The 144,179-nt window shown below is 36.9% G+C and overlaps 1 protein-coding gene, 6 long non-coding RNA genes and 1 other non-coding gene across 10 annotated transcripts in view; 5 read left to right on the top strand and 3 right to left on the bottom strand.

The window, feature by feature from the left end:
- The first annotated feature begins 21,128 nt into the window (after positions 1–21,128).
- On the top strand, positions 21,129–21,200 carry TRNAD-GUC (transfer RNA aspartic acid (anticodon GUC)). Its single transcript has one exon. It is a non-coding gene; the product is annotated as a tRNA-Asp (tRNA).
- Positions 21,201–29,488: 8,288 nt separating this feature from the next.
- LOC135407000 (uncharacterized) lies at positions 29,489–39,093 on the bottom strand. 2 transcript variants are annotated; one of them, XR_010426626.1, is made up of 3 exons: positions 38,722–39,093; positions 31,066–31,163; positions 29,489–30,225 (listed from the first exon to the last, which is right to left on the bottom strand). It is a non-coding gene; the product is annotated as an uncharacterized LOC135407000 (long non-coding RNA). The 2 variants fall into 2 exon arrangements; XR_010426625.1 differs by lacking the exon at positions 29,489–30,225 and adding an exon at positions 30,249–30,973.
- Positions 39,094–46,536: 7,443 nt separating this feature from the next.
- On the top strand, positions 46,537–49,944 carry LOC135406807 (uncharacterized). The gene is made up of 2 exons (XR_010426485.1): positions 46,537–48,556; positions 48,675–49,944. It is a non-coding gene; the product is annotated as an uncharacterized LOC135406807 (long non-coding RNA).
- Positions 49,945–53,661: 3,717 nt separating this feature from the next.
- Positions 53,662–55,277, bottom strand: LOC135406806 (uncharacterized). Its single transcript, XR_010426484.1, has 3 exons — positions 55,118–55,277; positions 54,807–54,889; positions 53,662–54,463 (listed from the first exon to the last, which is right to left on the bottom strand). It is a non-coding gene; the product is annotated as an uncharacterized LOC135406806 (long non-coding RNA).
- Positions 55,278–65,198: 9,921 nt separating this feature from the next.
- LOC135406673 (uncharacterized) lies at positions 65,199–72,379 on the top strand. Of its 2 annotated transcripts, XM_064641039.1 has the most exons (3): positions 65,199–65,713; positions 65,778–65,850; positions 66,652–72,379. In XM_064641039.1, the coding sequence occupies exon 3, from the start codon at positions 68,014–68,016 to the stop codon at positions 69,604–69,606; it is 1,593 nt and encodes a 530-aa protein (XP_064497109.1). In that variant the 5' UTR covers positions 65,199–65,713; positions 65,778–65,850; positions 66,652–68,013; the 3' UTR covers positions 69,607–72,379. The 2 variants fall into 2 exon arrangements, with proteins under 2 accessions (XP_064497109.1, XP_064497108.1); XM_064641038.1 differs by having other exon boundaries at positions 65,199–65,850.
- Positions 72,380–96,851: 24,472 nt separating this feature from the next.
- Positions 96,852–105,958, top strand: LOC135406925 (uncharacterized). The gene is made up of 2 exons (XR_010426582.1): positions 96,852–98,261; positions 105,406–105,958. It is a non-coding gene; the product is annotated as an uncharacterized LOC135406925 (long non-coding RNA).
- Positions 104,922–107,239, bottom strand: LOC135406924 (uncharacterized). The gene is made up of 2 exons (XR_010426581.1): positions 106,931–107,239; positions 104,922–105,308 (listed from the first exon to the last, which is right to left on the bottom strand). It is a non-coding gene; the product is annotated as an uncharacterized LOC135406924 (long non-coding RNA).
- A 24,683-nt stretch (positions 107,240–131,922) lies between these two features.
- Positions 131,923–144,179, top strand: part of LOC135407032 (uncharacterized) — a 13,322-nt gene continuing 1,065 nt past the window's right edge. The window contains exons 1-3 of the long non-coding RNA XR_010426650.1: positions 131,923–132,026; positions 132,130–132,285; positions 143,359–144,179. The exon at positions 143,359–144,179 is cut by the window's right edge and continues 1,065 nt beyond it. This is a non-coding gene — a long non-coding RNA (uncharacterized LOC135407032). The remainder of the gene's footprint in view (positions 132,027–132,129; positions 132,286–143,358) is intronic.

Here is a 144,179-nt window from a genome sequence, read left to right as displayed (position 1 = left end):
CATTATTATCCACCCTTAATATAAAATAAGGGAAGCACTACTGATATTTGAACAACATTTCAGGGAAATGAGATTTAAAAAATAAAAAAATTGTAATTTGGAACTTCTGATCTTTATAATTCTTTTCATATTTATGTGTAAAAGCAAATAATTTAATATAATAAGCCCTGATAGGAAAAGCTTATTTGTAATAACAGTGCTCCAAATCTTGATCTTTAAAAAATGAGGAGAATGAACATAAAAATTTGTCCCTGACAATACTTTTCTAAGTGTCCTTCTTTGATGTTCCAGGATCAACTCAATGTTGCTACAAGTACTTTAACAAAAACTTTTACTCTTAGAATTATATTTTTATTTCTTGACTTTTCAGTGTGGTTCAAAAAATAAGATCCTCATAAACTCTCCTTTAAGATTTGTTTGAAAGGAATTTAACAGCCTGTTCCCGGAAAAAAAATGTTTATGTCAAGGACACATAGAAATGAGAGACTTTTTACTCCATCATTGTAATTTTTATCCCTTCAGACTCAGTCCTTGATTCTTGTTTCTCCACAACCATGTAAGAATACAGGGGAAAGATTCAGTAAATCATGTTCAGATGATCATTTTGTGAATATCTGAACATGAGGCATTATAATTTATTCCATTGTGTTAGAACTAACTTAAAGCTCTGAAGTAGTTGCAGTAAATAATCTATTTTCCTTATATCTTTCAAGTACTGAAACTTTATTTGGAAATGTGATGTGCAAATCTATATAAACTTAATTTATAGCTGACATTATCTAGCACTCTAAAAATCATAAATATGTTTACTTCTAGTAAATGGATTGTCCAGTCTGAATTATTATTTACAAAGAAACTCCCGTAAGTGTGCAAACGTGTCCTAATTTAGACAGGGCTTTTTACAGACTATCTCCAAAAATAATGTCACTTGTTATATTGACTCTTAACAATGCTCATTCTCTAAAATCAAACTCTTCTAAAACCACATTGATGGTAAATAGAATGAAATTTGCTCAAATCCTCAAGTTTGGCTTCAGTAAGAAATAGATTAAGAGTAAATAACATGGGCTAATAGAACTAATAACAGAGAAATGACAGCACTCTGCCATTCCTTAAGAATTTAAATATCCTATGAAGTAGTATTTCCCAGAGGTAGCTGGAAAACTGCCATATTACGTGCTGTAATAAAATTTCAAATTATCTCTAGGGTTCAAATTTTCCATTAGAAAAGCTTAAATAATTTGTTTGAGGAGAATTGAACATATTTTTATCACTGTTGTATCCTTGTAGACCCCACGGAATTTAGTATGGATGCAGCTTAAAGATATATTTAAATTCACATGATTTCCAAGGATATTTCATTGGTCTTAAAAAGCACAGTTTAAACTCTTCAATTAACTGACACAAAGGATTTAAGAAAATTGAGTGGTTTTGTAAATTTGATACCTTAAAAGTAGCAAAGGTGAGATTTTCAAATTACAACTTCCATAGGGCTTGACATCCCTATAGAGAATGAAAACTGGTTTTAAGCAAAGCAGCAGCAAACCAGACTTAGTTCAGGAAGTCGCATTTCCAGAACATGAAAGTTTTGTGGCATTTCTGAACCTTTTCTGTCAACATTATAACATCAAAATGATGGCCAGGGAATTAGTGTCTTTCCTGGGAAGAGAATTCCTTTGTGTGAGCCCCCTTCTCTTTTTTCTTCTCCTTGCTCTACACCCCAGACTGGTTTATTTTTTTAATTTCTCCCTGTGGTTTGGGAACCTAATGCCTTAGATTGTCCAAAAGAATATGTTCCTTAGTAAGAAGAGCCTCTGCTAGCATCAGGGAGGTGAGTTTAAAGGAGATGCTACAAACTTGGTAGGACCGAAATAAAGGCAATATAAAAGAGAGAAATTGAACATCAGTTTTTATTTCCAGGTATGCCTCAAAATATCTAAATGCAATTCATGCAAGGAAACTTATTTCCAGTATCATAATTGTCTCCTCTTCCACCACTCTGTCTTTTTGGAAATTTTTCCCTTCATTAATATAAATGGGGAACAGCAATCTACTGTTGTGATAACAGCCACCAAAAAACCCCAGGAAAATCGGTTCCCTTAACTGTGCAACATAATCACCTGAAAAACCAGCTGAAGGAAGTTTTGTTGCTATCTATTCCCGTAGTTAAGCAATGTATTTCTTTCGGATAGCAGAGCCTCGCAAATGTTTGCTTTCTTAAGGTTTATTTTCCAGAATACTCTTTCCACCTTTCCTCCCACTGTCCTCCCATCATTCCCCACTGTCCTCCAGCTTTCTCGTAGGCTTGCGTGCACCTACATAAACCAGATTTTTTCCTCTCATGTTCTCAAAAACCGTAATTTCTAGAGTTAATTAAGCCCTCTGAGATCAGACTTCATTGTGGTTTTGCAAACAGGTTTCATGCTCACGTGCTATTTAGGGAAAACATGCATGAGGCAAGTACAAAGGGTTTTCAAATTCCTGTTATCCTGCCTATGGAATGCACTTGGAGTGATTCTGTATTTCTGGTGATATGGCTGTTTTTACTTTTTTTTTTCACAGTGCCCTGCAGTCACTGGACTGTTTGTGGCTGCTGACATAACAAAGATGGGAAAAGTTTGTGAGCTGGATACTTGTGATAAGTGGATGAAAGCGAAGAGAAAGGTGATCTGTATTTAGATTTGTTTTGCTGCTATTTAAGACACTTCCAATCCTTACCCATAGGAACACTGCAAGTAAAGGTATTGGAAATATTTGCTGCATGATATTTGCTGACTATAAAGAGTTTCTTAATGAAAATATTATCCACTAACAATATATCTCACTATATCATTCATTTTAGGTTGAAATATCCATTGATTTCAAAAGGGGTACAATTTCTTTTCAATCCATAAACATTTGGAGTAGTTATAAGTAATTATGATTTTTAAAATGGCATTCAAAACTACTTATTGCTGTGGTTAATAAATACCATTAAAAAAAGAATATTTGGTAGAGGAAAGCCCTTTCTTCTATCTGTTTTCTGCAACCAGCACAAAGAATATTCAGTGAAATTACAGGAATTAATTTACAGGCAATTCTTAGCTAACAACACATAATTAACTACGCCAGGGACTACTAAGATGTAAATAGGTCTCCTCTTCAGATCTGTGGTAGTGCTTTTACTTTTCAAGAACAAACTAAAATTCTTCTATCAGAATAATGGGCATTTGGTTGTCTTCAGCCAGAAAGATTTGCTCTTTCCCAGAAGCAAAGGAAAGAAAACCTCAAAAATTGTCATAAATTACATCAATGGATTTACGCCCTTGTAAGTAGAAATTAGTACATGAATATACAGAATCTCTAGCGTGAAATACAACACTGACATAAAAATACAAACATTTTACAATAGAACCTACAATATGAACAAGAGCCAGGAAATTTCACCTTTTTTTGTCAGTACTAAGAAAATAATGAGAAAATTTCACTTAAAGAAACAGGAAGACAATTATTTCTTCAGTTTTATTAGCATCAGAGTTATTTTGCCTCTTCAGTATTGGAGGATACTTAAAATTAATTAAACTCAATATAAAAAAGTTATTCAGTCATCCATTTTTTTTTCTGTATTTAATTCATAGTGTTATTCCAGCACTTTACTACTGCCAAGTGTAATTCTCACTGTGATCGATGAAACGAGGCTATAATTTGGGTTGCAAGGTAGAAAATATTTATTAATGCCAACAAGCAAAAACGGCCAGCCGGGCGACTGAAGGAAACCTCAGTTCCTGTCACAGTCCGCAAAAGGGGAACAGAAACAGTACTTGTTATACCCTCCGCTGTCACCTCCCCCCCAAGTCATGTCATTAGTCCATTGGCGGAGGCTTCGCGGGCTGCCTTCTGCTTGGTTCCCTCTTCGCGGGCTAACTTGTGGTTGGTTCTTCTTTTCGCGGGCAATCGCCTTTGCTGAGGGGTGTCCACCAATAGTTTTAGAGTCATTGTTTCCTATGAAGCCGTGGTCTTGGAAATTTCCATCGGGATGACAGTTGATCACCTGGGTTTCTCGTGGTCTGCTCCTCCATATTGGCTCCTATTAGTGTGCTTAGGACAAACATCTCTAAAAATACAACATGCTAAGTCATTGTTGCGTTGTGTCATTCCGCCATTTGCAGAACTTGTGGTTATATATTTCGCAACAGGTCAACTTACGATTCTAACAAGACAATTAACACAATATAGTAACTTTATCTTATTTTGAACAGCAAATTTCTTTTAGATTACTTATAACATCACCATGAGCAGGAATGATATTGGGCCTACCCACGTTCTCAGTCAGGCAAGAAAATAATTTGTTAATCAGTCCCTGAAAATTATGGGAGTGCAACCAACACAATCTTTGTTTAGGGGAAAGGTTCCACCATTAACTAAGCAAATAAATACAACATATGAGCTTGAATCAGTTAATACAAAAATTTGGGCCTGTTAATTTGTACTAAAAGCATGATACGGGTAAATGGGGAGAGATCAGGTGTTTTGGTTGCGAGCTGGTTTGGAGTTTTTTTGTGGAGAATAACTTCAGTGGCAGACGTAGGCTCATGAATGGAGGAGAAAGATTATGTTGAAAATAAAATTTTTGCAAAACTAATTAAAAAAAGATGTGGGGCTGGTGGCCTCAAAGATAGTTTTGTGTGCATAGGACAAGCAGAAGTTTTATATAGCAAAGTCTATTTTGCATTTTCCATCTTCTGCTGAAGTTGAACTACTAACTGCTGATTAAATATTGACAATACCTTTGCTGCATTCTTGCTTTGTTATATGTTATGTGGAAAAATCTGACTTTTTGTGTTGGAGATAGTCCTCATGTCAGAGGAAAAATTACTTACCATGATGTATGAATATTTTTACATCTTTTGAGCTCCTGTAAAAGAAAATTTCTGCTCAAATCTACTCTGATGGTGCTAAAACAGAGTTAAATAATTGAGAAAAAAACCCTTTTTTTATTCATAACATCCCTGGGATCTTACTGATGCTAAAATTCAAAGTAAATACTAGAATGGAAGCTTAAAGCTTTATGTTCATAAGTTTGCCTTTCTGAGGAAAAGGTCCAAGGTCCTTCATCATGCAGACATGAACATTAGTGGTGGTCCAAATGATACAGTTTTCTAATTCCCATCTGCTGCTTTTAATGTGGAGCTAAAAAAAATAAAGAATATAAGAATTAAAATTTGGTGTAAAATATTATTTTGGTATGTTAAAAAAATATTTCCAGTAAAAAAGACATAGTTGTTGTTGTTTCATATCCTCTTTTTTTTAAGAAGAAATGTTTCCTTAGACACGGAAGGATTTAACCTCAAAGTATATACTGACAAAAAAGGAAATGTATTTATTAGAAAATGTAATTTAGTTAATATAGAAATACCAGAAATAGTAGAAAAAAGAACAAAAAACAAAGAATCACAGAATGATTTGGATTGGAGGGGACATAAAGATCATGTAATTCCACTAAATCCTGAAATGAGCTGTTTTGCTCTTTAGATCTTCTCCTGTTGCAATGAATTATTTGTTAATTTAGATATAAATTGTATTTAGTCTAAAAGAGATGAGACTCAAGTTTTTTGAGCCCTTTCAATGAAGAAGATAGTGGAACAGAAAACAGAAAAGGTGATGTAGGGTTTCGTTCTTAGGAAGAGAAAGATACCTGAGCTACCTCAGCAACTACTGGAAATGTCCAGGAAAAAGATTAGTAATAGTGAATGTGTCCTGGGAATTATCAGATTATCAACAACTCACTGGAAAATAAAAAAACCCTCAGAAATCTTAGCCAGTACATCTAGAAGGAGACAATTACAATTGATTGAGAATGTGAAAGATTGAAGGTAATTTGTGCCAGAGTGATCGTGAAATGCAAGCATTCATTCATTTTCAAGGAAGGTGCTTGTGACTGCAGTAGAACACAGATTATAGGTTTTGCATAAACAGAATTCAACACAACCAAGAAATTAGTAGGAAAAATCTCACATGAAAATGGTGAAAATGTGCTATTTGTGATGAGATGAAAGTTATTGGGAATATGCACCACTGCAAAACAATACAATTGAAAATTAAGATGCATAGTGCATAGTCATCCTGCATCAAGATTACTTTAATGAAGACCAGGAAGAGATAATGCTGAAATGTAACACTTTTTCTGGGGCAAACAGTGAAAGGATTTTTATTTTCTCTTTACATACTCTAAGTACATATATATACATGCTATAAGTACGTAGAGATAAAGTAAAAAAACAGCTAAGACGGAAACCAAATTTTAAGTAATGAGGATATGAAGGAATAAAATAATATGTTCATAAATGTACTAACAGAAGAACTATATTGACATTTTTTTATAACCTCCTAAACACTTTGCATTTGCCTAAATTGTGAAGAATTCTCAAAAGTTTAACATTTACAAGAGGCTTTTTTTTTTGTAAGATTTTTCAACTACGTTAACTTTGCATTCAGTGTGGTTTTATTTGCAACATACTCTCTGTAAATCTCGTGGGGATTTCCAAAAAAGTTCAAATTACATTACAATTGTTGTGCTCCTTTTATGATAGATTAAATGACCTTTTCAAAGAAAGAGATGAAATTGGTTGGGTATCATATGCTAGATCCAGCTTCTAATCCCCAAATAATTTACATATCGATTTCTTAGTCATTTGTTCAGATATCTCCTTAGGTATTAAACTTAGAACAGTTTATCCTCTTTTTAACCACTTTTTGAAGACAAATAGTGTTTATGTCCTTTTTCAATCCTCCAGGCTCTCATTAATTTCCCATTACTTCTCATATAACCATAAATAATTCAGAAATTGTATCAAAATAAATACCACCAGATCCTCTGACTTGAATGCATTTTGTCTAACCACATATGCCTTGATTTTGTTTTCCTTATTCGGATTTTAAAAAACATAACCAAACAAAAAAAAAAATATTTTAACGATTACTCTTTATTGTAGTGACAGCAACTGAATAGACTTTGCTTTTTTCAGTGTCCTCAATTCTTTTTCTCCTTTCTCCAGGCAGTGCACCTGTGTTTTCCTTCTGCCTGTTGCACCATAGTCTTACTTATTAAACCTAATGTGACTGCACTGTAATCTTAGTTTTCTTTCTTCATATTTTTAAGTTGCCTGTTAGATTTTGTAGCTCTTACTGTGTTCATTGTGCAGCTCAATTTGTTCAGAAAGGTGTCAACAGTTAAACTGCTTAAACAAGAACAACATTTTAAGTTTATGCGTACAGCATATGATGATTTTTTTGCCTTATGTGTGCTCATGGCAGAATACAGGGAAGAAATACAACAGTGACACAGAGCAGTAGCAATGGCTGGGTTCAATTTCTGGTGGGTTTTTTCTCCAGGAAACTGAATGTGGCTTCTGATATAATGCATGCAAATTATACCCCCAAACCATATTGTCTGATTCCTCTGCTCCTGCAATAAAAATTTGCTAAAGAAAGGCTAACTTCCAATCTGGTTTGGTAAAACAGGCAATTACATTCAAGTTACACGAAGAATTGAATGTGTAGGAACATGATAAGAAGATTTAATGACATACAGCATATAATTAAAAGGAAAAAAATATAAAGGAACATCTCTACATGCTCTTAATTCTCAAAGGTAGTTATCCAACAGTGCTTAAGTCCATGCCATACCACTTACCAAGACAAATGTTTGTTATCTTTGCATTTAAATCAACCAGTTTTCTCAGGCATACAGAGAGCAGCTCTTTGCTTCTTATCACCAGTGTCTTTGCCTAAAAACTGCCTGTTCCAGAAAGGTTGCAGCTTCATTTGAGAGGAAAACCTTATTTGACTCTTCACCACTTGTAGAAGGGATTTTTAATTTTTTTCCCTGCAGCTGTGTGAACTATGATTTCTTTTTTTTTCCTTTTTTTTTTAAGAAAGAATTCAATGGAGAGACCCAAGTGCCTAAGCTTTTTAGTTGCTCTGGAATATCTAGGCACCTTGCAGAGGAAAGAACAGAGGGAAAGCCTCAGGCAAACCATGACACTGAGGAGCAGAAGGTGAAGATAATGCTACATAATCTAAAATAAAATCCCTATGACTAGACACCACTGTCTGCCCTGAAACATAGATTTTGGCAGATTTGCAGTGTGAACAGTAGCACCAACTCTATCTGCTGACAATTTTTACATTCATAAACAAGCAAACAAGCAAAAATGGGACAATGGTTTTCAAGTTCCTGTCCCATTTGCTGCATTTCTGTCTTTTACTTTTTACCTCGGTTAAAATGAAAAGGGTGGAAAAAGGTTTTTTTGTGTCTTTTTGGTTGTATCTGGTATATGCTTATATCTCCACTCCCTTTGGGGGAAAATAATGAGCACTGAAAGTGGGGGGAAGAGCAAGATCAGTCTTGGGAGAAAATGGAGGTAAATCTGAAAATTTCCTGAGTGTGTGTTAGTTTCCAGCCCCCTCAGTTAAACTGGCAGCCAAACTCTGAAATCTATCACCTACAAAGTGAGGTGACACCCAACGGCCTCTCAGCTTTTGTTGAGTAAAGCTCAGCTTTGCTGTTTTGGAAGGTGACCCCTTGGAGACACCCTGAACAGCAGTTTGGAAAAGAGATTATTTTATTGTGCATTTAAAATGCCCATTTGCTTATTTTAGACTTTTCCAGGTCTTTTTTTTTTTTTTTTTTTTTTTTTTTAAATAACTTTGTTTCCAATCTGTCATTGAGATCCTGGCTGTTTATTTAGTGAACTTGCTTTTCATTTTGATTCTATCTTTTTAAACTGCTGTGATTTTCCCACATGTAAGGTAATCACTTTCGTTAAAGAACACTGAAAAGCAAGGGAAAGCTCTTTGTGGTGTAATCCAAGATAAATTGGAAATGTTAAAGGTCAGCTATTACAATGTAGTAGGCAAAGCAGATTTTATTTCCTAGCCTTTACTGGAGAAATGAGTAGATTATTTTGATTAGTTTTCTAATAATCTTGAAATGTCAAGTTAAAGATCTTGATATAAACTGAAGAGAAAGAAAAAAGACCTAAATTTTGTAAGGTGAAGCTTGTATGTATGTAAGGAAACCCTTATTGTGAAACTGCTTACATTTTAATTTAAATAGGAATAAATCTTTGGACATAAGCCCTTTTCTGGTGTCAACTACTGCTTTTTTGTCCTTTTTTATTTGAATCAGTGGTATGTATGTGTTTTACTTCCTATGCCTAGGTAAATAAAAATCTTTTTCCTCTCTGTTTTTAAGAATCCCATAATATTCATGATAAGAGACTTTGAGAAGAAATTTTTTCAGAAAGAATGCTTTAGAATTTTGTAGTGTAGTTAGTAGACAATATTAATGTCCTTCAGATCTACCATACTATTAAGAAAATCATTACAAGAATCTGAAGAACTGGATGTTTTCCTGATTCTAATTGTGCCTGAGATTCTTGCCCTCCTTTGGTATCTGCTAATGGATGAAGTTGGTTGCCAAGTCAGAGCAATGACTACTTACAGCTCTCCAGTAGGAAAAGAGGAACCTCTTTACTCTGAATCATCCCTTTCTCAGTTTTCTAATAGAAAGAAAATGGAATAGCATCAATACATGAAACTGGACCTTTTTTTCCTTTGTAACCTATGTAACCAAAGGATAATTTGATTCTGAGTTTTGAGTTTATTTCCATTCTTGACCCTCCTGCCCCCCCAAAATTAAAATAATATCTTTGAAATCCTTAGATGAAATTACAAGTGTTAGAGAAGTGTCATCATGTACATGGGCACATACTTTTACAAGTACAGACTGTAAAATTAAATAACTGTACTAATTCAGAATGACTTAAAGAGATGCTACAGCAGCAGCTAATATCCTAGTTTTGAAGACTAGCATCTGTTTTAAACTCTTATCTCCCAAAAATATTGTTTTGTTGTGGTTTGTTTTCTGAATTCTTTCTTTTTGTTTTGATTATCTTTGTTCTCACTCCTTGCAGAAGGCAATATGTTCATGACTCTGTTGCTGGTTTTTGTGTAAATATTTCATGACCTACAAGCACAAGAACTTCTAAAGTATGTTGCATAATAAGGATCTGTTTTTTACAATAATTAATTGCAATCTTAGGCTGCTTATTTTTTTTTGATACTCTTTAGTTCAGCCTTTAATTTATTTGTCAGCTCTATTTCTTCTGTTCCCTTCCTTACATTTTTAGGTGGATAGTGCTCTACTGTTTGTCTCTTTTGTTTGTTTAATTTGCATCAGGCTCAGGTGATAAGTGACAATTTTTTTCTCTGAATTTTGGGCCTGGGCTCTGAGAGGTGCGTTGCCAACCTCTCTGTATTTGATGATTATCACCTGAGGTTTGTCCTCAGCTTCATAGCAGTTACTGTCCTGAATCCAGAAATACTGCCTGCTAATGATAAAATTTCAGCAAATCCAAAATTCCTAAAACTGCTCTGATCTAAAATGCTGTTGTCCTAATCTGTCATCTGTTTATTTATGTCATTCAATCACACAGGTACAATTTTCTCTCTCCCGTCCACTCATCCTGAAAATGCTTCTTGTAAATTTTCAGGTTTTGCCTCCTTTTTACACTTCTCACACATGTGAATTCACCAGATTTCTCACTTTCTGATTATAGTAAAGTTTCCCATGTGTAAATATTCCACTAGAGATCTTGTTTAAGATACTGAATATATTTTTGTAGTCTACAAATATGTATCTATTACTTCATGTCTTACCCCTTCACTGTCAGTTCTTGCCTATTTGAAAAGTGCCTGTTGTTATATTTGACGTGAACTATGAATACTTTGATCTATCACTATAAATTCCTGCTATAAGTCCTCTGCCAGGTTTTATATCTGCTGTGAATGTTAGCAAATATGTCAGATATTGGAACAAGACAGTGTCCATCTTCCATTCCATCAAGAAATTGAAAAATAAAATATAATTTAATTAAATAACTGATACTTAATTATATCTTTGATGTACAACTTCAAGAAGTTTAATGGGAGTATTTTTGTGATTCAAATTCAGTATTCTATTGTTATTTAAATTTGGTTTGATTTTTGAGAGAAGATAAACCAAAGTGTACTTAGGCAAAAATATGAAAAAAAAATCTGATTAAGATATGCTTTCTTTGCAGGATATTTTATTTTCTCTATTATTTCAAAAACTCTGCTCCATTATGTACTAAAGAGAACATGCCACAAACAGATAAATTACCTTGCATTAGATTTAATTTAATATTGTACAGAAATGGCTGTTTATCACACACACACTCAAAATTCTACCTTTACTGGCAGAATTTCACAGTGCTCTGAATTTGCTGGACAGACCACAAAAGTTCCTTTGAGGTTTCCATTTTATCTGTGACTGACAGCTTACATCAGGATGCTCTTTATAAGAACCTCTGTTAAACCACCGTCCAATTCACTCATCTATTTCCAAGCACAAAATTATCAGATACCATAACATATTCTGCATAAATGCTGAAGGACCAGGTTGCTGATCACTACCCAGTCTAATTTCCCCAAAATCCCCATGGAAATTCATGGGAACTACCCATGATAATTTTCCCCAGTTTCCCCTTGGAAATAAAGGAATATGGTATTGGAAATGGGGAATAGTTGGTAGTTTTTTAGAGCCTCAGCTTCTCTAATTGAGGACTCATCTTTTTTATGAATTCTTGTAGTAGGAGTTATAAAGGGGTGGAAGAAACCCAGAGACTCTGAGATAACTGGACTATCCATTTATTTAAGTACATGGATAATGCGAAGGCACAAACAGGCCAGTAAATATTAAACAAAAACTACCTAAACTAGTAGATGTGATTTAGAATAGTTATTAAGGATTACTATTCCTTGAACTGAAACAAGACTTTTGAAGAATCAGAGTCTTGAAGGTCTAATATATGTATATAAATATATTATTTTTTGTAGTGAAAAAGACAGTAGAGTGACTGAAATTACATTTCACAGTAACAGCTGGTCATGGTTTGCAATAACGCTGACATTATTGCAATAGACTTCACAGGAAGAATATTCCCATTTGATTTGCATCATGTACAGAATAAAATTGGGAAGGTAGGAAAGAGAGAAGCAATTGGGGTGTCTGTGAATGAAACTTCAATTAAATGTTTATTTTTCTCAAGATTAATATGGTTTTAGTTAGTTATTATAATAGTATGTTATTTTTCTAAAGTTGCATATCCCCTGGCAGCTTTATTGTGAAACATTGTTTCTTACCTCATGAACTCAATAGATATGGCTGCAATATAAAACTACATTTCTGACAAGATATCCTAGTTCATAGTGTTCATCTTGAGAGTAAATTAGAGTTCTTACTCACCTGGTATTACTAAATTTTATTCTCACCATAAGTAGATGATCATAGCTAGGCTTCGCGAACGAAGATTTGGGGAGGGCTCTACCCATGTTTGTCACAAGCACGCTGGTGGCTAAAAAGGCCAATTCGAGACAGGCACGTCCGGTTGCAAAAGGCACAGCAGAAAGACCCCTTAGGTGGAATATTCTGCAAGGCACAATTCTTTCTGTGTTGCCTTTTCTCCTCAAGGGTGATCCTGCGTGCTTTCTCAAAAGCGTCAGCAGCGTTATAGATAGTGTGTCTCCAGACCTTCTGATTGGAGGCCAGAGTAGACCAGTTATGTTGATCAATATGGCCAAGGCTGAGATGTTGTTTCAGGGAGTCCTTGTATCTTCTCTTTGGGGCTCCTCTCTTGTGGCAGCCGGTGGCAAGTTCACCATAAAGCAGGATCTTAGGGAGGCGGTGGTCCTTCATCCTGGAGTTGTGCCCTGCCCAATGCAGCTGTGTTCTCAGTAACATGGCCTCAATGCTTGTGACTGCTGCTTGTTCTAGAACAGATGTATTGGTCACATAATCTGACCAGTGGATGTTTAGGATTGTACGGAGGCAGCGTTGATGGAAGTGTTCTGGGAGTCACAGGTGGTGGCGGTAGATGACCCATGATTCAGATCCATATAAAAGAGTAGACAGTACAATGGGTCTGTAAACACTGATCTTTGTACTTTTCTTCAGGTGTTTGTTTCACCAAACTCTTTTATGAAGCTTTCTGAAAGCTCTCTATGCCTTTGCTAACCTGTTGTCTCTCTCTCCGTCAATCTTACCATCCGAGGAGATGAGGCTACCTAGGTAATTAAACTGCTGGACTGATTTGAGCTCTGATTCGTCAATGGTGATATGGGGATGATGGAAGACTTCCTGAGGTGCAGGTTGATAGAGAACTTCTGTCTTCTTTAAGCTTAAGTAGATGAATGGTTGAGGTTAATGGCACCATTGTTTTTCTAGACTACTGGATTTCCCTTAAAGCTACATAACTTTTGTGATAGTGTAAAAGTGGAGGAAAACAAGCACCTGAACTTCATAAAAATAAAAATTAAACAACATTGTGACAAAATACAGTAACGTTGCCCATTCTCATCCAACAAATTTTTTTTAAGAAATATGAGATAGTATACAGTTTCCAGCATCTGTGTTTTCTTTATTTATCAGATTTTTGCCTCCTATGCATTTTTGTGTTAAATCAGACTGTATTGTATCCCCAGGACTTACTGAAGTATTGTTTGAAAGGTATTTCTGTGTTTATACATTGAAAATATCGAATCATGAAGCTATTTTTGTGATTTTAATTGTTGTAGTAGAGTCAATTGTTTTTTATGGCTGAATACAATAAAATTACAGAGTTTTATGAAAGTTATGATAAATTCTGAGCACATTGTTTTTTTCCACTGGTAAAAATGACAATTAGTAGGCAGTGGTTTTGTTTGTTTTATTGTATACAATTGCTGGATAAAAGAATGAAAGCAAGAAATACTACTCACACCAAAATTTACAGGAAGGAAAGTAATTTAATGCCACTTGGAACTCCAAATTATGGTTTAAAGGGCACAAAAGTAAGGCATAGTCTTATGTCTAAACTAGGGATTTGAAGCTAATTCAACATTCAGAGACGTACTATTAAGGAGTAGAATCGTCTGAGCCACAGGCAGCACCAATACCCAGTGGTTCCTGAGGAGCTAGGGAATTTTGATGGGCAGTTTTTCCTGTTGAGGCTGTTGAAAACGAGATGCAGCTTAAAAGGACTGGTCAGGAGCTGAGACAGATGTAAGTACAGTGTTGACTGTAAATGCAAGATCTGAAATAAAGCTTTAGGTTCAGACTTTTATGGGGAGAGATCAAAGCTGAATCTGATTAATTGAATCCCACCTCTAATTTCCCCATCTAAATGGAACAGGGAAGAGTAAGACTTGGGGTTTGCCATGTTGAAAGTGTTTCTTTGTTTATGATATAAGTGCATATGAGTAGATAACTTCTTGATGTGTTGCTCCTTAATTTAGCAATTTATAAGAACAAAGCTGCTGATGACTTAATGACGAATAAAAAAAAAGACACAACCGAAAAAGAGCAAGCCCCCTGGAGTCAGTAGAAGTTAGTGAACTGGGATTAGTGAAGAGAAGTCTATGTTAAATGACAGTAAGAAGATATCTGAGATACTGGCTTTCTATATTTTCCTCTCTTTTACTTTTTTTTTCTCCTGTATCTTCCTTATGCTGCTCTGTCACCACCTTGCACTGGAGTGCTGGCAGTGTGGTGTCATTCTCCTTACTGTATCTTCTAGTTCCATTCTCAAGTCCTTTCTTTTATTAATGTTGTTCCAGGGAATTCCAAAATTCCAGCCTGCAAAAAAAAAAAAAAAAAAAAGAAAGAAAGAATCCAGCTGTTTGACTTGTGATGACATTAAAAACTGTTAATAAATGAAAAATGAAAAAAAAAAAAAAGACATATTTTACTCTTGTGCAGTGTTTGAAAATCCAATGTGAAATAATGATATTCTGGTTCTTCTGAAAGAACACATGCAAGAGTACTGGAACAAACATCTCTATTTCTCTCAAAAGCCATCAGAGAGAATTCCATAAAAGTGTGGGGATTTTAGATTTTTGTAAACTTTGGGTGAACTCTTAGAAACAGCAAACACCTTTGTGAGAAAAGAAGTTGCATATATAAAACAAAGTGTTTTGGGGTTCTGTGACCCTCTGGTTATATGATTCTGTGATTCTTTGATTTCTTGATTCTATGACTTCTTGATTCTTTGATTCCTTGATTCTATGAGTCCCTGAATCTGATTCATTTAATGGTTCAATAACTGTGCTTCTGGGATTCTATGATACCATGAGCCTGGGATGCAATGATTCCACGATTCTACACATCCATATCTACATGTTGTGATAAATCCATGATTCTATGACTCTGTGATTCCCTCATTCTATGATTCCATTTTTCTGTGATTCTATAACACTGTGATTCTACAATTCTATGATTCTATGACGCAATGATTCCAGAATTCCATATGTCTATAAGGCAATGACCCTATGTTTTTATGACTTTATGAGTCCCTGTTTCTGTGATTTGAATATTCAATGACTTTGTGGATATATGATTCTATGATTCTGTGCTGCAATTATTCTTTGATTCCATGATTCAATGACTCTGTGATTCCCTGATTCTATAATGCAAATGTTTCCATGATTCCATGATTCTCTATGTTTCCATGATTCTTTGATACCCTGTTTTGGTATTGTATTTGATTGCTTGTTTTTATGATTCCATGATTCTATGACTCTCTGATTCCTTGAGTCTATTATTCTATGATTGCAAGATTCTGTGATTCTATCATTCAATCATTCCATGATTCTGAGATCCACTGATTCCATATACTCTATGACTCTGTGATTCTCTGATTCTGTGATTCAACAGTTCCATGATCCTATGATTCTCTGTCTTGAGTTTCAGCACATTGTTTGGGTAACTCCTCATTCTTCTGTAACACAAAATTCCCAAAAAACAGTTCAGTGTCATACCTATTTTGTAAGTGTCTGCATTTCCTCAGATTGTGCAAATGTAAGATTTATTTTCTGGGTGGGTAATCTTGGCAACTGAAGCCCTGGGGAATATATTTTCAGGCATGTCGCATCCACATCTGTGCTGCACCTGCTCAATGGGACTCACCTGGCAGCTGGGCATCCAGGGCATTCCCTCAAAAGGAATAACAAAACATAATGATTGTTGTTATAATTATACTTTAGCACAACAAAGAAAACAAAAATCCATGACTAGTTGGTCAGCTGCTTGACTTGTTATAAAGCCTGCACTTTTATTTAATCAAAACCTATGTTTTTCACTAAGCTCTTAATTCACAACACTAAAAGGCTGTTCTCAAAAGAGAAATATCACTAGAGAGAATGTACCTCAATATTTTCAGGTGAAATCTGTTTCTGAGCTGCTGCTGACCCTGAGCAGCCCTTAAAAACGAACAAAGCTGATGTAACTCCCTGCAAAAAGCAGGAGAAATTAAAGTTCAAGTAAAGTTGAGAAATAGTGTTAGCTCACTTTGATGGCTATGTTCTGAAAGGTTTGAAAAATTAGTTTTGAAAAATTATTTGTCATTTTTATGTTGCATTACTGGAAAGATGAAAGTTACAGAGAAATAATGAAAACACATTTTCTTCAAAGTCTAGCAGTTCATTTCCAGGAGTTGGGAGTCAGGGTGTGAGCACAGTGAAGGTTTAACAGGAATATGAAGTATGGAGGGTCAGAGAAGAAAGACCAGAGTGTCTTATGAAAAGATTGCCACTCTATGGGGAGCTTAAAGGTAAAGGAGCTAAGGTGCATGTTAGCAGTGTCCTTGGAAAAGCTCAGTTCAGGAAGTGGAGAAAGAAGGAACTAGTAAGGCCAAGAAGTGAATAGAAGGATGATTTGTATCTTGCTCCCCTTCTTAACATATGAATAGTCTCATAAAACTCATGGTCCGCCTATGTGGGTGGGCGCAGACTTAAGGGGTTAGATGAGTCTTTGCAGGATGGCCTCCTCCGCATCAGAAAGGGACTTGAAAGTTCATTAAAAATACCACGTGTTGTGAACCAAGTGATGATAGATTTGCTTCTGGTGAAGTGTGTTCAATTAACTTAAAGGGTGTTAACCAAATGATATAGATACCAAAGTATTGCAAACCTTACCTTAAGGGCTTCTTCAAAAAAATTCTAAATAAATATCCACCTCATGGATGTAGATGACTTTTAAGATGTGTGCAAAACTTGATCCAAAGGTACTATGAATAATCACACTGGTCACAAAGACTTTATACACAGACACTCCAGAATGCTTTTGTGGCTTGTAGAAATCATATTATTGTGTGGAAATGTCTGATATCTAAGAAGTCTTTAGATATTTTTCATGTTATAATGAATTCTTGAATGTATTAATATTCTAAAGGTATTTAAGTTGTTTAAGGCTACAACATTTAACGCCATCTCATGCCACAATAAAACAGTGCTCCACTGTAAAGTCTTCAGTCTGTTACGTCCCCTGTCAGTTGTAAATGGTGATCAGAACCTGCCTTCAGACCTCAGTCCTTCTCTGCCAACTTCTCTCTTGAATGTTCCTCTGAAGTGCCAGCCATAGCTTTTCTTTCATAATTTTGTGCATTTCGTTGTATTGTCATTTTCAAGTATGTAATGTTTTTCTCCATTGTTTATCCATTACTCTCATGTACATTCAAATTCTGTTTGAAAACCTTCTTCGGACAAAAAAAAGAAATAAAATTAATTAAAAAAAATTGAAAACACAATTAGTTTGATCAATCTCTCCTTTACTGGCCAAAGAGCAAAAGAAAAATACTAAGTCCAACCATGCCATTATAAAACTGGTTTAAGAGCCAATTTCAGCTTCTGTTGACTTCAGTAGGAACGGAAGAGGAAAATCAGTCCCTGCTCACTGTTTCTTGTTGAGCTCCATCAGCCATTCAGGCACTAATACCTTTAGGTGAGGGACAGCATTTTTGTGACCTGTTCTTTGACACAAAGTGGAAAAAAACCCATCTTCATAGCATTAGAAATTCATAACTAGCAAAAGCCAGTTTTGGCCATTAAGAACAGTGAAGGAGTAGAGATAAATGAAGTGTAATGCATAGCTTTGAAGCATAAAAAAATTGTTGTAATGGTCACATTTAATTATAATTTATCTGCATTCATTTCTCTTTAGATACTTGACAAGACACCATTTCATTTTCCTAACATTTGGTACAATAGTTAGCTTTTTATTTCCAGCAATAATTTCATCACTTCACTTCAAAAGCATATCTATTCCTTTCGGACCTAAGACAAATGTGTTTGTTGACTTTCAAGCTGTTAAAATTAGCCATAGTAATGGATTAATATTCATTTGGAGTTGTGACTCCATTTCATCTATCTGCTTCTAAGCATGCACAGTGTAATGTATTGTCTGACTTTTATGTAAATAGATGTGCCTCCTGCCTGCAGAGTTTGATGGCAGCTCTAGACCTTTTTGAACTTTATGGAGTTTTCCTAGTGCAGCAGCATTCTTCCCCCCCTACTCTGGGATTACATAGATTGCCATTGTTATAATATTTGTCAGAATATTTTTTTATTTTTCTTCAGCACAGACTGGGTTAAGTTTACTCTCCAACACTTTCAAGCCACATTTTAGAGAGGCCCTAGGAATCCCAGTTTGCTAAAAGGTTATGGGTTTGTTTTTCCTCCTCATCATTTTCCTATCTCTGATGCTGGCACACCTGTCTTTCAAAAGGCCATTTTTTTTTGGCTGTTTTTCCTCTGTGTCTCTAATTCTGTATTTTTCTGCCATTTGCCTCTCCTTCATAGCCCTGCTACTTTCATCATTCATACATGAGAAGAAGGAATTGATTGGAAAGGACTATTATCCAGACTTTTCCCTGAATACATGGCAGTGGAGTTGCATATTTAAAGTAAAATTCATTTCAAGCTTTTGAGATCCACTGGGAATATGAATGTTTTGCCTGCAGAGTCAGAATTGCTGGAACAAGCAACTTCAAAAGGAATGTGAAATTGCATTGGATCCTACTTTTATTATTATTATTTTCTCAGGACCTAGTATTTTAATTTAAATGCTGATGTGGCTTTGTAGAGTAATGATGTTCCTTAGAATTCATTTATTCAAAATGTGTATTTTAAAGTGGCACCTTCTTGCCCTACTAATCTTTTAATTTGGAGATATTTCTACACAATGTTGATTTTTCTGCTTGTTTTCTTTCACTCTGAATCTGAAACTGATAATGCTTTGCTGATATTTTTTCAGAAATATCTAATCTTCCAGCCTGATGATGGTTTAAAGAGTGAAATAACTAGGAATGCTTTTGAACATTCTAGAGCTGGTTTAGGGAAGTGCTGATTTGTATCAGTTAATCTGACCTTTAAATATTTTTCCCCTGTACCTCTATGTTTGCTCCTGATTACCAAATGCATTTTTGCAAATCAAATCTGTTTATTCTAATATACTTAGGTTTCTGCTTTTATGGATTTGGTATGGCTAATCAGCAACACCTGACATTCCACACACTAAATTCAGTGATAAAATTCCTACTTTACTCCAGCCAAAACCAGCACAGTTCTTAATGTGTTTAATTTTGGTCAATTTATGAGGAACTTGGAGTTCTGTAGACTTAACTACCATAGAATCATAGAATCATAGAATCAGCTGGGCTGGAAGTGACCTCAGAGATCATCAAGTCCAACCTTTAATCCACTACCACTGTGGTTACTAGACCACGGCAGTAAGTGCCACATCCAGTCTCATCTTAAAAACCTCCAGGGATGGAGAATGCACCACTTCCCTGGGCAGCCCATTCCAATGCCTCATTACTCTTTCTGTAAAGAATTTCTTCCTAATATCTAACCTAAACCTCCCCTGGCAGAGCTTAAGACCATGCCCTCTTGTCTTACTGATAGCTGACTGGGAGAAGAGGGCATGGTTGCAACAACCTCCTTTCAGGGAGTTGTAGAGAGTGATGAGGTCTCTCCAGGAAGAATCACTTCCCTGGACCTGTTGGCCAACACTGTTCCTGATCCAGGCCAGGATGCCATTGGCCTTCTTGGCCACCTGGGCACACTGCTGGCTCATGTTCAGCTTCCTGTCAATCCAAACTCCCAGGTCCCTCTCTGCCTGGCTGCTCTCCAGCCACTCTGTCCCCAGCCTGTAGCACTGCAGGGGGTTGTTGTGGCCAAAGTGCAGGACCCAGCACTTGGCCTTGTTGAACCTCATCCTGGTGGAATCAGCCCAACTCTCCAGCCTGTCCAGGTCCCTCTGCAGAGCCCTCCTGCCTTCCAGCTGATCAACATTCCCCCCCATCTTGCTGATGGTGGACTCAATCTCGTCATCTAAATTATCGATAAAGATGTTGAACAGAACTGGGCCCAACACTGATCCCTAGGGGACACCACTAGTGACCGGTGGCCAACTGGATGCAGCACCGTTCCCCACCACTCTCTGGGCCCAGCCATCAGCCAGTTCCTAACCCAGCACAGGGTGCCCCTGTCCAAGCTGTGGGCCGCCAGCTTTTTCAGGAGTATGCTGTGGGAGATGGTGTCAAAGGCTTTGATTTGCTGTAGGCTACTGAAAGTAGATTTTTATATTAACCATCATGGAAATAACTGGCACAATTGAAAAGGAACAGTATGTAAACTAATTTGTGTTTCAAAGCAACCTGGTAACTGGAAAAATAAATCATACTGTAATAAAAAAAGGCTCATGATAGACCAATGGGTTGTTCACAAAAAGCTATATTTCTCAAACTTTCTGAAGCAAGAGTAGGACTTTGTAGTAGAAATATTAAGAAGTTTGTATCAGCAGTAATACTGATAATGCTGATAATAATAATAATGCTGATACACAAAAAAAAAAGATAAGTTTTTACATGAAAAAAACCCTGATAGCTCCTAGGCAATCTAATTTTTAAATGAGTCAAAATAATTGTTGGTCAGTGGTGGGACCAAAAAAAGAAAATACACACTTGTTAGGCTGTTGACTTGTCAATATATTTTCTTTATACAGGTTATTGTAGCAAGATCTGACTTTGGTGCATCAAGTTCTATGCTGATGAGTATTACTCTAATAGTAAAACACTCCTTATTTTGCAACTGACAACACAGCTGGGTTTTTATTTTTGACCAGAAGAAATGAAAGGTAAGGGATTAATAAGTGACAAATAAAACTGAACAGTAGTAAAGTTTGTTAGCAGGAAAAACGAGGAATAGAATAAGCTGTGGAAAAAGAGAGACAATGGATATAGAAGGGAGGCCCCCTGGTGGTCTAGTGGTTAGGATGTGGCGCTGTCACCGCCGTGGCCCGGGTTCAATTCCCGGTCAGGGAAACCCCTCCGGGCAGATGGAGCTCGTCAGCCCTGTAAGGCCATCCATCTAAGAGAAGGTCACTCTAAACAAACCTACGTCCTGAGGACCTCGCTGCCACTGTCCAAGTTTGCTTGGCCCCAGCAGATGAACCTCAGGATTAAAGGGTGGGCTCAGTTCAGCGCACACTGTGTCTCACCTAAAAAATCCACTGTGCAGGCTCGAAGGGTAAAGACCTTTCCCAAATCTTCGTTCGCGAAGACTGGCCATACTTGGATATAGAAGAGGCAATCTTGTCCCCCCTTCCCAAAATGCCTGTGCTTTTCAGTGTATTGGCATTTCAGTACTTGCCCAGACAGCCTTTTCAGTTTTGGTTAGCTTAGTACCTTCTGTATTTCTACTCACTATCAAAATCCACGATGTGGAGGCTCCTTTTTCTGTCTCACTTGAAAGGCCTCAATTGGATCTGTCTGCATTATTTATAGAGCAAATGGTGAACTGTGGGGAGGAAGAAGAATTTATTTCTTCCCCCTCCATCAGGTGGTATGTTCACTGCAAAGGGAGATAGCAGCTAACAATCTTTCAGTTTCCTTCCGAAGTGCAATAGGAAAATATTGCTGCCATCTTTGCAGAAGTTTCAGATCTTGACTTAGGAAACAGATGGATCAGGTACAATTATCTTCCTCTCATTAGGTTATTGAAACCATATCTCTTGCTCTCAGGATACTGCAAAGTACCAGGCTGTGAGTCTGTGCTATAACTGTCTGAGAGTGCGGATGGAATAATAAAAGAAAAACAAAGCCTGATAAAGTTTCTAATTTGATAGCAAAGGGCAAAGAGGGACCAGAGGGAGAAGGAGGAGCCTGTGAGACAGACTTAACACATTCCCCTGAGAAAGGACAGTTCAAATTTCAGTTTCAAGGAATGATTATATACCTGACTTACTCTTTAATGTCAGATATGAAATTCAAAGATAGCCCTTGAGAAGAGGAAATAAATGTGCTTGGTTCTTAAAGTATGCCACCATCCTACTCCTCCTCCTTAAAAAGAATTCTAGATGTAAACCTGAAAAGCGGGACAGGTTTCCTTGCAGACCTTGAAAAAAGTACCTAAAAATCCGTATGCAAAAAATAAAATCTGTTTCTGCACATGACTCAGGCAGCAGCCATATTAACATATTAACATGTTATCATCAGTACTACTACAAGAGATCCAGGTCTTGCACACTAACCTGACTAACCAGCTGAAGTCCATTTCAAACACTGACAGTCTGTATTTCTTCAAAGCAAAGTGTTCACTTGCTCACTGGTAGTTTCATCAGAAAAGTGAAAGTCAGTCAGTGCTCTCTACTTCACCACTTATTGCTGGTAAAATGTTTAGATGAAGGCTGAGACATACCAAACATGGTCTTCATTTATCCCCTCAACACACAGAGGCCTAGAACTAAATGGGTGTTACATGAGCATCTTTACTGACACAGCAGCAGAATCAGGTGAGTTGCCAGAAAAATAAATCTGTTCCTCTTATCTGTAGCACATTTGTTCATGAAATTGTCTTCCACAGTAAAGTCAAACCTAAAAATAAAAGTGAAAAATTGGGCACAAAAAGGTGTTTACTTTCTTTCCTGCAATTCATGCAGTACAAAGAAATTTAAAAAAGTTATATGTATGTCTATATATGCAGGTATTATTACTTTAAGAACAGAATCAGAAGTGAAATTAGCTTCCCAGTCTTCAAATAAGTCAGCACACAAAAGTATATAGAAAAAGAAAATAGAAAATACATTAAGATTACACAGAAGGAAAAAAAATAGTGCTAAGATTTGACAAGAAATAAATAAAACAGCATTGTGGTGGGTTGACCTTGGCTGGATGCCAGGTGCCCACTCAGCCCTCTATCACACCCCTTCCCAGCTGGACAGGGGAGAGAGTAAGGCAGAAAAACAACTCGTGGGTTGGGATAAGGCAGTTTATTTAAAGCAAAAAGCAAAGCGGAAGCTTGCACATACAGAAGTGAAGCGAAAGATAGCAGGGTTTATTCTCTACTTCCCATGAGCAGTGATGGTTGGCCACTCCCGAGAAGCAGGGCTTCAGCATGCAGCCTCAATTTGACCTAGACCGTGAGGGGAAAACCATACAGTATTCAGGAAGCAATGCTTAAAATGCAGTCTTGAACAAGTATTTGCTGTTATTGGCAAATATATTTTTTTGTAATTTTTGAATTATTTTCTGTTTACAGAAATGTATCATCTGGATTAGAGTTATTGACACTTTTCTAGCCTAAGTGATAAAAATTGACTTCAAATTTGTGTTGCAAGGCAGCAGATTAGAAACTTCTTATATCATAGCCAAGAAATAAAAATTCAGACCAGAATTATTAGAGCTGCAATAATTAGAGTACAGAAGGTACACAGGAGGAGACTGGCAGGACTTTTTTTTGCTCACTGAGGCAAAGCAAGTAGAAGAAGAATCGTTCTGTTTTCCTTAAATTTGACACAAAGAAAGAGCAGGTCTTTCTGTGCAAACCTTCCATTTCTTACTTGTGTATTTCAGAGCAATTTCTAGGCTGAAAGGCAAGATGGCAATGACACCTACATGTCACACAGGATGGTTGTGTGATAAAGTTTACTTGTCTGTAAGGCTGGAGCTCCCTACTCCTGGTCCAAGGGGCTTATAAAAATACAAAGCAGTATTCCTAAAAAGAGTTTGGTACCAGAAAATGTACTACATAGAATATAGAGACTTGATAAATTTTTAAATAAGTACAGACAGCTCAAATATTGCATATATTTGCACAGTGTCAGATTTAGTAATATTTTTTTCTTCCCTGTTTATTTTGCAAAAAACGATTCCTGGATTTTCAGGTATCTTCTGCCTGACATTCCCCAAAAGTGTATTAAAGCATTAGTAAATAATTTCTCACACCAGTTTTTTTGAAAATTTTTTGTTTTATTTTTTTTTAAAATCACACAGATTTTCAGATGTGCAAAACCCAGTCCCTGACAATGAAGCCATTTTAATGATGTAGAAATCTGTGTAACAACGTCAGTGAATGTCAGGTAGGATATTTAAATATGAATGTTTACTTTTAAAAAGAAATTGGATCAGAGGAAGTGGTTTTTGTGCTGTATGTAACAATTCAGTTCACTGTAAAAAGCAGTGTATGCAAACCAAATCATCTTTGTCCTAGTCAGACCTGGGGAGGATGCCCTCTGCTACTAAACTCATCAGTGCTCTTTGTATACAAATATGGTGTTTAGGATTGACTGAGAAGGAAGATGATTCTTTCTCTGCGCTTCATAAAGAGCTCCAAGGTCTTTATCAAAACATGACAGTAGTGGTTGATAAGTACAGTTATGTATCAGAATGGATGCAGATTTTGTGGAAGCTTAGAGGAAATCAAGGATGATCTGCATGACTGAAAATGGTTGCAAAGTGCAGGACTTTGCAGACAGTTTTCTTCAGGGACACACCAAAACCTGAAATCTGTCACCTGCAAGTGACAGATGGTGGAAAAGACTGTCTTCAGCAGCTACTTGGGTTATGCTGAAATCAGCAGAAATATTCTTGTTGGCAAAGGGCAAGGTAGCTCATGAGAATTTCATGAAATTCTCAGAAACAAACCAGCAAAAGTTCCAAGGAGACAGTCCAAGAGTAGGTGTTTGTTTAAAGAGCCTTTGAAAATACATATATTTTGAGCGCTGATGTCAGGCGTTGCAGAAAATTGCCAAGCCTTTCAAAATGGTGAACATCTAAGGAGACATTAAGTTTATAATAAAGACTTTTAGAAAAGTGATTATAGGAATCTATACATGGTACATTTACATAAAGTCCTATAACTCACTTATCATAGAATTATAGGATCACAGACTGATTTGGGTTAGAAGAGACCTTAAATATCATCCAGTTCCATGCCCTGCCATGGGCAGGGACAGCTTCCACTATCCCAGGTTGCTCTAAGACTCATCCTGGCCTTGGACACTTCCAGGGATGGGGCAGCCACAGCTTCCCTTGTCAACCTATGCCAGTGACTTATGAAAATATCTGGTTTGTAACATCATCACATTTTCATTATGCTGCTGTTGCAAAATCAAAATTTTCTCCCTAGTTATACCTTTTGTATTTATTTTTTCTCGTAGCACCACAGAAACTACAAACAAGACTCTTGTTCAACAAAAGTGGTTCAAGTATTCTTCAGATAAGACTACAGAGTAAAACGTGACATAACCGCTGAAAACAAATGTATTTACATACAGAAACACAAATATTCAGTAAACATTTAAATATAAATTATTTTAAAACCAGAATAGTTTGTGGGGGTCAATAGGCTATGGAAGGAGATGCTTACAGGAAGTAGATAAGGAAAGGCAGAAGGTAGATGATCATTTCTACCATGACAATGCCAGTGGGGGCCCTTTTGATATCAGAAGATAGCTGCATGTCTGCTAGAAACACCATTTCCTTCATTAAATATTTTCCAAATACATAGAAAATAAAATGGTATGAAAGAAAGGTTTGTACCTATGGTGCACAGGTGGGAAAATAAGGGTTTATGTGATTTGGTCAGGACCCCTCAAAAAGCTGTTGCCAGAAGTCTCTCCTTTTGTCTTCACCACTTGCCCATTGCTTCAGTTCCCTCTTTTTTTCCCACTTCCCACATAAAAATACCCAATAAATTCCTTTCTGCATGTTCATACACTAGTGATCAAACAACAGCTCAGCTGTTTTGGAATTGAGAGAGATTTAATATATACTAATTTGCTGGGATATAATCATATAAAATACAATTACCACTGAGAATGAGTTTTAAATTAGTTATAAAAAAATTAAAATAATTCAGAATCATTAAGAATAACTTCATCTGGCAAAGTTTTGCTGCAGTAGCTCATCACATGATTTGTGATTTAGGCTGCTCTTTCTGACTGACATATTCTATTTTCTTAGCACAAAGCCTCAGGTTTATGATTTTAATTGAGTACATAATTAAAATTAAAACATCACATGAGGTTGTTTAGAGCTGAGGAAAGCATGATGTGCATTATATCCAGTGTTGCAATCAAAGTCTATTGAGAAAAAGAATCAGATCATTATGTCACAATTGGTTAAGCGTTGGAAAACTTCATTTACAGTCTGACATAAGGCACCACACTGGGTTTTGGGGTTTTTCTTCCCTGTACTTAGGTCTGGTGACATGTCTGTGTCATCTCATCACTGATCCAGGACTTGGATCAGTGTCACTACTGTGAATACCTCTACAGTCAGTTCTACCCACAAGGGCAGAGGATAACTTCCTGTGTTTTAAGAGAAAGGAAAGTCAGTGAAACTTGTCATTAACTTGAAGCAGATTTTCCACTAGCATTTCTGCACTGTGATATATTGTCCTTTTGTCCAAGATCCTGTTGTTTCTATAGTCCTGGGTGTATCACTACAGAATGGTACTGTAACCCCTTTGAGATGTTTAGTCCTCAAAAGGTCTCCAACCTTCTACCTTTGTATTTAGAAACTGAAAATGGATATTTGAAATATTTGAAAGCTTTTTTTTGGTTTCGGTTGTATTTTTTAAAATTCAGTATGCATTCATTCTAATAAATAAATAGCTCTGATGCACCAGTGGCATTTTGCTTTACCTTCTGCCTCATTGTCTTCCTTAGGTATGTACAGATTTGCACTATGGCATGATTTGTCATGTCTTACTGCTTAATTAACCTTTCGTGTGGTGGCATTTCCCAGATTGCCTGCAGAGTTATTTCAGACAAATGTGTCTGTGTAGATAGGCAATGTCAAATATAGCAGCTTTCTAGTTAAAATATTGTTATTTGCTACCACTGGAGACATTATTCTTTTTAATAGAGGCTGTTGAGACTCTAAGATCCAAACTTTTCTGGTAGCTGACTTTAAACCCCAGCTCAGAGCATTCAAAATCAACGCAAGCCTTGTTTTGCTTTATGTGAAGAAATTTTGAAGCATTAAACCAGATATAGCCTGAGAAAAACTGCTTTCAGTGCATGCTTGTCTGTTTTGTACTTGCTAAGTGCTTCCTTTTTTATTTGAAGTAGCTACGGCTATTCTGCACCATGCAATTATGAAGCTGCTTTAATGAGAGAGAGTTTCCTTTCTTAGTCTTGAAGTGATGACTAGAAAAGATTTCTTAAAAAAAAAAATGCAAAAATTTCTTAGTTCTCCCTTGTGAGAAAAAGTTACTTATTAAAACAGAATTGATTGAAAGCCACATTAACTAGGATGTTATATTTGAATCCCAAACTTTCTTTAAGGACAAAAAAGCAAAAGTTACCAAGATTTTTAAAAGGGTTCCTTTTCTCTGTTTTTGTGAACTATGTTGGATGTGTTACTGTGTTCTTAATAACCTCCAAGTTCTTTTAGCCTTTGTCTGTATTTTTGATTGCTGCTATTATTCCTAAAATTTGCATTTATTACCTGGATTATAATCTTCGGTGAAAAGAAAATAAATTTTTATTTTTTTCTTCTGAACCCTAAATTTCTGGAAAAACAGAGTGCAAAAGTGTATGAGGATCAAAAAGAGGGACAATGGATAGATGTAAAGAAAAATTTAAAGCACTTTCCCATTTTGTAACCTTTGGCCCAGCAGATGATGGGAAATACAGATATTGAAAATATCCTGGAAATACATTCAAGCAATAATAAATTCATTTAGGTACTTCAGTGGACTGTTTAGATAGAACCAGCAACTGTTAAACACCCTTAAAATACAAGCTGGCAGATTTAAACAGTGAAAAACACAAATCAATGTTTCACAGCTTAAAACAGGTGAAGGCTGACATATTTCGAACACCTAATGCTTAGAATTAAAAAAGCTCAGAGACATTTTCAACAAAACATGAAATGATTATGAAATCACTACAAAAATTATGTTTACTAGAGATGAAGGAAAGAGTTAATGAGAGAGAAGTGGTACTGCTTAAAATAATGTGAGAATCATACAGTTAATAACTTCTAGTGGAAAGCAGTTCTGGGAAATAAAGTGATCATACGGGATGTAAGTAATAAGGATTTAGTAAAAGATAAACCATTAAATCTTCACACTGTGAAGATACTAAATACCAGATTAAAGATGGTTAGGATTATTTACTTCAGTAGATGTAAAACAAGGAGGGACATTCCTAAAATTGTAATGCTTGATCTACAAACTTGAAGGTTCCTTAAAGAGAATACTATCCTAATCAAAATTTCTATATTCTTATACATGTATTTGAAAATCTTTGTGAAGCTTCTATTTCAAATGGTTTTTTCACTTTTTTTTTTTTCTTTTCAAATGAATATGGTAACAATAAAAAATATATATGTTAATTTGTACTTGGATTTTATTTATAAATCTCTGTGGACACATGAGGCAAAGGCATATATTAATACAAATTAACATGTACTGTTATAGATTGCTTACTTAATTGCTTATTACTATATAATTGCTTACAATTATGACTGTAGAACACCCACTGAAGTAAAGGAACATATATTCTAATTAATGGAATCATCAATAATAGTGTGTTGGATTCATCCAGTGAATCTTCTCAGTTCTTAACAGTAAACAGTATGCAAGGATATAAAGTCACCCTGTATGACTAGAATTGGATCAAAACCAAGCTGTCCCAAGGTAAATCTGTACATTTTGCAGTTTGCCAGAACTTTCCATCCAAATTCTACAGCTGATGATGTGAAGCCCAAAAAGTGCACTCAGAGCCCATGAGGGGTCCAGGAGTCGGGGGAGGAGAGGCTGGACATGGCCCAGCACAGAAATCCCCTGTGCCCTGGGCTGATCCCACAGCGGGGGCAGCAGGGCAGTGGGGGATTCTGCCCCTCTGCCCCCTCAGGTGAGACCCCACCTGCAGAGCTGCCTCCAGCCCTGGGGGCCCAGCACAGCAAGGACATGGAGCTGCTGGAGTGAGTCCAGAGAAGGCACCAAGATGATGAGAGGAATAGAGCAGCTCTGCAGTGAGGAAAGGCTGGGAGAGTTGGGATTGTTCAGCCTGCAGAGCAGAAGGCTCTGGGGTGACCTAATTGTGGCCTTCCAGGACCTGAAGGGGCTGCAAGGAAGATGGATGGAGTCTATTTACAAAGACCTGGAGTGACAGAACAAGGGAGAATGGCTTCAAACTGACAGAGAGTAGGGTTAGATGGGATGTTAGAAAGAAGTTTTTCCCTGTGGGGCTGGTGAGGCCCTGGCACAGGTTGCCCAGAGAAGCTGTGGCTGTCCCATCCCTGGAAGTGTCCAAGGCCAGGTGGGATGGGGCTTGGAGCAACCTCGGCTAGTGGAAGGTGTCCCTGCCCATGGCTTTAAGATCCTTTCCAACACAAACCATTCTATGATCCTATGATTTTATAAGTAGTTTCTTCTGACTTTGTAGCAGCCCACCTCTAAAGTGCTTGTCATCTTTGACCCTTGCTAGTTACTCTTCAGTATATCTGGATCTCATTAAAAAACCTCTTCTAATACTTTGTGCACAAAAAATCTTTAAGTTTTGGCAGAAGTGGGAACACAGATGGAAGATGAAGGAATTTGTGATCTTTACTTAGTTTGCCCATTTTTGCTGTTTGAAAAACTAGGAAAGAGAAAGGCATAAGGATCTCTATGTATTTCTGAGATTTTTAGGTACAGTCTCCTGCTATGGAAAGGTCTCTTTTACCTCTTTTTTTTTAAGAGTAGTGCATACTAACATTGAAATTTCAACAATTCTTTTCATATAATGCAACTGTATTTTCAAAGCAGAGTTTTTTGAGAAACTCTTAAACTTTTTTCTCGTAATTTACTTTTCAGAAGATATAACATGGATGTCTTTTAATAGCAAATTGTTTTCGCTCTACAGTCATTAGAGATTTAAGTGGTGCAATTTATCATTTTTGTAACTCTCTTATTTTTTACTCTACCTTTATCTGTATAGTTAACTGTACATTTATCTTGATATCCTTTGTGACCAGGCAGTGCAGGTAAACATATACAGGTGAGTTGAGCTGTTGTTTTCTCCTGGCTACAGAGGAGCCTTCACTAGTATGTCTGGACTTTGATGAGAGGGATCTGTTGTTAAGTATATATGGAAAATTAAATATTATTAAAATGTATATTTAAAATATTTCCCTAAAAACACCATTTAAGATTTTTCAAAATGGACGTATTTGTTCTCTAAGACTGGATCTATGCACCTTGGCATGCAAGTGTGCATTAGAAGGCTGAGCTGTGTTGTGGTTTCTACTCTTTTGTGATGTATTTACTCAAGAAGGAGTACCATATTGGGAAAAAATCCTTAAAAAAATCAAAGGTAAATGTGCCAGTTTTGACTAACCTGTACTATAAAACGTTAGGTTTGTTTTCTTAAAACCTGCAGATACATTCCTCTCAATGGACATTTTGCTGAAAAATGAGTTTTTAAGAAACTGTGGCTATGCTTGCACTCATGGACACTTGCACAGAGAGTAAACTGCATTCTGCTAGTTTTTGCTCTATCAAGTCAGTAGGTTCTGTCACTCAAGATGCTTTAACGACTAAAAGGGCTTGGTGAAAACAGGCTGAAGCTAAGTCAAACTTCGGCTGTTGCACCAACGAAGACCCACAGCTTGTTCTTTTCCCCATGTTTATTTGCTGGTAGAATCAGTCATGTCAGTAACTTGACCCAAATGTGGAATTCCTGGTTCCTTTCTTGACTCTCTCCCTCTAAGCTGTTCTGTGATGGTCCATATATTCAATAGCACAGCTGTGTTGTCCCACGCACTGTACAACATGCAAGGGTATCTCTTTTGTTATGACTGTTGTGTGTGGTTTGAGGGACCTGTGTATGATAAAAGGGGGTTATGACTGGTGAACAAATGCCTGATTCAAAGAATTAACAATTCTTTTGCCAAACAAAGAAAAAATCCTTACATATTCTGTCAGTCATCCATCCCAGCTGAATCCATGAATGAACCAAGGAGCAAAAATAGCATTCTTAGAAGGCCCTGTGGCTTCTCTCTTCCCTTGTGCTTTGAGTGAAATAGAAAACAACATTGTCTAACAACCAAATTTAACCTTACTATTGTCTTTTGTTTTTAAACAAAAAAAAAACATAATGCACATGAATCTGTGAATTCACTGTTGTTCATTCATTATAATTTAAATTCATGACCTAAAGTGGAAGAATTTATCAGTGGAAGAATTAAAATGCAAAGAGATAAATATTATAAAAAATTGTTTTTAAGTAAAATGTTTCATGATAGTTGAGAAAAAGAATTTTTTTAAGCATTCCATAACTTAGCAGCAAGCTTTATTTTCAAATACTATATAATAAACAGAAGTATTTGGGGGGGGGGAGGGGGTTATGATACAAAAGAGTGTTTGCTATGAAAACATTTACTTGAAAATGCTGTAAGTGTACAAAAACTGATGGATAGGAATAATTTCAAACCATTCAGAAGTGACATTTAGATGGATATTTATCTTAATGTAGCAGAATTACAGTGGTCTGAGACTCACTAGAACAGTTTCCCTGTAAGATTTCTATAAGGTTTTATTACCAACAAAAATCTTAATATTTCAGATTGAATTCAAGTGAAAGCATAGCTTCATGCACATTTATTTAGGATTTGCGTAAGAAAATTATGTGTTCAATATAACTAGATAATACAGTACTGGCAAAAACAGATAGAAAAAGGAAAGTATGACGAAAAACAAGAAATTAATTCATAGCTTTGCATTTTTCCTGCTTGCCAGAAGGACTGGGCTTATGGGGATGCTCTCATCATTGGCATCAGCAGATGTCACTGGATGGAGGATCAGTGCATCCAAATTCTGTCTGCATCCTCTCACACACAATTTTTCTTTTACCTTTTCTCTGCTCTACAGCAAAATCTCTTGGAAAAACTTTCACTTAACAAAAGTCTTCATGCCCTCACCTCCCATCACAGGTCAGAAATTATGTAGGGCCATGTAAATCATCAAATACGTTTGAAAGCTGCAGTGGTTGAAGCAAATGCTTTTGAGACCATTTCAAAGGAAGGAAATAGGCTAAAATTTCAATGTGGGAAGATGAGGTACCTGAACTCTGAATATAAATGTGATCCCACATGTGAATTTCAGTCTATTCCCCAGCCCTTAAACCATTTCAGTGGCTTAACAGCATTTCTCTGCAATTTACCCAAGAAAGCCTGAAGACCTTTTTCATAAACTTTAACTATGAGTCAAAAATAAATTGGGATCTAAGACTCATTTTATTGTTGCTGTTCTTTTATTTATCTCTCATGATACATAGATTTGTGCTTACTGTGATTATGTTATAAATTACTTTTGCAAGGAAGCCATATCTCAGTTTTTATGTTCACTACCATATCTTATTTCACTATTTCACTTTCTCTACCATCTGTGGAGGGAAGGAAAGCACTATTTAGGCCATCCTTATGTTCAAGTTGATGCTTTATAATTTTAAACAGGCTCCCAAGTCTTGTTTACTCCCTTTTTACAAAAATATTGCTGTAATGTGGTGATGTGTGGAATATATGGATTTATATCTTGTTTCTTACAGCTGTTGACTCTCAAAATGCTTAGAGCATCTTGAAAGTTTGTAATAGGGTTCCATATCCTGACAGTTTGTTTTCCCTGGCATATACACATACTCCCCATCTCCCAATTAAACTGGCCTGTATCAGGAACAGCGTGGCCAACAGGTCCAGGGAAGCGATTCTTCCCCTGTACTCAGCACTGCTGAGGCCACACCTGGAGTGCTGTGTCCAGTTCTGGGCCCCTCAGTTCAGGAAGGACATTGAGGTGCTGGAGCAGGTCCAGAGAAGAGCAACAAGGCTGGTGAAGGGACTGGAGCACAAATCCTATGAGGAGAGGCTGAAGGAGCTGGGGTTGTTCAGCCTGGAGAAGAGAAGGCTCAGGGGAGACCTCATCACTCTCTACAACTCCCTGAAAGAAGGTTGTAGCCAGGTGGGGGTTGGTCTCTTCTCCCAGGCAGCTATCAGTAAGGCAAGAGGGCACGGTCTCAAGTTGTGGCAGGGGAGGTTTAGGTTGGATATTAGGAAGAAATTCTTTACAGAAAGGGTAATCAGGCATTGGAATGGGCTGCCCAGGGAAGTGGTGGATTCTTTCTCCCTGGAGGTTTTTAAGATGAGACTGGATGTGGCACTTACTGCCATGGTCTAGTAACCATGGTGGTAGTGGATTAAGGGTTGGACTTGATGATCTCAGAGGTCTTTTCCAACCTGGCTGATTCTATGATTCTATGTTATTTTTATAAGGATTTTTTTTAAAAATTCTATTTTATTTCATGTTTCTTCCTTGATTTCTCTGGATATTGAGATTTTTCTGCAGGCATTATATACAGAAGTATCATGTAATCAATATCAAACACAGGGCAGGTGTAAAATCTTCTGTTTCCAAAGCTATAGAAAAGAATGAGATTAAAAAACATATTTCTGTGCTTAGGTTTTTGCCAAATATGTTTGATGATTTATTAGCACAATGAATTTTTTCATAATGAATAAGTGCCTACTAATAGAATGCACTCAGGAAGTCTAGCGCTTTGTGCAAAGAGAATTTCTATAGCATATATAAAGCAAATATGAAATTATTCTTATTGAAAACAGGGTTGCAGTCGGTTATTTTTCAGAATAAATCTTTCTTTATGTATCCTGGCATCTTGCTGGGAAAACCCACTTTATGTTTTAGAGTTGAATCGTTATGTTTGCATTTAATTTCCATGAAAAAAGCATCTGATTCCAGCTGAGCTGAAGTTTTACAGCAAAGTCTTCATTAATTAGAACCATGTCTTAAAGAAATTCGCATACCAGTTATATTTTCTCAACAATTTCCTTCTGAAAAAAAAATTAGCCTTGAAGTCTAACAGAAATTGTTTTCTGACTTTCTAACTTCCACAAACCCTTTTTGTGTCTCTCAAGTGTGGTGGTTTCAGCCAGAATTTAGATGGGATGGAAGAACTATGGATGACAGTAGGTGGAGTTTCCATGCCCATGAAACTGGGAAACTCCATTCCTAGAGCCAAGCTGCAGCAAATTAAATCTTTCTCTAAGTTTTATCGGGTGATTGCAGTCATCAAAAGGGAAATAGTGAGGTCATTCTCCTCTCTGGCCATCAGTTGACTAATACATGAAACGAGACAATAAGAAAGTGCCTTAGTAATTTTTATAAAATACTAAAGAGCTTTGTGTTTGGGTAAAATACACTGAAATTACAAGACTGAACCTATTCTACGTATTTTGATTTACCAATTATTCCAGAATTTTTTATCTGACTGCTGTTTTCACAAAGGTTTAAAATTAAAGAGCCATATTTTCAAAATGTCCAGTTGAAAATTATTTTTTAACAGATTATGTGCTTCTAAAATCTCAGTTGTTTCTTTTTGATCCCACCTGTGCCATTATTCACTCTTTTGCATTTCTTTGAAATAAATCAGAACAGTGGAACAAGATTAATTCAAATGGTAAAAGTAGAACACATGGAATCCTCCATTATTAGATTAAGTGCTCCTATATATGGCCTATTCACCTAAGAAAGGTGATGTCCCTTCCCATGGGGAAGGTGATCTTTAAGTTTCCTTCCAGCCTACATCATTCAATGATTCTATTTTTGTAATGATCAGTAACTATGACTTTAACATAATCTCTGCAATGTAATGTAATCACAAGGACTGCACTTCAGAAATGGAATTTATGATTAACTGGATAAGAAATGTCAAAATGACCATACTCTGGAAATACCAAAAATCATCTTAATTTATGAGCTAGCTGAGATGGTGACAGACTTTTAAGTGTCTTGTGAAAACTTGCAGATATCTTCAATATTAATTTCACTGCTGCTTAGATGAATTGTGTAACATATTTAATAACATCAAAAATCAAATGAGCTTGGAAAGCATTTGTTTAGGACATGTACCACAAGGACTGCTGAAAGCATGAAAAACCCTAAGAAATAGGCAAACCTCTAGTTTATGCACAGTTCAGTGTTATCTAAACAGATCTGAAAGATTTATAAGTTTTACTTGCATATTTGCTTGAGAAATGACACAAGGACGTTCCTGATTTGCAAAAACTTCACTCCTGCTGGTTGCTAATTAGTTGTATAGCACCAAAGATGATTCATTAGTTCACAACTGCCTAGCATATTGGAAAATACTATATACAAAACCTGGTTTTACTCTCATAATATGGCTGACCATGGCTTCTTTTCAAGTTTGAAGCTTCTGACAAATCAGCATATTTAAACCATTTAGCCTGAGCAAGTGTACTAGTTTATCAAGTGAAGAAGATATATTAAACTTATTTTTCTTTTGAACTTGCCCATCAAAGAGGCTTGCACACCCTTTAATCCGTATTGAGGGAATGTATAGTGTTTGTCTATATAAATCAGCAGCAGGGTATAGAGCTGTCTCATTTTCACTGTGCCAAAAGCTGAAAATTACCAAGCTGTGTGCGTGAAATCTCTGTGGTTGATATTAGAGAAGCATTGAAAAGAGAGGGAGGGAAATTCTGAATTAATTTTCTCTACCGTAAAGAGAAGAGAAAAGGGAAAACAAAAGACACCTACACAGTTGTTTCTCCTATGGCAGAAGAAAGGTCAGATGATCTTTGAGGAAATTTGCATGCACACATTAGTAAACAATTTTTTCACTCATTAAAAAAAGTCACTATTGCAGCTGTTGATACATGAAAGAAGAAATTTTTTGTTAATTCTTGCACTAGATAATAAAGTTATTCCCCGCCTCAAGCTGAGAAGTTTGTTGCATACTGTTGCATACTGCACTGATAGTGTCAGTTCTCTTGGACTTCCTCACCGAAAGTCCAAGTCTCATCTGAGGTACCCAAGTAGATTTTATTAACATCTAATGTAACTTATTTCCATGATATAACTGCCAGAGAAGAGTTCTAAGATAATTTGATTATTGAAATTCTAGTTCTGTTTTGTTGGAAAAATGATTTGGCTGGTGTGAGTTTTGTTTTTTACATGTTAAAGATGGATTTGTTCCATGTTCCAAGAAAATATCTCTTCATTAGCCATCCTGTTTTCCTCTATTTTAATGGCATAATAGTTAGGACAGCCATATTCCCATTATGTCTTCTGTTGGCTCTTGTGATGAGATTTATACGACTGCAGAGTCCATCACTGATAACATCATTATGCAGTCTTCATTCCTAAATCACACTTGCTATTTGCGACATAAATCATACTCTGGCTGTATTCCAGTCACATATACCTGGCAGAAAACTGAGAGTAGAGGAAAGCTAAAAATAACCCTTGGCAAAGCCTGAACAGATTTGTGTCTTACTATCCAAATCATGGCTAGGTAAAGTATTCACAGATGGGAGAGAGCACTAATACGCAGCAAGGAATGTTTGTCCTCTGTTACAGGACAGCACTTGTAAGTAATCAAATGAACATCACAGATGTAGGAATTGTCAGGGCAGAGTAAGAAGAATCAGAAACAAATCTTGAAGAGTAACGCTGAGTCCACTGGCCCAGAACTCAAGCAAACAGAATAATAAGTCCAGCTTTCATGTTTGCTGATTTAGACATGAATCTGGACAAGGGTGCCATAGAGGAGAAGCTTGGGCATTCAATTTTATTCTTTTCAACAAATATATTCCAAAACAAATAACTGAAATAAGTAAATGAAACCATCCAGCCTGGCTGAAGGTTAATAAAAAATTCAGCACCTTAACCTTGACTATATCCAGGTAGGTTTAAACCACATAGTCTCTTACTCATGAGGAAAGGTAAAACATAAAACGCTAATTTTCTAATTAAAACATACTAGAAGCAGAGCCAAATGGTACTTGTATTCAAGTGGCTGAGGCTTTGATCATATGAGTTTGTGAGCAGGACCAGATTTGAGATGAAATACTGCTGTTGTGAGAAGCACTGGCCTGTTCAACGTTGGCTTTGCACTCGCCGTGTCTAATATTCCCTTCATTTGGGAGAATAACGACAGCAACCACAGAAAAGAAGTCCCTAAGGCTTCTTAGAACTCTAAGAAATAAAAATAGAATAACACATAACATCACTCGGCACACCAAGAACTGTGAAGCTTTTAATTTATGACATGACATTTCTTTGTTGTTCTTAGGACTATATTTATTGTCACTGTATTAGCAATTAAAGAAATAAATTGACAGACAGATCCGCTAAAATGTTTCATGAAATTCTCATGTGAATTTGAGGCATTACTTGAGCATTTTTTTCACTGCCTAATTTTTATGCTTATACTTCAATTAACAGGTAATAAAAAGAAATTTGCAGTTATAGTTAAAAATCTGTATTTCCATCCACTTATAGTTAAACATCTATATTTCCAGTCCACAAAATTTGAAAGTATTTGCATGAAGGTTTGCACACAACTCCTTTTGGTATATACTGGAAAGTCTAAAAATATCCTTCTTAAATTTTTGACGGATTGCAAGTCTAAAAGATTTACTGAGGTCTAGTCCTTGTCTCCTGAAAGGACATCTCATTTTCTGTTGTGAGAGATGAATGTTTTCATTTGTAAAATAACTTTCTAAGATTTATACAGCTACACTAGCAATTTAATCTTCTTCTAGTATATGAATCTGTCATTACTGTCTTCTATAAACAGACCTTAACTTGGTTAGAATAAATCTGGACATCAGTTTTGACATTTTATCTTTTTTCAGCACACTATTGTATTTTTCTCAGAGAAGAGAAATTAAATTGGCATATGTTTTTGACATTATACATGACAGAACAAATATATAAAAATACAGTAATTTTGTATGAAGATATGTTGCATCATATGTCGTCACCAGTGTCTTTCAAAGGATAGAATCATCCTACGACATGTACAAGTCCTAGTAATGAGAAGTCTTGAAATATTTTCCAAATTTTTTCTAAAAGACAAATGAAGAAAAGGAAATTGTTCAAAATACATAGTTAAGTGAAAGAAAAACTAAAACCCCAAAAAAGTTTTAAAATGTACGTAACTCCACCCCAACGTAAGGACAGCAATCAAACCCAGATGCACTTGTCAAAATATGCCTGTGAAATGATCCTAAATATTAGCATTTATGTGGCTTATAAATTATAATTGTCAATAAAACAGGCAAGCCACTCATGTTTCAGGATTCTAAATCCATTACCAAAAAAATACAATATAACTGCAAACTGACCTGCTGTTACACTCCAGATTAAGCTGTAAACTACCCACAGCGGTTACATTTTTATTTAAGACTTTTTAAAAGCCTTTTAGTCCGTTACAACATGTAATTAGTGTCCAAAAAGTCACACACTCTTCGTTAAGAGAAACCCTTTTTAATTTAGTGAGAAAAATAAGATATTTTGACAAAAAGTTTTTACAGGAGTAAAATAAAACCAAGAAAAAAGCATTTCACTAAAACATTCAGCACAAAGACCCATTCCACAGGAAACACCCACTAAAAACAATCAATATATTAGCTTTAGTAAAACCCAGTTGATTGGTTTTAAGTTACTCACAAGAGAAGGAAAAGAGTAAAAGACAACAGATTAAAAGGAATAAAGAAAGAGAGAAGAGAGAAAGGAGAGGAGAATAGTTACCGACAAGATTCGGCAATTCACATGGTGCCAGCTAGAGAGGGAGAAGAGAGAGACCACATGGAGTGTCATGTATTTATAGAGTTCAGTTTTCCCTCCCAGGCAGGATATCTGGTCAGGGCCTTCCAGCCCCAGCTGAGTTGTGCTGTAGCCAGTCACAGGCTGCAGGGGTGTGGTGTGGGCGAGCTGCCAGGCAGCTCTGCCTTGACTGACCGCCCGACTGACAAGGCTGCCGGGCCTTCAGCTCTGCCACGTGCTCTGCGTGGGCTGCAGGCCTTGCCTTCAGCTCTGCCCTGTGCCCTCAGCACAGGCCTGATGTGCAGGCCTCACCATGGACCTGCAGGGCCAGGGCCAGCCCCTCCCCACATGCACACACACAGTGAGTTAGTTCTGACCCATATCAATAATTCAGTGAGATTTGAATCCAGGATCTCACACCCGTGGAAAACATTCAGTTATTACAAAGTGGTTTAAACAGTTATACAGCCTGTATCAGGTGAAAGTCTGTAAGAATGTTTTGTTACAGCTTTCTCTTGAAAGCGAGGCACAAATCTGTAATTAACTGAATGGAAAACAGAAAATCAGATAAAGCAATAACTATAACTTGTATGTGAAATAATAAATACTGACACGTTTAGTCAAGTGAAATAATATAAATATTCAACCTCTATAAATATGTATTGTTTGTTTTGAAGAATATAAGAAAAACACAGTAAAAATACTCTCTGAGTGAGAATGGATTTTCCTTTCCAAAATGAAGCACTTAATTAATCTATCAAGGAATGACTTATATGTTGTAGAACATATTAAAAGTCATAGAATGCCCTCTGATACTCTAAATGTTATCTTTTCTAAACAAGCAAAACTTTGAAATCTTCCATACTGATGGATGTCAAAAGGAATAACTGTGGAAGTTAAAAATGAGAAAGTTATGCAATGTGTGCTAATATTTTGTTTGACACAGACCAGTTTGAATTTGAGAAAACCAGAGCAAGAAGTGAAAACTCTACCAATTGGCTTGGAAATCAATATTCAGATTTTGGAAGCAATTTTAAGACTAGTAGGTTGTAATGGTATGGAACAACAAGAAATAACAAGATTAGAATCATTAAGTCTTAGAGTTGCAATTAGTGTTCCACTTCACCCTGTACTGGAAAAATTCTACCCATAAAGCCAAAGTCAAGCAATGCAAAGCTATTTTAATTTGTAGAATAATTTCTTATAAGACTTGGGCAAATTTAATTGTTACTTTTTCATGTATTTTGGATAATGAGATTCCTCCAAGACAGTTAAAGTAAAATGAATAAATCTGAAAGAACAATGATTGGTATGTTATTTCAAGTAGTGTTAATTTCTTTTGTTTTAATACTTCGATATTTTCCATATGAAGTAACGGAGTTTACATTTTCTTTTGGCAATGTCTGTGATTTGCATTTATTGTCTTTAATGTAACACTAAACATTCCAGATGTACTCATTTGGCAGAAATAAAGACGCTGTGGAGATAATACAGAAAATAGTTATACTGAAGAGTATAACTTCCTTATGCTAAGTGGCTTCTTAATACTACTGACAAGGCTTCCTGAAAATATGGCTGGTGTTCCTCCTTTAAGGGGGCAGTTAGGAGGGGGGACATAAGACATAGCAATCCACTGAAATGACATTTTAAATAAACAAACAAAAGCCTCAATCTAGAGGAGCTTTTCTTAAACACCCCCCCTCCAAAACAGGAAAACAGACAAAAATATTTACTGAGAGGAGTGAGGTAGCCTTTTTTTACCCTTATAGTTCTCTGTATAATTATATATATAGACAGTTTTTAGCAAATGTGTAAGCAAACGACACTCATAAGAAGCAATTTACTCCAAGTACATGTTTTTACTGAAGTTAGATAAGTGAACTGTAGTGCTCAAACTTTATTTCCCCTCTTAACTCCCCTTCCCACCTTGTGGATAAAATTTAAGAAAAAAAAATCTTAAGAATATGAGGAAATGTCTGGTGGATGAAATGAAAGATTCACTTTCAGGACATAGTTCCAGCTGGGCCCATTCCTATTTCAGAGAAAGGAGAGAATCAAATGGGAGAAAAAAGTCTGATCTTACTCCATCCTAGGTAGTTAAAGGACTTCCTGAGAAGAATATTGGATCATTTAAAAAACCTACTGATGAACGTGCCTTCCATGAATATGCCTATTCTTGTCTTAAGAATATTTATCTCATTCACTTCTAATTATAATTAGAATAACAGCTGGATACATGAGGAAGATTACTAAAGGACACATGGTAGTATTTCATGTTTTGCTCTGAAAGCATTGCTGTGTTGTCAGCTGAATTCTTGCAATCTCAGATGATTCAAGAGATCACTTGTGACCTGATATGAAAAGCATTTTTATAGCTGAAGATAAAAATAGTAAAAATCCAAGATGTGATAACAAAAAATAAATCTGAGATGTGATAAAGAATATCACAGCCCCCTTTCCAAAGAAATGAAGTGGGCACTTTCCCCCCAAACACCATTGTTATTCATAAATGCTGATTTAAATATCCCAATTCTCTTCCAAATTTTTGGAGAAGTGAGAGATTCTTTTTGAGTAAATCAGATATCGCTCAAAATTTAATTACTTTTTTTAATTGCTTTGATTTGTTGGTTTGGTTTGTTTGGTTTGTTGGTTTGTGTTTGTTTGTTTTGATTTGATTTTTTTGTTTTAGTTGGTTGGTTGATTTTTTCATAGTTTTTTTAGAGATGTCAGGAAAGACATTTAGAAGTAAGTGAATAAAATATTTGATGATACTGCAGCTCAAATAAATCAGAAGTAGAAAGATTCCACTTAATGAATCCAAATGAAATTCTGTGTCTTTTCTGGTATTGTTTGGGAATTTGAGCTTCTGATTTTGCCTACTCCACACCTGAGGTAGTTTGAAAAAAAAAAAAGAAATATCAAAGAATAAATCAGAGGTATTTGATCTCCTCCTTTGATCCATCCATCCCGCTCCTTTTGTTTTTAACAGTGATCTCGTGAAGTGGAATTGTTATTACGATTTTTGAGCATAAACCACTCAAAGATTCCAACCATTGAAAACTTTCCGTGGAAACCCTCCTTTTTTTTTTTTTTTATGGCTGCATGCTAGCTACGGTGTGTGGACTATTATTGTAGAGGATGACAAAACAGAATAATCACAGTTAATAGTTTCTCTTGCTGAATAGCTGATATACACAGTGGATACTTAAAGCAGAATTAAGAAGACCTCTGCACTAAAGGTCTGGTTGCAGATAAGCAGGTATTGAAAGACAGTGTGAAAATAGCAATAGACAATATAAATAGACAATATAAATAGACAATATATTTGTGCTGTTCAGTTCTGTTGCTTCCCAAGCATTTTAGAAATTCTAGTGTGAAGAATTCTCCATCTCTGTCCTGAAGAAAGAGTGGCAAATATGTACCACTGGTTGATTAAAGCATGTTAATTTTTACATTGAGAAACCAGTGAGTGTAATATTTAAAACTAGAGGCTAAGCAAAAACCATAAAGAACACTTAAGGGAACATTTACAAAAGTATAAGTTTTCACTGACACTACTCCTCACTAAAAAGAAGGAAATCACTTATCTCATTTTCTTACTATCCCATCCACTCATAAAATAAAGAAAAAAATCACATTTTCAAGCTGTATCCCGAAATGTAATGGGCTGTGCTACACTGAGCCAAGGAAACAGGTTTATAACAGACCCAAATACCCAAGCCTTTCTTACCTGAGGAAGACAACAAAAATATCAAAAGTATTTGTTAAAATTTATTTATTTTTTTTAGTCTTGCAAAGTCCTTTCTAGTTACAGTTCATTTAACTGAATACTCTCATTTCTCTTTGAAGCCAATGTTTAATCTCTTCACCATAGAGGGTACAGGTTAGAGTTTTAGAATAAGTCTTTGAAAGTAAATATATGTTGTGAGACATTCAACACCTTTCAAGTCCAGACTCTTAGAAGTGGAACTGTCTGCAGTGCTTTTCTTCACTATTAGCATTATATTATGACTGGCCAGCGGGAAACTTCTCAACTCTATGCATCAGTTGTACTGCCTGGAAAACCTAATGTTTTTCTCCATCCATGAAAAATAAACAACATATTATGATTGGCTTTTAGGACTGGGAATATGGCCACATAGGGAGATAAAAAGCCTGTATGAGTCTAGAATCAAGAAACCCTTCAAAATGTAGCTCCAAAATAATTAAGTTATCTTTAAATGAAGGCACATATTGGCATAGTGGAACTAAAAAAATAAGGCAAGATTTCTTAAAATTTTCTTTACTGAATAGCAAATTATTGCAAGATGGAACAGGGTTACTATTTTGGCTGGGAGGTATTGCTCATTTTTATTTTCTGATGCTTATGGCCCAATTAATTATAAATCTGTAAAAGAAACAGGTTGGAATATTGAGAATTATACTGTTTGTTGAGGAATTCATGAAGCAGCAGTTTAGCACAAATATGTTTACAAATTTATTTTAAAAGGTGTCAAAGAATAAATGACAAGAAAATGGGGAAAAATCACTGGACCTGCTGCTACATTATTTAGTGAAATCTTGAAATGAAGAGTCTACTTCTTATTAGCTATAATTAAAATGATTTCCTCTGTTTTCTGTTCTGAGGCATCAATTGACCAGCCTGGCAATTACACCTGGATGAAAACACAGGTAGGAGCAAAACAGCTTGGATAAATTACCACAAATCAGACTTTTGAATCACAGCCAGTGTAGCATTCAGAATAGCCAGCTCCTTGGAAGGGCTGTTTCTAGAAACTGAGATGAAAATCTAATTATTCTCTTTATCTCTGTGGTTTATGAAGCCCTCTATAGAGTTAATTTAAATATGACAGTATTTGAATATATGGTTTATTTTTACAAGTTTCTAGCAAAAGTTTTTCACTTTGAATTTTAACTAAACTAAGAGACATTCACAAAGAAGGGTAAGTTTTGAATAGTTTACTATTTAAAAATTGAAGACATTTCAGTGTCATTAAAACAATCGATTTCAAATTTGAAAACCAAAAGTTTACTCTTTTTTGCATGTAGTCATTTAAAAAGCAAGGTTATTTACTCTATACATTTACACCAACATAATTTAACAGATGAAAACTACTTTCTTCGAGTTCTTACACTATAACACTTATCATGCTCTGAATTGCCAGGATTGAAGAAACTTAGAGCACAGAGTTGAAAGACATATATTTTGAAAGATATATATTTTTTGTTAGTTTGGCCTTTGAAGGATACCCAGAAAAGGAAAAAAACAGTGTCATTGTATTAGATCATTATCATCTGAACAACAGAGGTATAACTCTGAATTATGAGTGCAGTAAAGCTATACCTGGGAAAGAACAGTAACAATTTTACACACATGGCACAGCTTTCTCATTTAAAGTGAGCACCAGTTCTCCCAGGGAAACTCTAGACAATCCCTACAGTGTTTTCATGATGCAGACAGAGAACTGCATTGACATAGCAAAGGAGAAGTTTTCAGATGACTCAGAGAGATTCTGTACTTACATGTATGAACCTCTACCTCTTAAGGACATCCCAACTTTGATATAAAATTTAGGATAAATATGCACTGAGGAGGAAAAAGAAAAATAATTGCATTTGTCATTCACCTCTGAAATACAGCTTTTAAGAAATTACACACAGCAGAGGTAATATAACTCTTCCAAAATCCTTATCCTAATCCTAGAGTGGCATCTTAGTGTGGCAGTGTTTGCCTGGCTGACATATCGGAAAAAACGGATTTTGTTGTCCAAGGTGGATACTTGCACTTTATAAATTTAAACAGGACAGCTGTTGTAGAAGGAGGCCCACAAAAACATGAAAAGATAATTTAAAATAGCTCTTGGAAGACAAAAAAGGAAGGAAAAAAAAAGGCGTGTCAAACCATTATTAAGGATTTGTGGATGGTAAGGCTGTTGTTCTGCTTCAAATATTCATGTACCTTAGTGATGTGGATTTGCAAAAATCTACAGATATGGAAAAATAGCTTTAAAGCACCATGCACTAACTGTGCTTAAGTTTTAATGGACATTATTTATTTTTTTTGAGTGTCATGTCTATCTCTACTACTTGTTATGCAATGTGATTGCACTAAGAACAATGAATCCAGTTAAAATTAACTTAGGTGTTATAAAGTCAAACATAAGAGTCCTATTGCAATGCAGAGCTAATTTAATGTACCACTAAAAGAGCTTTAGTCACTTAATACAGAAGGTCTCCAGAGAAGCCCAATGATCTTGGCAGTGACAGGAGGTCTTTTACTGCAAAGTTGTTTCCTCAATGCTCTAAACTTTCCCTCAGGATGGGAAATCTTCCCTTCATAGATGGGGAGGGAAGGATCTGTTAGGCAGGGCTGGTGGTTGTGTTTGTCCCAGAGTTTTTAGAGTGAAGGTTATAACCAAGAATAAGCGACCTTGTTTGGCAGTTTTCTCTCTTCTCAAGAGATGAGCAAGATAATAAGGTCATGGGGACAGGCTTTGAAAGTCTCAGGCAGAGAAATAAGTGAAAAGTTGTTCACATAATGAAAGAAAGAAAACCCTTTTAAAAAGAATGGTTCTGTTCAGAAGGGGATGTCTGTGGGAGGTAGAAATTAAATTAATGAAAGAAATTTGTGCATACCAAATGCTTTCTTCTAGTTTAAAGACATTTGTACTATAACATCTTTCTTAATTTTCCCAAAGAAAGTATTTCTTTTTCTTCAAAAGTGTTCAGTTGAAACCATTTTATCTCTAGTTTAAGTTTCCTTTTTGATCTATATGCCATTAAAAAAATATCTAAGTGAAAACTCATTTCAAAAGAGAAGTCTCAGAAAGACAGGCACTATTAAAATGTTTCTGTAGAAAAGGTTTCATATTGCCTCCATTTCATTTCCTAAATGTCCTAGACTTAAATTCTTCTAAAATCACCTAAGATCACAAAGTACTCTTCAAGTTCGTAGAACAGTGTGTTCTGATGGGACAAAATTCTCCTGCAATTTCTTTGACCAGTTCCAGCTGTTGCAAGTTTGTGTAGGTGAATTTCTGGAAGACATGACTTATAATTCATCTTAACTGTTAGAATTCTGTTAATTACTAATGAGCAATAGTGGTATTGTCATTACAGGACCCCAAAAATGTTTTCTTATATGGTCATATTATGATAAAAAAAATTGAACAAGCAAAAAATTTTAAGAAACAGTGTGGGCAGTTCAGCAATTCTTTTCTGCAGTTAAGATAATAATTTTTTCTCCCAGCAGAGGAGTTACTGGCATTTGATAATATTTGTTATTTGTAGTAGATGGCATGTCAATGTAAATGGTGTTATTTTAATTTACATAGTTACTGCTAGATTGCTAATTTAATAGCAATAAACCACTTAAATATGAAACTGTTATTAATTTTGCCCACTAATGGACCATTAATGGAATTTGTTTACATCCTCAGTATTGACCTATTGACCTATTATTATCAAGAGTTCACTCAAATTCTTTACTTTTTTACTTTTAAGCTCTGATCATTCCAAATTCTAGTATGCACTGCTAATGCTTTCTGTATGGCTCTGAGCATTCTAATGGAGTAGCAAATTTCCAGAAACCTTAACTGAGTTGGCTACTTAAATTTTTTACATCTGTGTCATGGGTTAAGATTGGCCCCCCCTGAGAGTCAGGGGCTCAGAGGTGATTGGGTGCCAGGGCAGTGTTCCCTGGAGAGCCAGTCACCATGTCTTGTTTGCTTCTGCTAAAAGTCATATATACGCAGCACTGGAAGCTGCTGGCAGTTTCTGTTGGTGTCTGCTGTTGTAGGTGTAGAAGGCCAGGGGGTGGCTGGGTTCCTTCTTTCCCCCCTCCGGGGAGGGGAGGGGAGCCCTGCAGCCCCCCAGCTCTGCCTAGGCCAGAGTTAGAGACAGCATTGGAGTGAGTGTTTGTGAGGGATGCGACTCACAAACAACTGGTAAGCGAGAGAGAGAGAGGCAGGCCTTGCGGCCAGGTCCTCTTCTTCTTTCCCCCCCTTTGCAGCCAGACTGCAGAAGGGGCTGTTTTTCCCTCTCACTGTTTAGTGGGAGTGGTGCAAGGCTCAGCATTTGAAGCAGAGCCAAGTGGACGGGCTGATAACGAAGCAGCTCGTCACTAGGGAAAAGAATCTCAGGTGAAACTGGAGATGGGCCAAAGGGCTCGGGAGTTGCCCTGCCGAGATTTGACTGGGAGCAACCAAAAACTGACTTGGAGGAATGAAGATTCCAAATGCCTACTGTGATAAGCTACACTACAGCAGCAGTGAACCGAGGTATGAGAGAGAGATCACACAGCAGAAATGACACAGGACCAAGGAGAAAGGACTCGGAGCTACCTTCTTGGACTTCAGGAGGAAGGAAGGACTTCCACAAACAGCTGGAGCTTGGTGAGGGGGAAGGGTTTGGGTCCCCGAACACTCCCACGAGAGAGAGACTGGTTACCTATCAGCCTCGAAAGGCTTTTCCTGGACTAAAATTAAAAGGAGAAGCTTTGAAGAGACTGACAGAAGTGTAATATATGTATATATGTATATGTGTATATATATATATATAGTTGTTTTTAGTTTATACAGTATATTTATTTATGTAAATAAATGTATATATGCTTCCCTCTTCCCCTATAGAAGCCTCTAGCCTGAAAGTTTTCTCTTCAATGTTAGGAGAAATTGTGGGAAGGGGTGGGAAAGCCTGGAAATTGGATTTTGGATTTCTAATGTGGCTCAAACTGCCACAATCTGTATTTCATCTTCTCTTCTTTTTATCTTGGCTCATAAGTGCTAACTAAAAACTTATAATTTCTAAACTTCAGAAATGTCAGCTTATTACAAAGTTAACCCAGAAATAGCAGTTATCTTCCTGGTCTGCACATGATCCTTGAAAACTATGCATGTCTCATTTCCCTTAAAAAAAACTTTTCCTTTTTGCTTAACATAATTTTAGCACGTTTGACACTTCCATTCCCTTTACAGTACATTCAATTCTGAAGTCAGCAGGTGCCAACAGCTACAAGGGAAACAATCAGAGCTCATAGCAGTGAGACTTCAAATATTGAAATTGGCCTGTTTAAAAATAAATGCTTAAATAAAAGTGAGACATTCAGTTATATAGGTAGTTGCCAAATATGCACATATTAAAAACTCACTGCTTATAGCATGGCCATCTTCAGACAGATATTTGTACCTGCACCAACTCTGAAGTTAATCCACTTTTTTGAATTTTCTATTTTTTCTCTGTGTATTATTTGTTCTTTTCTTGAATTTCAGTCTGCATGAGTTTACCTGTTGTTGTTGTTGTTTTTCATCAGTTGTTGTTGGGGGTATGAGAAATAAATGACTTGGTTTTATTATAAGCAAATTAATTTAGTGGAAAAACAGAAGGGGGTGGAGGTTTTTTTTTTTCATTTATTTCCAAGGGGGTTTTTTAGGTGTATTGTGAAAGCTGTAAGGTGGAGGGTCCTGTCTGGGCCTGACGCCAGGGAATTTTTGTGGCTGGGAATAGGGAAAAGTGTAAAAACAAAAATATACCTTCTGCCACATGGTCATCCATTGTGTACGGAGAGACATCCCTGTACAAAGGCTGGGGGGTATGTCCAAATCAATCAAGAGGGAAGGTAACACCCCCTCCTGAGTCCAAGAAATTACTTTTTAAGGTAAAAAAACAGGGATCACTGAATATATAACAGTTTATGTAACTGGGAGAGTACAAAAGGTGTGGTTTTCAAATGGTTGGTGTGCCTTCAGGTCCATGTGACTTGGAAGTGCACCTAGCGCGCTGCAATAAAGAACTTCCAGCTACATTTTCCTTTGTCCTGCAGGTATTTTCGCCGTTTTTAAATTTAAAGGAAGGATTTTTCCTACAAGGGTGGTGATTTTTTGTTCTTTTGGTTTGCTTTGGTTTTTGTTTGTTTTGGTTTATATATATTTTTTTTAAAGATGTTCTTACAACAAGAGCCGACGTGCTTGATGGAGGAGATTGACCTGGAAGAATATTGTCTCCTGGAGCTATGCACTGCATTCCTGATGAGAAATTGCAGTGCTAGCATGAAGGCTCTAAATCCCTTCTGATGTTACTTCTAGAATCATTATCAGCTAGTCCTGCTAAAATGCTTCATTGCATTCCTGCTTTCTACTTTCTGTTATGCAAATCCAATCAGATTATGCACCTCCTCACAAAATTAAGCTTGTTACAGTGCAAGCACGGTCCTGTGTCTTCACTCAAATTTGCGATAAACCTGGGATCTTTATCTTGTGATTCTCGCTGTAACCATGGCAAGCTGCCTCAGCAGAAGGTCAGCAATTCATTAGTAATATGGAAACACATAGATGGCTGCTGACAATTTGAAGGAAATGGAGTTTCTGTGTGGTGTTAAACTTTATAACCGTGTCAACTTTTTCCCGTCTCCTTGAAAATGACATCCTGTGTTCAGCAGTTGTTGATTACCATCCTCTGTTCTCAAGTTCTGTGACAAAGCTGTAAAATATCTTGTCTTTTTTTTTCAGCAGTTATAGCGGGTTCCTTCTCCTTAAGGTTTACCACTTTGTGTGCCACTATGTCATAGGTTTGAAAAGAGATGTTGGAGTTTCCTTTTTCTTCCCTAGGGCCCCTCCCCCGCCCGCGTTCCTCTCCCCCCACCCCCGCCACCTGTTTCTTCCTGGACGGGAGTGAGGGAGCGGGCGGGAGCGGAGTAGCGCCGCACATGCGGGGCAGCAGGGGGTGGGAGGAGAAGGAGGGCTCGTGGGGAAGCGCGGTGGCTGTGGGGAGGGCTGGGAGTCCTTTGTTCGGGGGCTTTTTGGGGGTGGTCCGTGAACCGGACAGACCGGGACCCCGGCTTTTTGGGCGCCTCCTTTTCTTTTCCTAAGAGGAACGTGGTGGTGTTTTTTTTTTTTTTTCCCATGGGACACCTCACGGAGGACAACTGAGAGAGCGAGACTGAGCCATCTCAGAGCGAGGTATATTCTGCTTTCAAGACTTTCGCAATGCTCCTGCAAGCCCACGTGGCTGCATGCAGCTTTTGAATATCCGGGACAGTCCTGCCTTTCCCCCCGCTCCTCCCCAAGTTGCCTCGGGTTTCCTCCCTCTTCGCCTGGGGAACTGGCACTTTGTTTTGTTTCTTCTGAAAGTTTTTGATTGCACCATTTGTTGTTTATTCAGATTTTGTCAATAAAAAGCTGTTTCTTTTACTTTTCCACACTTCCACCTGAAGTTTTTTAATTTCTAAGTTGTAATCTTGTTAAACTAAGACGCGCCACTAGTAATGCTGTTGAGACAATTCAATATTTTTGGGCAAGCAACCAAAGAAAATACCTGTTTAACCAAAATGTCAACTAGTTCTATTCTTTCCTATCTCTATCATCTTACCATCTGTGTATTCACTACTTTGCATATCTATTTTTGAAATCAAACACTTCAACACTCTAAATGGTTTTGTAGACTATATGCTGCTAAATAAACCAGGGTCAGGTCTGTATTCTGGCATAAGACCAACAGGTACAGCATGATGGAACATGGATGAAAAGTGACTGAAATGCCAAAATTGCTCCTTCTCTGTTATTTATTGGTATAGAAATACCCATCGAACAGGATCTATTTGACCAGCTACAGATGTCTGTATTGTAAACATCTGAACCTAGTTGAGTCTGTAGTAAAACAAATTCTAAACCTGAGAATTTGATCAAATGAATGAGTTACTTTATTGGTTATGGAAGGAACCAGAGTTTTCGATAAACACATCTATATTTTAGCTTCTAAATTTAGAGTAATCTGAGTTAATACATTTCTTTTTCTTTTAAATACATATGTTTAAATACAGGTTTTTCAAAATAAAAGTGAAATGTATGATTTTTTTGAGGTCTCAAGTATCAATTTAACTGTACTAAGTGGCATATTTCACTTCAACTCAGAAACTAAACTTTTGTTTTTGATGTACCAAGGCCTACTATTTTTCTAGCTTGATAATTCTGTTGTTATTAAAACTCCAAGGGTGCAGAAACTTTTTTTTTTTGTTGCTATCTTACCATTTAATCGTTGAGAAACCAATATTGCTAAAACAGTGATTCTGCTTCCATTTATTACCACGCTATAAATCTTTTAAAATTATTGTTCAAAAACAAAAATTAGCTGAAATAAAGCCCTGAATTCATATGTGATTAAAAGTGAAAACAAAGAAGTATAAGGTTTTGTATCCTAGTTTTGTATTGTTGTCTTTCTTTACTCTTGGCCTGTCCTGCTCAACCACACTCAAGTCTTAGGTAAATCCTCAGACAGGTAAAAGGAAGATTTATTAAACGGCATCAGTGATCAGAGCTGTTTTTCTGGCTTCTGTTTGTCTTTTTTGGCAGGTATGCCGCTTTCTAATAGGATCACTGCAGTTTATGCTCTCATGTGACATCTTTTGTGGCTTTTTTTTTTTAATCACTTGTTGTTCATATTCACAAAGGAAGGAAAAAATGTGGCAGTGAAATAAGATGTACAAGAGATCATGATCATCTATTAAAGTACCCCATCTCTCTGTAGGGGTCACCAAGAGGTATATTACCATCTTATTAATGCTGTGAAAGCCCCTTTTTTGTCATAAAAACATGTTTGGAAAGAAAGGGGTCCTAGTCATGACTCTTTGCAATTGCAGTAATAGCCTATTTGGGAGCAGACTTCATCAAAGCACTTCTGTGTGTACATTACTTTCCCCTCATGCTTGCCAAGCACCATTTCGTCACAGCAAAACACTGGGATCAACAGGGTCATTATTTTGGACAGAGACAGAGTAAAGATACAGGTAAAAAGAGAAAACACATTTTGACAAATATCAGTAGCACTTGTAATCCCCAGACACTCTGCCCTGAGCGAAGGATTGGTGTTCATATGGCAATAAAGTAGTTTCCAGTCAGTGAGAGCATCCTGCCTTTTAGCATTTTCTTTCAGTCTTTAATTCCCCCTGGACAGATTACTGGCACTTAGGAAAAACCATGTATGTTTTAACGCAGATTTATGTCATTTAAGCGAGAAACCATTAGACTGACTGACAAGGTTATTTCTCACCATCTCCATGCTCCAAACAGCTTTTTGTGCCCATCTACATGTTTTAAATTTCTGCTCGAATTCATCTCTGAAGGGAACAGTCTTAATAGGTCTTTAGTGGCACTTCACTTTTTACAGAAATCTGAAGGCTGGTAACACTAAATTAGTGTTTTTATCTCTGCAGAAATTATTGCTACATGCAGTTCCCATGCAGCAAAGCATTTAAAACAAATAGTGATTTTATTATTTTAATGGTTTGCCATATAGAGTAAGAAGAAAATTACAGGAAAAAAACCATCTATGGCAGACAAACACGTTCAGATGTCTTTACTTATTTTTTAAAGAAATATATCTAGACAGTATTTTTTAGCTCTAAGGAGGGACATTTTTGGATTATTAAAATTGGTGTATTAATTTTGGCAGAATAAAATAATTAAATGTATATTACATTTTGTTCCATTGATTGACAGAGAGTTTACGTCTTATTTTATTGACTGCACAGATAATTAGAAGTATGCACAGAATCAATACAAAGCAAGTGTGCAAACCTAGCTTTTATCAAATTTTTTTATCCTTGGCTTTTATCAGATTGCTAATTTTAACATCATTAACTTACACTCTACCAATACAAGATGTGAGAGTATTACCCTACCATTTTAATCTGAAAGGATTTTGAAGTGTATGATCTGTGATTGGCCAAGCAATCAGTTGAAAAAAAAAATAAAAATCAAGTCTGAAAAGAATTATTCGTCTTTGAACTAGCTTCAATAGGATGCTAACAAAAAAATATATGCAAATAATATGTAGGTGGTGATTGTAGTTGAGGAGTGGCTGCTTCTCCTAGTAATCATTGTGGTAATCCACACTGACCCACACTGAATACATGTGTTCATGCCAGCTGGAAGGAAATATAATGTTCCACCTTTGGCCCCATACCAGAATTTCCACCATGTCAAAGCCCCATGGACCAGTTGTTCACTGGCACTGCAGGGGAGAGTTATTGATTTACATGCAGCTTGTTATGATAGAGGTGTCAGTTAAACAGCAAAAGGACTTTTGTATTTTATCCTTGTGCTTGTTACTGCATGGCAGTGAAGAAAAACAATTGTATCAGCTCAGTGGAAGCTGGAGGGGAGAACAAAATCCTGACTGATGATAAATCATATCAAAATAAAAATGGAGGTAAAATCTCCACGCGTGTATTGTGGTTAAACTTCTTCATGAAATCTTTCCTGTAGAGATTAGATGTTTTGGTGAATTTCTGCACTGCCTTACAGTGCCAAGTAAACTAGGTTTAAACAATTCAGGGAGGTCAAGTGTAAATATCTTCAAGGGCATCTGTGAGAAAGGGGAGCTCTACATACCTGTGCCAAATCCTATTCAGTCAGTGGGAGTCCTTTCTACCTCTTAAAAGGGGAGAACTTTGGGCGGTCTCAGACTTGGGCATGGAAGAAAATGCTTCCTTTTCTTACAGCAGAAGGTGGGAGAAAAGGGAAAGCCCTGTTTTATTCTTTCCTAATGCATTCAGAAATGATGGAAATAGTTGACAGTCATGAAGCTTCTGTAAAGCCAGAGCCTTTGCTTTGACAATTACATCTTTTTACAGAATGTCTTTGGTGAGAAAGATATAATAAAGAAGAAAATGCTTCCACACTTTACTGAGATGGAAGCATTCAAACATTTAATTTAGTCTTTAAAACATAGGAAAGGTTGAGAAGAGTTCAATATGATGCTTTTCTTTTTTTTTATGCTCAGATTCACCACCTACATGTTTTTGCACATGGGTTCATTCTTAATGCAAACACTTGCCCTATCCAAAAATTAGGAACACCATTCAACTTTAATTACAAAGGAAAATATTGGACTTTTTAATGTATATTCTAATGTATTATTTAATGCCCTTTGTTATAGAAAAGCTTAATCTTCAGTGTAGAAGAAGAAATGCTTTTTGCATAACATGAAAGTGAATTTATCAAAATGTGTTTATTCCTCTATAATTTGCTGAGCTGTAGCAGTTTTAATTGTGCTTACTGTAATAAATGTCTTGATCTGGATTTCATTTTTAATAGAGACAATACTTAGCTTAATTAAGTTCTCCTCATTCCAGTTGCATGGGGAATTTAAGAAAAAAATTATTCATGTCATGTTTTTAAATTATTTAAGTATTTTTACTGTGTTTTACATGCCCCCCCCCATATGCATTAATGTCATTAAACAACAGATTAGCAAATATATAAACAAACACCCAGTGGTTTTCCAGGTTTCTTCAAATAGTTGTAAGAAACCAGTATGGCAAATATGGCCTTTCCACATGGCTGGGAGATATGGCAAATTAGGCAGAAACAAGTTTCAAAACAACCTAAACCACCTTTGACTCCTTGGTGATTGTGGAATCAGGAAAAAGTCTCCGAGTAATTTTTCACTTCCTGTAGCTCTTTTTTTTTCCCTAGCACCATTAATCTGGGAAGAAGTAACACAAAATCCCTTCCAGATCTGGCCCTTGGCAGGTGGAACAATTCCTGTCCAGATGGCAGTAACACCAGAGCAATATTTCCAAAACTGTCTGTAAATCCAATATGTTTTTGTGACTTGCTGTTTTTGGCAGTCTTCTGCTATCTACTTTCCTTCTATTCAGTCATCTCCTTTCTTCACCTTTTTCTTTTAAAGAAACTTCTTCCCCACAATGCTTCATTGTAATGAGCCATTTCTATTCAGGTTTCCAGATGACAAAATTTTCTTATCTTCACCGCAGTCATATCTTATGTGCAATAGTATTAACTTTTCTTTCCTCTTTAATGGTTCTCTGCCACATCTAAATCTCCATGTTTAAGCTAAAATAATATCCAGGTTTTAAAAATACCTAACTCATACTGTAAACAAGTCTTGTAATAACACCAAGAGCTACATAAAAATAAAATTAGTTTTCTTTCCACTCGCCATACAGGTTCCTTAAATCCTTAATGTTTCTGATTCATTCAAATATTTTCAGCAATACAAGGAAGACTAATTTTTGCGTGTAATACAGGTGATTTAATTTCTTTATTACTTACTGCCTTAATCCTGAAGTCAGTGTTATTGAGATCCAACACTAACTCCTACTCATTAAAAATTTAAGCCATGCCTCAAGTGTGACCTGAAACACAGGGCACAGAGGGTGAAGCAGAAAGTATAGTAAACTGAACTGCTGTGCTCATTCCAAGGAAAAGAAAGGTTTGGAAATGTGGCAAAAATTATTAATTTCTGCTTAAAATATTTAGCATTCACTCTGGAGATGTAAGATTGACTGGGGAGAAATACGTTCTGTGAGGTCCGTTCTGCTCAGGCTAAGATCTATTTTGGTAGTTTAATCCCTCTAACTTACTGCTAAAATATGTACAGAGAAGAAATACAGATGAAAAAACCCCAACACATTGGTCTTCCTGATCTGCCAAAAACTCTTAGGTTTTAAGTGCTGGCATCTTTCCCTAGAGCAGCCCTTTGTGATGCATCGCATGTGGCCACTGTGACCTCGCTGGTGATGGTGACTGAGAAAGCTCTGATGTCACAAAGGGCTCTGCCCTGGCTCTGAAGCAGCCCAGAAAGGGAGAGGCAAAAAAGGAGGGAAAGAAGGAGGGGAAAAACAAACAAACAAACTCCAAAAAACTCCCAAACAAACAAAAAAAAAAAAACAAGAAAAAGAAAGAAAAAGAAAAAAAATGAAACAAGGAAAAAAACAATGAAAAGAAAAAAGAAAAAACAGAAAGGAAGAAAAAAGTAGGAAAAAAGAAAAAGAAAAATAAGAAAAAATAAAAGAAAAAGTACAAAAAGAAAAAAGAATAACAAAAGAAAAAGAAAAAAGAAAAAGAAAAAAGAAAAAAAGGAAAGTAAAAAAGAAAAAGAAATAAAAGAAAAAAAGAAAAAGAGCAGGGAGGAAGAAAAAAGAGAAGTTATATTAACAAAAAATCTGTCCCTAAGAGAAAATGTAGTTTTTAAATAATGAAGTTTTGCCATAAGTGTCAGTTCATACTTATACTGTATATATTTAATACAAAGTGTAATTTAGTAACAATATAGTTTATGAGAAATACTTCACAATTTAGAATTTATTCTGGATGTTTCTGAAAATCCAGCTGCAGAACTGCAACTCTTTTCTCTCTTCCAAAACCACTACTAAGAACACTGCATTTGCGGTACTTAAAATATTATTTTTCCAATAGAACTGGACCTGAGTAAAATACATTTGTCAAAACTGGTAGCTATTTGGTTTAAAAACCCCTACCAATTAATGTTGCTATGATGTATTGATTTTCTCCTCAGTGGTTAATGAGGGCACGTAGAACAGTAGAGCCTGGGCTTATGGCTGTAAAGGAGGGAAAAATATTCTGATTGGGTAAAAAAATATAGACTTATACACTGTCAAAGTATTATTTCCATTCGGCTTCACTGTTCACTAACATAACCTCAGCAAATTAGGCCAAACTTCATACCTCTCTAGTAGAAGAAGCTTCAAAGTAACAACTCTATTTGGAAAAAAAAAGTTTTGAATAAGTAAAAGGCTGCAAGTAGATGATAAGTTATATTCCTAAAAACGGCAGTATCTTTTATGAGGTACCTGTTCAGCAATTAGCACTGGTGCAAGAGCCTTCATGAATGGCTTTGGGAGCTTCTACATTAAAAATATCAAAACAATTTATTAATTACTAATGGTTAATGAATGCATTTCAAAAGGTTCTCATAAGTGAAGAAATCATGCCTCTTGTTACACACCCCAGATTTCCCAGATGAGTTTTGGATAAGCCCAGAACAAACAGAAACTGAAGGACAAGGATGGACCTAAAGCTCAACCCACCACTGTGTTTAGTGCCTCAGTCTCACCAAATTTCCAACCAAGGCACTTCAGCCTCACGTGTCTTTTTTGAACACACTTGTCTCTAAGTTCAAACCCAAGTTTTTGCAGTTGAGCAAGTCCCACCTATTGAAAATATCTGGCAGGTAAATATTTTAAGGGTCTAAGTGAAGGCTTTCAATAGCACAGATACTCTTTCACTCTAGTTTACCCTTTCTGTTTTCCTCTTATTTGTCCCTTTTATCTCAGTTTTCCTTCTATCCATCTCCACTCATTTAGCCCCTGAATGCCTCATCTTCCATCATTCAAAATTCCTTTTACCTCCTCTTTCAAGAAGGCTATAACTGGAATAGAACATTTACACATTGCTTTGGAGCTCTTGTAGAAAATGTATGAACTTCTGACTGCCCAAGACAACAACTGGAAATGATGATGAACTTATGATTACAGAAGAAAAAGTTCTCTAAGGCTAAACAGCAATGGAATATTCAGCATTTCTAGCTTTAGAAAAAAATAAATCTGCATTTATTCTTTCTGATAGATTCTTTTGATGGAACAACAGTTTAGACTAACCTTAGTCTTTCATTCGTGGCTGGGCTTCGCGAACGAAGATTTGAGAAGGCTCTATCCACGTTTGCTACAGGCACGCTGGTGGCTTATGAGGCCAATACGTGACAGACATATCCGATTGCAAAAGGCACAGCAGAAAGACTCCTTAGACGGTGTATTCTGCAATACACGGTTCTTTCTGCGTTACCTTTTTTCCTCGAGGGTGATCCTGCGTGCGTTCTCAAAGGAGACAGCTGCGTTATAGATGGTGTGTCTCCAGGCTTCCCGATTTGAGGCCAGAGTAGACCAGTTATGGTGATCAGTATGGCCAAGGCTGAGATGTTGTTTCAGGGAGTCCTTGTATCTTTTCTTCGGGGCTCCTCTCATGCGGCAGCCGGTGGCAAGTTCACCGTAAAGCAAGATCTTAGGGAGGCGGTGGTCCTTCATCCTGGAGACGTGCCCTGCCCATCGCAGCTGTGTTCTCAGCAACATGGCCTCAATACTTGTGATAGCTGCTTGCTCTAGAACAGATGTGTTGGTCACATAGTCTGACCAGTGGATGTTTAGGATTGTGCGGAGGCAGGTATCTACATTCGATACCGTACTGATGGAAGTCTATTCAATCTAAGGCGACTGAAGGCCCACACTAAGACCTTAAACCATCTTGTCCGGGAACTGCTTTATGCTGATGATGCCGCCCTTGTTGCCCACACAGAAGCAGCCCTGCAGCGTTTAACATCCTGCTTTGCAGATGCTGCTGAGCTCTTTGGTCTGGAAGTCAGCTTAAAAAAGACAGAGGTCCTCTAGCAACCTGCACCTCAGGAAGTCCCCCATCATCCCCACATCACCATTGGCCAATCGGAGCTCAAATCAGTCCAACAGTTTAATTACCTCGGTAGCCTCATCTCCTCAGATGGTAAGATCGACGGAGAGATAGACAACAGATTAGCAAAGGCATATAGTGCTTTTGGAAAACTCCACAAAAGAGTTTGGCGTAATAAACACTTGAAGAAAAGCACCAAGATCAGTGTTTACAAAGCCATAGTGTTGTCGACTCTCTTATATGGCTCCGAATCATGGGTCATCTACCGCCACCACCTGCGACTCCTAGAACGCTTCCATCAACCTTAGTCTAGACTGATCCTAGTCAAACAAAACCCCCTGTATTTAAAAGATGTTTAGAGATTCAGTAGCTAAATACTGGGAAATAAAAGACAAATATAGAAACTCAAATCCAGTCTCAAGGGTAACTGATAGAGATGATGTTACAGGAATTGAGAGACCCTGGACATTTCTTAGGGAATAATTTAATAAATCCTGTAAATGGCAGAAGGCACCAGGCAGAAAGTTCTGAAGCCCCACAGAGAATCTTCCAAGAATTCATAACTCTGAAATAATATGCACTAACCAAGGTGAAGACTGAAAGATCTGTGGATAAGAGAAGCACCTTAGTGCCTGCAAGTGACTATAACATTCACTACAAAGCCAATTAAAGACCTTCTTGGGTATCTTTTTCAGTGCCCTGTGCAGTGGTAAGATCTTGCTCCTTAGGAGGTCAGACACCACAGAAGATGCTGCACTCCTGTAAGATTCCTGACATTGGTATGGCAGGAAGAAACTAATCTGAGCCAAAGACAATGTGCTGGCAGGATTCAGCAAGAACATTTCAGCAATATCCTTCTGAAATCCAAAAGGAAAATGGAAAAGGGGAGGGGGAAGACTGTTTAAATGAAGATAAAGTTCAATATCAGCGAATGATAGACAGGTGAATTAGATAAAATTAATAGCAAGCAACTAAATTCCCCCTTAAGCAGACACCCCCTTTTTGTTAAGTTCTAATATTGTCAATAATAAACTAAGCACTGGTGCTTTTCTTCAACTATTAAATTTTGTTTATGGGGTACTCGCGTTACCAAAAAATTGTATTTCTGAAAAAAAGGAATCTAGGGAAAACATACAGAGACAGAATAGACTCAGGGAAAAATTTAAAGGGGTTAGATTATGGTCATAATTAATAAAATTCTAAAATATGTCCCCCTCATACTTGGGAAGGATAAGTTAGATTTATACAAATATTAAAAAGTTACTTACATAAATAAAGAGTGCACTTATGCATACATTGCAATAACAAATCAATCTCATTGAACCACAGAATGGTTTGGGTTGGAAGGGACCTTAAAGCCCACCCAGTTCCACCCCCTGCCATGGGCAGGGACACCTTCCACTAGCCCAGGTTGCTGCAAACCCCATCCAAGCTGGCCTTGGACACTTCCACGGATGAGGCAGCCACAGTTTCTCTGAGCAACCTGTACCAGGGCCTTACCAGCCTCACAGCCAAGAATTTCTTCCTAATATCCAATCTAATCCTACTTTCTGTCAGTTTGAAGCCATTCCCCCTTGTCCTGTTACTCGAGGTCTTTGTAAATAGTCTCTCTCCCTGTTCCTTGCAGCCCCTTCAGAACCTGAAAGGCCACAAAGCTTCTCTTACCCCAAAGCTTCTCTTCTCCAGACTGGGCAATCCCAACTCTCCCAGCCTTTCCTCACAGCAGAGCTGCTCCATCCCTCTCATCATCTTAGTGCCTCCTCTGGACTCACTCCAGGAGCTCCATGTCCTTGCTGTGCTGGGCCCCCAGGCTGGAGGCAGCTCTGCAGGTGGGGTCTCACCTGAGGGGGCAGAGGGGCAGAATCCCCCCCTGCCCTGCTGCCCATGCTTTGGGATCAGCCGAGGGCACAGGGAGGTTTCTGTGCTGGGCCATGTCCAGCCTCTCTCCCACCAGCACCCTTAAATCCTTCTCCCCAGGGCTGCTCTACCTGCTCATCTCCAGCCTGGATTGATCCTGGCAGTTGCCCTGATCCAGGTGCAGCACCAGCCCTTGGCCTTGTTAAACCTCATGAGATTTCCAGGGCCCACTTCTGGAGCTTGTCCATGTCCCTCTGGATGGCCCTGTCCTTCAGGTGTGTCACTGCACTGTCAGCTTGGTGTCACCTGCAAACCTGCTGAGGGTCCCTCAGTCACTTCATCTCTGTCATTAATGAAGACGTTAAATCACACTGGTACCAATACAAACCTCTGAGGGACACCACTGTTCACTGGTGTCCATTGGGACTCTGTGGCCATCCAACCACTTTCTGATCCACCTAACAGTCCACTCATCAAATCCATCCATTTACAGTTTAAACAGAAGGAGAATGGTGTGGGGGACTGTGTCAAAGGCTTTACAGAAATCCATATAAATGACTTCTGTAGCCCTTCCTTGTCCACTGGTAGAGTCATTACAAATAAATATATTAAGATGATTCATTGATCAAAACAATCTATTTTTTAGGAATTTCTTCCTATTACATGTAATTGTTCAATGTCTGTTCATTTCTTTCTAAAAATGTCCCTGCAATCTGTTTTCACTTATAAACTATACTTGTTTATAAACACAAAGGAAACAGATCCCGGCATTATAATAAATTAGGAGCTATTGTTTCCTTATAGTATTTGTCATTTGTACTAAGCACACCAGATTTTTTTTTCAGCCTTCTGGTTTATCTGAATTTTTGCATGCTGACAGTGAGAAGAGATGTAAGAGCAGATGTCATTGTGCTACCCCCTGCCTCCAGAGCAGATTGAATATTTTTTTATCACCATTTGCAGGCTATCATGTGCAGATATTTACTCTGAAATTTACCTAGCAACACTGCAATGTGTGCTTTGTGAGAGATATTGGTGGGTGGAAATTTTCTTAAATAAATCTTGATATTTTTCCCTGTATGCTTTATCTAGATGACATTTTATTAAAATAAATGTAAGATAAGAGTTGGTGTATTTTCCATATAGTCACAAAACATATTTATATGACTGATGCTTAGGTTCCATTTGTGCTTATATTGAAGTATTGAAGATTTTCATCACCTCACTACAATTGTTTTCTCTTTCCACTTCAAGTATTTGTTCCTTAAAAAGCAGCAAATTAAATCCTTGACCTACTGAGGCTAACGTGAAATTTAAGATATCTGTAATAGAAACTACAGTGATATTACCTGCTACCAAAGACCATTCCCTCCTTGGTTGTGATATGGCTGCTTTTGAAGGCCTCAAGGGTGAAGTGTAAGCGTGACAAACTGCATTTAATCCTCCTAGCTGGGTTTATCTTGCTGCAGTGTGTATATTACATGTATTATTGACAATAGAGGAGACTGCTTCAAAATTTCTGTAATTGCACAAGTGTCAAGTCGCTTTGAATAGCTCTATCTGTTAACTTTCAAGGAGACTCCTCAAAAATGTGTAATAAGGGAATCAAATACTCTTTGATTCTATCATTTTGTCTTCTGTTTTCTGGTATCAGATATTTCTTGTTGTAGTTAAAATTAATTTTCTAAAAACATTTATTTATGGCTGTAAAAATTCCTTATATTCTAACGACTTCTTAATGCTAAGTTCAAATTTTGAACAGAAAAACAAAATAAACAAACAACAAACTTCCCAAACAGAATAAAGAAACCAGAAACCTTTTCAATATTTTCTACTTCTCTGTTATACAGCAGTTAAATAAGTTAAATATTTATACTGCCTGACACCTTACAAAGTGACACGAATAAATAAAATAGATGAGCCTTGCCACTGATAGACAGGCCTGGAACTGTTGCTGGAAGGAAATCTAGACTTAACTTCAGATCTGTTTCCTGATACTTTGTTTTTGTCTTGCTTTCTATCTCCCATTTTAAAACTGAATTCTACAACAGCACATTTAAATTATTTGTTTCTCAAGTTACTCATCATTAGCAGAAAGTATTGTTACACTTATTATTACAAGTCAATCTGAATTCCTTGTTTTCACTGAAAATTTTCATTCACCACTTTATGTAAAAGAATTTATCAATGTTTGATGGAAATTTTAATGTGTTTTGTAAATTCTAATTTTAATTTAGCTTGGAAATGCATTTTGAAATGGGTCATATAGAAACACACCTCTAATACTGTTGAAGCTTAACAGCAGATCTTGAAATTAAGGTGATTTGAAAACGCATTTTTGCTGCTTTTTATTAATTAACTAAGGAATTAGCCATTAGCATCAGGGTTGTATTCAAGTTTATTTATCCATAAATGTTTACGTTTATGGTTCCTGCTAGAGATTCTACACATGAGGAAGTACAGACTTATCTGTAGAAATTTAGAAACTGTAAGGTATAAATATAAACCTTTTTTATTATGCTTTGCTCTATTTAATCCTTCTGTCTGTCTTACCAATTGCCATCCTTCAGGTTTCAAAGCTGTTAACAGATTTTTCTTCCTCTGCCAATCACACTTCATTCTGCACTTACATTACAAAAAACAATCACAGTGGAGCATATGATCATAATGTATCTATTTTTTAATTTTTTAAACAAGTATCTTTTTTTTCCCCCTTTCTTTTTAGGTTGTCTATCCTGCTTGTGAAAGTCCTTCCTAAATGTTTTTATTCAAAATGTCTTCATATCTCTTTAATGTTTATAAAACGGTACTCAGTAGCCTGGCTGCAGATACTCCTCTCTTCCATCTGATCGTTCATGTTTATCTGTTCTGTCTTTTGTTAGCATTTAAACAGGGTAGATGAAGACCTCTTTTCACAGAACACTCACAGTAAGAGTGTAGAAACGCATAGGGAGAAAAAACACAACACATTCTAACCTGGGCTGATACTGCCTGATATTTCCAGACACCTGTAGGTTTCCCTTCTGTCAAAACACAAGTGCAAATTTTTTTTAAAGTGTAACAGGATGCATCTCTTTAAGAGGTTTTATCCTTTTGGCACTAATGGCAACAGGATTAATTTTTCATTATTTTCATCTTGACAAGTAAATGTCACTATGCCTGGCAGAACCACTTCTGCAGAGAGGATACCATCTGCTTTTCCTGAGCATTCTCTGCAGAGCTGCAGAGGTATAAAGAGGATATGAATCTAACTTATTATTTCTATCAACAAAAACTTGCATGCTTGTCTGAGGGCGGAATTTAGGCTCCATTTATTTCCGATGTAAAGTCATTACAAGGAGATAAGTGTTTCATAAACAGGTAGGGAAAGGAAGTGGACAAAAAAACCTGCAGAGGGCAACACAAGTACTAGCTTTGGTATTGTAAAAATCCAATACAAATTTTTGCAAAACATGAAGACTATAAATATAATTGAGCTCTGAGGATGGGCTGCTGAGCTGGAAGGCAAGATGGTCTTTCCAGTATGTTGTACAATGCAAATAGCAAGACATTTTCACAACAGCAGACAGGAAAGGATATTTTGGTCACATTTCTCAAATAATAACAAAGGTCCTGATGCAATCATGTTGCTGAGAAAAGGCTAAAATATATCTTAAGGCCAGAAGCTAACTCCCAGGGTGATTTACGTTGCCATAGTGTGCAAACCCAATGATCTACAAAACTGCAAAATGTCATTATTGTAAATACTCCCTTGGTAGAAATGGAAATAATTTTACTTTTTTGATTGTACATGAATCTAATAAAAACAGCAGCTTGCTTTCATTTCACTGCAGCCTTACAATTTGTTTTCTTCCTTTGGGAGTAAAAGGAAGTTTCTCTGAAGTCAAAATAATTTTTATTGAATCAGACTCTGTGACAGAAGAAGGTAGGCAATAAAAACAAACACTGAAATTAAAAATGCAAATTAGAAAAGTTTCTTTTTTTCTTTGTTTTTCCAAATTGTTTTCATAGTGATATTTTCCTCACCTTCTGAATGGTGTCTTTCTGAACAAAGCCGTATGTCTGAGCAATAGGTATGAAGCTGCTGTTTAGGGAATTTTAGAGAGCAAGAGCAAGGCTAGAGTTTTCCTGATTATATTTTCCTAATAGAAAAATGAGATTAAGTTATGTAAAAATAACAGTGTCTGGTTGTTAGGTTTTTAGAAAAGAGGAGTCTGAGGAATCAAAATACTATTGCAAGACCTGTATGAAGGTTTAATGCTGGATAGTGCCACTGAGATGTCCTTCGTGCAATTGTCCAAGATAAAAGCTGCTTAGTGGTTTATGGGCTGGACCTTGTAAAATTATCCTAACTCTGAGGTGAGGAAAGGATTTCCAAATACATTAGCAATGCCAATCTTTCAATATTGGGATAAGGCCTTGGTTGTTTAAAGATGCTGTTGTAGTAGTCTATTGATTGATTGAAGACACCATTATATTAATCCACACACAAACTTAGAAGTTACCACTGAACTCTTAGAGCTTAAATGGGTAGCTGTGAAAAAAAGGCTGAGAGAAAATAGGGGTGGCAAGGTGGGATTTATCAGCTTGTGCTTGGATAACTGTATTAACACTCATATGTATCTACTACAGTAATTGGAAAGAAAAGTGGCATTTATAGAGCACAATTCATTTTGTCCTAAAATAGGTGTTTCAAATAGGTTAAATAAATTGTACTTGTTTCTCTCAGACAATTGTAAAAGACATCCAGATAACTAGCTCAGATCTAAGTGTCTGTATTACAGATGTCTGACATTAAGGTGAGATGAAGAGGCTTTTTGCAAAGTCTCAGAGAATACTAAAGACCCAGTACAGTCAGTACTCTACACCTCCTCCATCACTCAAAGCAACAGAAAATGTGCTTTTTCCATTTAAAGGTGGTCTTTAATACTTTTAACTAAAATGTGAATGATTTCTGTATTTTTCCTATTTAGGCTGACTAAATTCTGCATATCTGGATAAATATTTCCAAGTTCTTGTAGTGATGACCTGTGTGGTAATGGAGAAAGTCTTCTGGTTGCACTCTGCAACCTTCACCCTTATTCTCACATAATCATTACCAGAAGCTATAGCTGGAGCAAGGCAACAGAAAAAAAATAAATAAGGTTAGCTATTTTTCAGTGTGCTGTCTCCTTGTAGGGACTGTCTCTTCACTGTTTTGCTACTATTTTTCACTTTACTTGAGAGCACAATTTAATTCATGATCTATTATGTCACTTAACATAGGCTTATCTTGTATTTTAATTCAAATCCTATGATTGTTCTGGCCCTCAGAACTGAGTAGTTTAAAGTCGGAGGAGTTAATAGTGAGTCTGTTAGCTCCCAGGATGAAGATATTGACTAGGCAAACTTTCCGGTGTATCCTTGATGATGAGGAAGTCAGTACGCAGCTCTAATGGAGAAACAAAGGCAGACTGTAAAGTCGGTAGGCCTAGGATGTGGGAACCGCAATAAGGCCTTGAGCTTTGCCAAATGTGTCACCAATAGATCCTAGCCAATGAAAACACTGTTGCTTGCTTACCTAAAATAAGGATACTGCTTGCTGCTAGCAAGGGGTATAAAAAGGCAGATGAGAAAATAAAGTCAGACATCTTTTCTGCACATAATTAGATTCTTTGTGTCTTTGTCGACCGTCACGACTCTACACTGACATAAAGTCACCTAAAAAAAGATAGAGAGGAAAACAGGAGGGAAATTTCATATAAGAGAATAATAAATAATGTCATAATAAATAACATATAAAAGTTGATTACTTTTTATACAATTAATTAATTTTTTAATTCTTTAAAAACTGTTTTACATTTCTAGGCTACAAGTGGATTAATATGGAGAAGGCCATGCATTTAAGGGAAATACAGGGAATGGTAAGATCTGACATGTCTCTTCAGAACACATACTGATAGTCAGACAGAAGATTCCTTTTTCCAGGTTATTTTCAGAAACAGTTTAACTGTTTTCTTTCAAGAAGACCTATTTTGAATTCAATGAGATGGTTATACAGGTAAGTAGGAATATACTTTAATATGGTCATTTGTAATTCAGTCATGGAGAACACATAGTTATTGAAATGAGACTGCATTTAGTCTTCAATGAGGACCGTACCTCTGTACAGAAACCTACTGTTCTGTCAAGGCTCTATATGAAAACATTAAAAGAAAATTTTAAGGTTTTATTTAAGGACATAGAAAATGTCACAGTATGCCCTTGATCCAAACTCTTCTTTGTGCCACTAGGATTGTCACAGAATGGTTGAGGCTGGAAGGCCACTGCTCCAAGCCCTCTGCTCGAGCAGGGTCACCCTGTCCAAACAGCTTTTGAGTATCTCCAGGGATGGATAAACTCCACAATTTCACTGTCTGACATCAATCAATTTAGAACATTATGTGAGTATCTGCCCTGGGGACCTGAGAGCACCTCTGATCTCCTAGGTGTGGTAGTCCTCTGTGTGGTAGTTTGAAAGCAAAGAGTGATCAAAATTAGAGACCACAAACAGTAATCACGCACTGTCCTTTGCTGAGTCTCCTGAATTAACTGACTAAATTATGATGAAAATATTATATGCGGAGAAGTAATATAATGTATAATTCTTTTACTCCAATTCAGTTAATAGCTGTCTTGTCAGAATTTTAAGAAAGTGCTACACCAAATTACTTAGAAAAAACTCTAGGGAAAAGATGTTAATAGTTCCAGGGAAAATTTTTGAATATAAAATGCTATAAATATTGTACATAAAAGTTGTACTTGTATAAATAATAGTAAAATTTTATTTGACAGTAATTTTGATGATGTTTCTTATTTTAAGGGCCTTACTTTAATAAAGCTTCAAGATACTTTCACCCTTGAAGAATCTGGCACAAATGTATAAAAAGTTTCCTCTTGGTTCTCTGTTCAGAAAGGATGCTGGTTTCATGGTAGGCAACATGCTTCCTTCTTTGAGCAAACCTGTATTTGTTCTTTGTTGAAGAGGTCAATAACTATCTGATCCCAGGTTTGAGCGTGAAAACTGAAATCCTTGTTGAACATGCGAAACGCAATTTAAGAGTCTTGGGGGCAGGACATGTTAATGAGGAGGATGGGTTATGCTAACTAGGGGATGGACTATGTTAACTAGGATTACAAAGGTTTCTGCTACAGTTACACAATTGGTTAATATTTCCTGTAACAAGGATTACCTGGGGGGGGGAGGAAAAAAGGGGTTTCTACATGCTCTGATAACATCATCACAAAGTCTCTCCATATCTTGCTGCAGGAGACAGGCCAATTAACATTATTAAATATCAATAGGTCTTGTGAAGAACTGTCCTGGTCCTCAGATGCTGGGATTTCTCTCAGCCCCTGTTGCCCTGTGTACAAATCGTGGGAGCAACAGGCCAACCAGAAAAGGCTTATTTTCTAAAACATATCAAATACAAAATTGGGAAACAAATGAGAATTCACGAATTTTTACCCAATCCTCCAAAGTCTTTACTGGGTAGAGATTTACTAGAAAATCTGGGAACTGTAATTAAATTTGACAAAGGCAAACTTGAACTAACAATTAATAACAGCCTTAAGTTTAGCCATAAGCTGCATGAAACCAGAACATAGCAAGCAAAACATTGACCGAATCCTAAATAAAGTATACCCCTATGGGATTGAAAGATAGGAAAAGAATTGAACTGATAATAGAGACATTTTTTAAAAAAATTTGAAGTTATTAGTAGAATGTGGATCAGATTTCCTAATCCCTATACACTTTTTTGGCAAAACTAAAAGACAGTCTGACTTGGTTCGCAGTGTTAGATCTAAAAGATGCATTCTTCTGCCCTCCCTTAGCCCCAGAAAGCCAAAGGGTTTTTGCCTTTGAATGGGAATCTGTTAGCAAAGGGAGAAAGGCTCAATTAATATAAACAGTGTTACCTCAGGGCTATAAAAATCGTCCAGCAATTTTTGGGAACCAATTAGCCAAAGAATTAGAACAATGGGAAAGGCCACAAGGAGATGGCAGTCTTCTACAATATGTAGACGATCTACTAATAGCAACTGAAACAGAAGAAGAGTGTGTTAACTGGACTATTTCTCTGTTGAATTTCCTGGGTTTAAGTGGGTATCGAGTCTCTCAACAGAAAGCACAGCTGGTGCAAGAAAAAGCAGTGTACCTGGGATATGAAATTTCCAGAGGACAATGATCCCTAGGAACAGCAAGAAAAGAAACCATCTGCCAGATGCCCAGACCGGAAACGGTGAGAGACCTATGAGCCTGGGAATGACAAGTTGGTGCCGCTTATGGATTTATCAATATGGGATACTCGCTAAACCACTGTATGATTTGCTGAAAGAGGCTGAGAGTATCCTAGTCTGGACTCCTGAAGCAGAGGGAGCTTTTAAGAGACTGAAACAAGAACTCATGAAAGCCCCAGCCCTGGGCCTGCCCAATGTAACAAAACCATTTTGTCTGTTCTCTCATGAACGGCAAGGAATGGCTTTAGGAGTCTTGGCACAACGATTGGGACCACACAAATTGGATGAGGTAAGCAAAGGATGGCCCAACTGTCTGAGAGCAGTGGCCGCAGTCATCATAAACATAGAAGAAGCCAGAAAGCTCACATTGGGCCAGAAAATGACTGTGTTAGTGTCCCATACTGTATCTGCAGTACTCGAGCAGAAAGGAGGCCATTGGTTGTCACCTTCCAGATTCCTAAAGTACCAGGCAATACTAGCTGAGTCAGATGATGTAACCATACAAGTCACTAACATTGTGAATCCAGCCTCATTTCTAGAAGGAAGAATGCCAGCAGAACCACTCGAGCACGACTGCCTGGAGACCATTGAAGCTGTCCACTCCAGCCGCCTGGATCTCAAAGAAGAACCGCTTGAAGATGTGGACAACTGGTTCTCCGACAGCAGCAGCTTCGTGAAACAGGGAGTAAGGATGGCAGGCTATGCAGCGACCACAACGGAAGAGGTAATCAAATCAAATTCTTTACCTGCAGGGACTTCAGCCCAGAAAGCAGAACTGATAGCTCTTACCCGAGCTCTGGAATTGGCAGAAGGCATACAGATAAATATCTGGACAGATTCAAAATATGCATTCTCCTTCGTGCATGCTCATGGAGCAATTTGGAAAGAAAGAGGACTGCTGACTGCCCAGGGGAAAACCGTCAAACATGCAGAAGAAATTCTACAATTGTTAGAAGCAGTCCAACTCCCAGCACAAGTGGCCATAATGCATTGCAAGGGGCACCTGAAAGATAACGCTGTTCCAGAAATAGGGAATAGGAAAGCTGACACAGAAGCTAAATTAGCTGCTGCAAGAACTGGGGAAGTGAACATAGCAACCTTAGTACCAGGGGAACTTGATACTAACTTCCAACCAGATTGTCAGGAACCAGATCATAGGTGGATTCAAAAGAACAAAGGCAAATTGTTAGACAATGGATGGGGACAGTTAGAAACGGGACAACTAATAATACCAGGGAAATTAATGTGGCAATTTATAAAAACAGAACATGAAAAAGCCCATTGGAGTTTAGATCCACTTTATCAGTATTTACAGGCCAGAATAGCAGGACCAGAATTGTTCACCACCATAAAGCAAGTCACATCCCGATGTGAACAATGCCTGAAGAACAACCCAAATACAGGAACCAAAATACATCAAGGAGCAATAAACCGAGGCAAATTCCCAGGTGAAGTATGGCAAATTGATTCTTCTGAACTCCCAAGAAAAGGGGGGTATCGATATTTATTGGTGTTGACTGACACATTTTCTGGGTGACCTGAAGCATTCCCCTGCAGAACAAACAAAGAGAGAGAGGTAACTAAAGCTTTGTTAAATGAAATCATGCCATGGTTTGAGGTACCAAGAACTATCTCTTCAGACAGAGGATCACATTTTTGTACAAAGGTTGTGAGAGTAATAAGCAAAGCACTGCAAATTAAATGGCAATTGCATATGTCGTACAGGCCACAGGCCAGTGGACAGGTGGAAAATATGAATCATCTTGTCAAACAACAAGTTGCTAAAATATGTCAAGAGACTAATTTACAATGATACCAAGCTTTGCCTATTGCTCTGATCGGGTTGAGAGTTAAAAACCTCAATCAAAAGAGAAACTAAGCCCATTTGAAATACTGTACGGTTGACCTTATGCTATGCAGATTGTAAATAGCGATGCTGTAGATCAAATAGATAATCAGTATATATATGATTATGTAATTGCTGTAGAAAAACATTTTGATAAAAATGCTGCTGTAGTAGTAGAGCACCAGCCCAAACAACCTGATTGTAAACTGCATCTGTTTAATCCCGGTGATTGGGTGTATGTTAAGAATCTTTTAGGAAAACCCCTACAAGAGAAGTGGGAGGGACCTTTCCAAGTGCTGCTGACCACCTTCACCACGGTTCAGATAAAGGAGTGACCCACATGGATCCACTATTCTCGAGTTAAGAAAGCTCCAGAGGAAAAGCAAGAAGACCCGACATAATGAATCCAGCCCTCTCTCTAATCCTCTCAGTGCTGACCATTGGACTCTCGATAAGTACTATCGGACTTGCGAATCATGCTGCTGAAGATTTTCTTAAAATTGCAGACTATACTGGGGATATCAGGAAAGAGGTAGCACATACTATTCAGTGCACCCAAACACAACAATGGGTACAGTCAATGGCAGCAGGAATCTTGAGAGAAGGAGCGTCAGGTACACTACCTCAGGAAATAAGAGAAATGATACTAAGAAATAGCTCTACCAGTCAGTTTGAGAAAGATCACCAAGCCTGGTGGCAACCAGTGAATTTTACATACAATCCACAACACTAGCACATTGAGGCCTATGTTATCACTATTAGTGCTGCAGAGGAGAAAGTAATCTTTCCTGTCTTGACTTTGGGAGCTATACATCAAAATGTTGTTGTTAAACCTGTAGATCATAATGTTTGGGCTAGTTATGATAATGCTAAGAATAAAAGGCAATCAGTTAGCACAGAAGCATGTATCCCTAAGGGACAATTAAGATATATCTGCAAAAATGTCATAGTAGAAGCAGAAGATTTATGCTTAGATGCTGAAAACAGTGTATGTACTTTTGAAATACTTCCTCACAATAGAGCTCAATCACAAGTATTTTATGTAGGTAATGGATGTGCATGTGTAAGAACTGTTTGTAGTGACATCACCATAGATAACTGTCGTGAAGTAACCAATAATACTAACTTTGCATATGCAACTTCACTAAAATCGTAGGCTGTAACTTTGACTATACCGCTCCTGTAACCACTCAGCAACTAATTGAAGCAGAATACACTTTATATCATGATATACCAAAGCTACAGATAAGTATGGATATTAACCTTCTTAAAAAAATGCTCACACATCCCAACATAGAGAAGTTAGTTCAAGAAGTAAACAAAACGACACAACCCATGCTGTGGCAAGTAGAGCATGACTCAGCGGGAATAAAGAATATCTTAACAAAAATTGAACAAGTAGGGAAACACCATTGGTGGGATATCTTTATGGGATATTCCCCAACAGCAACCCAGATTTTTCATTATTTAATACATCCAGTCGTGATCATAGCGATAGCTATGTTCTTGCTAACCCTTCTGAACATATGCCTGTGGTGTAAACTACATAATCACAAAGACACAAGTAATCTGGGCAATGATACAAGCTTATCAACACCCTCAAAACTAAAACTTGATGAAAGAATTTGTAAGTTTAAGAAAAGGGGGGAATTGAAGCGAAGCAAGGCCTAGAAAGCAAATGTAATATAGCAATACGAAGAGCAGAGAGTTAAATTCAAAATGTAGATTTTATGCAAAGGCACAGAAAACTTGGTCTTAGAAACAGCGGAGGCAATAATTCGTTAACGTATGTAGAATACACTGACATGAAAGAACAGAAGTATATGTGCTCAAGAAAACAAAGACTGATAAAAAGGGAAAGTGAGTCAAAACATAGGTACACCTTGCCAAGATACCAGGAACTTCTGCCAGATACACTAGAAAGGTAGCCAAAGTAGGGAAGTTCACAAAGTTCATGAAGAGGATGGAGGCTGGGCCAGGGGCTCATAAGGATGAAGAACAGGAACGACCCTCCTAGATTCTCCTCAAATTGAAGACCACACCTCTAACTCTGCCTAAACTCCACCTGTTATGAATATTATAACTAAATGTTGCAGTTATATGAATATGTATGTGAAAATGTTGTAATCACTTGTAAAAATGGTATATAATTGTCCTAGTTAGGACAGCTGAGACCAATTCATCATGGTATGGGTGTAACCCAAAACTGTGTATTCTATAGCCTTCCATGCCATTTCCCAGAAATTGTTAGCAGTAGAGGCCTGTAGATGTTCCTGTCCTCATACCCTTTTACGGAATTCCCTGCTCTGAGGGGAGGACTGAGCATTCCTGCCTGAACTGGAGAATATATAAACTTGGAGTGTTGGAACCTTTTTACCACTCATGGGATCCAGAGGGAGACTGCAGCTCACCGCTCTCAACCGGACTGCAGCTCACAGCTCTCCCAGACTGCAACAGCTCTCCCACCTGCCAGCTTTTCTCCTCTCCCTTTACTTTGGACTCAGGGCGGGGGGCCCAAGGAACACCACTTTGTTCATGTCCCAGGGTGCTGGGTTATACATTTGGGTTTTGTGGGTTAAGACCAATTGTTTGTTTGTATAATTGTACTTATTGTATTATTAAATTGTTATTCTGACTTATAATCTCTCTTTTGAATTGAGTTCATTTCTCCTGCTGATTAACTTTTAAACCAGCACAATAATCCTGTCTTTTCACTGAAGAGGCAGAGCAGTTGTCCAGTGCAAGCTAGCTGCTCTCCAACGTTGCCTTAAATAAATACCTCGCTGCTTAAAGACTAAAACTTTGTCATTGAGCAGTTCTCTGCGCCTTTTGGGGCAAAATCTTGGCATCACCTGCTACATAATCTTTCAAGCTTCTTCCTGCTGAGCGTCTGAGTTTCGGTCCTTACACTTGGTTACGAAACATACAAAATGAAGGTCTCCAGACGTCTTTAATCTTTCATCTCTTTTGGTTAATTAGTGGTCAGCCTCTTCAGTTACTAGCAGACAAATACCTGTACTTAGAATAGTGCAGAAGTTGGGGGCAGTACCTCACATAACATCGACTTTGGTCTTTGTTAATTGGCTACTGGGTCTGCAAGTTTTTCTTGAACTCTTAAGTTCCTTCTCCGTGCCACTGGCAGAGTTATTGCTGTGAACTACAAGAGACAAGTTTGCAGTATTGGAGAATATTCTATACTGTTCATGTTCTATACTGGGCAGACTGATAATTGGCACAATATTTATTTTCTTACTTTTCTGGACCTCTCTCTTAAACTAATTTCCATACACTAACACAGAGCATTAATAACCCTTTATATCCTCCCCTTACTCCTCTTTCCTCCTTTGGACCAAAATAAGTCAAATACTGCTGCATACAATCTTAGTGGACCAAAATCTTGGTTGCTATTCTCTTGGAGCGAGTACATATATCTCTACCTCTATATATTTATGCATCTGGAGGTATCTATAACAGCATATTTTACAAGTACGGAGTCTGCGCCATGTGACATCAGTGAGCAGATCTGAATTTTCTGCTAAGAGCTTACATGAAGACACTGACTTTTCATACCAGAGGTGACAATATATTTTATAAATATAGTGGTTGGCTATACAGTCTATGTGAAAATGATTCTCATATGTGAAATTCTATATAGCAAAAAAAAAAAAAAAAAAAAAGAAAAAATGCCCAATTTATAGAGAAGTAATTTGAAATAGACTGTGAATTTGTTGATGGTAAATTTGTTAAATTTTTTTTAACATCCAGATGGTGCTTTTAGTCTTATATCCATCAAATCCCATGGATGCACCCAGAATGGAAAAAGCAATTGAATTTCTCTTTAGTTTAAGACCTAGTCCAGGATTTAAAAACCTCTTTCTGGTCTAGACCAAAAATCTGAAATAAAATTTAAACTAAACTGAAACTCAAAAATTTATAGGAAGGAAGTTCCAACTTTTTTCTTCTCTCTATCAGTGTGTACTATTTTTCATGGCTACAATTTCAAAATGCTAATACAACCAGAAGACATTTGTTGATATAAATAAAAGTTATACTTTGCAATGAATTTATCAAAAATAACATTTCTTGGTTGCTCATCTTTCCCTAATGTATGTAAAAGCACATGATTGTGTGGACATGGCACTACAAGAATAAAATTGAAGAGGTAAGGGAGAATCATTCCTAGTATGAAAATCCAAGGAAAGATCAGGTGTAGCAGAATAATACCAAAGTGATTATTTTTGATCTGTTATGAATGACACTTATGCAGTTTTAATAAACTCAAACAGTTGCAAAGAGACATAAAGAACTATCTGGAAACTAATACAGAAGTCACCCTAGCACTACTTTGGAGAGTATTTTAGGCTGTCCTTGCTAAACCTCTTGTACCTGAAGTGCTTGGTAGCAACTAACTGCTAGGAGATGACACAACAACATTTTCCAAAGAAGCTACCTCAGAGGATGGAGTCGTGAACTTGTTTAAATCTATGGACAAATGTATTTTGACTACAGGAAGGCTGAGATTCAGACTTGATGTTTTAAATATGTCCATCCTGATTAAGCGCTAAAGGGTAAATGGAGTGCTAGCAGGAGGCCTGATCACAGAATCATAAATATTTAGGTAGTCCATTCCAGTTCCCATCAAAGGGAAAAAAACATTGAGACAGAAGGACAAAACTAGACAGTAATGAAAGTCCTTCTGTTTCTAAAGTGCCGAAAGGTACCAAGAGAGCTTTTTTTCCCAAAACACCCAGGAAGTATAACTCAAAAATATGTGTTAAAACTAGTAACAATTTAGGCAATCGGAGCTTTTAAACTGACTAATTTTCTTAATTATTTGTAATAATCATGAATGATAAATTCTGGCACCATTAGCACAAACTTACAACCTTATAGGCAATATTATTTTTAAATAAATGAATATGATAGATTTCTAGATATAAAAGTATCAGAAAACTATATGTTGTGAACAGGCATTGTGCTAAAAAAATACATTATAGAAGTCAACATGAAATTAAATTTCCATGTAATTTTCAGAGAATGGCAAAAATACAAATATGGAAAGAAAATTTTAAAAATATGTGGTATAACAATACAATTTTTGCAATGTGTGAAAATAAAATTCACCTTTTGTACTTGGGTATATAGTTATTGTATATGAAATTATATTTTTTTTCTCCTGGTGAGAAAAAAATAAATTAGAAACTGAAGTTTATGTTACATGAATACATAGAAAATTTTCCTGTGCTCAGCATTTCCTTGATAAAACATATTTGTGCTTTTCTGAGTTAAGCACTATACACAATATTTTATTTTGACTGATTGTCACAATTTGGGATAAAATGGAAATTCAGTTAATCCCCAAATGCCAGTTTTGGGAGGGGTATATATCTATGATTTAATCATGCACGTATGCAAAAGTGCTGTTTGTCTGTTTGAATTTGGATTAAGAGATTAAGGTTGACTGGCAGTTATAGAAAAATTGACTTTTGAAAGGCAATGTTTCCCCACATTTGTTCCATTAGCATCCTGAAGTTGTTGATATAAAGACCTTGCCCCTAGCCTGATGACGCAGCACCTCTGCAACAGAGATGATCCTTCAACAACCCTTTGGGCAACTGTCCTCACTCAGGAATATAATTGGCTTTGCAATGTAGCTGCCCCTTCTTTTTTCCCACAAGAAACAATTTCTTCATATTTAATTCTGGCTCCTGACAATCTTGATTCTTTTGAACAAATTATTCTAGTTATTCTGGGCTGTTTCATCATAATTAAAATGATCAAAGAAATTTATTTTGTGCATGCAGCTGGAAGGCAGACCTTGTGATTGTAGCATGGAGAGACTCTTGAATGCTTGTGGGTTTTCCCTGATATGAATCTTAAAGATACTCCATGGTTTAGTAATTCAGATATTTAATCAAATAATTTGATCATCTATTGCTATCACTATCATAAAAAAACCTCTTCAAATTAATTTTGAGTTAGAAAAAGTGCAAAGGATTTTGGCTTTTTCCCCTTGATGAGCTTTAGATTTTATTGTGACTGAAGTGGGGGTTTTTTTCTATTGTCAAAAGCACCTTTACTGTGTGACTTAAATAATTATTTTGTTTAAAATTGATAGGTCTTCACCTCTGCGCAGAATATAATTTTAAATAACATTTTAAATAACATCTGGCTCATACTGAAATTTTAGTCTGTGTAAATACTGTTGCATTGTTTCCACATTTCAGCTGAAGTGTTCCATATTGTCCTTGATATACATATAATACATTTATATGTGTATTATACATATACACACACATATATATATACCCACATATGTATAAATATCCACACTCTCACATTGTATACACAATAATAGATACATATAAAAGCTACAGATTTTCCTCTCTGGCAGGTCATACATCAAGTTTGGAGTCTGGAGAGGAAAGATCGAAAGGGAATAGTTATATAGCTTTCAGTCAATAAAGGCAAAGACAGCAAAAAGTGGAAAGAGATCTGATATAAACATGATGCTTTCTTTAATAACTGACACATCTAGTTTATTGCATTTATAAATAACTTATATGCATACAAGCATATAAATATATATATATGAAGTCATTGCAAATGTCTCTTTATATAATAATTTTTTAGTCTTTTCTACATAAAAACTCACTCCAGGGTGTAATAAATATTTTTGAAATACATTCAGTGGTATCTATCACAACTACCCTCACTTTTATTTTTTTTTTTTTAGAGAACAGATGTTTTTTCATTAACAAATAGGGAGAAAGATGCTTTCCAGAATGAACAACTTTAGCCCACTCACTGCATATTTCATTTATAACATCAGTTTTTAAGAGCATAAGAATTGGTAACAGAGGAACAAGCTGAAGGTGGCCTACTACAGAGCAGTTCTGTGGAGTAGGATGGAGGGGTCCTGGTGGGTGACAAGTTGACCATGAACTGGCAGTGCCGTGGGGGCCAGGAGGGACAATGGGATCCTGGGGTGAATCAGGAAGAGTGTGACCAACAGATCAGGGAGAGGATCCTGCCCCTCTGCTCAGCCCTGGTGGGGCCACATCTGGAGTGTTGTGTTCAGTTCTGGGCTCCACAGTTCAAGAAAGAGCAGGAGATACTGGAGAGGGTCCAGTAGAGGCCACAGAGGTGATGAGGGGTCTGGAGCATCTCCCTGATGAACAGACACTGTAGGACCTGGGCCTGGTTAGTCTGGAGAGGAGAAGACTGAGAAGGGATCCCATCAGTCCACACCAACATCCCCAAGGGGTGTCAGAGGATGGTGCCAGACTCTGTTCAGTGGTGCCCAGTGAAAGGATGAGAAGCAATGGCTATAAACTGAAACACAAGAAGTTCTCCCTCAACATGAGGCAGAGCTTCATTCCATGGAGGCGGCAGAGCCTGGAACAGCTGCCTAGGGAGAGTGTAGAGTGTCCTTTTCTGGAGACATCCCTAACCCACCTGGACACATCCCTGTGTCACCTGCTCCAGATGACCCTGACTGCTCAGGGGTTTGGACTAGATGATCTCCAGATGTTTCTTCCAACCCAAACTGTTCTGTGATTCTGTGATACTTAAAGTCATACAGAGTGAATACTATAGTTCAAAAGAGAATTTTTTCAAAGTATTTTGTCCTCATCCATCATGACTTAAGTAAATCAATATGTAGGAAAGGGCTAAGCATGAATAAAATGTATTTGATGATTTATTATACATATTGCACTTGCTGAGGCCTTTCTAATAACCAATGGTGTGAAACAAGGTTGCATTCTTGCACCAACCCTATTCACAATTGTTTTCAGCATGATGCTCCAAAGGACCACGGCAGATCTCAATGAAGAAGATGGTATCGACGTTCAATACCGTACTGATGGAAGCCTATTCAACCTAAGGTGACTGAAGGCCCACGCTAAGACCTTAAACCATCTTGTCTGGGAGCTGCTCTATGCTGATGACGCCGCCCTTGTCACTCACACAGAAGCAGCTCTGCAGCGTTTAACATTCTGCTTTGCAGATGCTGCTGAGCTCTTTGGGCTGGAAGTCAGCTTAAAGAAGACAGAAGTTCTCTATCAACCGGCACCTCAGGAAGTCTTCCATCATCCCCATATCACCACTGATGAATCAGAGCTCAAATCAGTCCAACAGTTTAATTACCTTGGTAGCCTCATCTCCTCGGATGGTAAGATTGATGGAGAGATAGACAACAGGTTAGCAAAGGCATACAGAGCTTTTGGAAAAGTCTGTAAGAGAATTTGGCGAAATAAATACCTGAAGAAAAGTGCAAAGATCAGTGTTTACAGAGCCATTGTGCTGTCTACTCTTCTATATGGGTCTGAATCATGGGTCATCTACCACCACCACCTGCGTCTCCTAGAACACTTCCATCAACGCTGTCTCCGTACAGTCCTAAACATCCACTGGGCAGATTATGTGACCAATATGTCTGTTGTAGAACAGGCAGCAGTTACGAGTATTGAGGCCATGTTGCTGAGAACACAGCCGCGTTGGGCAGGGCACAACTCCAGGATGGAAAACTACTGCCTTCCTAAGATTGTGCTTTATGGTGAACTTGCCACTGGCTGCCACATGAGAGGAGCCCCGAAGAAAAGATACAAGGACTCCCTGAAACAACATCTCAGCCTTGGCCATATTGATCAACATAACTGGTCTACTCTGGCCTCCAATCGGGAGGTCTGGAGACACAACATCTATAACGCTGCTGCTTCCTTTGAGAACGCACGCAGGATCACCATCGAAGAGAAAAGACAACGCAGAAAGAATCGTGCCTTGCAGAATATACCACCTAAGGAGTCTTTCTGCTGTGCCTTTTGCAACCGGACTTGTCTATCTCGCATTGGCCTCTTTAACCACCAGCGCGCTTGTAGCAAATGTGGGTGGAGTCCTTCCCAAATCTTCGTTCGCGAAGCCTAGCCATGATGGAGACATATTTTGTAGAGCTGACATTCAAAATGCTTTCCAGTGTAATTTAATGGTATCCAGACTTAGTTCACTTTAGCTTTTGATGTGAAGCAAAATATGAAGTGGCTGAAGAATCAGTTTTCAATTAAATATCTGAACAAAGTCCACAATACTTTATGTGATTTTGTGCACATATGCAGACATTTGAACATCTTTAGTAATATTTACATGTAATAGTTAAGCCTGTTTATAGAAGATACTGAGCATCTTGAGCATCTATCTGAAGTAGCTCAAAACGAGCCACGTCTTAGAAAATAATTTCTATTTGTGGGTGTCATATTTCTTATCTGAAGTCCCGGGACATCAGTGGTATTTGATTTTAGGTGTTTGCCCATCTGATTCGCAGGCTGGGATGCACAAGGGTCACATTCCACACTTTTGTCTTGGACAGACAGGTTTCCACATTTTTAGGCAACTAGTTTGGAAACCTACAGTAAATTCAGCTTTCAAGGGAAAGATTTCTATCAGAAAACATTCTCTTGATCTCCAGACTGGGATGACTGCATGGACAGCAGCTGAGCTGCAGATATTCAGAGGTAGAGAGTCATCCCCAGCTCTAGAAATCCAGGACAGGTTTAACCTCCGGAAAAACAGTCACATTTGGTAAAAAACTGCTTGAAATGGCTTGGATGTTTCTGTTCTTGGATTAAGAGTAGGAAATCCAGCTAAAAAGGAAAAAAAAATGCTGTAAACTGGTTTTGACATTTAACCAAATGAATGTAAATCCCAACTGATTTGTTATTAACATGTATTTCTAAGCTCTATGTAGTTTTCTTTTTTACATTTAAAGGTTTTTATTACTGTTGAAATTCAGTTTATTAGATGGTGTTAGTTAGTTGATAATGTCTCTTTAGACTCACTAAATAACTTAGAGATAAGCTAAAATAACATTGAATTTCAGCTATTGAAATTGTAATAGGTTCCAAAATAGAAATATATAAATACTCACACTATGCTTTGCATCCCCTGTGGAGTGGGAATTTTTGTTTACTTGTGAAATCAATTACAGATGGGACAGAAATTGCCATAATCAGCTCTTAGCCTTTCATTCTTGAATATTTTCTGAACTCCAGCGACCACGTTTTAAAGAAGCAAGAAACGATTCAGAAACTGTCATTAACCAGATGATGTAAAATAGAACCCCCTATTCAGTTGCAAATTTCTTGCTAAGTCCCAATTTATTTTGTTTCTGGAGCCTTCAAAATCCATCATCTGAGGATTTCTATTAGGAAATGTTCCATACTGTATTTATTTAGTAAAGGTGGCTATTGGGAGTTTACCTTGCTCATATGTGTGAGTTTTATTTTTATTTTTAAAGATTATGAATTAAGTTGTCCAAAGTAAAAAAGTCTTAGGAGAGAATAAAGGATGAAAGTGTTCCACTTTTCAAGCAGCTTCCCCTGGTAACAGTAAGAAACTCTGTTCTCTCTAAACTAAATATTTTTAATATAATAGAAATAAGAATGAGAGTCACTGTACAGCAGTGCCATTGTGTTTGCTATTATATTAGTCTTGGTTTTGTGGTAAATTAGAGCAATTATGTTACTAACAGACTAATGATTTTTTTTTTCCCAGTTTAGCCAAGGAAAGCAGCCTCAGATGTAAGGAAAGGAAAGCAGCCTCAGATGTAAATTCAATTTTAGTTGATAGACATTTATGAACAAAACCTGCATAAGGTAACCTTGAACCCAGACAGTAAGTTCCTAATTGACTGTGAAATACAACCCCTACTTGTTAACCTTAAGCCCCATGAATGCATATTTGACCATTTTTAATTGGATAAATTAACATAACAATGCCAACTCAGTCTATTTTTTTGAAACTAAGTATCTTTTTTTCATTGCCGATTAGCACTTCCAAGGAGAGACTTACCCATTTTGGAAATAGATTTTTTTTTTAATTAGCATAGATTTTTGTGTGTTTTTAGCTTGTTGTACCTTGTTAGCTGGATCTTCTATATTTCTTTTCCAGCTTAAGATAGTGGGAAGAACTTATAAATAGATGGAAAAAGCCTTAAAATAAGCATAGATTCTATTCAGCAGTAGTAAATCAGGAATACCATACAGGCCTTTTGATGGATCCAGAAAACTGTCCTAAAAGTTTCAGGATAAATATAATTAGCTGTTAATTTACCACTGTGTGAGATATGCTAATGTCATTACAATCATGCTGCACAGGGAAAGTGAATTCTAACTACTTCAGTATATTTCTAAATGTAATTCTATCAAAAGTGTGTTTTTGTCTAGCAATCATCACTCATTGCTTATATAAATGGAACATCTGGGGGAATTACATCAGGATGCTATAACTTAAATGAGGTGAAGCAAATAACAGTGTAAAAAATTTACAAAGGCTGTGCAAAAGTGACTTGCTAAATGTTGTTTCTAGCCATCTTGTGCACAAGGTAATTGCACTGTCCAGTGGGTTCTGAGAACTGTTTGTAACTGTTACAGGTTTCTTTTTGCTGGTATTTCACTTCTGAGATGGGACTACACTGTTTGCTGTGTTTCAGATGCCACTTTAGTGCCTCTGGGTCCCATCCTTAGAAGAAACCACCTTAGGAATGTCAGAGAATCAATAATAAGAACTGATGCTCACCATTTTCTCTTTCAAAGCTGAGTTGTTTGTCAAACATACTTGTCTCATCACCCTTTTCTTACTCTCCTATTCAAGGCACAATGGCAAACACTTTTTAGATACTTCTAGAATAAAGGTAAAACTGCAAAAGATTAAAAAACAAGGGCATGGATCTATATCCATGTTGATTTTTTACGAAAGTGCTGAAGAAATACTACTAAAGTATTGCCTATATTTGCTACCATACTTTTGCAGAAAATTCCACCAATTAATTTCATAAGCACACAAAACTTACACTACATTTCATGCAGAATATTTTTCTCCTTATTGCTTTCCATCTCCACCACCTGCTTTATAACTTAGAAATTAGGAGAGCAAAATTTAGCACTGATTTTTAATCACCCATCCTAAGTCATCCAGAATAAATGTCTTAAAATAAAATGTAGCAAAATTATTAAAATTACTGAGTCTCTTCAGACACATAATTTTATCTGTGTCATTTTTCCTGCTTGGTTAATTTTTGAGGCAGTAAGATTGCACCAGCAAAAGCTCTGAAATATAAAACAATTATTTGTTTTTCCCAAACTGACTGTTCCTTTTTTTTATTATGACTGTGTAAAGTTATTTACAGAGCAAATTAAAATGAGAAGGGCACATTCTGTGATTGAGACTACAGCATAGAAAGAAAGCCTGACTTGGAAAAAAAAAGCTTGTGTGCTTGTGTTTCCCTATAAAACTCTCTTTATCTCAACCCATGAGTTTACCAGCTTTTACCCTTCCAATTCTCTCTCAGATCCATCCCAATGGTGGGGAAATGAGTGTGGGGCCTGATGGCTGTCTGGGGCTGGACCACAACAATTACTTATAAACACAGAGATGCATAGAACTTGCTTATTGATGTTACAAACAGCTACAAGGTTTGACAAAGGACAAAACTGAATTAAGTGGTTACTCTGCATCACCATCACCTGGCTGCCACTGCTTTTAATGATATCTTATCTGAGTCCACTTTATGCTCATTAATTAATTACTCCAAAGGACATTTGCAGGCTCAGTGTAGTGAGCTTCTTGCTATTTATTTTTTAATTTTTTACAACAAAGTGATTTCTCTACCAGGAGGTTATCATAGGCGTGGAACTGGACCTGGGTATGAGTCCTACAGCTGTATGGTGGAAGTTTTTACTGTAGCTACGCATCCTTGCACGCAGCAAAGTCAGTCTGTGGCAATAATGTACATGCACAGATACTTTGATTAGCAGACTCATGGCTCTCAGTTTTAACTGAAAAGCTTTTCAAATATCTATAATGGATTTGTGTATTCAAATGGCACTTCCTTTTCCGAGGAGGAACAGGATATTCAATGTGATGTTATGTCAGCCTAGCTATTTAAACAGCCAGGAAGGAAGAGATCCCTCTCTTCCGGTTGCCAAGCACTGTGGTTTTGGGAAGAAAGCGTCAGTTGTTTGGGAAGTATCTTTATTTGTTTTTACCTTTTTTTTTGTATACATACTGCCTATAGTGTTTCCTATCTTTGTGTAATATAAATAATCTTTCCTAGCAGTTTTGACTTCTCATAGGTTTTTTTTTCCTTCCCTCTCTCCTTCCCCCATCCCCTTTCCTCCGTGGGAACTCAGGTGCAGGCCCAGTGGGTGCCTGGTATTCAGCCAAAGCAAACTAGAACAGTTTTTGGTGCATTGGCTGGGAAAACTGGCAAGATGGATTGTTTATAAAAACAACTGCCTCACCTATCTGTTTGTTTATACTAAGCCAGGAACATATAACAAAAACATGGCAATTTGCCCAGTTCTTGTGGGGACACCTGTAATTTTACTAACAGTTCTGATAGGGTGTGGAAAAAAAACACAGAAGGGAAAGAAATCAACCTTATTTCTCTTCTTGATTTTGACATAGATGGCCTGGTAATGAAAGCACCCGCGATCCTTACTAATCTGTACCTGAGTTGTTTGGCTTTATTACTGCTTTTAACCAATGCTCTTAAAACATTATGGGCAGTGGGGAAGGCAGTGTTGTTTTTGTTGCCTTCTGCCAGGACAAAACCAACTTCGAGAGAGAATTTTTACTAGGATGTTATCTAAAGGGGCCAGTTCCTGGATGGCAAAGGATGTGGATGAATTTAGGCAGGTTCTTAGGGCATCTAACACCCCCTCTTGCTTGGGACTTCACACCAGCACAATTATTCAACCCCAACAAACTCACATGTCGTTTGATGGAAGGATGCCTTGCCTACCCTGATCAAAACCAGCGACTTCTCACCCTATACTGGGGCCTAGCCTGTGCCTACGAAGCTGCTGTTCAATATTCTAAAAAGACTATGACTGAGACAAGGACCCAAACCATGACATCTGAAGTCACTATTGCCCCTGTAGTGAAAAGGAAGACATGGATAAGGAGGTCTGCAAGACCTACAGGCCTACCTCTGCGATTAGTAAGGGAGGAAGAAGGAGAAGGATCTACCCCACTCATGCCTCCAAGAGAAGAAAAGGAGACAGGACAAATAGCCGGTGCTTCCACCTTCACTTCCACGTGAGAGAAGCAGAGAGGAAACTAGACAGGAGAACAAAGTTACCCGGTCCCTGACCCCATCAGAACTTCGGGAACTGCAGAGAGATTACAGCCGCCAGCCTGGGGAACGAATTCTTACCTGGCTGCTCTGACGCTGGGTTATGGGGCTAGAAGTCACCTGTTAGAAGGTGATGAAGCACAGCAACTAGGATCTATTGCCAGAGATCATGAAATTGAACTGGAAATTGGAAGGGACAGATTTATTTGCAGTCTTTGGACCCGGGTCCTCTTTGCTGTGAGAGAAAGGTACCCATTTAAAGAAGATCTAATGTGCTCTCCAAGAAGATGGACTACTGCAGAGGAAGCCGTCCAATACCTTCAGGAACTAGCCATGCTGGAAATGATTTACAGTGACCCAGATAACCCCTGCTACCAAAATCCAGAGCATGTTCCTTGCATGCTGCCCTTGTAGAGAAAAGTAATTCAAGGTGCCCCTGCATCATATGTTAATTGTCTGATAACACTATATCATCCAAGGATGAATGAACCAAATGTGGATACGATCTGTGCCTGCATATGGAGTATAGCAGAAGGTATGGAAGCTTCCTCACTCTCTTGGGCTAGCAAGTTAGATTTCAGAGAAAGCTCCGATGTCCGACACCAATGAACACACACTAGGGAGAGGATGGAGAGGCCTCATGAATGCCCTGAATGTGAGAATCGCTGCAAAAACAGCCTAAGAAACCGGTCTCAGTCTCGGTCTCCTCCTGCCCAACTCAGGAGGAAAGAAAACCCCAGGAGCAGGCCACATAGTGAGCTGTGGTTCTTTCTGCGTGACCAAGGGGAATACACACAGAAGTGGGATGGTGAACCTACCTATAAACTTGAAGCCCGGGTACAAGAATTGAGAGGGAAGAAACTTAGTAAGAAGGCTGTCCACACAGTTGCTGCAGAGGCCCTGGAAAGAGATCAGCGACCTTTGAGAAGCAGAAAGACCGAAGACAATTCTTGTGATCCCAGTGAGGGAACCTCTAACTGGGCAATGAAGGATCAGACAGTGAATACTCTGATCAAGAATAATAGAGGGGCCCTGCCTTTGGCCAGGAGAAGGAAAGGGATGATAGGGTTTACTGGACTGTGTGAGTTCAATGGCCTGCCACATCGGATCCGCAGAGATATAAAGCTTTAGTGGACACTGGTGCACAGTGCACCTTGATGCCATCAGGGCATAAAAGCACAGAGCTCATTTGGATTTATGGGGTGACAGGGGGACATGAAGAATTATCAGTGCTAGAGGCTGAAGTGAGTTTAACAGGAGACAAATGGGAAAAGCACCCCATTGTGACTGGTCCAGAGGCCCCTTGCATCCTTGGCATTGATTACCTCAGGAGAAGATACTTCAAAGACCCAAAGGGGTATCGATGGGCTTTTGGTGTAGCCACAGTGGCTACAGAGAAATTTAGACAATTATCTACCCTGCCTGGCCTATCAGAAGATCCTTCCATTGTGGGATTGTTACAAGTCAAAGATCAACAAGTGCCAATGGCCACTAAAATAGTGCATAGATGACAGTACCAAACAAACCAAGATCCCCATCCATAAAATGATCCAAGAGCTGGAGAGCCAACGGGTGGTCATTCAGACTCACTCACCTTTCAATAGCCCCATCTGGCCTGTATGTAAGTCTGATGGAGGATGGAGACTCCCTGTGGAGTATCATGGCTTGAATGAAGTCACCCCACGTTGAGTGCCGCTGTGCCAGACATGTTGGAGCTCCAGTACGAACTGGAGTCCAAGGCAGAGAAACGTTAAGCCACCACTGATATTGCAAATGCATTCTTCTCCATCCCTCTAGCAGCAGAGTGCAGGCCAGAGTTCACTTTCACATGAAGGGGCATGCAGTACACCTGGAACAGTCTGACCCACGGGTGGAAACACAGTCCCACTATTTGCCACGGACTGATTCAGGCTACACTAGAGAAGGGTAAGGCTCCAGAACACATATAATATATTGATGACATTATTGTATGGGAGGAAATTTTTGAAAAAGGAAATTATCCAGATTCTCCTCAAAGCTGGTTTCGCCATCAAAATGAGTAAAGTCAAGGGACCTGTCAAAGAGATCTAATTTTTAGAGGTGAAATGGCAAGATGGACGCTGTCAAATTCCAATGGAAGTCATCAACAAGATCATAGCGATGGCTCCACCAACTAACAAGAAGGAAACACAAGCGTTCATGGGGGCCATAGGTTTTTGGAGAATGCATATTCCTGAATACAGTCAAATCATGAGCCCTCTTTACTTAGTGACCGGTAAGAAGAATGATTTCCAATGGGATCCTGAACAACAGCAAGCCTTTAAACAGATTAAACAGGAGATTGCATACACCGTGGCCCTTAGACCAGTCAGGACAGAACCAAATATGAAAAAAGTGCTTTATTCTGCAGCTGGGGATAATGGTCCCTCCTGGAGCCTTTGGCAAAAAGTGCCCGGTAAGACCCGAGGCCAACCACTACAGGAGGATCTGAAGCCAACTACACCTCCACAGAGAAGAAAATCCTAGCAGCTTATGAAGGAATACAAGCAGCCTCAGAGGTGATTGGCGCAGAAACACAGCTCCTCCTAGCACCCCAACTACTGGTGCTGAGCTGGATGTTCAAAGGAAAGGTGCCCCCTATCCATCATGCTACTGATGCTACATGAAGCAAGTGGATTGCTTTGATTACACAGCATGCCCGAATTGGAAACTCAAATCACCCTGGAATCCTAGAAATCATAACAAATTGGGTGCTTGGTATTCAGCCAAAATAAACTAGAACAAAGTAAACTAGTCCTGCAGCTGTATGGTGAAAGTTTTTGCTGTAGCTACATATCCTTGCAGGCAGCAAAGTCAGTCTGGGGCAATAATGTACATGCACAGATACTTTGATTAGCAGATTCATGACTCTCAGTTTTAACTGAAAAGCTTTTCAAATATCCTGAGCTGGATATCCACAATTCTCTTGAGACCACTGTGATCAGCACAGGCAAAAGAGCTTGACCACTGTGATACACCTTCAGCTTTGTCTCAGTATGTTCTGGGGAAGTTGCACCAGGAGAGGTTTAGGCTGGATACTAGGACAAATTGCTTCCCTAAAAGGGTAGTCAGGCAATGGAACAGGCTGCCCAGGCTGCCCAGGCTGCCCAGGGAAGTGGTGGAATTGCCATCCCTAATAGTGTTCAAAAGCCATGTGGATATGGCACTTGGGGTCACGGTTTAGAGGTAAACACAGTGGTGCTGGATTAACTGTCGGACACAGTGACCTTGAAGGTCTTTTCCAGTGTTAATAATTTTTTGATTCTGTGCTTCCACACAAGCCTTACAGGATCTCATATTTGTTATTTTATGGATTACTTATCAAAGTGGCATGATAGAAAAGTAGGTTTTCTGTGCTTCATTTTATCATTTCCTCACACTTAACCTGGGCTTTACTGACAGTGCTGAATTAATTATTCCACATGTGTCTCAGAAGATAAGGAGTTTGCTCCTTAGTAACTCATGGCATTATTTAAAGACAAGGAGAGTGTACAGGTCAGGCAGAGTTTGAATTGAAGGTTCCAGTTCTCTGTAATGAACTTAACTACACAACAAAATTATCAATAAGGTTAAGCTGAAACTTTAAATCACAGTATGTGTGGTGACTTCAAATAAACCCTGATATTCCACAGTTGTAACAGTCAAAAAATCCTTCAAAGGAGCAGTCAAACATTTGTAGCTATAAAATACTAGACCAATGATGTCAAGTTATGTGAACAGAAATGAGGAAAACTGTGTAAAACTCAAGAGTTTTAGGCAATTTCAACTGTTTTGGTACAGTTTTAAACCTCTAGCATTTTCTGAATCTCTTGGATTTTTTATATAGATGCATAGCTATTTTCTAGCTTCCCTTGTAAGTTTTCATATACTTTCCTATACTTCTGAAGCAATGAGGAGGACTCTGGGGGGGTCTAAAGACAGCAAGTTGGTAATCACTGTATTATGTGTCAGAGAGTAGCAGACATATTAACATGGAGATATTAACAGATATTCTGGATTAGTTACTATTAGTTATTATTCTTCATATTAGTCTATATTCTCTCAAGAAACCTACATTTTAGACTCAGATGCAATAAGCAGTGACATGAGATAGTATTACAGACAAATTTTAAGTTGTCTCATTTAAAATGTGCACATTTCCCTTGCCTTGAAACTTGAGTTCACTCAGAACATAATTTACTGTTTCATGGAAAAATGGCACACAATGAAATCTTTAAATTGCTCCCAGGGAAAAAAGGGGGGAGGGGGAGCAGGAAGGAAGGAAAGAACAAAAAGGGGGGAGTATTCTTAAAGAACTTATGTTCCCTTGATATAGCCTCATTTTTACTGATATTACTTAGAGATTGGTGCCTTGTATTGTCCCAAAATAATTTATTGTGTTTACTTTTCCCTGTGATTTTTTTCAAAGCTTATTGAAGCATGCTGTCAATTCTCTAACACAGTTTTGTGTGAAATGGCTTACATGAACTTCAAATTTTATTCCTGTAGGATAGGCTTGCAGAAGTCACACTTTTATTCACAATATTCTTAGTTAAGGAGAAATAACTCTCTGCTCTGAGAATCAAAGTTAAAGGACTAAGGTCTCATTTGAGAAACATTATAATGAAGAAACAGTTCTGTTTATTAAGGAGGAAATAATCTAGGGCTGGAAGAACAGTCATTCCACATTAGGCATAGTGCTCATAATGAAGTTCTGAGTTCTTTACTCTTTTACCCGTACTAATTCACTGAACAAGCATGACAGTTTCAATTTAAAGCTCTTAGTTTTCTATTACATATCTAAGGTAGCAAAGACTATTGACAGAAACCTGGACAACTCCCCATCTTGAAGTTTTGGACACAGTTTTGATATTCCCAAACCCAGTGCATACTTGGAAAACCTGAGTTTCATTTCTAAGAGATACAATTTCTGGGACTGCATGTTACTGTATGGGGTAAAATATCCTTGCTGCTGCTGTATAATTAATTAGACTTTGAAAGAAAAGCTATGTTGACTGTCTGACAAAACTGTATTTTCTACGGTGTATGGAAATTTTTTATTACAGAGGTCAGATACAGAAAAAGGTGGGTTTAGATTTCTTCTCGTTGTATGTTTCATTCTACCCTGAAATCTTACACTCTGGCCCTGGGCAAGAGATACCTCAAAAATCATGTCCGGCATCAGGGCAGAGTGATAAGAGCTGTGTTCTGTGGTCAGTCATGTACCAGTGCCTGAGTAAGGTTGTGCCCTACACAGTTCATATTTACAATATAATTTATTTATATTGAGGCAGTATAAAAATTATATCTCTATTAGAGTGAAGCACTGGTGTCCATATGTTCTCTGAAGTCACATACATAAACACTCTGTTCTGCAGGATGTGCTGCTGCACTTCACTGCTCTGTAAATTTGGACTTTATATGAAAATAATCAGTCTTTGACTTGTGCCTCTTCACAGGATTCTGACCTCTTAATTTATCTCTGGCCGCAACATACTTCTTCAGAGAGAATAGGTTTTGCTGATAGAGAAATAGAGAAATATTGATTTCTACTTGTCCTAATATATAATCTTGTTTGCAAAAGAAGTGACACAGTTTTTTATTACTGTGCTACCTGTCCCAATTTCTGCATTAAATTCCTCAGTTTTTCCACAAGTTGTCATTTGAATTTTTTAGGAGAAGAGAAAACAAAGATCAAGTTTGTTAAAGGAGCACAAGCAAAAAAATTCTCTATTTGCAGCACTACTATCTTACTTTCCCTCTGTAAGTCAATAAAATGAGTAGGTTTGGTCTGCAAATTGAGACAAATTGGGTATATTAAACTCCATAACTTCATGATGACTCTCTTTCTTACTGCAGATGAATTCTTCTGTGATTCACGGCTGCAGTTTCTTGGGGATAGTTTTGATAAGTGTTTTTACTCCTTTTCCTCTTCACTATACACTAAACTTAAGAAGGGGAGATTGTTCTTAGCAGGTCTGAAGAGTTACGTACGTGTATATATGTGTGTGTGTATCTCAAATCTCCTTTTGTTCTTGAGAGCAACACGTTTCTTTAAGGGGCCAAATAACTTAATAGTTAGAAAATATCAGTTTTTTTCACATCTTTATATTGGTTATGCAGTGCATTTATTTATTTAATGTTCCTCACTGGTTGCTACAATAATGTGGTATTACAATCCATTTATTTTACTTGCTATTAATTGGAGGTGATTTGGGTGCAATGCTTCTCTTATTCAGTGCAATGCTTCTCTTATTCTTTCTAATCTGATTCATGTAAGATTAATTATCTAGAAAAAGTCTATTCAAATTAGTGAAGCAGTCTAGAGTCATTCAACAGCTTAAACTGTAGGAAAAACTCATTATATATATAGCCATTGTCATTCATTGTAAGAGAAAACACAGCTATTGAAAAATGTACCACTTCTATTTTAAAATTAAAATAGCTTCTAAAGATCTTTATCTGTCACCATCCCATTTGCAATTATTAAAAAAAAAATATCTCTGAGAAGGTAATTGAAAGAGAATATTAAGGAACTGACTCAGAAAGTTTATAAAAATGAATTTATAGTCCCCTCTATTTCCACAGCAAACTAGAATTTGAGATAACTGCTGTCAGTAATGGAAGTCAAATACTCTCTGCAATCCATGTTGCAAACCGAAACATCCACAGCTGTACTCTTCATGGAAAAAAAATCAGACAAAAAAAAGCAAATAAATGAATGTTTGACTGTTCATGTCATGTAAGAATAATTGCAAGTCATAAAGTACTGTTTTTATGGTTGCAAGATTGCTTCTTTCTGTGTCCTAATGTGTTTCTATCCTCATTGCAGTAGTAGGCTTTTATGTGTCTTCTTTTTTTCCCCCAATATTAATCTGAAAATTCAATCTTAGAAGAATTTATCTTAGAAGATTTTGCCATTTTGGGAATTTAATTGTTTATATGTAGAATTATGAACCCTGCAGCCTCTCTGACTTCGCACTCAGGATATGTCTGCACATACATCTTAGGCTTTGGTTGAGCTAACTTGAGTAACGGACCTGGAATATCCAAATTATTAACTCTGTCCATGTTACTTAAACTTACTTAGTGAAAGAAAAGATTAATGCAGAAGGCCTTTATTTAGCAAGCAAATTTTTTCACAGAAATAATAAACGAAGAATGTAATTTTCTAAATATTTAATCTCGCTAACTGTGACTTATCCTTGTAAACATAATACTTTCTCCTGCTGGAATGTACATTTCTGGAAGTGATTAATCAATTGTATTGTTAAAAAAAATGCAAGAGGCCTAAGTATAACTATTAAGGCCGCATTTGTAAGGCACACAGTCTAAAATCCAGCGAATTTCTGTTACCTTTGTCTGTCCCCTATATTAATATTTTGTCCTCTCTATAAACCACATCAGAGAATATATGAAGAATAACGACTCAAGAATAAAACTTTTTCAATGAAAGTAAAAGAGTGTAAAATTTCTTTAACCAGTTGTGTGGGCTTGATAGGCTCTTCTTTCTTATAATAATGAAATACATATAAAAAAAATCAAATTTACTCTTTCCAGGCTGTAGTTTACTTGAATTTGTTCTATTTGTTATTTGAAGTTTTCTACCAATCTTCAATTTATGAAGATGTGTTTCCTTCACAGGCCTTTAATAACTGAAATAATTCAGTTGCTTTATTGTCTGTGGGGCTCTTCTGTTGTTTTTCGTTGTTTGTTTATTTATTTTCGTGATAAAAATAGTGAAAGAAAATTGTTCAGCTGTTTTCGAAAGAAGCTGACTAGTTTGTGAAAGAATTCATTGGGCTAGCTAAGATCTCTCTGGAACTATCTGCCAGCTTTAAACAAAAGACAAAATCAAAACCACCAGAGTTTCAAGAAAAATTTTTGCAACTAATATTTTTCAACAAAGCACTAATATCACATGACCTTAAACACTCTTATTCAGTATAACAACCTGAGACTTAAAAAAACCCCAGACTATGAAAATTGCAAAGAAACTTTGGTGTGTACATCTACTACCTCAATTTATGTTTACAAAGACATTCACAGTGCTTTGAAAAAAGAAAAAAACCCCCACAAACTAGCATTTTGAGGGATGTAAAGATCTATAAAAGATCTATTAAATTGAACATATTCCTGTGTTGAATGCCTTACTGAGTTAAATTAATGGGGACATTGAAACAATGTCATATCTTGGGATTTAACTTTATTCATCTGAGCTGCATAGTAACCTTTTCTTAAAAAAAAATGAAAGGAAGGAAGAATGAGATAAATTCCTTTAGAAGACTTTGCTAGTGCTGATTTTATTCACAGTGTGGTCAGCTCCTTTGTAGCACCAGAAAAAAAGCCAAGCCAAAGTTGTTTAGCACTTAGAAAAATAAAATTCTTGTTTTTCACAGCTGCTGGGTTTTTTCATCCAGCACTCTGCCTAAAAACTCTGTTGAGGTCTGTGTAGACAGTTTCCAGGCATTTCAGATCCCTTCGGCCAGTTTTTTTAACTCATTTTCTGAACAGCCTGAAAAGTGACTTTTGTTTTCAACAGCAAAAATTATTTTAGATATTTCACCTTGAAAGTGTGAATTTTATTTGTTTCTTACAATAGATGATTTCTTCTGCCTTGATAACTCGAAGGGCTTTTTATTCATGTGATTTTTATTTTATTAACAAAAATATAGGCTACATACTATTGTTGTCATCTGACAGTCATCAAGAAGTGGAGTTCTTTTTTATGAGTACTAATTGGAAGGAGTGTCTAAGAACATATGTGGTGTACTTTAAATCCCTATCAAAGACAAGTTAGAAAATCAAGGTATGTTCATCCATGAATATGACCTTGGTTTCCACCCTGAAGATGGATGAATTTAAACGGCCCCTTCATGGCACAGTTGCTGTGTAAATGGCATAATTAATTAATTTGGAATGGCTTAATTGAAGTGAGTGATCACAGACAAGGTCAGATCAGAGCTGCATTTTGGCCATAATCTACAGTCCTGTGGTTGTGAAAGTATAAATTTTTTCTGATTGGCATATTTTTTTTTGGTTTTAGGATGAATTTTCAAAGAACATATTTACAGAGATAACCTCTCACCCATCCTGACGGTATCCACTGGATCATCTTTTCTTTCTGCAGAGTGAGTAAATTTCACCAAGGGTGGAGGTCATTCAGCTACCCAAAACTACAGGGTGGTGGGTGGAAATATGAATTTGACCACCCAAACCTTGGGGGAAAAAATAAATCCATTTCCAGAGTGAAACTGAGGCATCATATGAATATGGGCCCAGCCTCAGGATCACAATATATTTTAGGAAGGAACTCTTCTTCAAGAATCCCAGCACTATGAATACCTAGAGGTCCCATAGCTACATTTTGAAGTGTCCTTTTTATTTTAATAACAGGATCCTAATAACAGGATATTTCAGAAGGCTGAGGACAAAGAAAATAGTGTCCAGGACAGTAACTTCTGGACCTCTCCAAACAAAACAAAATCCAAGACACAAAAATGGTAGGTTAAACATTGTCCCATCAAATCTGGATTTGCCAGGATCTGTGTTAGATGGCATCTGAAATTATGGTTTTGGAGAGTAAATTTTAAGAGATAGGTGCCTAAAGTTTCAAAGTTTGGTTGGGATATGGGTCTTTGCCTATAGAAACTTATACATATTAAATATATTAACCATTATTCTCTTCTGAAAAAAAAATCAGCCTCAAATAAAATCTCTTTTAGTTAGATCCATGATATTATATAGGTTTCCAATAAAATTCCAGCAAAGTTCACAGAAAGGTATCTCTGAAGAAGGACAATACTATGATTTATACTCAATAGATTCACTTGACTGATCTGAATGCTCTAAGGCAGTCCATTTATTTAAGTAACCTGATCCTTACTTTGTTTATAAGCTGATAATAAAATCTTAGCCTGTGGTTGCTCCACAGTATTTGTTAGTATTGGCTATGTGTGCAACAAAATGCAGTCCTGTTTTCATATGTTGATTTATTCTACTCATTCCGTTGCAGATTAAACAGTAAGTAAAACAACTTGTGTGAAACAACAACATCATGCAGGTTCACCATGAAAGTTTGAATAGAAAGTGGCTTGGTATGTCTACAACAAATATATGTAATAAACTGCCTCCTGTCCTGTTGACTTATGGGAAAGCAAAGCTCTGATTTAATTGCTGCGAGCAACAGGACAGAACTTGTCTTCATATTTTTCTGCTACCAGCCAGAAAATGGCCAAAATTACACAGTGGGCTATACATGACATGAAACCATGTCTGAGATTTTTGATTGTTCACTGAATAAGGAGGGCAGATAAGAGATGTGTTCAGAAAACAGGTTATTTTGTGTAAGGAATGGAAGAGATTTCTTTGTGTACAAGCCTGGTCCCCAGGCTGGGGCTTGTTTCACTCACCTGTACCATCTGTGATATAGATTTGGACACAGAGTTAGTCATCAATATTCTCTTCGTAGTCAACAGAGAAAAATAAAGATTTTTATAAAAGAATCTGACTTATTTTAAATTCCTACATAGTAGTAACAATACTTTTTCAATATCAATACCAGAATCTAGTTAAGTAGATTTTAACATTTTATATTAGGCTAAAGGCCTGTGTTATCTGATCTCATTCTACATTTGAGAAATTATCAAATATTATCCCATTCCTTCTCTCCCAAGAATCATAATTTGTGACTGAGTGAAATAGAACATGCTTAAGGCTGTGTGACCAGTACAGCTTTCATCTTATAGACATAAGGTTGCATTATTGAAATTCAACACAGAATACTCTAAGTTTGAGGACTGATTGCAGGTGTATCAAATAGATAATTTGATTTCATGTTTTCTGTATTTAAAAACAGTGATATAACCACTGACTGTATATATGATGTGAGGTGGGTGTTATGTCTATGACTGTTTTATGAGTTTAATTCTCCTTTTTTTTTGCGTACCTCTAAAAACACCACCTTGATTTATTGTTTTAAAGGAATAACAAACCAAAAATCAATCATTTGTACCACCCTAATGTCAAAAACAGAGAAAATGAAGAATTTACTATTCTCGATTCCCTCGGTTTGCTCCACTAGTAAAATGAATGTGTCTACACATCTTGTGTCCTTGACTTTGACATCAGTCTTGCAAACATCTTTTCTACTTCTCTGCTCTGGAGACACACTGGGAGAGCTGGGGGTGTTTGGTCGGGAGAAGAAAAGGCTCCAGGAAGACCAGTATCCTTTCAGTACTTAAAGAGGGCCTACAGGAAAGAGGGACTCTATCAGAGAGTGTAGTTATAGGGAGAGGGGTAGCAGTTTTAAACTGACAGATGGGAGATTTATATTAGATATTAGGAAGAAATTTTTTACTATGAGGGTGGTGAGGCCCTGGCACAGGTTGTCCAGAGAAGCTGTGGCTGCCCCATACTTGGAAGTGTTCAAGGCCAGGTTGGATGGGGTTTGGAGCAACCTGGGATTGTGGAAGGTCCCTTCCAACCCAAACCATTCTGTGATTCTCTGTGCTCAGGAATAAAACCTGGAGGAAGGAGAAAAGGGGGGCATTAAGAGTTGAAGTGTTTGCCTTCCCAAGTAGCCATTATACTTGCAAGCACAGTTTTGTGCTGTTTAAATGCCTTTTATCTCAAGCCATGAGTTTTCTTCCTTCCACCCTTTGAAGGTCTCCCCCCTCCCAGTGGCGATGACTGGTAGGACTCAGATACTGGCCAGTGCTGAACCTCAACAGAGGCTCAGAGTCTTCTGCACCAGGAGACTGTACCAATCCCTCAGTGCTCTTCGCAGAATACTACGTACACTTATAATTCTTCAACCTTCAAAGGGTATCTGCGCACTCTCAGGGTAAAGAACGTACTTACAGGTTTTTCTGGGTCAGTGTGAGGATGAGGATTAGCATAAAAATGTCTAGTGTTTGCATGAATGAACCCTAATCTTAGTGCAGGATTTAATCTTCAGACTTTTCCCAATCAAAAACCAGGATTTTCTTATATCATTTAGTTAGGATTGAAAAAACTTTATTAAACCTGACAACAAGATTATTACATTTACTTTTAACCTAGTCCCCTTCCAAATGTTTCACAATTAAAATTTCCTGTTAAGCATTACTTTTAATTTTGCATTTTTCCTAGTAGCAAGTGGCCTTTTCTACAATTTTTATAAAAACATTTATTTGCTTCACTACCTGAAGATAGAGCATACTGTTTTACATATTGTCCTTTGTCATTTAACAAACTCTGTGTTGCCACACACTAATCATTATTTTCTCTGGCCTGTCGAATAAAATAAAATAAAATATGGACACTGTGTTTCATTACATCAGAGAAGAGAAAACATCTTGATTTTGAGTCAAGCGTTTACCAGTAGAAATTCAAATCAGTTCATCATGCTGCATCTCTATTTCACAAATCTTTTCAGGCTCATTTGGCAAATTCTTATTTTCTGACATAAACTATTTGAGTATTTTACAACATTAAGCTTTTCTTTTATGATGTATTTCAATTTGCAATATTTCCTATGGAGAACAAACTAGAAACACAGAGTGTGAGTAACATAAATTCTTTTATAAAAACACTAATATCTGAATGTTAGCAGTATGTAAATTCACAAAAGATAAATGTGGTGAAAGATGATACCTTACAGTAACCTAACAATCGCTAAAGAAAAAAATTAATTTGTAGTATACATCCTATTTGATGATATATTGATTTAATATAAGGACTATTGCAGATGATATATACACTCTTATATATATATACACAGCAAATATATACACTGTTAAAAGCATACACATTACATTTCATGGTTACCCAAAATACAGACTGAGTATTATTTCTGTATCATAAAATAGAACTCATTTAGCAGTTGATATGAAATTTGTTATGAGATTGTTAGAGATTTAGAATGTGTACAGAAGGAGACATAATGAAGTTAGGGAAAAAAATAAATAAAACATTTGTAATTTATGCATCAAATTATAAAAAAACAAACGTGCAAAAACAGAGGTTAAGCCTTGATGTCATTGGCCACCTTCCCTGCTTTCAACAAAAATTCTTAAAATGCAGTTCTATGGATTCCTTTATTATTTCATAATTACCTATAGCAAAAACTTAAGAGCAGTTAGACCTGAACATTTGCATTAATTCATTTAGGAGCAATTTGCTTAAATTTTTGTCTTACTAGTCAAATGACTTGGTTTAGAATTTATACCTTAGACTGGCAAATGCACTATTATTTACCATCTTTTGTGGCACTGAAATTTAATGTCCTAAGTAATAGTATTTTAATAACCACCAGAACTTCTTGACTGCTGAACCTTGTTCTGGTGAGCCCACATCCAAACCATCTGGCCTGCAAGCCAATACGTAATATAATACAGGGAAATAATAATTTTTTTTAGTAGAATAAGAGGGTTGTGGGTCAGAGTTTGAATGGCTAGACCCCTAAGATATGAATATTTCTTTCCAGTGCTCTATTATTTGAATGCTGCTCACTCAAATATCCTAAATATGATCCCCCTGACAGGTCAATGCAATATATCTTAGGAATTCACAGTTATGCACCATTTTGTAGGTACCTATAAAAACTATAGGTTAATTTCGTAATTCTATAAATACATTCCAGCAAAACACCTTTAATATCTCATGGCACAACTACTTATTGAAAGGAGTGGCTGAGGGAAGACCAGAAATATAATTTAGTAAGCTTTTATTGTACTTTTAATTATAGCATATTTTGTATTGGATGGGACCTTTAACGGTCATCTAGTCCAATTCCCTGCAATGAGCAGGGATGTCTTTAACTAAACCTGGTTGCTCAGAGCACTGTCCAACCTGGCCTTGAATATGTCCAGGGATGGGGCATCCACCACCTCTCTGAGTAGCCTGTGGCAATGTTTCAACACCCTCATAAGTCTTTTTCCTTATATCTAGTGAGAATCTGCCCTCTTTTAGCTTAAAATCATCACCCCTTTTCCTATTGCCACAGTCAGTACTAAAAGGTCTGTGCCCAATTCTCTTATAAGCCCTGAAATAAAGTCTCCCTGCAACCTTCTCATCTCCAGAATAAAAAAAAAAAACAAACAGCTCCCTCAGCCTTTCCTTGTAGGATAAATGTTGTACCTCTCTGATAATTTTGTAGATCTCCTCCAGACTGTGCCAACAGATCCATGTCTTTCCTGTACTGAGAATCTCAGAGCTGAACCCAGCACTCCAGGTACTCCAGGAAATCAGAGTTCCATAAAACTAGAATATTCTTTTATGCCAGAATTGTTATTTATAAAATTCTGTTTATTTTGGTGAAGCGGTAGATCACAGTATTCTTCAAAGATTTAAGGTAATTAGCAGCATGTAGTCTATAACAGTCACAACTGTTCTTTAATATAAATTGTTGCCTATAGTTATATTGTAATTACTGCGTGTATTTTACAATAATGATTTTTGTTACACCTCTGACCACCAGGGTGTTTTTTAATATTGCCAAGTGCTTAGCTCCTTTTCCCTGCATCTGGTATAAATGTAGCTCTCTTTAAATCTGCTGCACAGTTATTATCCTGCCATTATAAATAACCCTACTCTATAATTTTAAAGACAAAATTGATCTGATTGAATATTGATCTGAAAGGAACATCCCTCTGACTTTCGCATCCAATACAGTAGGGAGACTTGAAATGGGAAAATTTGTTTTCTGAGTCAAGGAGATAATGCTGGATAACTCCTTTATGCTGGAACTTAGCCTTCCTGTGCTCTTATAAGATGCATGACTTTTATTTTTTTCACGAGGCATATTTGCAAAAGCCATTTTTGTTCCAAAAAGTACTATTGAAATTATTCAGAATAGGGAAATGTCCAGAATAAATATCAGGTAATACTTTTATGAGAAAAAAATGCTTTACTTACACATATGTAAACTAGAAAATGAATTTGTCCTTATTACATAAGGCAAGTCAGATTGTATGTTTTCTTAACTGCCTAGTCAACTAGAGGTAAATTTTAATTTTTTTCTCCCTAAAACAGAGCCTGTATTACCTTCATATCTGCAAATAATTTACAAACAGTAGGACATCTCAAAGTTATTTGTGATATTTTTTTCTGCCTTAAAAGAAGACAGATATTCTACCAAAATAAAAGATTCAGGGGCTAAGCTGAAGATCAAACAATGAATTTCATGTCAAAAAAGTACAGAAGAGAGGGTGGAAAAATGAAATTCATTCATTGACTGCTAGACTATGTGTGGCTGTTCATGTTATAGTTCAGTAAACACTCTGGTGGGATAAAATGTTCATTCTACTTGTGAACCTGGAATAAATTCCAGAAGATAAAGGACAGAAATGAAATAAATAGAAATGTGCTAGATGCTCATGATTCAGATAATCTGAATATCTGATAATCAGAATACTGACAGTGAGGAGTTCACATCTTTTAAATCAAGATATAATACTTAAGGCAATTATTTGATATGAAAAGCAAAAACATAGGTAACTCTAAATGATATGTTTAATGAAGCCCCTTATATTTTTAAACTATTCTGCAGCAATTTTCAGCTCAATGCCCCTCATTCAGAAGGAGCAAATAAATCAGATTCTATGGCTTGAAACCTTCCTCCCTCTTTGTACCAAAATCCAGTCTCAGGGCATTTAAATACCGCCCAAGGCAGGCCCAGGGCTTCATCCCAGATGTCCCCTCAGCAGCAAGAAAACAGCTTATACAGCCCTGACAGCATGATAGAAATTAGTGTCCAACCTCTGGAATTCCTGTGACACTTGCTGGCACCAGCTGAAAAAATGTAGTAAAATATAATTCAGAAAAACTTGTAGTGAAAGGCTGGTAACAAGCCAAGATGCTCATCACAGAGCTGGGGATATAGTCACACCTCCTCTGTAAGACAAAAACTCATTCTGAGAGCTCCAACAAGGGTGTCCATAATCCTTAGGGCAAGAATGAATGTTTGTACCAAGAAAAAAGCTTTTTGAAGTGATCCTTATTCAAGACAAAGGTAATTTTCTGTGGCTGTTTGAATATAGCTACTTTATGGTCAGGTGGTGAAATTACTAATTTGCGAGTTATGATTCCCAGTGCTCATTATCAGGGCTCCAGGTGGACTTTTGGGCCAACCCAATGGCTTGTAAAAAGTCTTAAAAGAATGACATAGGATATAAGACTTCTACTCATGGTAAAATAGGCTTTTTTTTTTTTTTTTTTTTTTTTTTTTTTAAGTAATTATAGCTTTAAGGTTCTTCTCTGATGCAGTGCTGGAAAGGGAAGGAGACTGCTTTCTTCCTCTGTTACCTTGTTTTCAAAAGAAGAAAAAGCAGGCTCATGGGGTAGCAGGAAGGATTGACAGGCTAATCTTCATTCTTTATTTATTTACGGTGTGCAGATACCACAGTGTGCAAACAAAATGTTTCTCTGATGTTGCTGTGCAACACATATGGCTTTCTTGTAATGCAAAAACACCCAGTGTATTTTGACACATCCTTGGAAAGCCACAAAGCAAAGATTGTTGCTAAATATATGATAATACGAAAGTGTTTGCAAATGTGGGTCCAGTAATAAATTATTTTTTTTCCCCTGAATGTGTTTTCTTGCACCAAAGCTAAAAAGTAAATATTCTCTGAGGACCATTTAGGGAGGATAAAAGATACTTCATACTTCCTCTTCATAGGCAGAAGAATAAACAACATTTCTTTCTTCCAGGGACATCTTGCCCAGGTGGAAGCCCTACCACCTGCCAGCAAGAAATGTGGGAATGATCAAGATAAAATCAAAATTAATCAGTATCCAAATGCTGGAATGTTAGAAGGAGTTTCTCAGCAAAACAAATGCTTCTTGAGAACATCAGGTGGATGAAAAAGGTGAGCTATTACTGGTATATTGTTTCCATGAGGCAGCATGACAGAAAGGTGCGATATAAACAACCAATTCAACATGGGGAGGTGATGGAGCAGCTTCCTGACATGGAAAACTCGCGTCTGCAGCCTCCTCTCTGCCCCATGAGCTTGGTAGGCAAGGTCAGATCAGAACCTCACCAAACATAAAACACAGGTATTCCTTCAGGTATGAAAAGTGCAGCAAAAATGCAGGAAGGACATATCTATAACTCCACACATTGCATGTGAAAAAATCATGGAAAGAGCTCTTGTAGGATTCACATTTAACAAAGACATAATAATAATACATCAGTTTTTCCCTCCTCCCAGTCTGTTACTGCCCTTTGTTGCTCAATTGGTAAAAACTGAGCATTTTATCTTATGCATTTATTTAATTTTATTTTTCAGAATGAGATAGGAGGGAATTCAAATGACAAGTGTTTTTTTTCTTTTTTACTTTTATTACCTTGTTGTTGTTTACACTCCATATGAGTACAAACTGTTGGCTGTGCTGTTGCATTTCATAAATCAGACCTCCTAAGGAAGCATTAATTGAAATATAATTCTGTCTTTAATAAATTCTCACGCACTTCTGAGTACCTCAAGAGTCTTTAAAAAATAAAAACAATTTAAAAAAAGTAATAAAAAGAAAAAAGAGGAATAACAAAACCACAGGAAAAACAAAACCAAAAGACAATCTGTCAGGTCAGAAGTACATTGCTGAAGCTGCATTATCCACTATGACAGCTCCTCCCCAGTGAAAATTTTACGTTGTTATGATAATTCACTCTGCAAAACAAGTGTATGGGCACATACAACATCCTGTTTTGCCTTTTACCTTCTTGGAGTCAGACCCTGTTATCACAGGTGCATTTTCTGCCTGCCTCCTTCTTCTGCGCAAATGAACACTGGCACCATCCCACCCCTGGGACGTGCTCACAGCCTCTTCCCTGCAAATGTTGTGCAGTGCAAAGGACTCCCCTGCAACACATGGCAATTCCACAGTTCTCTGTGCCTGTAATTGTCCAAATGCACATTTTACAACCATCCTGCATTTAATTGCAGCTTAGTGTGCAATTAAACCACCTTCTGCCAGGTGCTGTCGCATCAGGACTATACTTCAGCAGCCAGAGCACAGGCAGATCAGCCAGATTTTGGGAGCTCTCTGGCTCCTTACATCCTGCACACAGTTATAATGGCAGTTAAGAGATATCTGCTCTCATTGGCGTTTTGCTCTTCGCCATTAGAGGAGAGATCATGGACACATATGTACTGTGATAGGCCTTGAATAATTCATGAAACCTTCTCACACATGGCCTCCTCCATTCTCCCCACTGAGGGCAGTCTGCTCCATAACTGTCTGACAAACTCCTCTGCAGGAGCACTGCTGGATCTTCAGAAAATACTGGAAACTGGGGGAGGCAGAATTAGTCAGATTTCTAACCACCACTGTGTTCTGGCAGAACCTCCTTCATAGATGTGGCTGTGAAATGAAGAGTGAGGTGAGGTTTATTTCAGGGAAGTGGCTTATGCACCTCAGACCACGGATCAAGAAAGATCTCCACTGTTGTTTCAGAATATGTTTGCAATTTCATTGCTCTCAGTCTGCATGCAGCAGATGTGCATTTCTTAATGAAACACACAGCAAGTGGATCAGACAGACAGGATGTGATACATTTGTTCCTGACACTGCCTCAGGCTGCGTCAGAGGTATAAGAGGTAGAACATCTGCCCAATATGGGAGCATTCCCTTGCCAGGAATACCACTGATGATTTGCCAAGCAGAAGTTGCATTGGGTTACAGGAGAGAACTTGTGCAACTGCACTTTGCAAAATAACTAAGATGACCACTCTGCTTAGGTAGATGTAAAATAGTCTTGTAGAGCCTATAGTTCTGGCCTAGACACAACTACATGGTTTCTTCTGTGCTGACTCTCTCTATAAAGTCTGAACTCTCACTCTGTTCTAGAGGAATAAGGACCTGTGCTCCAGTCCTTTGAGGCTTGAGTATAGTCCACATAGAATAGACAGGCTCCTGTATCTCAAATGGATTAGATGCTTAAAAATAGCTGATAATATAACAATTAAAATGCCTGATTGCTAGAAATAAGTCCTAAAAGTCATTATAAACATTTCTGCCTTTAGAAACTTATGCTACTCTTATGATGATCAAATCTGGAAATTGTAAAACTGAAATGCAGATACTGATTAATGTAGCAATAATTGGTTTATAAATCTAAGATTCTTTGGAAGGGAATAATATATCTTCATCACTATTCAAGGAGTAAAACATGAAGTCTCAAAATCTTGCCAGCAGTTGGTTGGGTGCTTCAATCTGTTGTCTGAGATGGAAGAGAGGCTGTCGATCTTTTTGGCATAGTTACAGTAAAAAACAGTAAATCTGCACTGTTGATTTTGCCAATCTCAAAACAATCTGTATTTTAGTGATTATGTGTTGCATTACATCTCTGCAAATTGTCTTCTCTTCAGAAATATCTTCTTGTGGATTTGAATCAGAAAATATTTAAAGATCCACAGGTGTGCATAAGTACTACCTTTTCACGAGTTTAAGAGGAGGTAGTGAAAACTGAAGAATAAATATTTGTTGAATTATTATTAAATACATGTAAAGTTATCCAAATCAGGAGTATCTGAGATACCTGTTTCCTCTGCTGGGATCTGAATATAGCATTGTCTTCTAAGGTATATGGAGCAGTGAGTGTTTCTCTCTATGGTTTTGGGGAGGATTTACAGTAAATGACAGTCAAACCCTAAAGCATCAAGAAAATCAAAGTTATTATTTGTAGTCCTGTCTTGCGAGGTGATGGAGCAGCCCAGAGAGTGGAAAAAGAGGAAGAGAGCCCTATGTAAAGAAAGATGTAGCTGAAAAGATGTAGCTAAGTGTTTTTTGAACTCCACAGAATCTAAGAGGCAAGACTAGTGAATGACCTCTCATGGTTGCAGTGGACTGCAGGGTTGCAGATATGCAGGGGCATATCTGTCCCTCCAGACATATGCTGCCTAAAATGCTTCTCTGAAATACAAGCCTACATTGTATATCTGTGATGCTCACATATTTTCATGATTTCTCAGGCAGCAAGTTGGCTCTTTTCTCATATAATTAGTGTCTTCTCATATAAGTTAAACAAGCAGATGGTCACACAGTTTGTACACACAGATTTCCAAATGTTCCTAGTGTTTGACTCTTGTTGATGGTTACAATCAACAACACCAAAGAGGATCCTCTCCAAATTTTGATAAAGCAAAATGACCATTAAGTTGGATCAAAGGCAGTTATTCATTTAGGTTTAGTAGAGGGTTCATTACAGTTATTGTAGTAATACACCTGATATTACATAAATACAAGCACTGTGTTAATAGCCTAGTTCTGCAGAAATTCATTCAAAGGTGCAGGAAAAAAAATTCCAAGTCATACATCACACAACGTGACTACCCAAAATGGGCCATGTAATTTGCTGGAGTGATAGAGTAGTGGTGACTATCCTGTGGCAGCTGCACTTCAAAAAGTGCTTAACCGTGTGGGGACATGTTCAGGGATACAAAAAAATCACCTGTGTCTCAGTCAAGCTTGTTATATGGAACAATAGTCATGTTTTGGAAAAACTCTTTCCTAGGTAATTTGGTTATATTGCTTTTTGGAGTTTGAGATTAACTTATTTCTGTTTTCAGGATAGATAACTCTATTGTTTTTTCTTGCCTAAGGAATATTGCATATAAAAAGACAGTTGATTAGCATGTCAGTAGTTTGTGGGTGAATATACGTTGCAGTCACTAAATTTTGTCAGATTCATAAAACTCTTCATGTGCTAATAAAAAAAGCACTTATGCAGGTTTTTCACTATAACTCCCAAGACTTCTCCCTTGGAATCAGTAAAAAGTGAAAAGGATTTAAGAACATAAGGAATTTCCCTCTCGGTGAGATCAGTGGTCCATCTAGCCTAACACGCCATTTACACAAGTAGCAATATGAGATGTTATTTATTGAGTTTGGTTTATTTTTTTGTTTTAATATTAATATTATGCATTATTAAATACAATAGTATTTCGTATATGATAAAGGAGTGAGGAAAATCTTTAAAGTGAGAAGGTAGAATTATTTTTACTTTTCCACTAGCTATTACTTTGCTCAGTAAGTATACAAAATCAGGATTTAAATAAACATGTTTTCCCCAAGTATGTCAAAATGTATGGATATTGACTGCTGGACGTGCAAAGAGGGCTGGAAATGGGCAGCAAAACTGTGGGAGAGAAGGTACAGCTGCATTCACTGAGCATCCTCTACCACTGGCAGGAGATTTTATTTCCCTCCAGGAATGTGTCATGAACCTGAAGCATCATTATGAACTCCACACACAGTCAGGGTCACAGTGGTCCTGAAAGAAAATAATGAAAGAAAGTCAGCAGATACAGCAGCGACACTTTCTATCTTCATTCCCAACAAGATTCCGTTATCTTTCCCTTGTTGTTAAGGCACAGCGAAGGCATTACTTATTCTGACCTGTACACCTGTGTGCAGCCAGAGCCTGCTTTGAATGGAAGCCCTGAGTGTACACACAGGTACACTGGAGTTCCATTGCTGCTGCCACTGCTGCTCCCCTTCCCTCTCTGATTTCAAAAAGAAGGGAGAACTCTATTGTCCTTTGTCGAGGACCAAGAATCAGAATGGGAACAATTTCAGAAGTGGAAAAATATGTACAGAGATTGAAAGGACTTTATGATGCAGACTTTACAGTTATTATGTGTATACACATTGTATGTTTCCCCAGAATTTGTATCTCCAGGCTTGTTCACTTCCCTGCTTCCCTGCTGGTTAGCTGGAGAAACTGCAGAGAGAAGACAGCCACCATTCGCCTCTTCCTTCCCTGGTTCCTCCTACGCTCCTCCCCCTTTTGCCTGTGTCCCTATCCTGGTTTGTTCTCCCGCTTGTCTGTCCCATACTCCGCCCCATGTTCTGGTCCTTTCCCCTACTGAGCTGATAAAAAATCACATGCATGCTTCAATAAAGCATTCTACCTGTACCCTACCTTGTCTCCTGAACCCGTGCTGTGCCACGGCCCCATCCCCCCCTTTTGGACTGTGGCAGTCCTTCTCAGTGATGGCTGACATCTTCTTATTCAATGATATTGTCATGTTCTTCATATTGCCCTCCACTCCCCACCCCTCCACCAACAAAAAATTTCAAACTGATGAGAAGCCACATTTAAAAAGGGCAAGGACAACAGTGATGGTGTACTAGGAGCTTTTGGAGTTGTTATCCTTTGCTTTGATTTTTGTTTAGGAGAAAGGGCAAGGAGGAGTAATAAATGGAATAATGATTTTTCCAACAGTAAAGAAAAGGATAAGATTGTAACTCCCTTGTCTTAAATACCAAGAGGGGAACACAAATGAAGGGGCTGCATAAAAGTGATGGTAAAAGTGGGAAGATGGAAGTGATGCAAGAATGGTATAGTTGTGATTGTATCACAACCAAAGACCCTGAAGAGACACTGTATCTGCTTTAATTTCTTCACTTGTCCAAAGCAATTTCCCTCTATGCAAAGACCTGGTTCTCACACAGACAGGGAGCACCGAGGAAAGGTTTCATTAATACGTGACTCTGTGCTGGAAATGTTGTTTTGCCAAATGCTTCATCTCATTGAGTCATAGCAAGCAAAGTCGTACTGATTATGTTGTCATTTGCTGTAAGAAAAGAGCAGCACACACGGCAGCTGGTATCTAGCATAATAACAACAGAGTGAACAGAGGTGCTCCAGAGAGCTGTTTAGAGCAGAATATTCAAAATCACCTTTTGCAGGAGCTCATGTTGCATCACTGCATCTTTAGGGAGAGCCAGGCAAAACTGGCTTCCTAAGTCAGAGGCTGTGAATCTTTACTGTAGTTACATCATACTGGGAACACCCTTGAGACCAAATTAATTCAAATCAAAAATCCTCCTCTTGCCTCTGATTATCAGTGACTGAGAAGAAACTCTGTCATGTTGTTAGTTTTTACTTACATTTGTGGCCAGTGCCAGGATCTGGTCCCAGGATTTAGTCCCACGCCCTCCCGTTGTGCGGTGGACGAGTGTCATCTGTTTTCTCTGCTTCAGATAGTGGAAGAATGAATAGACCTGAATAACAAGATAGTAATTGTACAATTGCACAATTGAAAGTGATGAATAGAAGTTATATATTTAGCTGTTTTCCCACTCTACATTACAAAGAACATAATTTCCTGTTTGTTTTTTATTTTTTTGTAATGACAATTTACTTTGGATCATGTGGTTAGCATATTAATTTTCCAATCAGTCTTCACTCAGATGCATATTCTTATCAATAATGAATGAAATTATAGGTTTAAAGAGTCAGAAATATCTAGCAGACTAATATTGAGCACTTGAGGAAAATCTGCAATACTTTTTAGAGTTTGACTTTATAATTTTGTTTTGTGGCAATTATTAAGGAGAATTTTTATATTATGTCAGGCATTATGCACATCATTGTGTGAATGACTGTCAGTTAAGACAAAGTTCTTAAGATGAAAAAATTTGTTGTGCTAAGTTCTCCAGCAGGTCTGCTGTTCTATTTTATGAGAATCTGTATTTGGGAAAAAAACCCAAACATTGAATCTCATGCTTCAGAATTTAAGGCAAGGTGCAACCGTTTACCAAAAATAAAATGAAATAGAGGATCTTTTGTACAACATTTCCAAACTCAAGAGACTCCTCCTTTCCCTAAATCATTTAGAAATACCATTTGTTGAGTATGATGTACACACATTTATGGATACTGATGTCCAATAACTCTTTCCAAGCTCTCACAGGCTGAATGTCACTTTAAGTCCCAGCTCCAGTGCAAACTGGACACCATTTTCATGTCTGAGATTCTGCATCTGGGAAACTGGGTGCCTTACTCAAGCCAAGAGAGAGTAATTGCAGATTACTGCAGAAATTAAAGCATTTCAGCTTGAGGGCAAACATGAAGTCAGTGTAATCTCTCCATAAATTCACAACAGTATCTAAACAAATCCAATTCAAGAGCTGTAGTAGAAATATATTCCCAAGGTTGCCATACCATTTTATGAGCTCTCCATCTTTTTCTTTAGGAAGTCAAGGGAACAATGGAGACACATTTTGTTTTTATAATAATCCTATTCCAAAGAATAATTATATGACCCATTTAGAATTAATCTCAACATAAATACATTTCTTAAATTTTCAAGGAGCCTGCTGAAATCAGGTGATTCAGCATCAGATTCCAAGTTCCCAAAATAATGATGTATGTACATTTAAAAGAGAACAATGTTAGAATAACAAAAGAAAATTATTAATATACTTTAGATATATTAAATGGTGACAATCTGAGGGACACATGATTTGCAATTCAGTATTTGTGTTTGAGCAGTGAGAAGCGGATGTGTGTAGCAGGATGCATTGAACCAACAGACAGTTAAAATGTGTTGGGGAAAAAATGTTTTTGAAGTAGAGTAGAAATAAATAAAGAATGTGGTATTTCCTGGGAAAAAAAAAAAGAAATAGGGGTGGCAAAATGAAGTGAAACCTAATATGTTAGTACTAATCTTTACTGAGCTATGCCTATGAGCAGAAGTTCATGAACTAGGAAAAAACTCAGTATTTCAGTACTGTGAGACAGAACCACAAGTTCCCTAAGCAGATGGGTCATCAATACAGAGATTAAAGTCTTGGAAAATCTAGCAATTTTCTAAAGAACACCTCAAAGTTTTCAAGAGATGAAAAAAGTCCTGCAGTAATTGATCCAAACAGCTTTGGGGTGCAATAATCTTTAAGTAGTAAAACAGGGACGAGAAATGTTGCAAAGAGGCAACTGAGATAGCGTGTTTGCTCATTATTTTGTTCTAATTGTTATGGTGGGACTGTAAAAAAAGTACATTTCAAAACAGTGTTGGACATTACTACTTAAGGGTTTCACAGTCGTGTGCCACTCTGTTTCACAGGCAGAAGGAGGGAGTATTCAGGAAGGACAACCCCTTATGCCTACTTAATTCTCACACTCCACTCCTGCTGTTTTGCATTACTTTCAATTTATTATACATCATGTTTAAAATTCAGGTTCTGTAGCTGTCTCTGGCAAAGGACTTCATCATGTTCATGTTGAATCTATGATTAATTTACTTAATGTACTTGCTTAATTTTGAATAGTAGAGTCTTGAATAAAGATTGTCTCCTGCATGGACATTTATGCGACTTTAACATTTGATCTCTGCCTACCTTATTTAATAAAAATCTGCCCTTCAGATGAAATGCTGAGTTGTTATAAAGATAACAGTTGCTGTTAAAATTATATCCAGTGCATTTCATTAGCACTGCTATTAGTTAGACAGTTTGAAATAAATTAACACTGCCCTGTATCTGAGAAAGAAATTCACTGATTTTTCCAAGGTTAATTTGTGGAATGAATTGAGGGACAGATGAAGCTCACTTTGATTGTCAGTATTTGGATTCTGTATTTCATATCTGTCTTTGGTTTGACAATGAAGAGGATGTCCACGAATTTGATAGCAGTCTAGTGAGTAAAAGCTAAAATATTTTAGTAAACTGAACTGTAAAACACTCTCTGTAAAATCCTAGGGTTTGAAAAATCTCTCAAAACATAGAGTTAATCACTTGTCATGCTTTATAGTCTACCATAAAAGTGTTTGCTTCTGTTCTTGGATACAGGGGAATTTTTCACCAGTCTTCCTTAAAAAAAATGCTGTTTTGTTAGGAACAATCAATGAACTCCAAGCTTAAATATGATCATCAATGTATTTTCCTTTGTCCTTGTGCAAATATTGGGTCAAATATTGTTATGGAGTGTAACTAGAACTTCTCTTACATTTTGTCTTCTGAGGTACCTGTATGGAGGATTTTTGTCTGATTTTATGTCTATTTTACAATCCAGGACAAATAAGTAATTTCTTTTATCACCCATCTCCTGTGTTCTGTGATCTAATTCCCTTGGGCATCCTAGGAACTTTTTTTGCACCCATGAGTTTGACCTTGTTTTCCTCAAACCTCCAACCAAAATGAATTTTCAAGGGGCTTTTTCCTATGTCATATACAAGTTATGAACAAATATTACCATTTTTTGGCTTCAAGTTTTGTAATATATATTCTTGTTATGAGACCCCCATTAAATTGATTTTCCTTTATAGATTTAATTCTGTATGCAATTTCAGTTTTCAAAAGCACAGAGTAATTCCCATGTTCCAGTATGTGATGAGTTTCTTGTGGACTTCAACAGCTATGCAAAATTCCCATTGCGATTATTGATTTTGATGGCAAGAGGACTTACAGAAATTAATAAAATGATCATAAATCAATAAAATGAACAGAAAGAAAATGCCAAGCATAAGAAATTTAGATTAAAATCTCAACCTTGAAATTAAAGAAAATTGTAGTGCAAGATCAAATAAAACAGTTAATTTCTTACAATTTCATGAAACTTTTTTTTTTTGGTGCAAGCTTCATTTAGATTGTAGCCCTCTTGGTTCAGGAGTTAAAAAAAAGGTAAAGAAATCTTCAGAGCAGGTTCATTTATTTACAAATAATTTCCTTGGTGAGCGTTTCAAAGGTTCCTGGACATTGTTTAGATGGTAATACTCTATCCATATACATACAAAAAAGATTTGGTATATTAGGTACTTAAACATACAATTAAACTCTCCCTGAGTGGATAAAATTGTCCATAAAATTTATCTGCAGTTGAAATACGTTCCAGAATTTTTTCAGTGTTTTTATTTAAGGAGTTTGTTTAGGTTGTTAGGGTTTTTTTGTTTGGTTGGTTTTGGGTTTTTGTTTGTTTGTTTTGTTTGCTTTTTGGTTTTTTTGTCTTGTATTTTTAAGCAGAGTAATTAATGACAACGTTGTTAAATTTTAAGGGAGAGATTCAAACCTAATGTTTTCTCTGGACTGCAGTCTTCATAGTCTCACAGAATCTAACTTTTGATATTTGTATAAATGAACAATTGGCCTTAGATTTGCCTGAGAGCTTTAGTTCACGAAGGACTTCCAAAGATCTCAGTGTAAATCCAGCACTCAAGAATTTCCAAATACCTGATGTATATTTAAAAATCATGAGACACTTTTTCTTTCAGCAGATCTATAGTAGCTCCTTTGCTTATTTTGGATGGAAACTGTCAGACTTTTCCTACTTTAATTCTTCCTCCAACTGCAGAACTTCTATCAAGCTCTGAAATAAAAGATACCTGTTTTTAATTTCAAAGTGTTTGTTATGTCTTTTCGTAAAATGAGAGGAAAACTCATTAACTCAGTATTATGGCATACTTTTTTTTTTTAAATGACTGTTGTTTACCAGAGCTATTAGAAAGACGTGTAATTTCTAATAATCAAATATTAGTTTTGAAGACTAAATACGTGTTTAGCTTTGTCTTTTGGGAATTTTTTTGAGACCTTAACTTGCACCACTCTAAAGATTGAAAAAAATGTGCCATTCATTACTGATTTTGCATGCAAGGATAGGAGGAAACATGTTGGGTTGTGATGCACCTCTTGAAGAACCAATTTGTCATGTTTCAGAGAAGAGCTTTATCAACACTAAACTATGGACCATTAATAACAAATATTTACAAAATTATGCAATTAAGATTTTTTTTCTCGTTTCTAAATGTCACAGTAATTGCAGGCTTTGGACTATGAAGAGGTGGTTCAAGAAGCATTGAGGACTATAACTAAAATACTTATCCAAAATTATTGTATTCATGCTCTGCTATCATTGGACAGCAATAGGTTTGGGAGTACTTGATGTTGATTCAGAAAATAAAACCCTTTTCATTACCTGTTATTTTCTGATTCCTTTTGTTGCCGGTGTATTTTGGTGTTGAAAAAAAAATCTCCAGGAGCAGTTAATTAGGGGTGAGATAAGAAAGGGTCTATTTGCCAAGGCAGTAGATGGTATACGATGCGCCCGCAGGCCATGCCTGAGAGGTTGCATTTTATAATACCATCCATCCAATCCCAGATGTGCCCACCCTGTGTCCTTTCCTCTGGTCCGCCCTGGGTCCACCTCCTTGAAATGGGTCTGGGGGTATTTTGGGACCCCTCCTTCCTCCCATCTTCAGCATCATCAGAGGACAAAGGGTACATAGTTACCTAATTCCTGACCTATTCTGTGGTTTAGGCCCAGATATGCTGTTCTGTCAACCGTCTAGGCCTTGCCTTGACAAAAGACTAAACATTTCTATTATATTTGAGACTATGAGTGATATAGGAAGGATAGAATGGGGTAAGAGGGTTAAGGAATGTATAAACAAGGGTGCTAGAGAGAGAGAAAGGAACAAGGGACAAAAGGGAGGGGGGAGGTTGCTGCTTTTAAAATCTACTTTTAAAACTTACAATTCTTACAAATATTAGAAAAATAAAAAAAAACATTAGGGGCTTAAGGCATCACTTTTTAGAGGGAGAGTCTCTAAACACTGAGTAGTGGTTTGTAGATAATACTATACATAAAATATATAGACATGATATACATAAAATTCGCCAATTCTAGGAATTATTTGATAGGTGCTGAATACAAGGATGCACTACAAGACTATAAGCCTATTGCTTTCTGGGTTTTGATCAAAATATATTTTAATTAGTCCTAAAATATACTTTATCACTAATTCCTTTACAATAATTGAATAATCCATTTTTAAATTTGAGTATTTCCTACTCAAGAAATCAAACCCTCACTTTTTGCCCAGATACTGCAAAGGATTTAGGTAAACTTCTTCTTTCAAAAGATTTCTGGTGTTCATAGCTTCAAAATACCTTTTTCTTTTTTTTTTTTTTTTTTTAAGATCCTTTCATGTTTTATTATCAGAGAGCAGTCACATCTGGCAGAAATTAGTCCAGCAGGAATGCAGATGACCTTTTTTTCTGGAATACACTTCCCATATCTTTTTAGAACATGGTCTGGAGCTGTATTTCTGCAAACTATCACAAGTAAAGTGTCTTACTGGATTATGAAAAGCACATGACATTGACCTAATGTTCTCATTCTAATTAAGGTATTGAGGGCAACAGTTGCGGGGTTTGGCCAATATTGAGCGCTTTCAAAGATCCCTTTGAAATACACAACTAGACTATGTAGGGTTACTCTACATTATTGTATTATTAGATGATTCTATTTTTTTTTATACAATAGTTATTTAGTAAATAATAGCCTCAGATATGTGAATTTAAAATGCTCCTGTATCGCTTACTTCGCTGACATCATCTTATAGCAAAAGACCTCCTGTATTTAGTAACACCTGTTCAAAAAGGTGACACTATGAATTAACACCATGGAGAAGAACATGATGGTAAGTGTGTCTGTACAAGGCTGTCAAATACCGTGGTCAGAAAGCAGCTCAGATTCCACTAACTGAAGAAAATCATGGTGTTGCTTCATCACAGTTATGGACTATGCCCAAGAATATAATTAATAAGATAAGTTAGCAAAAAAAGTTTTAATAATAGAATTATCTGTGCTCCCGTGGAAGAATTCCCTAATTAAGAAAGTAGCAGTTAGGAACCATGCAGAGCATAGAGTTTTCTTACTTTTGTTTTTTAAAGATAAACAGGATTAATTATACCATAATTGTAACCTAACTGATATTTTCATTTTTCCAAGGACATTTTTAATTATATTACTTCATTTATTCATGCAAATAAAGAGACAATACTTTTAAGATTTACCTCAAATAATTTATATATATATATTTCTAAAGAAGCCACCAAGGAAGGTAACAAATTTGTAGTCACAGAGATAGAAAGAGTCAAATCAGGTGATTTACCAAGCATAAAAAAAGAGTTGGTAGAATTCAAAATAAAAATGGCCCCTTTTTTACAGAGCTACTTCAGCATTTTTGTCTTATAAATAAATGATTACCAAAGTTTAGCACACATGTCTGAAAAGTTCAGAGAAACTAGAATGACAGCACTAGTTGTGCAATCCTAATTTCTTCTAGAGAATGGTTGATATTCTTTTGGAAAAGTAACTTTATGTCAAAAATTCTGGTGCTGAGCAGTTTTGTGTAGGAGGGTTTTTTTGATGGTGTGAAAACACATTTGAAACAGAAGTCTGTTATTTCCTCCCAGTATGACACAAAGGTAAATCAAATCCAAATGACCACACAACAGCTCAGACTCACGAGCAGCAGATGGCAGTAGTTTATTTATTATTTTTATGCTGTGTTACAGTGAATCTATGCTTCTGTCTGTCATTTCCAGAAATTGGAGAGAATATGTGCATATTAATTAATGAGTATTCTTAGTCCTTTTTCATTGTTTACCTCTACAATATGCACTCCAACTCCTATTCCTGCCACAGGAATTTCTCGGTCTGAAAATACAGGGAAGGTGGTAACTAATAATGTTGTACATTGTTAGAGCCAACTTGATGATCTTTATTTGTTCCTACTTTTTTAAGACAGTTACCTCCTCTTGTTTTTTCCTGTTTGGAAGTTAGAGGGGCAATATAGGAAATGTCCTTACTTTAGAACCCCAGCATGTTATGTAGAGCATCTAATGGATCAGGGCCATTGTTAGCAGCACTTACAGCAAAATCATAGTATCCCAGAATGTTTTGGGACCCTCAAGACAATCCAGGTCCACTCCCTGCAAGGGACAGGACACCTTCCGCTATCTCAGATTGCTCCAGCCCTGTCCAGTCTGGCCCTGGACACTTCCAGGAATGGGGCAGCCGCACCTTCTCTGGGCAACCTGTGCAAGGGCCTCACCAGCCTGACAGCCAAGAATTTCTTCCTGATATCCCATCTAAACCTACTCTCTGTCAGTTTTAAGTCATTCCCCCTTGTCCTGTCACTCCAGACCTTTGTAAAAAGTCTTTCTACATGTTCCTTGCAGCCCCTTCAGGTCCTGGAAGGCCACAATTAGGTCACCCCAATGCTTCCTTCTCCAGGCTGAACAATCCCAACTCTCCCAGCCTTTCCTCACAGCAGAGCTGCTCCATCCCTCTCATCATCTTGGTGCCTCCTCTGGACTCACTCCAGGAGCTCCATGTCCTTGGTGTGCTGGGCCCCCAGGGCTGGAGGCAGCTCTGCAGGTGGGGTCTCACCTGAGGGGGCAGAGGGGCAGAATTTCCCCCTGCCCTGCTACCCCTGCTGTGGGATCAGCCCAGGGCATGGGGGGTTTCTGTGCTGGGCCATGTCCAGCCTCTCCCCCACCAGCACCCTTAAATCCTTCTCCCCAGGGCAGCTCTACCTGCTCATGCCCAGCCTGGACTGATCCTGGGGGTGCCTCGATGCCAGTAGAGCACCAGCCCTTAGCCTTAAACCTTAAGAGATTCCCAGGGGTCACTTCTGGAGTTTTTCTAGGTCCCTCTGGATGGCCCTATCCTTCAGGTCTATCACTGCACTGTCAGCTTGGTGTCACCTGCAAACCTGCTGAGGGTCCCTCAGTCCCTCCATCCATGTCATTAATGAAGAAGTTAAGTCACACTGGTCCCAACACAGACCCCTGAGGGCACCACTGATCACTGACGTCCATTGAGACTCTGAGTTATTGACCACGACCCTCTAGATGTGACCATCCAACTACTTTCTTATCCCTCTATTCAACAGTCATTAAATCTATTTCTCTCCAAATTAGGGAGAAAGATATTATGGGGGACCATAATTGGAGGAAATAAGTGACTGTGACTATATATATCTAAGAGGAGCAAAGACAGTATCAGCAGTATGAGTGTACTTGTGTAAATGATACCAATTCACTGTAAACAGCCTTGCCTAATATCCCAGTAATTTTGGGGAAATTACAGGGCTGCTCAAGACTTTTGTCACAAAGCTTTATGAGAGTATGCAATTAACTATAGAATGGGGAAATAATGGTCATCTTCAGTAGCAGCTCCTATGTAATAAGTATCTTTTTAAAGTCAGGACTGCAGCAGGGAAAACATTAGAGAAGCATTGATTTTTGCAGTGTGACATTCTCATTAGATAAAGAAATGCAGAAAGTTTTTGAGGGAAGCATTTGAACTTCATATCATTTTGTGTAAACCTCTTTCCTCTGTAACTTTGTTGATGATGGTATTTTTCATTGTGGATAATTTCTTCCTGTTCTCTTTAATTGCATGTGGCAGCCTCTTTTGGTAATGGCTATGTGAGCAGGGAGGAATATTAAAGAATTTGCCAACCAAGAGTGTTCAGGTCACGTCTGCCTGCTGACAGCAGTCTGTGTTAGACTGAATACATGCCTGATGACTTGTAATAGAGGAAATTACAACCACTTTGATAAGAATTCCAGATAAGAAATATGCTCTCTCTAAATTTTGGAGCACTTGAAAACTGAATAAAAAGTCATAGTAGGAATTTATGCAAAAATGTTTGCATTGGTATCCACTATTCTTCAAATTTGCATTTGTGTGGGGTTTTTAAAGCCATGGGAGAGTGTAGGAGAGTCTGGTTTAAAACAGAGTATATTTGACACTCATTACTGTAAAAGGAATAGGAGATCTTGAAACTAAAAGTTTCCTTCTGAATGCTGGAAAAAATATGACTCAGTACAAATATATACCAAACCTGATAAATATGAAAATAAAAATGGAATTTGATGATGTTAAGTGTAACACAAATAAGGTTTTCTTCACACACCTGCCCCACATAATGATCACTAAAACATCTATAAATAATAGTAATGGTTAATATATGAGGTAGTGTAGTTACTCCTGATAATCGGTTTTTCATCTACATGTGCAGTTATTGGCATAAAGGCATTATAGCTTACAAAAGTCTGATTTTATCTTGGATGTACAGTAACTTACTTGACAGATTCCAATTTTTATTTAGTAATACAGTTTAATACTTGGTGAGTAGGGCTTGAACAGACCTTACTGCATGACAACCTCTTTCATTTTAAACAGATAAGTAAGATATAGGGGATTGATATTACTCAAGTTCATTATCTGTAAAAAGAAGATTTCAAGTCCCTGATTCAGCTTAACAACCCACATTCAAACTGATTTGCCTCACTGAGTTCAGTAGTCACAAAAGAAGATTGTCACAGGGTGGGACTACTGCCAACACTGTGTCAGATTTGTCTAATCCAGTCTTGAGAACCTCCAACCACTGACAATATAAATAAACTGAAAATATAAACGTTTCATAGCACATATTTATATGTACATTTTTGAATATGATGTTAGTTTATAAAATTGACTAGTGAATGAAAACTTATTTGCTGAAGCAACATTTGATTTAAATGTGAGGAGGAAAAGGCATATCTTTAAATTTTTAACTAGTATGGACACAACAATACAACTAAACACAACAAACCATTTTTACTTTATCATGTCTAATATTGAAAAGGTTATTTGTTTATTCTGTGTCCTTGAAATTAAGAGCAGAGTCAAGGAACATCTTAATTTCCTGAGCGTCATGAGGTTTTGAGTTCCTAGAAATCAGGGATTTCTGGTGACTAGAAACTCACAAATAACTTATGAATATCATAAGTAAATCCTATTATTCATAATGTGTTTGCAAGTTGAAGTATATTGATTCAGTAAATTCATATAATTATTTTTGATTTTAAAATATTTTGAAAACAGCACTCCATGCTTACATTAGATCTGGTTTCTCACAAAAACAGTTACTTTTTGCTGTCACTGATCTAGTTCAAAGTGCTTGGTGTTAGAATACCTTGCTATACAAATTTCTTTTTTCTCTTAAGATGTGCAACCACAACCACCTCACTCCATCCCACTCCTCTTACATGCAGTGTAAATAATCTGTAACTACTCATAGGTTCATAAATAAAATGAAATTTCCAGGAATTCCTGAGTTATTTCTTGAAAATTAATTCTGATTGACTTTTAATTACACATCAGCCATATTTGCACAATTTTCCATAGATATCCAACAAATTATGTTTTACTAAGCATCAATGTTCATAAAAGGATTTCTTTGAAAGCATAAATATTCAACCTGTTAAGAAAAATTTCAAGTTTGCAGTTTGCAGTGTTTCGATAAACTTTTGTATTGAAATAACCAAGTCTCAAAAAAGAGTCCATATTAAATCATGATGTAACCAAACACAACTTGAAAACTGTGGCCAGACTAGCGACATATTCTACTTTATTTTCTTGACCAGTTAATATGGGAAATTCTGTTTAAATTACATATTAGATCACAGTATTTATTTTTTGCTCTTTATTTTATTTTATTATTAAATCTTTATTCAGAAAATGAAAATTGTATAACAAGGAAAATAAACAAATTATGAGTTTTCAAGAAAAAACAATTTGGCAATTTTTATATGTTAAAGGAAACCTCAAGTAATAATAATTTGGACATCTTGCACTTGTTTGTGAATGTGCCTTGTTTTGTAATATGATGCACACAAGAGCAGGCAAAGCCTTTCCTTCTCTGGGGATGCTGACTTCTGATTTGTATTCAGGTGGCCACATCCCTCTGGCTTGGCAGACTCTTATATTGGAGTTAGGTACCTACATATCTCCGAGGAGACTGTCGTCATGCATTTGAAGAGAGGGTTGTCATCCACTCAAATAATCCTCATAAATAGTTCATTCAGGTTTCACCAGCCTATTCCTCCCTTGCTTCTAGTGCGAAGAGTACTCTGAGCTACTGCCCAAAGGTGGCATATAGTTGTTAATCACACAGGATTTTACTAATGTAGGAATAGGTCACAGCCAGGGAGTGGTTTAAAGGTCCGGATAATAAAAGTGCCACTGGCACTCACTCAGAACATAGATGTGAATTTTTTACACCTACCAGTCTTGTAATTTTACAGCCACCGTGTCCCTCCCTCCTAGGACTGACACCCAGAACCCCACACTCTCTGTTTCTTGTAATTTTTCCACTAAAATGCCTCCCAGTCTCACTGACCTACTATTATTGTGTGTCTGCTGCTCCCATTCCTATGGTATCCAGAATTATTTTCCTTAGGCTCTGTGGTGGTGGGAAACAGTTTTCCCCCTGCAGTTATAAAATGGTAAAACCCCAGGGGGTAGTGACCCTTGAAGTTTTGAAGTTTTACCCAATGAGTGCTTCTGCAAAATATAAACATATCACAAGCAGAACGGAAGAGAAGGTAGTTGTAGTTTGGTTGTAGAAGAAGTAGCCATGTTGTAGGAGCCATGAGGAGAAACAGCAGCAGCCCCACTGGGGGCGGGGGCCCCCCCCAGCCACCAGCAGGGGGCTGCAGAGACTTGGAACAGCGTAAGGTACCTGTAGATGAAAGCTAAAAAAGTTTTCTCCACCGTGAGTGAGCAGAGACAGAGCAGCGTCAGCGTCCAGAGATTGTGGCTAAGAGCCAGCAGAAGATAAGCAGCAGAAACAGCATGCAGCTGAGCAAAGAAGACACAAAGTTGTCTGAGAGAGTCGAGAGAGAGAGCCAGCAGCAGAGAGAGAGGAAGCTGGGGTAAGAACTGAAATAAAACCCCAAACTCCTTTTGTGACCTTTCCTAAGTGGAAAGGATGGACTCCTACTGAATGGAAGTCCTAAAGTGCAGCAGCACTGCAGAGAGGAGCTGAGAAGCTCAGGAGTCCTGGAAAACTGAACCAGGACAACCAGATGGAATGCAGAGGGGGTGACCTTGCCCCCCCCCCCCCCATCGCTGCTGCCAAGCTGGCAGACTGAGACAGAGCACAGGAGCTCTGGTAGAACTCTTGAGGCAAAGGCCTTCAACTGAAAGCCGCCCGAGATGTTCTGACTCAGGGGTGAATCCCCGGAGGAAGGGACCTTCATGGGGGTCTTACGCCCCATGATATGACCATGGTGAAGTGAGTTTTGTCCCTGCTACGCAGCCCATGAAGGAGAGCAGATTGGTTCAAACCTCAAGTGTCACCACCCCCTGGGGGCTACCACTTTCTTAGCTTCAGGGGGAAAACCTGGTTCAAACCGCTACAGTGATCCTCCTTGTTTATTTATTAACAGTAAATGTATAAGGCATGCTAACATTTTTATTCACTTACAAGGTGTAGAGATGTGTGTAAGAAAGCACAGTAGGAAAGCTCAGGTCATAATACCTGGTAGTAACTGAGATATAAGGTGAAAGTTGTGACAGAGGTGGGGAGCAGATGACACAAGGTTAATGAAATGAGGTTACTGGAATTGTGTTGCAGCAAATATCCAACAAACACAGAGTCAGTGGTGGCACACAGCTGCAAGAAGATGAAGAGGTCGACCAAGCTTGGGATGTCTCCAAGGTCAAGGAGAAAAAAAAACCATTAGCAACTGAAATGACAAAGTCATTAATTTGGTGGAGGAGACCAAATTCCTTGTGAAGGCCATGGAAAAATCCCAAATAAAATCAGTCAAGGGTATTGTTACATGCAAAATGACTTCTGCAGTGGTAAAAAGCTACTTCCTCAAGTTCTTTTTGTCCCTTGGGAACACAAAAATTAAACAGTAGTTTTGTTTATTTTTTTCTAAAATAGATTATATTCGAGGTCAAATGGTGTTTTTAAAGAAGGTGTAGCTGTAAATTATTTCATTTACTGTTTTTTTCTTTGGTTTATTGTACCTATGGAATTAAAATAGGCAAAATGTACATGCAGATAGAACTTGGAATATGTTGAGAAGATAGCAGAATAAAGAACAGCCATTAGCAACAGTAAGGAAAAAAAATCTAAAAATCAGCACACTGTAAAAAAAATTTGCAGCTTCATAAAACTGGCTCACAACCAAGTCAAGTGACTCATGACAAAGGTGCAAATGAGATGGACTGATTGCAAAGATCACAATGTATAGAAGTTTTGGGAGTAGATCAAGAATGCTTGTTCTTTTGGTAATAGTTAAAATTTCAAGAATATTCCAACAACAGAACAGGTCCCACTGGGCTGAAGTGTCCTGTCTGTAGAAAATAGGAGGGGAAAAAAGGAACTGACGAGGCAGTGTTAGAAGGAAATGTAAAGTGTAAGAGAGACAGGGAGTGCTTGGGGAATATGTGCATCCAGGTATTTGTCAAAGGTCAAAATGACTGTGTTTAATCATGTACTACAGTGTTATTATGTAGGAAGTGATTAAAAGAACAAAGTCTGCAGAGCTGTGAGGTGGTTATCCAGGGAAAGGAAGAGATTAGAAGGTGTTATTGGGGGATTATAAATACCTAATAATACCAAAGTTTTCTGTAATACCAGAGTTTTCTGTAGTTAGTACAGTGGAATTAAAAATATAAACTGAAAAAAATAGGTGACAAAATAAATAAAACTTCTGACTCTTTGTATATTAAGAGCTCACAAAAATAAATCCAAAGGTAAATGTTTTTACCTATTTTACCTCAATAATATTTCTGGCAAACTTGTTTACCCTTTGGCTGTTTGATTATCTCATATTGTATGGACCCATGTTCCTCCCAATTTAACTGTGATTTTATTAGGATTTTGAACATACATTTAAACTGCTACAACAGTTCATGTAGTTGGTGAACTATTATAATCATTGTTGTCTTGAGAAAAAACACTCAGATTCCCAGATCTGGTGAATATCATGGGATAACTAAAGTTAGAATTTCTGACTGAAGCTTTTTCTTCTGTCAAATTTATTTTATAATTTTTTTTTTCAGGTTTTTTTTACGATTGCCTAGTGCCAGGTTCGATCTGAAGCAATTTCATCTGCCGTTGTACATAAATTTCTTCAAATGGTATTATACCACATGAAGTAATAACATGTCTTGTACTGCTGAATGCATTTAATAATGTCAAATAATGACCTCCAGAAATACCTGATAGTCTCTCTGATACCACTGGTAACCTCTGTAAGAGCTCTTGCTATTTATGCCATGCAAATAAACTGGTTGCCAGGTATGTGCAGGAGAGGTCAAAAGAACATGTAAACAGAATGAAAAATCCTAAATATTAAGTTTCTAATTAAAATACACATGAGAAGGGTCTTAATATGAAACGTTTTGATACATACAAACATATATATGTATATTCATATATAAGTATACTACAAATTTCTTCATGTTATACATTAATATTTTTCTTATGTGGACATTTAAATCCATTGAATTGATATATTTTTCAATTATATTTAAAAATATAATAACATAATGATTGGATATATAAGCTTTTCTCTTTATGGTAAAAATGTAAACAGAATAGTAGGGAAATAAACACGACTGAACTGTCACCAAAGAGAGTTGAATTCTCTTATCTGGTCCTATTGACAAGTTAGAATTAAATGTGCGCTGGAAGATACACTAAACAGAAGTGTTTGCGTGGAATGGTTCTAAACAAATGGTAGGAATGATAAAAATAAGGCAAGGTTGTTACTATTGACTATTAACAGCATTCAGGTTAGGACTTTTCACTCACTTGTGTGTTTGTAGAATTTATGGTGTCCTATGTTTGTTTTTTATTGGTGTTTTTTTCTTCTTTTTAAACAGTTCCATTTAATTGTCTGCCTTGAAGATACTAAACCTAAGGAATAGCTCAAGCTGCCATTCTATTAGAGATTTGTACATACATTTAAACAAAAGGGGGAAAGGACATTACAATAATATCAGCACTATAATTTTCTGTTGAACATTTTTCTACACATGAATCATATTCTAGAGAATAGGATGTGTATATGTTAAAAAAATTCTTTTAGCCCTCATGACCTCTCCATGACAGAAGACATTATTGTATTATATTTTTTCCACATTCATAATGATTTTTTTAAGAAGATCAAAAAATATTCTATATCATCAATTTTTCATAGATTTATTTATTTTCCTGATACTTCTCCGTAGTATTGGGACACCACATGGTCTTTAGTCTTTCCAGCACCCTCTAGAACAGTGAGTTGAAAGACCATACACTTTTCCATATGAACTGAAATAATAAATGCCAGAGGTGTGAACAGCCTCAGGATTTCTCTACCTATTTAAGCCAATAAATCATCTTCTTCCTCCTTATTCTTGTTTTGTGTGAGTTTTTATGTTGCTTTGCTCTGCAAAAAAAACCCCCAAAACCCACAAGTGACTGCACACATCAGTTAATCAGAAAACTCTAAATTCATTACTAGTAGATATGGTAGTCAAAAAGTAGTTGTACTTTTGTCATTAGAGATTGGGCTAGGTGTCTTAAACATAGAATTCTCTGTGGAGCATGAAATTTCTGTTTTTACATTCCCCACTGCTTTGCTTGCAATATGGAGACCAATTATTGATTTCACATTTGCATTCAATCAAATCATTGAAACCAGATATTTCCATAAAGAAGCTTAAGGAAATTTGCTTCTCACTGGCCCAAGTGCTTTTTTTTTTTCCTTTAATAACAAAGAAGTAGCAATTAATTATTTTATTAACATTATAAGCCCTAAAATTCTCACCCACATTTTTCAATAAATAAGAACAATCAAATTTCATTTATCATACATCTGGACTGAAAAAATTTTGCAATGTTATTACTGTAGTAGAAGCAACAGTATAAATAATTGTCTTTAGAAATGAATGGGAATAATGATGAACAAGCAGATTACAAGGATATTAGAAAGTAAAAGGAAAGAATTTTTTTATTAAAATAAAATTAAAGAATGAATAAAAAATGAGAGTACTGTTAGGTAATAATTGTCATATAGTCTAGAAATCATTAATAATATAGTAATGTACTTTTTAAAAGCTTTTTGGTTACCTAAATAAATAGAGATAATATTTATATCATTTTACAGGAAATTGATAAATTTGTTTTATTTTAAGCTTATAGTGGTTTGCTTTAAGTGGTTAGGTGTCACTTTCAAATCATGTTTACCATTTCCTCTATTTCTGTCCCTTAAAAATTCCAGTACTGAAGTACACATAATTTCTTTTGGATGTAGCTATGGACAGAAAATGATTGTAGACTACCCTGAATGTCAGTAACTGAGATGAAATAAATCACTCCTGGATATTAAAGTGTAGGACACCTTTCCTTCTGTCTAGTGTCTCTTGTATAACAAAGCCCCTTAGCAGCAAAGTCTAGAAGGGCATAACCAAATGAAAAACAGATGCTACAACACTTAATCATATTATCCAAATGGCACTATTCATCTGGTGAAACGTCATTTTTTCTCCCTCACAGCTGGCCAATGCTTTCTGTTCAGTACTGCAAAATTCTGCCAAAAAGGAGCAAAATCATTCAAGCAACTCATACTTAACATCCATGCTTGCAGTATAGACACCTGAAGAAAAGTTTCAGAAAGAGAAAATATTTTTAAAAATCATCGCTTCTTAGTGGTTTGTGGTTAACTGAAACAACTTGTCTAACATGCTAATGATTCCACTGGGCATAAAAAGAAGTTGATGTGTTTGGAGGGACCCTGTGATTCCTAAACCCGTCTCCCTTAGGCGGAGTAGGGGTAACATTTATCAAGTTTCTTTGGGCCTCATGCAGGCAATATTTGAATATTTCCAAGGATGATAGTTTCACAGCCTCTCTGGCAAACTACTGCAATATTTAACCACACTCAGAGTGAAAAAGTTTTTCCTTTTGTCTCATTTCAAACATTGCAACTTGTCCTTGTTTTCTCTGCCACCAAGGTCTGTCTATCACTGTTTTTTGAAATAATATAATTTAATTTTGTAATAATATGATGAAACTTGTGTTAAATTCATTGTGAGTAAGCAAAATTCCTAGTAGTCAAGAGTTTGTATCAAATAATGACTTTCTGAATCTCATGGTTTTCTTTGCAAAGAGGAGGGGAAATACAAGTGAGAATCTCTAGTCCCTTCCTGCTTGTGTGTTGGAATCCACACACTCATGTGATTAATATGTGCTGAAAAAGGTAAAAGAGAAGTAAAAGTGCCTGAAACAAGAGGAGCATCAAAACAACAGAAAAGTGAACACAGCTTATTTGCAAACTGGAAAAGAAAGAAACAGCAAAGCTGATTGAATAAATACAGCTTTTGCTACCCAATTAAGATTTTGTAGCAGAAATATGTCCTAGTTCTCTTGAGAGTAAATTCTCAAGATTCATTTACTCTCTTGAAAATCTTAAGATCTTAAGGCAGTGTGCTTTTGATTGATAGTTCTCTGATTACCAGGTAACCAGCAGGCATCTTGCAGCTTTCATCCCAGCCCCTCTGACTGTCATTTTGAGGAGCCTTGGTTGCTGCTGTCAGATTATTACAGCATTTCACAGCTACATTTGCATTTTCATTGTCATTTGTAAAACTGCTTTAGAAAATATCTTGGATTTTTTTTTTTCTGGTGGTTTATGGTTGCCCCGTTGTTTGCTGTCCCTGTATCAACAAGCTCACTGCCATCTGAAATGACACGAGTGGAATTCTGGTCTTATGTCTACTGTTCAAAACTGCTTACATCTCTTGCATAAATAACCACTGCTTTATTGTGCCTAGCTACAAAACATTGAATAATTTAATGGCATGCAACTATACTGGCTGCATTTTTGCTGTCATTAAAGTATTATCTTCTACTATCTGTCTGTTGATTTTCCACTTAAACATTTCAGTAGATAAGGAAAATCTTAAATTTTTCTTACAAAAGTTGTGTCAATGGCTTTACTCCTAGTATCAGAAACAGCAGTAAAAGATCCAGTGTTCTTTAATGCACTGAAAACTACAGCAAATGACAGAGGAGATTGACTTTCTGAATGGAATTGTTTAAAAAGCATTATGCATGGGGCATTAGGATGATTTCCGGTGATTCTTCCCTGAGCTTCATGACTTGGCATCACAATGGCTTATAACAAAATGACTAATCCTCTCACAAAGTTCTCAAAGGAAATAATAGCTCCCATCATTTTGCACAAGCTGGAAACTGCTGAGAAGACTGCACTCAAGTTTTATTTAAAGAGAAGGAAACTCAGAATGTATGTTTCCGAATATGGCATCGACTGATTTCCTCTTTATCTTTTTTTGAACTGAACTGTTATCTCAGACCTAATTAGTTGCCTCTGTAATAAAAACGATCACATCTGGTCCCAAAGAAAAGCAGAAAATCCACCAAAAAAGTGTTGTTAACACACTTCATTTCCACTTCATTTCTGCCTCGATCAGCACAATATTCCCTGGTGGAAGCATGCAGTCATTACTCTCCTAACGGTGGAGAGGCTCAGGACAGACTGCGCATAGACCAATTTGATTGTCAAAATGTCGGCTTTATTAGAAGAAGGACACACTTTTATACTGCCTATACACTCAGACGTGTGATTCTTCTTCACACAGCATTGGATACATAAGAAAAACATACTTTGTTGTCTGGTGTTAAGTGGACCATAGCAGGTGTCCATAAGAGATGAGAAAACTTACCAAACTCACCTGCCAAAAACTCCTCCTTGACCTTGGCAAAAAGCCTTCTTTGTTCTAGCTTCAAGGCTGAAGCCATACTAGCTGCGCAGTTACTTTTACAGTCTGCACCCAACCATGCCAAGGCAAGGCTCACAGAAATGCAACAGAAATTGTTCACATAAGATCTCTATTCTCCCAACATTTTCCCATCGGAGTTTACTCTGTGTACAGATCTGTAGTTACTGAGGAGAAGAGTTGCTTTCTTTCAGTATATTTTATTTTTCTTGCCTTTATTTTCTTGACCTCACAAGGAGGTCAGTTCTGGGGATAGAGTTGAAGTTTTCATAGACCTGGTTTGTTGGATGACATAGTTTTCAAAAACAGTTATTCTGATGTCACTGACCCTTTTTGCTTATGTACTGTGAGAAATATCTCTAATTAAAATTTAGAAGATGGCCAAATACAGTGAAACAAAGAGCTTCATTAACAGCACGCTGGGTACACGAACTCATGACCTGGTCCGAGCACCCTGCCGTTTGAAAAACGCGCCCTTTTGTACCTTTTGGTTACATAAGCTGTTAAATATTCAACAGATAACAGGTATTTTACCTTAAAAGGTAATTTTTTGAAATTCGGGAGGGGGTGTCACCCTCCCTCTTGATTGATTGATGGCATACCCCTCTGTAGACAAAGGCCAGCCATGTGGCCAGGGTATATTTTCCATTTTTATATCCCTACCTCGACCGTGATGTTCCCTTGGTGTCAGGCCCAGACAGGGCTTTTCACCCTACAGCCTCCACGAGGTGTCTAAAACTCCTGGAATTAAATGAAAGAGAAGAAATAAATTCCACCACCCCCTGCTTTCCACTAAAATCAATTTGCTTACAATAAAACTGGATTTTTTTATTTCTCACATGTACCTCTACATATTTTCATGTGATACATATGAATAATAAAAAGTAATAAAAATAAATCCTAGACATACCCACATCCTAAGTGTACCTTGGATACCATAAGCATAATCTGTATGTCTCTACTATTTACTACTCATTCTTGGGAGTAAATGCAGAAGACAGTACAGTTTATGCATTGAAGATCTTTATGTTACAGTCTTCATAGATAAATAGTTTAAAACTACCTAAAACTTCAGTAAAACCATCTGGGATCATATGGAGCTCATTGAGTCTTGAGCCTTGCCTTCATTCTGCATATTTTCTATGTAGTCAATGCACTTCCTACCGCTGTTTTAATTGCCTTACTATACTTAGCATTAGTCTTGCAATTACTGTTGCTGTTACTACTTCTACTACTACTGCCATGGCATAGTTACCATTTATTACGTAATTAAATACTACTAATGTGTTTACTACATAACTGCATTTTGCAAGTTTTTGTCAAGAGATGGTGCTAAAACTCTGGCTGTTGTCTAGAGTTAACCCCCAGGTGCTGTGACTTTGTCGAAACTTTGTCTCTTGTAAATGAAAGACTGTAGATTTCCTCATTTTCACTTAGAGTATAGCTATGGATAAACACACAAAAAGCAGGTGTTTCTCAGAGCAGTGGTGTCACTGCTCAGGAGCACAGGTTTCCTACAATAAACATATCCTGTAAATGTTACAGTCTATGTCAGCAACAGTGTACGTGGCTGCTGCATTAAAACCAGAGGTGGATCAAACCTTGCTGGAGATAAATCCCCCCCAAAATTCAGCTGAGCAGTTTTACCAGATCTATGTGATGTTTTTCCTTCAAATACTATTAAACCAGTCACCCAAAGTAGTTGTCATGCAGTTCAATTAAAAGGCCTTCCTTAAAATGTTATATGCTGAGACTCTATTTAGGAGGATTTAATTATGGGAACTACTCATGGTCTAGGATGCATTGGAGAGTCAACTGTTCCCAGACTCTGTCTTCCTCTAGGATTATTTATCATGTGATAAATTGTATGATAACACAATTGTTGCCAAAATTCAACAGAAACTGGCAGATCAAATGAAATATATTCTGGATGTTGAGTTCGTGTTGATGGTGGTAGTTAGTGGGACTGCATTGTGCAATGCTGTCTTAGGAATTTTTGACTTCTGTTAAAGACATTTATCTGTTAATACCACACCTATGCATAAAACTATATAGTAAAGTGGTTTTGCATGCTTTATCACATTTAATGATATAGAATATCACCATTTAATAGACTACATTTTACATGTTGGACTGAATATTTTTGTAGTGATTATCTAGTGTAACTTAACTACTATCACCCACTATTTTATTATTGGGTACTTCCACAATATTACTTCAAGCATCAGTTTTGTCAGAGACACCCAAAAAGGTTCTTGTTTTTTGAGACACAGTTGTGTAAGAAAATAGGCCAAACAGTGGATCCAGACTTAGGTTCATGTGAAGAAAAAGAATGACTGTTTATTTACTTTAATACTGTTGCAGTCTTCTATCTGTAAATCAGTCCAGGCAGGAAAACACACATTTACATATTGCAACATAAATCTCTCAGCTTTACTCTGACTTTTTTTTTTGAAACACCAGAAATGTCTCCTAAATGTGATCTCTTTCCAGTTTCTTTCAAAAAAAAAAGTCTAAGTAACATGGAGCTCTGGTAAATACAACTACAGATTAAGATAAAACCTTTATGAATACTTGTCAGTTAAAAACCCAACCCAAACCACCATCTCCACCACTACCACCACCACTACCACCAAACCTGCCAAACCTCCTTAAACTTATTTTCTTAGGTTTATTAATCCAACAGTATCACTTTTCAAGAAATTACAAACCTTAATGCTTAAATCCCATTAATGGACTGAGCTTGTAAGTATTCTTGCCAGCTTAAAGTTCTTTCCAATTATTTGCATTTGTGTGTGAGCAGAGGCTTGAGGCACGAGTTTGCAATTGTTTCATTTTATTTGAGGAGGTCAACTCTTTCCTGAAGCTTTTCCACAAAATCTAACAAAACCAAACCCAAACAAAACCCAACCAAAAAACATCCCCAAATGAACAAAATAAAATCCATGACCAGGACAAGTGCATATGATACCATATGTCCATATTACCTTAATTGGAGAAGTGGCGTTTTTCTCTCTCATCTTGTTTAATGTCCCACAAACTTTTCACAGCTGCAAGGTAAGAAGTTTTCTCTTTTTCTTCTGTGCTAGGGGATCCCAGAATCCCACATTTCTTCAAAGGCTTTAGGGTACTGTGAACTGAAAAGTAATTTCTGTTTTCCTCCACCACTGAAGTGCCCATCAGCCTTGGGGAAATCTAGGCAAAGACAGTGAAAAAGTCTGGAATAAAGTAAGATAAAGCAAATTAAGTTCAAAGAAGGCTACCAAATGGATGAGCTTAAATCGTATTCGAAGCTTTTATTTAGGCACTGTATTGAAGAACAAGAACTACAATCTCTACTGACATAAAATTTCATGAAAATATTATTAAGGGCCTATTAAAACCATTACACTTACATAAAGAACTTAATTATACAATTACTTTATTTGAGAGGAAAGGGAGCTGTTAGTGCATTAGTAACTTTTTGTGAAGTTTCTCAAAGAGATATAGTGTCTTTATCTTAAAATAAAAGTTTATCTTTAAAACTTGGTAATTAGCAGCATCTGTTAAGCAATCTTCATCTTTGGCCTTCAGCTAAAGTCACCTTAAAGTGTTATTCATCTAAACTATATTTTAGTGAAATTAGCATTAACCAAAAACCAAGTTAGAAATCAAGTTATGAGTACAGAAATAATTATTATTGCCCTATGTGTACTATTAAAGCCTGAAGATGTTACAGATTAATGTTCAGAAAAGCAGACCTGAGGTACCTTTTTCCCATACATTTTTAGAAAATTGATTGAAATATTATATTTTAATGGTAACTGTGCAAATAAAATGTTGGTTGGCTTTTAGTTTACAAAAGCCCATTTCTTGAAAAAGTCTGCCTTAGGTTCTTAAGCTGTTCTAGTTATTAACACCATTACATTACAGCTTAAGTTTTGAAAAAATAATGTTTCACTCCCTCCTATTCTTCACTCAAAAAGAGTGGGTGAAAATAAGACGTTTTGCAAAGAGCTCATTTATGAAGAAATGTTGATCAAGGCTAATATAACATCTAAAATTTTAACTGTAATAAAGTGTGATAAAAAAAAGCTGTGAGGAAGTTGTTTTGGTCATTTGCAGAGTAATGTGCCATCAAAAACATGAGTCACTGCAAACTCCACTGGCAATACTAAAATTAATATTTTCTTTTCAATACTTCATGTGGCAAATCTAAATGAATGGGCAGATTGTGGGAGGATCTATTCCATGCTCTTGACCTCAAACTGCTTTTGTAAGGTGGATGTGGCTCGGGGTCAGAATCTGCCACTTTTCCTCTGGTGGCAATTTGAGTCCTTCATCCAGTGGTGACTAATTAAGGCAAGTCCTTGCTGGTAGCCTGTGGGAGGAAAGATTAGAGGCTGTTTTTCTCTAATCTCCAGTCAATTGCTGAAATAGAGGAGGAAATTATTTCACTTATGGCTTCTCCAGTTTCTGTGTTTCTGAAACACACAAATGCCCACAGACACTCATAAGCTTTGAAACTGTTTACTGCATATTATTTACATAGAATTCTTTATATAATCTTCTCTTTTTTCCTCATGTCCTTTTCTGTGGTAGTTTTTTCATGACTGAACTGTAAGGCTGGAAGCAAATATCTTCATAGTGACAGAAAAAGGGGAATCTGAGCAAGTTAAAATTACTAAAGCTCGATTAAAATAAGTATAATTTGTATTTCTACATTTTCAAACACAAATGTAGCAAAAAATCCTACACAAATTAGGTGAAGAAAGGTTATCTCATAGATATTATTGCTTTGAACAGCCTGTAATCAAGGTTTTAGTATTACAATTTATTCTAGGTTTTTCTGATACAATTTTTTATGACGGCTTAAGGGACCTGTGGTTCAGTGCTACAATACCTGAGAGTAGTTTTCTAAAAAAAAAAAAGGAAAAAAAAGAGTATCATGATTTCAATAGTTAATGCCTTTGTGTAGTACTTATTGAATTGCAGTGTTATAATGTAAGTCAACTATAGCTTATAGGTATGCTGCAATCACTGTTTGCTGCTCAGCTAATTATTTAAACATAATCAGAGACTCTGGCATTTAAATTAATTCAGTAAAATTCTGTTCTTTCCACTTTCTGACTTTAAGTATGTCTTGAAATTCTGTGTTAGATACATTAGGTTAAAATGTATATTCTTTGGCTATTGCTGGTTGCAGTAAAATTCTTAATTTTAGAGGAAAGTCTTATTTCAGGATTCTCTTCTGCTGCAGCCCTCTCATGCTGGTGTACCCCCTCCCTATGCTCTGCCAGCAGGTATCTCAGTTGTAATAACAGAAAAATGTCAGAGTATGTTTTCACAAAGTAAAGATGAGCAGCACTGTCCCTACTCTTAAACATATTTATTTATAATGCATTCAAGGAACACAGTGATTGCAATTTACCTCCCCTTTTTCATGAGCTTTTTTATCTTCAGGTCCAAGAAGATGGGTCACCACACTCTAATCTGTTGTTCGTTCAGATGGGCTGGGACATTCAGAGTTATCTTCAGGCAGGATCTAGACTACAGTTCCTCAACTATTTTTGTGACACACACACAAGACTGTTTCATAATGAAATGAACATGCAAAGCCTAGGAAAGAAGAACACCTTTGTATATATATACACTATTATATATATACTTTTTGCCTTCCTTTTTTTTTTTTTTTTTTTTCTATTTCATTACAGGCTTGTTTAAGAGGGAATTTGCATCATTTTTAATTTCTGTGTTTCCTCCCAAACATAGGGAACCTCCAGTGGAAAACTGCAAGCATAGAAAGAGAAACTCATTGCTAAACCCCAAAAAGAAGATGAAAGAAGCGAAACAAAATCTCAGGTAGGAGAACTGGAGCTTGTGATTTTGTCTATGGTCCAGGCCACAGAAAAAGTTGCCACCAGTACACTCTGGGACAACTCTTGATACAAGTTTCTTCCCCCAGGCACATTTGGGCTGGGTGCCCAGGGTATTAAAGTAAGACCAGTCAGGATCTGTGGAAACATCTGATTATTACATGAAAGGATCATGGTGATCTGGAGACAGAACAGAGAATATGAATGAAGCATATTCTGGAGACAGAGGCTGGCAAGAGGACATGGTGAGTTGTGTCACTGTGGTCTTGAAGATTCTTCTTATTTTGGTTTCTTTTTTTTTTTTTTTTTTTTTTGATTGCTGGTTGATTAGTTTCATTATTTTACATTATTTACTGAATTTATGGAACAACTAGCTAGATGAAAATATTTTGATTTCTTTGAAATAAAAGAGTGACAGAAACTCTCCTGTTAACCTATTTGGAATCAAGAAAGGCAATCTTCATGTTTGTGTACTATTGCAGTGTTGCATCCTGCCCATTGCTTTAGGATTCTAGAAATTCCCTTGCATTGCAGGTCAGAAGATCTGAACCTTCATCCCAAATTATATTATTGCACACAGATGTGTGATACAATTGGCACTTGAATTCACTGCCAAAATGTTCATGAATAAAAAGTTCAACACTTGGTTCAATGACATTGGATCTGAATTTAAAAACTAATATTAAAATCCAGTGCAGATATTTCTCTGTAATGTCAGTGCAGACTATTTTGTATATTTGTATTTTCCACAGTCAATTGTTCTAAGTACAATTCACCCCATATTCTTCAAATCAATGAAGATTTTCTTTGGGATCAGAAAAACAATTACAAATAGATAGTTACATTTCTGCACCATTTATGCTTGAAATCTCTAGCCTAACTTACAATTTCTCTTATTGATAATCTATTTTTAATTTCTAGAAGACATCTGAAGGGTGTCAATTTAATGTAGACTGGCTGATGCTGTTTATCAAAAAATCATTTTGATGTTTGAGTTATTGTTTTTCTTAACTCACATAAATATGGCAGAATTGCCTTGCCAGTCCCTGAAGAAGTCTTGACAGTTTAATACTATTTTATTTTATGACAATTTGACCTAGTATTTAATTTATCAGGTCATTAACATATCAGACAGTCTGTGAGCTATAAGATATCATTTGTTTGTGTTAGTACTCTCCATTCCCACTCAGCAAATGTATGAGACAACTCATTCTTTGACTTGTCATGTTTGTTCTCATTTTTTGTGACATTTTTATATCTCTTTGCCAGTAACTGTGAGTTCTATTATTACATTCTTTTTTCACATGCCAGAGTAAACCTGTGAGTTAATTGTTATCTACGCAGTTCCTCAAAATATGGAAAAATCTTGCAGGAAATCAAGACTCTATTTGTAGGTTTGAGATTTTGAAAAATGTGTAAATGAATTTTTCTTAGGCTTCTGACATGGTGCTTGTCTTCCTGATGTAGACGGAGAAGTTAATATTCTTTGAAAGACATTAAAAGGATTCTAGAGTTATTAAAACTCCTTCAGTTGTTAGTGCTGGTGAGGAGAGGTGAGCTGTAGAACACCTTGATCACTGTCTCCAACTTGTAACACAGAGCAGCTGCAGGTTCTGTTTTCACATTTCTCAATTCTATTTCACCATTGTCTGTTCTTCTTAAAATTTTTCTCTTAAAAAAAAATCATGGTTACTCTTTACCATTCATACGCTGAAACATGGAGATGGTTTTTCACCTTTTCAAGCTGCTTGGAATGGTAAGAGAGATTTCATTCACAGTGGAAATATGTTTAAAAAAGTAAGGATCGCAGCTTTTACTGTAAGTTTGATGAAAACAATTTCAGATTTTGAAAACAGACTATGTTTTAGATTCATTCCTCCATGCTCCTCCTTAACTAACCGTGCTACCCTGCATCAGTTGTCAAGATGCTGACCCTTAAGTATCATTTAAAACCAAACTTATTATTGGTAAACTCTTGTACCTTAATATAAGTAGGAACAGTTACTTTGGGATTACCCTGGGAAGTTTAGTGGCCCCACAAAATAAATTCTCTGAGTGATGACAACATAGAGAATGAACAAAGTGCAATTTTGTTTATTGTTGGAAAATTATTTTTGTTTCATTTCAAAAGATGCCTAGATGAACACAATATTACCACTAAAATAAAGATACTACCCACTATAATAGACCCTTTTATTTTCACATCAAATTTAATGATAGCTTTGCCACTCAGATCTAAGAACAAGATTTGCTGAGGATCTAACAGAGATTTGCTAGTTTATTTTAAATGCGTGTTTTAGCAGTGAGGTCCAAGCTTTTTTTCTTTTATTACAAAATTAAGTTCATTTCAGTGCAGTATTTCTTCTAGGGTTTTAACCTAGGTATGTAGTTGCACTTAATAAGAGTTCATCAAATTCTCATAATTTGCATCAAAAATTATCCGTACACCCCTTTTATCATGTAACTTTTTCCCCAGCCTGACTTGTAACTGTCCTCAATTTCTCTGCCAACAGAAGGAGCTCCTGCATTAAGCAACAAGCTGGAGCTCCCAGAAGAACCTTTCCTTTCATCCAGACAGACAGATTCTGGTTTTCATAGAGAGTGTGTGTGTGTGTGTGTGTGTGTGTGTGATGTGTATGAAAATTTTTATTACACTTTTAGTGCAAACTATCCAGTCATACTGCAAACAAACCCTGTTAGATTATTACCAGATGGGAGCATAGCACTGTTTAGAGGAAGGGCTTTTTTGTGGGGGAAAAAAATAATCACTTATGTTTATCTGTTTGTATCTTGTGGTGCCTGGAAGACTGCTGTAGAGGGATCCCTGCTTTTTGTGGTAAATGACATTTTCTTACTGTTGGGTGGTACGGAAGAAACTGAGGACCAGAATAACATGAAACACAAGTTCCTGAAGATTGTAAAGGCGTTGCCGGTATGAATACGAAAAGCAAGCATACACACTCTGTGGGGAGAGGTGGTGATACTCCGAAGGAAAGTGAAATAGAATCATAGAATCATAGAATCAGCTGGGTTGGAAAGGACCTCTGAGATCATCAAGTCCAACCCTTGATCCACTACCACCGTGGTTACTAGACCATGGCACTAAGAGCCACATCCAGTCTCATCTTAAAAACCTCCAGGGACGGAGAATCCACCACTTCCCTGGGCAGCCCATTCCAATGCCTCATTACCCTCTCTGTAAAGAATTTCTTCCTAATATCCAACCTAAACCTCCCCAGCACTGATTCAGTGATAAAAATTCCAGTTTTCGACAGAAGATCTTCATATTTGAGTAAATGGTGGTGTCACAATGCTCTAAGGGACACAGGGCATTTTGTTAAGACAAAACAGATGTATTGTTCAAGCTGATTTTAAAATACCTTCACAGAAATACACTGCACAGTATTTAATCTGTTTTTTGAAAATTTTAATTTCATTAATTGAACCCAGTTTTCTTAATTCATTTGGACAGATATTTTTGGAAGGACAGCTAACTTCTCCAATCTGCTTTTACTTTCAATGTTACCTTCATTAGGTGTTTCATTCTCTTCATATAGCATTTCTTAGGGACAAACAATTCTTAGCCACTAATACCAAGCATGCCCTATATTATCTTCCAAGTCACAGAATAATCTTCAGATAATCTGTGATTCCCTAAATACTGTGATTTGACTGCAATGTCAAATACCCTACAGAAAAAAAAATATAATTTTATTATCACAGGATTAGAACACAAAACAAGCAGTTTATTGTCATCTTCCATTTTGGGCTGTGAAGAAATTTAACTTCTGACCTGTGTAACTGATGCTGGAAAGAATCAGCAGAGCTTGTGCTGTTGGACTGGTGGTGGGGCCATCTTGTTTCTCACACAACTGAGGTGTAGGTTTCCCTCCAGATCCTCTTCCACCACGTTTTCCAGAAAACTTACTTTTTTATTCCTGCACACCATACTTTTAAAGATGTCTTAATCAAACCTAACCTGTACTAAATCTTAACTTCTCCTACTAATTGAATTTTACTGTTTCTAAAAACCTATCTTCCCCCCCCCCCTTTCTTTCAAATATTAAAGCACTTTATGACCTTGTATAAAAGTAATACAGGAATTCAGTGTATTAACTACTCAGTGGCTATGGGTAATTAAAATCACTAATGAGTTGATGGCTGGGCTAAATAGCTGAGGCAGCAGTCTTTGTTCTCATGCTCTTCTGCTCCTCCTATTCCTGTGCAGAAGTTATTGTCACTTTGCTTTTTACTTTTTCATTCATTGCACCTTATCTGAAGAGTTTTTTCTCACCCCTACCAGTACAATGGTACAGGAGAGAAAATAAAAGTCATAAAACATGCTTTGCTTGCCAAAATGTAATGAAAAATCCTTCCTGACTTGCTTCATGTGACATTTTGCCAACGCAAGAGTGAATGATCTCTCTAACTGAAACACCTGGAGTAAAAATTGAATTGTCAAGCAAAAAATCTGTAATACCTTTTTTTTTTCCCCAGACATGTACAGACTGGAGCCTTTACTTGCACTTAGGCTGCATAACAGAGACCCTAATATACACTTACGGTTTCTACAAACATGAAAAACATTGAAAAGAAAAAATGAAGAATATCACACCAGACCTAAGAGACACAGTGGGGTCTGGGGGATTGTGCTCCTTCCTTTTTTCACCATGTATCTTCTCTTTTGCGAAGTCAATGCAGTTATGAAAATCCCCATCGCACAGTATAACCCCTCAATACTCCAGGGCCAGATTCTCAGGTGAATTTATTTCTTTTATCCTCCACATCATTCATTCAGGATAAAAAAGACCAATAAACTGGCAGCATACGCCTGGTAGAGCTCTTCCGTGGTATGTGGAGAAACTGTTGTGCATTGCTGATCCGGTCTGGATTTGTTCCTCTGATTTGCCCTCTTCCCGAGAGGGAAGCAAAACAATGATATGGCCAAGCTACACTCCATCATATCTCACTGTAATGGCTTCTATTATTCTTTTTTTTTCTCGTTATTGTACTTATCCTATACTACTTCACTGCAAGATAGAGTTGCATTCCTGTTCTCTGCATTAATAAACAGAGAGCTGAGACGCAGAGATTCCAGACTTCAGCTCAGCCTCAGCTATATCAGTACCCAGCATATTGAAAGTATTACTCAGGTGACTTTGTGGATTTACAATGGAGTTTTATATGAATATAAGCTTGAATATCCTTATTACATTTCTGCCAACAGCCTTAAGCACATTTTATATACACAAAAGTTTGCAGCAAAGTTGAAAAAAAATCCTATTTCAGCTAATTATTGCTCTCAATTTCTATCAAATCCAAAAGGAAAAGAATTTTAGCAGAGGTGATGGGGGGAAAAAAACCCCCTTTTACCTGGACAGTTTAGGTCCCTTGGTTATTGAGACCCCAGACTGATTCAGGGGCATCATGCCTCTAAACTCTGAGAATGTTTTATGATGTTGTCTCAAAATTATGTGACTGTTATCAAGAGGTTAGAGTTCAAGCTTTTGTCTCACTAATAAGCATGCTGCCCTCACAAATGATCTTGGAAGTTGGGGAAAATCCATCTCCAAGATTTAGTTTTTCCAATAAAAGTTCGTGGGTCCAGCACTGCTGTTTTAGTACTGCAGCCCAACAGCAGCTTGGATTTGAAAGCCTGTTAATCTCCTGATTACAAAGCCAACCTTACATGGGAGCAGGGAGCAATTACCTCCAAGCTCAGACTTTTCCCTCGGTCACATTTCAACTTTCTGGCAGGACCTTTCAATCTTTAGGTCTGCTCTGGGTAGACCATTCTCCCTGCCACCCTCTGGGCTTTGCCATGCAAGTCAATGTCTTTCTGCATTGCAGAAATTCCTTAATGATCACAACTGGTGACAGGTAGGTCTTTCTCTCTCACCTGATATTCCTCATTTTACCTTTATACTTGGTCTGTGCAGTTAAAGAGAGGATATGCTGGTAAGATACTGATAAGCAACCCTGCTTACTGAACTTGATAGGCATCCCTATATCATTTGTAGTTTTGCTGCTGCTTTGCAATTATCTTCAATCATACTGAGCTTTGTCTGAGGGAAAATGCAAACAGGATAATAAATTCTCAACATCTGAAACATACAACATAGTCACAGATGCTTTTAAACGACACAAATAAATAAATAAGCAAACAATCCCCAATACCTTACTGATTTATATGAAAGCTAGATCAGAAAGGTCCCTTCATTAACTAGCTGACTCAATCCTCTCCTGACAAAGCTGCAGGCAGACTTCTAGTCTTTGTGCATACCACTCAGACAAAAATCCTACATAGTAGAATCTTTCAGGGAACACATTTATAGCGGGGTTTTATCTTACAGTGTCTTCAGCAAAGAATACTTTTGTGAACACCCTCTTACATAGAATCATAAAATCACAGAATGATTGGTATTTGAAGGGACCTTAAAGCTCATCCAGTTCTACTGCCTGTGGCAGGGACACCTTCCACTATCCCAGGTTGCTCCAAGCCATGTCCAACCTGGCCTTGGACACTTTCAGAGATGGGGCAGCCACAGCTTCTCTGGGCAACCTGTGCCAGGGCCTCACCAGCCTTGCAGTCAAGAATTTCCTCCTGATATCCCATCTAAACCTACTCTCTGTCAATGTGAAACCATTCCCCTCTATCCTGTCACTCCAGGCGCTTGTAAATTGTCTCTCTCCTTCTTTCTTGTCAGCTCCTTCAGGCACTGTAAGGCCACAAATAGGGCACTCCAGAGCCTTCTCTTCTCCAGGGTAAACAATCCCAATTCTCAGATCTGTGATCCTACAGATGCTCATGTCTATGGACCTTTGATCCCAGAGACTCATCAGAAATTCATGTTGGTAGAATTGGAAGAGGAATCACAGAGACCATCTAGTATCTAAAAGTTTCTAAATTGCTTGTTAACCAGGCATTTTTCACCCTCAAAGTGAATATTGTTTTGTTTCAAGGATATGCAGAAATACCTCTACTAACACAGGTGTAATCTTCCATGCGGTATTGAGCAGTGAAAAAAATAATCTTGTACCATTAAGCAATAATATTTCCCTTTCTTTCTAGTGACTTTCTGCTCTATTTAAGTGTAAAAATTGTCTTCCACTTAATTTTATCACCTACCCCAATAGCCAAGACATATTGTACCAATGTCTAAATATTAGAAATTTACTTATTAACAACTGATTGATATAAAATGTGACCTTAATAAATCATTTTGGGTGGATATATGTTCAGAGCTACTAAACCACAGACTGCCTATTTAAGCATTTTGAAACTGTATAGGCTTTTCCCTCAGACACCAATTTAAATATCTTTGTAGGTGAAATCTTCAGTCTTCCTTTGTAGGACCTTGTGAGAACTTGTGATTTTGTAATTATGCCAATGGAACTGCTTCCTTCTGTGGTAACATTACACTAGAATCCATGCATATATTCTCAAAGCATGTATTTTCTTGCACTTGTCAATAGTCAATATTCCATACCAGCATACTGTCAGTTTTCCTCTTTTTAATGCTCATCACAATTATCAAGAGCATATTTCACCTAAATATTCTTCATCCTTTTATCCCAATTTTGACATTTTTTTTTAACAATGTTAAAAATTACAGTCGGATATCTTTACGCTGTGCTCCTTTTTTTTTATATCTTCCTTTTTTTTTTGTTTTGTTTTTAATGTTCCCATTCTACAACATTTTTCATCATCTTAATTGTGTGAGCTGTTGTCTTTTACAGAAAAGACCCCTGGTCTCTCTTAAATTATATTATCTAAATGTATGAATTTGTAAGGTTAATGCAAGCAGAAGGGCGTTATCTGTTCTATATTAAAATGTTTTATGCTTTGAGAAAAATAATTATTTCCTTACTTTATGCATAAATCTATATGGTCAAATATTTAGTGCGTAACCATGATCAACACTTTCATTCCAGAGGAGCTGAACCACTCAGGGGACAGGTAGCAGGCAGTTCATCTCTAGGGCACTAGTCTGAAGCCACTCCAAGTCTGACCAAAAACTATCTGACACCTGATGTCAAAGGAAAATAAATTTATTCAGGGCATCTTTGACTGACTAAGTAGGAATGTAAATAATTATGCTCTTCGTCTCATGATTTTTTCTTCAGTTTTACCATTTTTCCTATGTGCTTCTGTACTCTTGATAGCTATTAATCTACTCAAATATCATTCACTTCTGGACTTCTCATTTTATATATGAATAAATATCAAATCACTCCACTTACTAAAGAAAAGTTTCAAAAATTAATTCTTTTGTCAGTTAAAACCAGGTTTCCTTAAAATTATAGTCTTTTACACATTCCCTTCTTTCACTCTAAGAAAAAAACCTGTCACTTCCATAAATGTTGTTTCAGAGCATTACTTTTAATTTACAGGGGCATTATCAATTTCCTTGTGCTAAGTTTCTATTTTGTTTCATTTTGAGAGATGCTTAAATTTTGCCATATATCTCAATTTAAGGAAAAAAAAATCTGTATGAATAATATCTAAGTGCACACATCACTCCATATATTCTTCAATTTCAAAATGGTCAGAAACTTTCCCACCCTCTTGCTTTCTTCTCAAGTAAGAAAAGAGGAAGAAAAGGGTTTAAAACTCGGGAGTGAATGTTTCTGACACTCCTACTTCAGTTCTATGAGGTTTTGTTTTGGGCCAAAGTCACAGGAGGGAGTGAAGTGTAACCTCTGGAAATTTTTAGAAGCTGAAATAGAACTTTCCTGTATGTCCCAGCACTCAGTGCTTTTGAAGTGTTCATTTCTTCCAGGTTATATTTCCCGTTCCTCAGAACAATAACTTCTGTTAATATTTCCCTACACCTGTTGAAGCCTGATAAAGAGATCTCTTTCACAGATAGCACTTATCATGTTCGCATAAAGCAGTTGAAAAAAAATCCACCATTATACAGAGTAAGGTTTTCAAACACTCCAGAGTTGTTGTAGGGGAGAAAATATTTCCCAAATGATTTTTTTTTTATAATTGAAAGTGTTTAAGTACTCTTAGGGAGATATTGAAATGCTTTTCATGGCTTTTTAATAAAAGGTATTGATTTATGAAAATTTATAACATCCATTTTAAACACATGAAGAAAAAAAATGCTCCAGAAATTAGGAACTATCAGTAGTAAAATAAGATAAATATGTTAATGACAATATGATGTTCTATATATCTATTTTATTTTCTCCATCATCTCATGACCACCAGGTTGTATCGATTGTTAATCTCCCTGGAAAGGATGGTGCATTTTTTTTAATCTCAGAAAATTTTGTCTCACTTTGCATTTTGAGAAGGGAAGAAAAATATACAGTCCATAGCAATTGCATGCAGATTGACCTAGAATGAGACCTGGTCTGTAGATTCTTAACTTAAAAATATTGAATGATAATGAAATTGTATGTATATAGCAGAGAGATTCATTCCCAGCTCACCTCCCCTGGTCTGGTTTTGCTGTAAAATCTAAACTGAACAGTTGAGGGGACAACTGGAGGTGTAGGAAAGCAGGACAGGACAGACAGATGGTCTGCTACATAAGTCATGTTCTCAAAAGCTGCTTGTTTAAATTTATATGTGCTCAAAACCTGCTCCAACCTCCTGAAGCAGAGCCTGTGTTCTATCACCAACACATAATTATATTCTCAAAAGCTTGATCCAGAACTGTAAGAACATGGAGAGACAGTAATCCAATGCTGCTACTGTGTGGTTTCTAAAATGTTTTTAAAGTTTTATTTTGAACTTTTTTTTTTTCAGACCCATGTGATCCTTCTTTTTTTTTCTCCCAGAGTCAAAACACAAATTGTGTGAATGGTAGATGATGTGAGAATTTTCCATTTCAGGTTTCAATTTATTCTGTTCAAGTTTCATATATATTTTAAGGCATTGGTGTTGTTACAATATCAAGCAAAATCATCATCCAGCATATTTTGGTAATAAAGGATAATATATATTATATTATCGTAATCTACAAATTAAGGACTAGCATGATCAGAAAGGTGCTGCAGACAGTAACAGATTAAAATAATATATAATTTTAAATGTTCTCACAATCATTTGTTGTTGATAAATCAAAACTTAAGTAAGTGTCCTTACTTTTTCCTCCAAACTTAATTACTAAATATTACTATAAGTAATTTTCTTGGGAAAATATATAGGAGGAGACAATATTTTTAAAATATATATTACATTATTTTACTCTATGAATTAAGGACTAGTATGATCAGAAAGATGCTGCAGACAATAATGTAGCCATATGGACATGCAGCAGGTTTTTAATAACATCCACAAACTGCTCCCATGTCCTGAGAGCTGCAGAGTCATTCTGAATAAAGGGAATCTGAGAGTTCCTGTGCATGTTTAATGTGTTGTTCTCATTCTCTTCACTCTGCAACTGTCACCCTGGAGAAACCTGTGTAAAAAGATTGACCCACTTCTGAAAAAGAAGTAAAAAAAAAAACAACTCTCAAAAAATTATGCAGGAGGTTATGTTTTCTACTGATGGAATTCTCTAGACTCCAGAAGAATGGAGCTTGGGATAACAGGAGCTTGAAGAGACAGAAGGTGGTCAGACAGGAAAACTAACAGGGTCCATAATTTAGGGCTTGCATTGAAAACTCATTAGGCATTTAAAAAAATTTAGAATTTGCCCAGCTAATGTTCTTTGTATTTGATGGGCTAGGGTGCCTGTGTAACTCTATACAGAGGTGAGCCTTTTTTCCTTTAATTTTTCTTTTTAAGAATTTGCCATGATTATCATTTCTAAACCATTATTAAAACAGGACAAACATGGCTTAGTAGGCTACTGCCCTGCACATTGGATACTGAAAACACATCATCTGTCTCTTTATAATTGTAAAAGTTTGTTGTTAGCAGTTAACTCTCTGAGACTTTCCTACCTTTTTTAGTACTCAACAGAAGAGTTCACTTTATTGTGTGTAGGATAGGGAAACACGTGGAATGGGGAAAGAACAAAACACACTCCCACAAGTAGTAGTGATATTACCTGTTAACACCAATATGTTCATTCAAGGTTAGAGAAAAAGAAAATTCTCACCTTTAGCTTTTTTTGATATCTGGCACCTGAAGATGTGAACGTCCTGTGATTTCTTTTCTCTCTCTGCACTTGAAACTACACAAGATATTTGTGTTCCTAATAATCAGTCAGCAGTTTCATAGTCACACTCAAGAACAATAAAGATTAAATTTATATTGTGAGTTTTGGCCCAGAAAAATTAGTTAAAAACAAAGAGTACTAAGTGGTAGAATGCCTGTTGAGGTCACAATGAGCAACTTTGGTATTTTATTATAGGATCAGCTCATGGAAGAGGAGAACCAATGCAAGGACATTTTGAGAGTCAGTGGTAAGAAACCCGCAATATACAAGGATAAGAACCCATCCAACTTGGACTGATTCTGAAAACTGTATTTGTTCATCAGGAAGATTTCCAGCTGGATTCAGGCATGTCATTCATGCATGTAAATAATCACATATTCCTGATATATGTAATTTATTACTCTAGTTCTACAGGTGAGTACAAAAAATTAAAAGAACCTGCAGACACTTGATAAAAATGAAAAATAATGACTTCAGAATATGGTAAATGCATAAATCTGTTACTGAGTCAGTATAGGTCATTTTCTGAAATGCATGTAAAGTGATTTATGAATGATCTATAAAATCATTTTAACATCACTTCTTTTTAAACTTCTATTTGAATTTTTTTTTTCCAAGTCCATAGGAATTTTTTTAAAAAGCTCTAATAAAATATTCATGGTATTAGCTAAACAAAGGATAACCATGGTTAGAATCTGGATCTGGAAATGCAGTTAGTGATTACTGCTTTCAAGTAATGTTAAGATATTTGAATTATTTGTTACTGCACGTGAGAAGTATTTTTTCTTAGTAAACCATCAGTGGAAAACACTGAAAATGACAAGATCTGAAAGCAGATTTCTAAGGATTAAGAATTTGAATTCAAATTATTGCTCTCTAAGTGCACAGAACACACATGTGACAGCTCTCCGTATGGTCTTGTCATCCACAGTGCAGAATAAAGGATCACATACTTATTTAAATCATTTTGGGGTTTTATTTAAATTAGTTGCTAGTGTACCGCTTATCTTACTGGT

This window comes from Pseudopipra pipra, chromosome Z (genome assembly GCF_036250125.1).
Source record: "Pseudopipra pipra isolate bDixPip1 chromosome Z, bDixPip1.hap1, whole genome shotgun sequence".
In the NCBI taxonomy this organism is placed as follows: domain Eukaryota; kingdom Metazoa; phylum Chordata; class Aves; order Passeriformes; family Pipridae; genus Pseudopipra; species Pseudopipra pipra.
This window is presented reverse-complemented; position numbering and strand designations above follow the sequence as displayed.

Bases quoted from the DNA above. Each gene is read 5' to 3' on its own strand.
- LOC135406673 (XM_064641039.1), top strand. From the start codon at position 68,014: ATGATCCCTAGGAACAGCAAGAAAAGAAACCATCTGCCAGATGCCCAG.